The sequence below is a fragment of the Mytilus edulis genome, chromosome 9 (genome assembly GCF_963676685.1).
Source record: "Mytilus edulis chromosome 9, xbMytEdul2.2, whole genome shotgun sequence".
NCBI classification, from domain to species: Eukaryota; Metazoa; Mollusca; class Bivalvia; order Mytilida; family Mytilidae; genus Mytilus; species Mytilus edulis.
In genome coordinates, this window is record NC_092352.1 from 52,303,603 (window position 1) to 52,447,781 (window position 144,179).

General features: G+C 32.1%; 4 protein-coding genes and 2 long non-coding RNA genes across 7 annotated transcripts in view; 5 read left to right on the forward strand and 1 right to left on the reverse strand.

Annotated features, from left to right (window-relative positions):
- The first annotated feature begins 4,237 nt into the window (after window positions 1-4,237).
- On the forward strand, window positions 4,238-10,420 carry LOC139488571 (uncharacterized). 2 transcript variants are annotated; one of them, XR_011656033.1, is made up of 3 exons: window positions 4,238-4,911; window positions 8,424-8,622; window positions 10,034-10,420. It is a non-coding gene; the product is annotated as an uncharacterized lncRNA (long non-coding RNA). The 2 variants fall into 2 exon arrangements; XR_011656032.1 differs by lacking the exon at window positions 4,238-4,911 and having other exon boundaries at window positions 8,128-8,622.
- A 14,700-nt stretch (window positions 10,421-25,120) lies between these two features.
- LOC139490039 (cysteine-rich, acidic integral membrane protein-like) lies at window positions 25,121-26,880 on the forward strand. Its single transcript, XM_071276891.1, has 2 exons — window positions 25,121-25,217; window positions 25,718-26,880. Exons 1-2 carry the CDS (start codon window positions 25,121-25,123, stop codon window positions 26,878-26,880), a joined length of 1,260 nt encoding a protein of 419 aa, XP_071132992.1.
- Window positions 26,881-27,238: 358 nt separating this feature from the next.
- Window positions 27,239-61,846, forward strand: LOC139490357 (alpha-N-acetylgalactosamine-specific lectin-like). The gene is made up of 4 exons (XM_071277170.1): window positions 27,239-27,373; window positions 30,204-30,449; window positions 56,565-56,747; window positions 61,326-61,846. Exons 1-4 carry the CDS (start codon window positions 27,277-27,279, stop codon window positions 61,553-61,555), a joined length of 756 nt encoding a protein of 251 aa, XP_071133271.1. The 5' UTR covers window positions 27,239-27,276; the 3' UTR covers window positions 61,556-61,846.
- Window positions 61,847-104,015: 42,169 nt separating this feature from the next.
- LOC139490358 (uncharacterized) lies at window positions 104,016-111,296 on the forward strand. The gene is made up of 5 exons (XR_011656299.1): window positions 104,016-104,211; window positions 105,808-105,890; window positions 107,878-107,955; window positions 108,752-108,766; window positions 111,066-111,296. It is a non-coding gene; the product is annotated as an uncharacterized lncRNA (long non-coding RNA).
- Window positions 111,297-119,218: 7,922 nt separating this feature from the next.
- Window positions 119,219-124,441, forward strand: LOC139490040 (uncharacterized). The gene is made up of 6 exons (XM_071276892.1): window positions 119,219-119,270; window positions 120,456-120,654; window positions 121,728-121,810; window positions 122,443-122,520; window positions 123,114-123,128; window positions 124,238-124,441. The coding sequence occupies exons 1-6, from the start codon at window positions 119,219-119,221 to the stop codon at window positions 124,402-124,404; spliced, it is 594 nt and encodes a 197-aa protein (XP_071132993.1). The 3' UTR covers window positions 124,405-124,441.
- Window positions 124,442-141,764: 17,323 nt separating this feature from the next.
- The window catches only part of LOC139490043 (interferon-induced very large GTPase 1-like), a 19,583-nt gene continuing 17,168 nt past the window's right edge, over window positions 141,765-144,179 (reverse strand). The window contains exon 4 of the mRNA XM_071276893.1: window positions 141,765-144,179. This exon is cut by the window's right edge and continues 2,453 nt beyond it. Coding sequence (XP_071132994.1) covers window positions 141,765-144,179 — 2,415 coding nt within the window.

Consider the following 144,179-nt stretch of genomic DNA (forward strand, 5'->3'; position numbering starts at 1 on the left):
TCTTAATTTTATTATCATGTCCTGGACCAGTAATTAATTCTTTGCACGAGTTTGAAAAGGGAAATAATTATAAATGTTCATACTTTAAAAGAATTTATATTAATTAAAGTTTTGTATATGGAATCCGTTCTAAACGCTAAAAGCCTTACTTTTCAAACAATCAAACTCATATACATGTAGTTAGATGTTATTTCTCATTTTTATCGAACTTGTCCAGGAATTTTATTTTTGAGTTATACGAATATTTTAAGAAATCCGTTTTTATTAAGTTTTTTTTCTCTAATTAAAGTCGTTTTGTCCAGTTTCACAAGCCTGAAACGAATTTCAATGCGAAAATAAATTCTGAAAATGAACTTGTCTCCGTTTTCGTCTCCGTTTTTTGAAAATTATGATATTTTGGGTATAATTATTTCTAAAAAATATGTAAGTTAGATTGTAGTAGCGAGAAATTTTAAAAAAGAAGATGTGGTATGATTGCTAATGAGACAACTATCCACAAAAGACCAAAATGACACAAACATTAACAAAGAAAGATTATTTCGAAGACAGTTTATTGACACGAAATCCGTTCAAACCACGACTAAGTCTTCGTGCACAGATTTCCGTTAAGGTTAAACTGAATATTGTACATAATTGTCTTCTCTTGTATAATGGTTTGTTGAGAATAAAGATATACAAATGTAATAAAATTTGATATTCAGTCAACATTGTGTTTGTTTAAAAACTTGATTTAGAGAGAGAGATAGAGAAAAGAATCACACTGAAAAACAAAAATCGAACTTGTTACAGAAAAAAAAACGCAACTATAAAATAATTTTCTTTATTCGTGAACTGCAAAACACAACAAATTAATTTACCCGTCATCATGAAAAATAAACTGAAAAAGAACATCGAATGAGATATATGTTTTATTTTTTCTATATGCAAATTCATGTTAAAGGTAAAACTGAACTAAACAATACAATTCCTAAAAAACAATAAAGATAATCCAATCAATTTTGTTGATTGGATAATTCATGGCTCAGTAGTTGTGTAATCAGTGACACGTGCCCTCATTATTTTATAAGAATTAACATATCTATCTAAGTTCGATTCAGGCGCGGATCCAGAGGGGGGAGGGGGGGGTTCCATGGGGGTTGGAACCCCCCCTTTTTTTGGCCGATCAATGCATTTGAATGGGGACATGTAGTTGACCCCCCCCCCTTTTTAAAATGGCTGGATCCGCCCCTGCGATTTCAACTTCTACCAAAATTTAACTCTAAAATAAGAAGCGTATAACGAATATAAACATGTGTGCAGATATGATTACGGTAATGGGTCCTGAGTGCACTTTGTATGTCCTGAGCGGTTGTTTAGACGTACCCGAAGAATAAATCATTTCCTGAACCTAAAATACATTTATCTGTAATTAAAGAAAATTCGCCTAAAACATTCTCTCATATATTTAAACAATTAATTGTAAAATAATTAATTCAACGTCGGACTTTCTGTCTGTTTACTAATACTTTTCTTGTTCAGTTTTTGTTTATACCCATAATAGATGAACGGAAATAAGTACTTTTTTAGGAAAATTTACAATTAGATGAACGGAATTAAGTACTTTTTAGGAAAATTTACAACTCAAATTTTCAAAAACAAAATTCTACACTTTTTACCTGGATGTTTTTCTCTGTCTCGAAGCCGCAACCTTTGACCCCGTATCAAACGTAGCGACCAACACCTCACATGACGTATTCTCGATGTTGAGGTATTGACAATATACAATCACATTTATCAATCACATTTATCAAAATACAGCAAGTAAGTAATTTGGTGTTGAATGCCAGTAGATCAGAATTTGTTAATTGAACTTTACCTGTTTAAGGGGCACTAGCTGCCAAATTCATGTTCTTCATCGATTTTGATAAAATTCACATAACGTGTATATAGTGTTGAATTGTTTATTAAAATGTTGCGCACAATCTTGGCTGATATGCATAAAACCATTATATTTCATGACACTGCATGAAAAAGAAATTGACTTATCGCATAATACCAGAACCAGAGACATATATATTGTATCTAATTCAATTCAATTCAATTCAAAATATTTTATTGTTCAAGTATCAAATGTACATTTAAACAAAGGGATTGGACAAAAGGCAGTGCCTATACAAATCCTTTCCCATACAAGATGGATTGAATAACATGCATGATAGTATATAATTTTCTGATAAGTTAATAGATCATACGTTGTTGCAGTGAGTCAGGGGAGGCAATTCCCCCACTTCTTGAAGTATTTTGTTGTGTATATGTATATAAATAACTATGTTAACAAAGTCAAAGCAAGACCTACTGAAGGTGGTGTCGAATTTTATACCACATTAATAAGTGTTGGTAAGGAATCAAGTAGATCGTTAAGTGATTTTTTACTCAAATTCACAAACTCACTGCAACAAAGTTGTTCTATTTATATGAATAACAAGAATTGATTGGCCCTTTTTTGCAATACATAAGTAATTTAGTGTATCATCTTATTACATGACTATTAATTTCTTGATTTTTGAAAATATAATTACTAATACAAAAAATAAAATAAAATATATATAAATTTATTTGCAAAAAGATGCTAAACACAATTGGTTGTTTTTTGTGTTAAAAGTTAGGTTTGTCTTTAATTAAGACTAAAGAGTGGTACACTGTGGTTATAAGCTGATTTCTAAACAGTATAGTATCACATGAAATATTATAAAAATCTTCCAGTTTCATGAATATATTGTTGTACATATGTAAATATCTCTGTGTTTTCATCAATATTCAAGTCTGAGCAACTCTGTAGTAGGACATCAAGATTGACATTATTAAAGTTACTTATTTTTCTAAAGAGCTCATATCTCTGATAAATGTAAGATGGACAAACATAAAAGAAATGAAAATTATCTTCTACTGGATCTCCACAGGCACATATAGAGCTGTCTGACAAATGATCACAGAAAAGGTGTTGTTTTAGATCACTAGCCTCATTTCTTAATTGGCAGTGGATTATATTAACTTTACGTGAACCAGTGGAAAAGAAAACAGGACAAGGACTTATGTCCTCATTCAGTTTTCTTTTAAATCCTGTAAAGCTTAAAATATTTTTAACTTCTCCATCAAGTGAATTCCACTTTTCAAGAGTATGTGGAATAAAACTGTTCTTATAGGCTGTGGTTCGACACTGAGGAGTTTTAAATTCCCTTTTTTTCCTCAGTCCATACTGGTCATTAGTGTTTGTATACGACAAGATATCAGCAGCAATATAACTAGGAATATCTCCAGAAATAGTTTTATGAAGAAACAATAATTTGTTTTTCTGACGTCTATTCTGGAGGGAATCCCAACCTAATTCCTTATATAATTTCCATCTAGGCGTTCCCTTTCGAAGCCCAGTTACAATTCTGGCAGCAGCTTGTTGTACAGACTCAATTAGATCGGATTCTTCTTGTGTGCAGTTATCCCAAATTATGTTCCCATATTCTAATATAGGCCTTAAAATGCAATATAAAGTCTTTCCAGAGACTGTATATCAATCTTATGTTTTAAATATCTCATAATATTAAGACGTTTACAAGCTTTTGAATAAATATCCTGTATGTGACTAGACCATTTGGCATTAGATGATAAGGTTATACCAAGATGTTTATGTTCTGAGACATTTTCTAGAGGTGCATCATTCATGCATAATGATGTGACATCAATATTACTTTTTCTCGTAAAGTACATAGATTTGGTTTTGTCTGCATTGAAGGTTACACCCCGTTCTCCTGCCCATTGATCTAATGATTCTAGATCTTGCCCCAGGGATTCAGCTGCTGATCTCTCATCATGTACAACACAATATAGACAAGTATCATCTGCAAACAGTTTTATTTTGTTTGTAACCACATCTACTATGTCATTCACAAACAATAAAAACAGAAAAGGGCCCAAGATGGACCCTTGAGGGACTCCTGCCTTGACAGTATTCCAGTTAGAAAAAAAACCATTTACTCCAACCCTTTGTTGTCTATCAGAAAGATAACTTTTGAACCAGTTAAGCAAATTACCCTTTATTCCATATTTTCTTAACTTATATAGAAGTCCCATGTGCCATACACGATCAAATGCCTTTGACACATCGCAAAAAATAAATCTGACATCTTTCCCTTTGTCAAGATTTTTTACAATCTCATCATATAATAAAAGTAACTGATTTATTTATTGTATCTAATATCTCTGCCAGAACTAAAAAATAAACTACAGTAAGTCCACATACACATAAGAGGGTATGGATGTGAATTAACAGAATAGAGAACAAAGGACAAAGAAAAAAAGGAATAAAGAATAGTGAAAGAAAGAGAATAATGGAAAAAAGTGTAAGTTATTAAAAATATAACTAAAACAAGAATGTGTCCCCAGTACACGGATGCCCCACTCGCACTATCATTTTCTATGTTCAGTGGACCGTGAAATTGGGATAAGAACTCTAATTTGACATTAAAATTAGAAAGATCATACCATAAGGAACATATATACTAAGTTTCAGGTTGATTGGACTTCAACTTCATCAAAAACTACCTCGACCAAAAACTTTAACCTGAAACAGGACGAACGAACGGACGAACGAACGGAGGCACAGACCAGAAAACATAATGCCCCTCTACTATCGTAGGTGGGGCATAAAAAGAAGACAGAAAAAAAGACACCCCTCCGAGACGAGCCTTACATGCACTGTTATTACCCAAGGTTAATTTTACGGCGGCTCATTTTATTTTGGCTTAGAAATAAACATAATTGACAAGTTTCCTTCCCCTGCATTCTCGATCCCACATGTAAATAGCACGGTGATTTCAAAAGACATTGATACATCATTACAACACTTGCCGTCAGTATTTGAATATATTGATTAAGAAGGTATAGAAGATTAATGCACGCACACTATTATCCACCACTGGCCTAAATAGTTAGTCCGTAAACAACGAGGGTCATACAAACCCAGCACTTTGAACACAGCCACCGGCATGGTGTGAATCTGAAAGCTTCCCACTACATCTACATCTACATCTATACTATTGATCTGCAGTGGAAATCCATAACGCAGATACTGCTGTGCAAACGTCAACCTGCGTGCTCAGTATTTACAAGTGCAATTAAAATTGGATAAAAACAGGTGGTTTCAGTTTACAGCTGCAGTCTCCGAAGTTGCTCCTTGAAGCATTCCAGAGATGTGGCTTGGAAGGCTTCAGGAGGCAGACTGTTCCAGTCGGTGATGGTGCGTGGTATGTAGCTGTATTTGTAGGCATCTGTGGAAGTACTGATCTGAGTGAATTTTTCTGGATGGTATTGTCTTGTTGAGGTAGATGGTCTTCTCACGTAAGATGGTATATTGACTGCCGCCTTTCCGTGTGTTGCTTTGTAGAACATGCATAGTCTACTGGATTTCCGTCTAGTTTCTAATGTTTGCCATTCTAGGGTTTTCATGATGTTGGTGACTGTCCCTGGTTCTCGACTGTATGTTGATGTCGCAAATCTGGCAGCTCTTCTTTGGACCATTTCGAGGGAGTCTATGTGATGTTTTCGATACGGATCCCATACTGCAGAGGCGTACTCGAGATGTGGGCGCACTAGCGATGAATAGGCCTGCGCTTTGATGTCATGTGGACACTTCGAGATATTACGTCTTAGGAAACCTAGTACTCGATTTGATTTTGTGATTACTTTCTTGATGTGTGGATCCCAACTGAGGTCTTCTGACAACTCGACTCCGAGGTATGGATATTGGTGTACTGTGGTTAGTTGTTGTCCCATCATTTCATACTCTCTTATTGTTGGATTTTTCTTTCTTGTTACCCTCAGTGTGTAGCATTTAGCTGGGTGGAATGTCATTTGCCACTTCTCTGCCCATTTAGTCAGTTCTGTTAGATCTTTTTGTAGTTGTAAGCTGTCCTCACTACCCTTGATGGATCGATATAGTAGCGAGTCGTCAGCAAATAGGCGTAGGGTTGATTTTGATGATATTGTTTCTCCCATATCGTTGATGTATATCAAGAAACAAAGTGGTCCTAATACTGTACCTTGTGGAACTCCTGATCGTACTGGTTTGTTCTCACTGGTTTCTCCATCTAGACATACTCTCTGGTGTCGGTGAGTGAGCCATGCAGAAATCCATAGTAGAGTGTTGTATGTTATCCCATAGTATGCCATTTTCTTTAGAAGTCTTTGGTGGGGAACTGTATCGAACGCTTTCGAAAAATCAAGGATAAGCATGTCTATTTGTCCTCGAATGTCTAGTTCTCTTGCCACTGTTTCTATGGTGTTGATGAGTTGTGTTTCGCATGATCGGTTACGTCTAAATCCGTGTTGAAAGTCGGATAGGACGAGATGTTCTTCAAGATGTTCCATGATGTGCTTGTAGATAATGTGTTCCATGACTTTACAACATATGGTGGTTAACGATACGGGGCGGTAGTTTACTGCTTGACTTCTGTCCCCCTTTTTGTAGATGGCTGTGATGTTTGCTTGTCGCCAATCTTCAGGAACTTCTCCTTTTTCATATGACTGTTCAACCCATAGAAAACTTTTGCCTTTCATTTATCAAAAATGAAATATGATGATATTAATGGTATATAAGAATTATTGGGGAATTCAAACCATTCCTATTGTAAGTGATAAAACTAAATTTATATCAGGGTGATTGAAATGAGGAAAAAAAAGGGGGAATCAGGAGTTCAGGGCCCCCTGTTTGGGAAAAGAATTGGTTGATTATATATGGAATCACTGAGTCATGGCAGGAGCAGGCCCCTCTTAGGCAGTCGGTGGGCCCCACTTATGAAAAATTCTGGATCCACCACTGTGGTCATGGTGGTCTTCAGTTGTATTATCTTTTAAAAAAAAAATTACACCTGTATAGTGTATATTCTTTAGTGTAAATCAAGGGAAAACACTGTGAACTATCTGTGCATTGGGGCTTATTAAAAGGTATTTCGGGGGGAAGAAAGAAGGGAGGGTGAGTCCATGGGAGGTAATCCCCACCCCTTTCAATTTGAGAATATGCTATTATCTTGTAAACGGTCCAGATCCCCATCCCTAAACCATATATATTCTTGAATGGGACGATAAAACAAATCAAATGAAATTAAAAGGAGGTCTTTGGGGGTTACCCCACTCTGTTCAATTTGAGAATGTGCTATTATCTTGTGAACGATCCAGATCCCCACCCCTAAACCATATATATTCTTGTCGGGGACAATAAAATTAATAATGAAATAAAATAAAAGTGAAGTCCCACCCCCTCTAGTTTGAAAACTTGTAAATGGTCAAGATCCCCACCCCTAAACCATATTTATATATTCTTGTATAGAACAATAAAACAAATCAAAGGAAATATAGGGAGAGTCCATGGGGTTCACCCCCACCCCCACATGTTTGAGAAACTTTTAAATGGTTGAGATCCCCTGTCATCCAGTGGTTAGGTGAAAAAATTTCAGGATCCCTGATCCCCACCGTCAAACCATATATATTCTTGTATGAGACAATAAAACAAATCAAATGAATATAGGATCATCCCCTTTGTCTTGGGTTGGGAACCCCCCTTTTTAAAATGGCTGGATCCGCCCCGGCATACCATCTAGCTAGCTATAAAGGCTTTAAAAATATGAAATCAAACAAGGAAATTAACAGTGTAGGCAACTGTTTTGAATTTAAAAAAAAGTCTTTTACATATATATAACAATGTTAAATTTTTTGTGCATTTATTTTTGCTTATCTTATTTTCAATAATAGACAAAATTGCATGATTGAATATTGTAATTTAAGAAAAATCAGCATACATGATATAAAATGGGAAGTGGAAACTGGGAATTTGACAAAGAGACAACAACCCAATCAAAGAGCAGACAACGGCCGAAGGTCACCTATGGGTCTTCAATGCAGTGAGAAAAATTCGGCACTGGTCTTCAGCTCATAAATATGTATCAGAAATGAAAACGAGATACAGCTTTCAGTTGTATTAATAAAAACCTCACAATAAGTTCTGAATATCAGAATATACAGTATTGCAAGATTCTCTCAAAATGTACACATAGAGCTGAAAAACTGTCAGTGACTGTCATGACTGTAAAATTAATCATGCTTACATTAAAGTCCATGGAGTCCATCTTAATATGCATACTCTCGTACAAAGGAATATAAGTATGCAATAGACATCAAGTTTTCAAAAATAAGAGTATCTTTGCCATTAATTTACGACAAGATCTTAATCAAGTAATAATTTCGGTTTGTTTAAATATTTCGGAGGTTAGTATGACCTCCTCTTTGGTGATGATGTTTTCGTTTTAAAGTTGGGAAAATTGTTTGTACATGTACCAACAAAAATAAAAACACAAATTCAATCTAGAATTATGTTTTTATCATTTTTTTATGTTTAGGTTGTCAGCAAGATGAAAAGGACAAGTATGCAGTTCAAAATTCAAAATGTGGATAAGTTGAGGTTCTAGGTCTTACCTTTGCAGATTTTCATATTTTGCATGAATGAATTCAAAGGTTATATGATGGACAGCAGAGAAAGAAAAAAACAACTTTTCAATTATCCTGCTCCTGGATAAATGTAAAACATCTTGTTTTTCGGTAAGTTTTATGCTCTGTTTTGATAGTGTTAGTGCATTCATCTTTCCAGTCTTTCCTCTAAATTGTAAGTTTTTGGTGAGTGTTCACCATGAATTTCAGTAAGTAACTTGTGGATTTATATGTATATACTCAAAATTTAGTACTAATCAATGCTAATATTAATGGGATTTTAGCATGACATCCTGCCAAATGCTTGTTAATCATGTTTATGTTCCAGAACAAACAAGTATTTGGACTGTACGCATACAGTCTGCCCAATTTTAAGAAGTTTGTCAAGTTTATTACAAACAAATGTACAGTACAGATCAACATAACTGAAATCTTTAATAGATTAATACAAAAAGTTTAATTGCAGTTAAAATAAAAACACAGGTTTGGTTGAGCTGGTACCAGACAGTACAAGTATACTTAAATGGTCTGACTGTACACATATGGTGGGACTGTAAGTTCTGGACCATAAAAGTAAGATCCGAATACTGATATGGTCTGGAACATGTATACATGTCTTAAAATTAATATCAAACACATTGGTGTTTTTGAACTTGGTAATAAGTTATGTGATAGAACTATAATGTTTTGGGATATCAAAATCAAAAATATCCCATTTTTACTTTTAATAAAGAAGAAGATTATTGATGTATGTTTAAATGTATATTAAAATGAGACAGCAAGCCAACAACACAAAAAAAAGGATAAAACATACATATTTTGTTTGTATCAATGTTATAATTTCCAATATGTTCAAGGTATTTTTTCATTGAAAAAAACACAAATTGAAATCTGTCTGAACTTCAAAAGCTTAAAGAAATATTGTTTCTGTTGTCTGCATTTTGTATAATATATTGCAAATTCTTGTGAATAATGGAATGTTATTATAGTTGTCTAAAGTTTTAACTTTTAACATTGATCTTTATACTGTAAAATTCATAAATTATTACGTGCATTTATTATTGCGATTCTGTCATTTTAGACTTAAATGCGATTTTAAATTTTACGATTTTGAAAAATCCTGTTTAATCCATATAAAATATTTCATAATACGAGTTTAAATTATTGCGTTTACAACTCCGTTGCATTTTTCGCAATAAAAAAAAACTTGCATTAATTCCGAATTTACAGTATATATATATATTATGTATATAACTTGGGAAAATACCCAAATTTTATAAAGAAGAATAAATTAATTGATTGTTTTATGGTATTAGAATAGGAAGATGTGGTATATTGCTAATTTGACAACCCTCCATCAGAGACCAAAGGATGTAGGCCGTTAGCAACTGATGACACTGGACAACCTTTAACAATCAGTAAAATCCATACCGCTATTTTTATTGAAAATCATATTATTGCTACATGTATGAAAACAATTTTGTATAATCCATTACTTTAGATTTTATTGGTTCTTTTTCAGATGGATTGAAATTCACCACCTAAAATAAATGGAGAAAACATAGAAACAAGACCAGAATAAATTCAAAGAAAAAAGTTGGATCAGTTATTATTTTCATCACTCAGTCAATGATTTGAAGTTCTTTTAAATTCAAAAAAATATTGAACCACAATAATGTCAAAGTTCTGTGCTGAATGTCCAAAAAGTGGACTATACCATCAAACAATGCTGGATGATAAGAAACTATTAATGTTTTGTGTTGAGGGATATTGTGAAAAAAATAGATTTACTTAAATAGCTACTAGTATGTTAAGCCTAACAATAGAGTTTTTATTGATTTCAAATGGCAAATAATTGTGTTTCAAGAAAGTATTCTATAATTCATGAATAAACATATATTGATACTTACATTATCTGCTTTGTTGTTTAAAAGTTTAGTTTTGAACAGTTTTAAAAGAACAATATGCTAAATTAACATTTCACAAGAAAAAAAGATATTCAACTAAAAAGATTCATCTTATAATAATTTACTACCAAATAGAATACATTGTAACATACACATTACTGTTTATTTATATCTATATATTTACAATTAGAATCCCATAGGATTTTAATTTGTCCCATGGGATATTAAAAATCCCATGGGATAATAAAAATCCCATGGGATTTTTTTTGTCCCATGGGACAACAAATATCCCATGGGACTACAATAATCCCATGGGACAAAAAAAAAATCCCATGGGATTTAACCAAAATCCCATGGGATAATGGTAAATCCCATGGGATATTGAAAATCCCATGTTTTTATAATTCAAATTGCAAAATAAATATGAAAGTAACTGTAGAAAACCAATGAAATTATTGAATCCCATGTAATTCTGCACATTTTGGTTATATACATGATATTGTAGCTCTTGTTTGAGGCGGCGGCGGATTTGCAAATGAGTGTTTTGCAAATTAAAAGTGTCCAGTGTTTATAAATCATCTGTGGCGCGCAAGTCTTTTGTTGGTTGTTTTTTTTTTTGTCACTAAATTCAGCAATTTAAAAAACAATGAGTTTTTCTGTGTGGTTATTCATACAGACTATAATTATTTATTTATATTCTTGATGAGAAAATACTGTATATGTATTCGTTATTTTTGTTGTTTATCATGAATCGCCATTTAAGGACTAACATAAAGGATAAAATAAACACAACTTGAAAAATATCAATATCAAAAATCAATTTCTGATATTTTAACTTCATGTATAATTCTATAACTTAGATAGTAATCATGCTGATACCAAATTACAGCCTTTTCAAAGACATATATTGGTATATAAACTGGACCAAGTAACTCTCAAACATAATTAGTGTTCGGATAAGTCATTGTATAAACTGGACCAAGTCAATCACAAACATTTCATAAAAATCATTCGGACATTCATTCATTTTTTTTGCGAGTGACTTGGTCCAGTTTATACACTAATAAATCCCTTCAAAATGCGTTTAATCCTTATTATTCTTTAAAATTGGAGATAATTAATTCAATACATTATGCTACGTTATCAAAGTTACCAGGATTATAATTTAATACGCCAGACGCTCGTTTCGTCTACATTAGACTCGTCAGTGACGCTCAGATCTAAATAGTTATAAAGCCAAACAAGTACGCAGATGAAGAGCATTGAGGACCCAAAATTCCAAAAATGTTGTGCCAAATACGGCTAAGGTAATTTATTCCTGGGATAAGAAAAAATATAACCTTTTTGTTTTAAAAGATAAACACAAGCTGTTAAATTTTTCGTACTTTCTGTTTTATAAAAATGTCATATTTTATGAATTTAAATTTTTACAAATAACTCATATTTATCTAATGTCCATGAGTGTAGAAAAAAACGTCATTTTATGCTGTATATTTATCATGAAATTTGGTACAATTAATCTTCATACGTTATTAAATCAAATGTCATTTTAAAAGGTTCATAAATTCTTTTTTAAGTTAAATCAGTTTGAATAACAAGAGGCTCTTAAGAGCATGTGTCGCTCACCTTGGTCTATGTGCATATTAAACAAAGGACACAGATGGATTTATAATAAAATTGTGTTTTGGTGATGGTGATATGTTTGTAGATCTTTCGTTACTGAACATTCTTGCTTCTTACAAATATCACTATTTATAATGAACTTGGCACATTAGTTACAGAGGAAAATATTTTGTTAAAATTTACAAAAATTTATAAAATTTATGAAAATTATTAAAAATTGACTATAAAGGACAATAACTCCTTAAGGGGTCAACTGACCATTTTGGTCATGTTGACTTATTTGTGGATCTTACTTTGCTGAACATTATTGCTGTTTACAGTTTATCTCTATCTATAATCATATTCAAGATAATAACCAAAAAAACCGCAAAATTTCCTTAAAATTGCCAATTCAGGGGCAGCAACCCAACAACCTGTTGTCTGATTCGTCTGATAGATCTTGACCTGATAAACAATTTTCCCCCATCTCAGATTTACTCTAAATGCTTCGGTTTCAGAGTTAAAAGCTAAAATCTACATTTTCCCCCTATGTTCTATTTTTAGCCATGGCGGCCATCTTGGTTGGTTGGCCAGGTCACCGGACACATATTTTAAACTAGATACCCCAATGATGATTGTGGCCAAGTTTGGTTAAATTTGGTCCAGTAGTTTTAGAGGAGAAGATTTTTGTAAAAGTTAACAGACGACGACGACGACGACGACGACGGAAGACGGACACAAAGTGATGGGAAAAGCTCACTTGAATCAGTCGAACAATGAATCTTTTCTCGATACGTCGCCGTTTGACGTTGCGAAAAAAACATTTTACGTTAGCAACGTCATTACCTCCCCTGTAACTTTATCGTATGCCCTTATAAGTTATGATAAATGCAGAAATAAATGATAGTTTCAATCTTAAATTCTGTACTGATGAAAATAAAACAAAGATTATAAAAATGACCGCAACACAAAACAGCTTGCGCAAAAATAAATACACTATAAAAGCTTTTTTTTAAGTTCTTGGAAAAACTTTTTTTCTCTTCTTTTTCGACTTGAAAAAAAATCAATTTTCGCCCAGAGTTAGGGAATTATTCAAATCTTGAAATTTAATTAATTCTAAAAGGTTTGTACTATGGACGACAAACAGACGAACAGCAAGCAATTCAAACCTTAGTTTTTCTTTCTAAAGACAATTTCGATTTTTCGAATTACTTTATCTAGCAGTACTTAATAATCAACAATACGGACCCCATATCCCTTATTCTTGAAATCGAAAGAAAGTATGCATGTTTAATTAGCTTATTAATCAAAAACATATGGCACAAACTACTACCATAGCAGATGATTTTTTCCAATGTAAAACAAAATGAACGATCTTAAATTCACAAGTATCATATACTCCTCAAATAATCTTAACAAGAAGAAACTTGGTGTATAAATAATTATTCTACAACATTCAATTTAATTTCAGCATCAGTGCATGTTTGTGATATTGTTTGATCGTCTATACTGTTATTCCATTCAGAAATCACAGTTAAAAATTCAGTAGCTCTGACCTACATGTTTGCTTCCATTTCAGACAACTGGAGCCCGTAGAATGATAATGCAGCGGACAGGCATTTTTCATTTATTTACGTCATATTAGTTAATTTTGGCATCATATGAACTTTGACACATGCCATTTACCAAATAAAAAATGGATTTGGAATGTGAAGATATACCATTGGATGGACTAAATTAAGTCCGTCCTAAGCTTTCTCGTGAAATTGAGTCCCTCATATGGTGTATCTACTAACACATACCAACACTTTTAATTTGGTAACTATATCTTATTGTCGGAGTTGTTGACGTCTGGGTCAAATTAATGATGATTTCGCTTTGTAACCGCTGAGTAAAAGTTGAGGTGTAAGACCTTTGGAAATAACTGCAAACCCTGTGTTTGATACGTTTTTTTTTAAAAGAAGATGTGGTATGATTTCTAATAAGACAACTCTCCACAAAAGACCAAATGACACAGAAATTAACAATTATAGGTCACTGTACGGCCTTCAACAATGAGCAATTCCCATACCGCATAGTAAGCTATAAAAGGCCATCAGATGGATACAAATTCATCTAACAAAAAGACAGAGTGGACGTGGACGGTTACTTGTGTATCTCAACAACAAAAAGACACAAAGTACAGATCTGAGAGTACTCACAGTTACTGACAGCCAAAGCCACTAACAACTAATAAAAAAAATACATGTATCTACGACTTAATTATCAATCAGTTCATATCAAACATCCAATGGATTTAGTGTTTTAGACGTCATAAACAGTCAGAGAAAAAAATGATCTTGTGCCATACCAAGATACAGGTATCGAAAGATTGTAGATCCATGAACGTTTATATATGTGTACTGTAGTACGACGCTAGATTAAAACTGACGTGGAAAGGTAACACCCGGCCACCGTAAGCTTCATTTTATCAAGCCCAGGTGGTCGTGTGGTCTAGCGCGTCGGTTACAGTGCAGGTGATTTGGTGTCACGATATCTCATGATCAGTAGCATGGGTTTGAATCCCGGCCTCGGAAAAGCAAAAGCAAATTTACAGATTTAACATTGTTGGGTTGTTGTTTAGACGAGTTGTATATACAGAGTGTACACAGCCATGTATCACCATCACTTCTGTTGATCCGATGGATAAATCTGTTGTAGAGTTGTCACTGGTTCAGACGTACTTTTATATGATAAGAAAATCAATATTAAAACCAATACAAACAATATTTAATGATCTACTTATGGTATTGAATTTTTAACCATTTAGAAAGAGTTTATTTTGATATATGGTGTTGTACTAATGACCTTACTGTTAATTTAGAAAAATCTAAAATAGTACATTTTAGAACACAGTCTGTATCTAGATCATTTTTTTTCATTTTTGTTTAATAGTAACAATATTGATATTGTTTCCCAATAGACATATTTAGGTTTATTGTTTACTGAGCATGTAAGCCAAGATAATATGGCAAAAGCAGTTGCTTGCTAAAGCCGCTAGTAGATCATTGGGTCTGTTGATATCTAAATGTAAAGCTAAGGCCACACCAATTTGATTAATAGTTCTTTGGATTTTCCCGCTCCTGTTTTGGAGAAATTGACTTTTCAATAAAAAAAAATATTTACCGCTTCCGCAAATTTTTGGGCCGCATGCCGCTCCAAAATTAGTTTATCCTTGACATTTTTTTTTCTCGTAGACGTTTTTCTTGAGCATATATTGCTCCTATTGATTCAAACGCACGTGTGATAAATCGATTTGTTAATAAAAGGTCAAAAATCGGGATGCCAACATGAAGTTGTGTGAAATCATTGCACAGGATAAGTAGTTATTAAACACACAGTTATTTGAAATGGATTTCGTTTTACCTATGAAGACTTGTTCTAGAAGACAAAATAAAAAATCTTTCGTTAGACGAAGACAATCACAACAGTACTTGTCACTCCCGATCATTGTTTAAACAGACATAGTCCGAGATTAATCTGACGTACAAATTGGCTGTTTAGCCAGAATATATGGTGTTAATTGTCCAACGGCCACAGCTTGTCAGGCAAAATAGCCGTTGGACGTCAGAGTAATCTCGGACTACAACAGACATAGATAGAGCTATTTGTCTTGGATGAAATTGATATTAAATTCACATGATTTAAAAAAATATGATATATTAATCTTATTTTCAAATTGATGAAAACCCATATCCCCTTGTTAGTTTATTGACATGCAAATAATAATAACGCATGTATTATTGGTGCAATCACTTTCAGTTTGAGATACATTTAGGTTTCAGGGGCTAAAGGAAAATGTATTTTGCCAAATCAGAATAATGCATGTGAATGTGGTTTAAGGACATACATGTACTGTATTTTAAGGGAATGTTTCATTACACTGAGATCAACATGCATAGCAGATTGCTATAAATATTTTACTCAAGATGTTGTTGAATTATTCACCTCACTCATTATGTTGATCCTTTTATGGATAAATATTTCTGACTAGATGCCAAGCAGCCAATAAACAATCACTTCTATATATGAAAACAACTGTATCAAATATATTTAATATTTTGCTAGGGCATTTTTTGAAATATATGCACATGTTTTAATTGTATTCCATAAAACCAGGTTTAATCCACCATTTTCTACATTTGAAAATGCCTGTACCAAGTCAGGAATATGACAGTTCTTGTCCATTCGTTTTTGATGCGTTTTGTTATTTGATTTTGCCATGTGATTATGGACTTTCCGAATTGATTTTCCTCTAAGTTCAGTATTTTTGTGATTTTACTTTTATACAATATATTTACCTAACTTACATAGTTCCTCTCGTTAAACTTTATGCGCTTTGCCTCCTTATTATTTACTTTTGTACACATGTGTGAATTTTTATTTAAATTCACACAGTTAAAGCTTATTTGACGAAAATGATCAAAATTATACTAAATAAAAGCTTTCCAGAAAGTTGGGTATGGTATAGACTGTACTATAGGCACACATACATCAAATTATATGCATAAGAGCATGTTTCACCTCCTTTTTCTTTGAAGTTATCCTGTTTGAACATGTACACAAATTTCTAAATTGCACAATTTAAAAAAAAATTATACCGCTCGCTCCACTTGTAGAGCACCCGCCTCAACAAAACTAATTTTCAAGAATTTTTTACAATCAATAAAATTTCGCTCGCTCGCCCCATATTTTTTGGAGCTTTTGTCCAAAGAACTATAAATCAAATTGGTGTGGCCTAACCGTGGTTTTCAATATCAATTTTTGAAATACTAAGGCTTATCTACCTCCGGAATAGATTACCCTAGCTATATTTGGCAAAACTTTTATGATGTTTTGGTCCTCAATGCTCTTCAACTTTGTTTTTCATTTGTTTTTTTCACCTTTTGTTTTATTCGAGCGTCAATGATAAGTTTTTTGTAGGAGAAACGAGGGCTGGAGCAAATACAAATTTTCAATCCTGGTATCTATGATGAGTTTATCTATATAACCATGATAACCTACTATTATTTTTGTTAAAAGTGCTTTATTTCTTTTTATTTGTTACTTGTGGTGACCTCGAGCATCAATGAAGAAACATTAATTTAATTCTTGAAATGACCAGTCAAACTTAGGTACACTTAAAAGTTTATTTTATATGTGTTTTTGTGCCCAATTAATACAAGTCGTTTTTATTAAACGACAAAACAAAGCAATAATACTAAAATGTCAATTCACAGTTTTCATATTTAAGATAATAGGAGATATCAGTTAGACAGCAAGCCAAATGTAGACAAATGATCTTTAATGGTTGTCTATTCATACAATTTTGACTTCTGGATCCCAATTATTGTGGCGTTGACCAATTATGTCTTCTTGTGATGTTCGCACAATTCGATATAAGAAACTAAAACAGCCGTCATACAAGTGGGAGATTTATTTAGCTTTAAAACCAGGTTCAACCCAAAAATGTCTTCGAAAAAATTCTTATACCAAGTAAAGAATAGGACAATAGTTTTATTATACGTTCCGCTGGTTGATAAAAGTCCCGCGTTTTTACAATTTGTTTGTACTTCTCACGTTTGATTTGACATCGGTATTTTTGTTGGTACATTTTTTCATTATTGTTACTAGCACGCAGAAACAAAACGTATATATTGTCAAGAATGTATCACTGTTCAAGCTTAGTAAATTTAGGATGCGGTTTCCATAATGAGGGTCGACGTATTTTCATGGAGAACCAACAACGAAATTTAAATTTTGATATAGTCAGGATTCTGCTTCGTCCAATTTAACTCCCCATTACACCACTTTTTTACAATTGTGAAAACAGAAGTCAGTGAATGAATGACGCGCTGTCAATTTAGCTCTTGAAAACTAGTAAATTCATCTATATGGCGTCATTTGATCTTCACATAAGGGTTGTATTTAGTCTAAGATAAATTAATTTCTAGCTATTATTAAGTATTAATTTATATAGTATACTTCTGACCATTTGTCAACATACAAATATTGTCTGATCAAGGGGAATTTTCGAAATAAAAATAAATAAAAAGGCAATGAAAAGAATCTATTTAGATATTGATTTTTAACGTTATGCACATTCCAAACAAGACCCAGATAATGAGATCATTGCCCAATATTACTGGTGACAGCGATGAAAATGAATACTTTATTTGTTCATACTTTTATCTTTCTGTAGATGTTTTTGGCGGAATTTATGTCTATGCACAAAAAAGATCCCCATGTGTTTGCACTATAATCGCAAAGCAGGGCTTATATGCGTCAAAATCGCTTTTCTGGTTTCTATTTGATACTAGACGGTAATTAAACAGTTACTCATCATAATCAGCAATGAATATTATTGGTTACTCGGAAACTACTGTTGTTAGTCATATAATTGTATATATTTTGGTTTGCCTTAGCATGTATATGTTTCTTAAATAAAATATTCATTCATTTATTCATTCTATTCTATAACTACAAATTATTAAGACAATTTCTATAATGTCCGACCAAATAGATTAGTACATGTATGTGCATGAAGCTAATTGCAATAGATATTACGGATTGGATACAAATAAAAGAAAAAAACATATACTTAGTATATGATTTGTGTTTGTAAACATAGGTCAAAGAAACCGATATTGCCGAGAAACATTCAATTAGGCCTCTAGTTGTTGGTCCTGCAGAATCTTGTATGTGACATTGTGGCTGTTATTATTATCTATCATAGTATAGTGAACTTTGTTTAATTAGTTCGATACTGAATCCAAAGTACAAAATCGATAAAACTCTAAAAGATTAAAAATCAAATACGAAACGAGAGATTACCAGAAAGTTCTCTAGAAATATCAGCGTTAAATCAGGTGCTGGTTTGTCTAAGTTCCTTTTACTTTTATTGATGACGAACGTTAAACTTTATCTCAGCATTATCTTATTTTTGTATGGCTTCCTTCGTAACAAGGATTCACAGCATGTAATGATATAACATCGGATCAGTTTATGAAAGAAAAACATATTTCTTAGAAAGCTAAAGTATTTATTCCCGCGTTGTTTGAACAATAAAATAACCTAATTAGACAATGAATTGATGGATATAGACATAAAGAACATGGTACATTTTATATGCACACGAAAACACAACAATTTCTTTGTTTCGATAATAAGACCAGATAGTTAACACAGTTTTCTCGGTTGTGACGTTGTAGAAGCCTTTACAATTGATTAGCATATAACCGGTAGTATTTACAGTCTAAATGACAGACAGTTCAAGTGAAAAGGATAAGGCTTTCACTTAAATTGACGATCATACATAGTGTTAACATTGCATTGTATTAAGTTTTCATTACAGACAGGTTACGTATTAAATTGTCTTTTCCCGTCAATATTATATAGGAATGTTAGTTGGGTCATGGAAGTATTGATTTGACAATATAATACTTCCATGGTTGGGTTAACCCGCTGATAAATGATCGCATCAATTTACGAGGGGGGTCATTTACTAGTTTACTACTACACAGAAACGCATGGCTCTTTATACTTATATACTTCATTATGTTTTTTTTAATTCAGATAAATATACCTGACTTTTTTCAACAATTTTTTGGTTTTTGTTTAAAAATTTCAATTTTATAATTTGGATTATTTTGACCTGCTGACAAGATATAAAGGTAAAACTAATGGAATACACAAGGCCACATGTTACCCATGAGACTTCTATAGTCTAAGCTCACACCTAGAACACATTTATTAGACTGTTCGATAAGTTGTTTTCTTCAAAGTGTCTTTTTTAATTTTTTATTATGAATTGTAAACTTATTTTGTTGATTAATGTATGGCTTCAATTCAATCGGGGTATAACTGTGCATTATTCAATAAACATTTGGCTATTATTATTGTTTTTAATATAATAGTGTTGTATCATGCATGTGTACTGATAATTTCATGTGTTTTGTGTACTCGTAACGAAACGTAGCTGGCTTTTTGCTAGTCCAAATAATTATGAAGTCTGGCAAGGCTATTTTAATTCTTTTTTCTGGGACGCCTTCCTACGACGTTATATAAAGTCTATAAATCATTTTTTACGTCTGGACTTTGAGAGCAAATTTTTGGGGGAACTTTGCGACCTACTTTTCACATGATATTTTCATTGCCGGTTAGAAATTCTTACGTAGTGACAAAGTCCTACCTTTTTTGTGCTTATTGATGCAAAATATTTCCAGAATATATCCAAAAGAAATGATAAAATAAGATACGATTCCATTTAAAGTGGATAAATATTTATTTTACTTTCAACATGATATCCCAGAACTCCCAAAAAAAAACGTCACTTCCGGTGAATATGAAATATCCAAATCTGTAAAATTTGATGGACCCGAATTTCCGGAAATTCTGGTCAGTCAAATTTTACCGAGTTTAATATTTTATACTTTTCGGAAGTGTCGAAGGAAGGCGTCCCAGAAAAAAAAAATAAATAGCCTTGCAAGACGTCCTAATTATTTGGACTAGCTTTTTCACCCCGTAAAACCCCGATACAAATAAATCCGGATGTTGACGCGTTCGAAGCGAAAATCAGGACAACATTTAGTATGACAACGAATCGCGCGGCCTCTCTAGAACTTATTTGAGTATATATAAATATGTCAATGTGTATGTTAGTTTATTTATTCAATTATACGTTTGGTGTAAGTTTTAGATATTGCATAGAACGTTTGATAAAACTGCTAGATGCAAAACGCACAGACATGTTGCAATTTCATACGTTTTATGAGGTAAACAATGCTGAATATCTTTTCGTGCATACACCTTTGCATATTAATACCTTAAGCAATAATAAATAACTATACGTTGAATTACTACGTGTCTTCAAATGTTCCCTAGAACTTAGAATAAACACAATATCATACTAAATAAATGTTCTCTTACTGTATTGTTCGTTCAATCAAATGTGTCGCGTTCGTTGTGCGTTTTTAAATAATCACTGTACAGTTCGTTGACAAAAACCGTCACAAATCACTTTCTTGTCAAGGTATTCGAGATGGTGTCGGCGACCCTTTTTCTGTTTTTAATGTAAATGTTTATCTGTTAACTTAGTCAAAGTAGTTTAACTTAAAATATCTGTCATCCAAAGCCAAAATTGCAATATTTAACCAGCGTGACATCTGAGGAATGCTTCTATTGAAAATTGGGACTTTCAACGTTATTCCAGATGAAATGTACAGTTAATACATATATTCCAGTAGAAATAAAGTTTCAAAAAATATAGTACAGTCAATAAAACTTTAATGACTTACTTTTCACAATTTGAGACTCTTCCAAATGCCGATGTTGGTCCAAATTCGCCTAGACGAAAGCAGACATAGGAACTCGTGGAACTTAATTTGCCGAATGCCATAGATGGCATTCCAACTGCTTTATTATTTTTTATATATGTATAAAGCTTTGAAGATGTGATGTGGTGGCCAGTGAGACTGACAACTTTCCATCAAAGTTTAAATGAAGTGGGTGTATAAAGCAATTATTATATTCCAATGTACAACATTTAACAATGAGGAAAACCTATACCATAAAGTCGGCTAAAAAAGGCCCCGATATAAAACAAAATAAAACGATAAAACTACCGGTAATATTTTTACAACTTATGAATTATGTATTAAAGAAGAAGAAAAAATGACAGATCTATATAACCAATGTACTACAGGCTCCTGACGTTGGACCGATACAAAAGAATTGCGGCGGGATTAAACACGTGAGCCCCCAACCCTCTCCTTAACCTGGGACACTGGTGTAACAGCACAACATGATAAAAAAAAAACCTGTACAGTTGCAATTGGCTCAACTCAAAATGTCGGTACAAGGCAGAATAACCATATACAATATCGACAAAGGAGTAATTTTAGTAACTGATAGTTTTTTTTAAAGCGAATTACAACTAAGAGGTAAATCATGTATCTAAAGTATTAATCAGTAGATATCTAACGCTTTTAGGTAAAGACGTAATAAAACGCATGGACTTGTGCAATGCCAAATATAAACAGTATCGAGAGGATGTACGGTATTATGAGTTCTCATAAGTGTGCATATATTGTAATAATATTAAGTGATTAACCGGTACAGCATAACTTTCTATATTGTAGCCAAATTTTTTTTATTCATGAAAGAATTTGGTAAAGGATGACTGTGAAATATACTATTAGATATGGTCACTTTGGTTTTTTTCCGACCGGCAGTAAAACGTGACCGAAGTTGGTTACCCGTTTAGTTGTGTGGGATGTAAAAGTACGCAGTCACGTCCAGTCCGAATGGGAATATAAGATCCAATGTCTTGAGTAAAGAGAGTGCTACTAACTACACTGTACGAACCCCTGCAAAAACTTTATGAGAGGTCCATAAATGACCTGTTGAAAGGCAACATTTGTGTCCTTATTCAATATACCTCATTTTATCCCGTGGCAGTCCAAACTTCCCAAACGTAATTCCGGAGGGCCTCCTTCCAGGACCTACATATAGTATGTGTTGCTACTTTGTGCTTATCCTGAACATGCATGACATATTTGCAAGTGAACGTTAAGCAACACACAATCAGCCATTACGTACGCGTGTCATAAACAAATAAAAGGGTCCAGAAATTGTTCAGTACCAACTGCGGAACGTTTCAATTTTTATTGATAACTATTTAGACATGAAAGAAGAAACACAGCAAATGTCTAAGGTTAGGTTGATGATTGATGCTTTGCTCATCTGCATAATTTACCCATGACGCCAAGGGTAACTGGGGAATATAAATATGGTCCCTTTGGTCTTCTCCGAAATAAGTAAAAATTTGAATGAAATGCATATGGGTGGGTATAGACTTTAAGGTGCTTATAATAACCAGAATGACCAATCATTTAGATTTTGGCATCACAGTAGAAAGACTAATATTCGAAGAAATTAAGCATAATCTTTATACCTTAAACATTAAACAAACAAAAAAACATAATTGAAAAAGCAAACCAGTTATAATTAAGAATTATCTCTTCATCTTTATATCTTCACATAAAAGTAACTGTATTACTATTGATGGCTATCAGTTACATGTTTATTGTATACACATATTCTTCAGCCTTAATGTAACTCTATTGTAATCTATGACCCCTAGGACCCGCCTCTGAGATTCAGGCCAAATGGCTTAAACTATAATCCATTGATTGTTTTTATTGCTGTCTATATAAAAAAATGTGGTATTGAAAAACTCTTCGCAAGAGACCAAACGAAACAAAAATGAACAACTATAGGTCACCGTACGGCCTTCAACAATGAACAAAGCCCATACCGCATGTTTAGCTATAAAACACACCGAAATAACAAATGTAAAACAATTCGTACGAGAAAACTACCGGCCCAATTTATGCACAAAACAGTGAACAAAAAAATATATATAACCACTGAATTACACGCTCCTGGCTTTGGACAGGCACATACCGAATATGGCGGGATTAAACATGTTAGCGGGCACCCAACCCACCACCTAACCGTACATTAAATGTCGCATGGTAAAAACTTTCAAAAATGCTATCAAATTAGAAATCGGACGTGTGTATCTGTATGCTTAGCCATATTTGCATCTGTCGAGTTATTGTATTTCCTACCTTTGATAACTATTCCTACCAATTTACACTTTTTTATACATATGGATTTTTTTACATGTACTAATTTCCTCCAAGAGTGTTTCGACAATATAACGGATATTATGGGTTGCTGTCTGCATGTTATGGTGGGAAAATATTATTTTCATACATGCATATTGGTTATAATCATACCAAAGCATAATTTAAGACATGCAAAATTCATTGACACACGCAATATTGTGTCAACAAAGCGTACAGTATAAAAAGGTGTAACGACAACGAATCGTACACAACATGAAAATAAAGACACTTTAAAACGTTTTTTTGTTTGTTTCTAGATACAACATAAACAAACGATCTTTATAAGTTGGTCAATTTATACTATGACATTTTCAACAAGAGGCTGTCACAACGACAGCAAACCGGATTTATTAACATTTATTTGTGTCCTGGTAATATCACAAGAACCATAACTGATGAATGCTGAAAGTGAAAATCGTCAATATCAAATTTGACCTCCATTTTGTAGTCAGTATCAACATATTAAAATTTGAAAAGCTTAGATTGAATGGTTCATTAGTAAATGCAACAACGTGAATGGAAACGCCATTTTACGATCTTTCAAGAACCAACTCCAGAACGGTAAAAGTCAAAATCGTCATTATTGAACTTGACCTCTATTTTGTCACCAGTAACAACATATAAAAATTTCAAAAGCTTTGGTTGAATGGTTTATGAGAAAATGCACGGACACGACTGGAAACCCCATTTTTCAATCTTTCAAGAACCATAACTCCTGAACGGTAAAAGTCAAAATCGTCATTATTAAACTTGACCTCTATTTTGTCACCAGTAACAACATATAAAAATTTCAAAAGCTTTGGTTGAATGGTTTATGAGAAAATGCACGGACACGACTGGAAACACCATTTTTTCAATCTTTCAAGAACCATAACTCCTGAACGGTAAAAGTCAAAATCGTCATTATTGAACTTGACCTCCATTTTGTCATCAGTAACAATATATTAAAATTTGGGAAGCTTTGGTAGAACAGTTCATGCGTAAATGCACGGACACGACTGGAAACTCCATTTTTCAATCTTTCAAGAACCATAACTCCTGAACCGTAAAAGTCAAAATCGCCATTATTGAACTTGACCTTCATTTAGTTGTCAGTAACAGCATATTAAAATTTTAAAAGCTTTGGTTGAACGGTTCATGAGTTAATGCACGGACAACATTTGATTGCCGCCCGGCCGCCCGCCGTACATCCCCAAATCAATAACCGACATTTTTGTCACAAAAATCCGGTTAAAAATGTATGTTTTAAAAACTATGAGGTACGAGTAACATCCAGTTTTGAATATTTAAAAATACCAAGCACGTTTCATCATTGATATCGTCGTGCGTTTTTTGATATTTGTATATAAAAATGTCACACATTTGAACTTTTAGTAACTAATGAATATTATGGCAAAGAATATATTGGAGCAAAATATCCAAAGAATAGATATTGGATTTTCTTTAAAAGTATTAATTCCTTACTGTCTGAACTCAGTGTTACACGGTGTGTTCGATTTGAACGCGCCAACGTCTGGTTTCATCTGTATCGGGGTTATACAGGGTGTTTTTGCTTGTGAAATAAACTAACACTACCGGTTTATATATATAAATTATTGCGTCCAAGTCGTCTTACTCATTGACATTCATTAGAAACCCTGATATTTGAAAGCCAAAAAATGTATAAGAACTTGAAAGATCTTGAAAAGCAAAGAAAGAACGAACGACCAATAGGAACATGCATGTCAAAATGTCATGAACTCAATTAAGCTGAAATCCGTTAAATGGTAATGTTAACAAGTGCAGACAGAGAGATATAATACAATTGTATTATATGTCTCTGGTACAGGCCACTGGTTGTTTTAACAATGAGCAAAATCGGCAATACAATATAAGCTACAAAAGGCCCGACATGACAAAATGCGAAAATACAGCGGCCTGGTGTATATAATAACAACACACGAAAAAAATGACAATAGTAAGCTAAAGACAACCAATGGATTACAGGACATACAGAGACAAAAGACAACCAATGGATTACAGGACATACAGAGACAAAAGACAACCAATGGATTACAGGACATACAGAGACAAAAGACAACCAATGGATTACAGGACATACAGTGACAAAAGACAACCAATGGATTACAGGACATACAGTGACAAAAGACAACCAATGGATTACAGGACATACAGAGACAAAAGACAACCAATGGATTAAAGGACATACAGAGACAAAAGACAACCAATGGATTACAGGACATACAGAGACAAAAGACAACCAATGGATTACAGGACATACAGAGACAAAAGACAACCAATGGATTACAGGACATACAGAGACAAAAGACAACCAATGGATTACAGGACATACAGAAGCTATCGACAACCAATGGATTACAGGACATACAGAGACAAAAGACAACCAATGGATTACAGGACATACAGAGACAAAAGACAACCAATGGATTACAGGACATACAGAAGCTATCGACAACCAATGGATTACAGGACATACAGTGACAAAAGACAACCAATGGATTACAGGACATACAGTGACAAAAGACAACCAATGGATTACAGGACATACAGAAGCTATCGACAACCAATGGATTACAGGACATACAGAGACAAAAGACAACCAATGGATTACAGGACATACAGTGACAAAAGACAACCAATGGATTACAGGACAAACAGTGACAAAAGACAACCAATGGATTACAGGACATACAGAGACAAAAGACAACCAATGGATTACAGGACATACAGAGACAAAAGACAACCAATGGATTACAGGACATACAGAGACAAAAGACAACCAATGGATTACAGGACATACAGAAGCTATCGACAACCAATGGATTACAGGACAGACAGAGACAAAAGACAACCAATGGATTACAGGACATACAGAGACAAAAGACAACCAATGGATTACAAGACAACCAACGGATTACAGGACATACAGAGACAAAAGACAACCAACGGACTACAGGACAGACAGAGACAAAAGACAACCAATGGATTACAGGACATACAGAGACAAAAGACAACCAACGGATTACAGGACATACAGAGACAAAAGACAACCAATGGATTACAGGACAGACAGAAGCTATCGACAACCAATGGATTATAGGCTCTTGACAAGTAATTTTAAAACATAATAGGAAAATAAATTGTGCAAATGATTTTTAGTTCTGACGAAAGTTCAGAATAATAAACTGCTTAAAATTATCATGATACATAGATGTGGAGTTCGTTTAAATGACATCACAATCATAACAAGTGAAATTTTCAGATTTGTCCACAGGCCACATTCTCTTATAATAAACCTTTTTAGAAATCATAGAAATGTCATCCGTTAAAAATCGAGTTATCGATCTCATCATTTATCTATTTTATTTAAGCCAATCAAGAAATTTCTAGTAACAGTGGGATGCACTAAACATCACACACAAAATTTCAATTCTTCAATAAAACAAAAAATTATCTGGTATTTCTCTCATAAATATTTTGCGATGTAATATGGTCATTGTAGTTCAGAATAACGTTCACCAAACATGGTAGTATACTCTTTAAAGAACTTACGGAATAAATTTTGTAATTTATTTACTCTACTTTGGATTATTTCAGAATCTGACTTGATTTACACTTCTGGTAAGTATAAATTAGAAAAATAATTAAAAAAAAAAGATAAAAAAAATAAATTAGGACTTATATTGTAAATGCTTTTACAACTTAAAACTTGGATAGAGAGTTGTCTCATACCACATTTTCTTACCTATAATATATCACATTCTTTCTCACATGGCTATTGCATGGAAAATATCATTTCAGGAATTTAACCCAACAATTAATCAATGTAAACACTTTGTGAAATATTTCATTGTCAAACATTCATCAATATCGACACTTTCTGTATTTTTATTATCGAAATCAATTGGTATATTTTCATAAGATTGGGCGGCTTTTTTATTTATTTCATTTTCATTTCTTTCTTCTTGTTAAGTCTAACGCTTCATTTCAGCTATAGAAGTGCGAACTAAGAATCAAAACGTTGAACCCACAACTTCACCTAATGCCTCGAATGAATTTCAGTGAAACTTTCACGGACTCTTTTAAATTTTCAATTTATAAAAATATTCAACTTGTATTAATTTATGTGTCTTATTTATTGATCCATTTGATTTCTTCTAGCGTTCTATAGAACAACTTGGTCATTGTCGTATCTTCAAAAAGGGTAGACATCTTGAATCTGCAATTCTTATATGAACAATTGCAATTTTCATTGAACATTTCTGACATTTTCAAGTTGTCATTTGTGCATATATCCTATTCTATTTTCAATCTAGACTAAACGATGCAAAGTAAAGACTCTTGTAATAATTCATCTAGTTAGGATGGTGTATTCGTTAATTTCCCTAATAAGAGCAATCATTGATAAAGACAAGAATAATACAAGAATTGACGAGAACATGACTTGGTACAGACACACAAGCGTGTGCCTGTATTAAATAAGGTTAAGCTCACCAGTGTGAGATATAGTATTCTCTAAGTTTTCACTATCTTTACATTTCCCATCCGATTGTGAAAAAAAAAATCTTCATTGGTGAAATAACGTACTGTTCTCGGCAAATGATTGGTCGAGATTTTATTATAAAGTAAAATTTACTTGACTTCTTTTGAATTTTCTTTTGTGACATCATATAACAAGGCGACAATGTCTGAATACGTCACATTAAGAACACATCTGTTTCTGCAAATCTTTGAACGTGAAGGATAAAGACCCTTAGAGGAACAGATTCCACCACTATAAGTCGTGTATAACGATATTTTCCACCCTCAACAGTTAAACCCAAAGTATTTAAAAAACTCGAAATATTTAAACATTATAACTGTTTCAAGTGAAGAAATATATTAACACACCTATCGCAGTGGTTAAATCTATATTTACATGTCGTCCGTCGTCGTCCGTTTACATTAAACAAAATCGTCATTAAAACTTATAGCAAAATCAAACCAAACTTGGTCACACTCATCAAGTTTAAACAATGATACAAAAGGTAAAAAAAACTAGTAATTTATACCTCCTGCTTATTTAGACAAAGCTGCCAGACGACTTCTAATAGGAATATTTTTGCCATTTTTGCCTTTTGACTTGAAAAAAATACTAGATATATAGAAAATCTATATTCTATCACAAAATAAATTTAGGAAAACAAATATCTATCATAGTTTGAAACACGATCTGCAAGATGAATTCTGTTGATAAGGCATGGCCATTTGATCCGTCAACGGTTCTCCTTATAGATTTGCATTGCTGTAAATATAGACAATGCGATTTCCCATAGAAAGTCCTTTTCGGCTTAAATTGTACCACTTTTACAATGAAATATCGAAAAACAATTATATCCTAGAGTGGAATGCGCATAAGCACCACTATTGTTTACACAGTTCAAAATATAGAGGTGTGCAGCATATTTTCATTTTTGATATGCCCCTTACTTCTATGAGTTTAGACTTATGTAGACGAAACGCGCGTTTGGCGTACAAAATTATAATCCTGGTACCTTTGATAACTAATTATACCTAAATTATGCTCTACACCTACCTTCACTTTTGGTCTACCTTTTTTAATTTTTAATTTTCATATATTGAGTCTTTTTTTTCTTTTTTTTTCGGTTTCTATTTTGATTTTTTTCCCAATTTGTTTATATGTACATGTGTCATTGTTTTTTATGCATTGTAAAGCGCTTAGAGTAAATGTTTATTTAGATAAGCGCTATATAAGCACTGTAAATAATAATAATAATAACTCAGAATGAAAGGCGGCCGCTAATTATGTTTATGTATACTGGTAACATTCCAAAGTTATGTCTCTATGAGAAGGTACATAGAGATCATATCTTGTAAACAGTCCGTATGCAAAGCAAACTATCTTTAAATATTAAATTTATCCCCGAAAGAGAAGTGGTTTGTGAAACTGCTGTATTTACAAACTGCAACACATAGGTGTAATTGCACATCAGTTAAGATATTTACACATGCGTCTTTTTTTTAAGCAAAAGCTGTTGCAGCTAACGAGAAACTTCTAACAGCAAAATTGATTAATTTCCACAGATGAAGTCTCAGTCCACTCCTTATAGACGTCATAGTCCGTAAATGATGACATTCGCCGATTTCTTGCATTGTGACAAAACGTTAAGTGGAGTATATTTCGTGGACTGAATCGACGCATGACATATTGTGAAAGCATTTGTACTTGTTTGAAGGCAATTTTTAATCCCTATTCAACTGCTTGAACTGAGTCGATTTGCTGTTGTCTCAACAATGTTAAAATCATCATTATTATTATTGTTGAGGTTGTCATCATTTCTTTTTGAAAATAGATGAAGTAGATTTTTTTCATTTGGTGAATTGTAGAAATTTCAATTTTTTAAATTTGGAAAAATTAGAAAATCACAAAAAAAGTTCTTTTTATTTGCAGAAGTACGTGAAATGATTTGGACTCAAGATGAAACTTACAATAATCTTACATTGTCGGCAGGCTTTGTATGGCAAAAGACTGCTCACAGTCGTTTAAAATGTTCGGTCACGTGCACAAACGATGAACGATGTGGCGCCTTTTTCTTTTCCGATGCAGACAAGTCATGTTTAGCAACTCCGTTCTTACTTAAATCCGCCGGAGAAGGAATTACCGTCATTGGAACAGAGTATTACTTTTTTCGACCAGGTATGATTATGAATATTATAAAAGAGATAAGGGAAGAGTTTTCTAAATAAGATATTATTGCACGTACGATCATAGCTAATAGATAGTATCTATAAATGAATGATACTATATATAAACGTATATTTAAATGTCAAATCCTATTTTGCAGCCATTTGTCATCTTTGATTGTTGAATTATATTGCGAAGTGAGAGTTCCTGGTTAACTTATTATTTGTGGTGAGTTATCAATCGTTTGCAACCAACTCCTGTCCTTCCGATTCTTTTGTTTAAATAGAAACAGTTTTGTTAAACTTTAGATTTTTAAATTATAATTTTCTAGTTATGCATTTGTATTATTATACTTGCATGTGTGCACATAAACAAGTATTCGATTCATTCATTTGAACGATTATTTACACATTTGTTTTCCAATGAAGATATTTACAAAACGTGAAGGGAATATGACATATCGTATTGTCAATATATAATTGATGGAAACAGTGGCTCTTTCTATTTACTGGTAAAACTATAGGTGTGTGTATCATTTGTCGAAGATGGTTTTGTACTACTATTAATTAACCAATATTACTTACGAGCTTTCATTCCATCATTCAAGTGGTATAAAAAAAACATTAAAAACAAACTATAGGTGGACAACCGTAATGATAATGTTTTTAATATTACCAAATCATTTACCTTTGACTTGTGAGGTAGTCTCATAACAGTGTTGACAACCGTAATGATTATGTTTTTAATATTACCAAATCATTTACCTTTAACTTTCGAGGTAGTAACATAACAGTGTTGACAACAGTAATGATAATGATTTTAATAGTACCGTATCATTAACTTTGACTTGTGAGGTAGTCTCATAACAGTGTGGACAACCGTAATGATAATGTTTTCATTACTACCGAATTAGTTTCCTTTCATAAAAGTAACGGTATCAATTTTCTTGCACCAGATGCGCATTTCGACAATACATGTCTCTTCAGTGATGCTCGTGGCCAAAATATTTGAAATCCAAAGCTTATATAAAAGATGAAGAGCTATAATCCAAAAGGTCCAAAAAGTATAGCCAAATCCATGAAAGGAATCAGAGCTTTGCATGAGGGAGATACATTCCTTAATTTATAATAATTTCTATCATTTTGTAACAGCAAATTTTAATAACACAAAAAAAATCCGTATTTTCATGCCAGTACCGAAGTACTGGCTACTGTGCTGGTGATACCCTCGGGGACTTATAGTCCACAAGCAGAGGCATCGACCCAGTGATAGTAATAAAATTAACGGTATCAATTTTCTTGCACCACTTGTAAGGTAGTCTCATAACAGTGTGGACAGCCGTAATGATTATGTTTTTAATATTACCGAATTATTTTCCTTTAACTTGTAAGGTAGTCTCATAACAGTGTGGACAGCCGTAATTATTATGTTTTTAATATTACCGAATTATTTTCCTTTACCTTGTAAGGTAGTCTCATAACAGTGTGGACAGCCGTAATGATTATGTTTTAAATATTACCGAATTATTTTCCTTTAACTTGTAAGGTCGTCTCATAACAGTGTGGACAGCCGTAATGATTATGTTTTTAATATTACCGAATTATTTTCCTTTAACTTGTGAGGTAGTCTCATAACAGTGTGGACAGCCGCAATGATTATGTTTTTAATACAATGTATTACCAAATCATTTACCTTCAACTTGCGAGGTAGTCTCATAACAGTGTTGACAACCGTAATGATAATGTTTTTAATATTACCAAACCATTTACCTTCAACCTGCGAGGTAGTCTCATAACAGTGTGGACAGCCGTAATGATAATGTGTTTAATATTACCGAATCATTTTCCTTTAACTTGTTAGGTAGTCTCATAACAGTGTTGACAACCGTAATGATAATGTTTTTTATATTACCAAATCATTTACCTTTAACTTGTGAGGTAGTCTCATATGAGTGTGGACAACCGTAATGATTTAGTATTTAGTATTACCGAATCATTGAAAGACCTTAATTTTTTTTTCATCGATGCACACTGATTTTATGCTCTCTCAGAGTCTGTCAGAGCTTCCAACGGGAATTTAAATAATCGCTTGTTTCACATTTCGATACATTACATTAAACATTCTTTCAAAAGGATTTTGTTTTAAACCACACTCAAAAGTAACACATGAAAGAACAATAAATGTGCAGAGCTATAAATATAATTAAACTATAGAAAGATATATTACACACTGGGGTAAAGCTGATGACCGTAACTGCATTCACGGTCATCCCAAGATGTCGGATGGAAAATTAGGTCAGTTTCTGTATTGTCTGTTAAAGTGTTTCTATATCATTTTCTTTACAAATTATACATTGAAACGATGTAAATTTATAAAAGAATCACTTGGAAATCACTAATTACTTCTGAGAAATGTGCATGAAACGGGAAATTCGATTTGAAAAAATCGCCAAGATGACCGTAAATCATAATCGAGATGACCGTAACAGAATCAGCGATTCATAACAAGGCTGACCGTAACTGCTATTAAGATGACCGTAATTTGTAAATGATGACCGTAACTTTTAAAGGATGACCCTCAATTCTAAGAAATATCCGTAATTATATAACTATCTTTTTGTATCAAATGATTGCCAAAAGACATGCAAATGAACAGGAAGGGAAAACATGCCACAAAAGCACGATCAAATGACACCTTACAAGCATAATAAAAAAAAAATAGGGTGCACAGCCTTCAACTGCTCGACAAAAGATTTTTGTTTGTTTCTGGGATTCCTTTTAATGACATATAATAAACACACATTTTTAAAAATGCCAAAAAATTGCATGTACACCCATTGATATTATATAGTCTTTCATTTTGTCGTGCAAATAAAATAACAGAAATATTTTGAAAATATCATTCGAATAAACGAGTGAAGGTGAGCTCCAGCAAAGTAGATCCTTAAAATAGTATTGTACGAAAAGCGTATCACAAGACGGAACGTTGTCAATTTTTATATATACAGAAATGTTATTCATACAGTCAGGATTCTACTTCTTCAAAATTATCTCCCCATTAGTGATTACGCCAGTTCATGCTCACAATCGTAGAAATGGAAGCCATTGTAGGGATGACGCTCTGCCAATTTTGCTCTTGAAAACTGATAAATTTATCCACATAGCACCATTACGATCGATCGTTATATGTAAGTTATATTTTAAAAGACAAATGTATCTACTAGCTAATGAGCATTAGTTAATGATCTTGTCTGCATTGATTCAACTTAAAAATATTGTCTGTTCGGATGTCAGATGGAATTTTTGAAAATTCTTAAGCATTTAAAAAAATTCGAATTAAATATTTCGTGGAAGGGCAGACTAAACATTTTCAGTGGTTGAAGATTATAAACCCTAATTATCACACACAAGAAAATCATATTTTTTCGAAGATATCCATTTTCATCATCCAAATTAAAAGACTGTCGTCAAGTATAGAAACAATAGCTATTCGAACACACCTACTCTGTTTTTGTGATTCATTAGATAGGTATCTCACTTGACCCATATATTTCATCTTTTCGTACTGTCATTTTTTTACGTTATAAAGTCAACCTGTAGCTTTGATATATAATAATGATAAAATCTGAAGCGAGATGCTATATAAAATACTCCTGCTTTGTACGTTTTAAAGACAAAATATACACCCCAAACATGCCTTAACATAAAAAGGTGCACTCGATTTTTCTCTTTTCGATACAATCGTTACCTGTTTTGGGGAATTTTTTCTTGATTCACATAATGGAAGGGCAGACACGAAAATTTCTGAACTAAAAGATTGATATGTTCTCCGTCCGTGATAAAAAAAAATCGGAGGTTATGCATTTTCTACATCCAACTTTAGATACTATATATAAAAAAGAAGATGTGGTATTATTGCCAATGAGACAACTATCCAGAAAAGACCAAAATGACACAAACATTAACAATTATAGGTAACCGTAAGGCCTTCAACAATGAGCAAAGCCCATACCGCATAGTCAGCTATAAAAGGCCCCGATAAGAACCATGTCGTCGACTTGATATCTTATTGTTTTCAGTGGCGTAGCTGGGTCATTTTTACGTGTACGCCCGAACCTTGGCGAGGGATATGAGGGGTGCCAACCGCTCAATGTCAAAGCACCTGTTGGTAGTGGGTTCGAAAGGGACGAAGCCCCCGAAAGCTATCGAGAATGAGATACCATAATGATTCCTGTCAGTACAAAATCATTGATAACAACATACTTTTGAATCTAAATGGTTTATTTTTTTTTTGGTTAAATTTTGTAATATGTTAACTTATTCATCGTGTTAAACTGGAAGCTAGCCTTATGGTCATTGGTTTTAGAGAAAACGTCCAAACCAATATTACTTTTAAATAAGTTTAAATGGTGCCGTGAGTGCGCATATAATCAACAAAAGCACCTTTTAATGATCACGAAAAAAAATATTTCTAATAGGTGCAATATAAAAAAATTCTGGAACACCTAGGATTTCTTCCACAAAAAGTGAATCAATGTATCATTCCTTTACAGGGATTTAAAAAAAAATTAAAATTTTCTTTTGATATTTTTTTCTTGATCTGGAATTTTTCACGACAATCTATGAAGGTTTATAAATCGAGCATGTAATTGCGTAAAGAAGAGTCCAGCTATCTGTCTATCAGAAAAGAACCGAAAAATGAACGAATTAATGCTTTTAAAATTTTAGCTTTAGACATTAGTCATAGAAAAAGCTTCTTCGACATTTTAATAAATTTCGATGAAGGTTCGACAAGTAGAAGAAATAACAAAATAACAAAATGTAAGCCCAAACTGCGACCACTTATTAATTCTGAGACTACTATAACACAGTTATAGTAGTCTCAGATTAATTGCAGAAAGAAACACATTTTATCCTTAAAATGCGGGAAGATTAAAGATATAATTGCATTATTATATTGCTCTGAATACTCTTTTGATCATAAACAGTTTCTGTACAACTTTCGTAAAATTTCACGGTCGGAGAGTCATTTAAAAGAATTTATCCACATTCGGAAACCTAAATATTGACACCACTTTGTCTCGCTTTTGGGACATAAAACACAGGCTCGACAAAAATACAAACAGCATATCGAATCTGAGCAGATAGTGAATTGCTTTAAATATAAGAAAAGAAGGTAGAATTCAAAGTGGTTTCAGACTTTTACAAAAGATTCGAACAAATATATTAAATGATCTATTTGAGTAAATTTAGTCCCAATTTTTATTCAAAATTACAACCCATTAAAAAAAGAAGCACAAGGCTGATGTGCTTTCTTATTCTATGTCGATTATTTGTTTTATTTTCAAAATTCAAGTGTACGCCCGGGCGTTTTGACGTAAACGTAGCTACGCGCATGGTTTTGCATTACTATGTAATAGATACATTGAAAACTTATGCAAATGGTGTTTTTAAAATAAGAAAATTGTCGTTTTATTTGTTTCTATTAACTTTTTAAAATTTTGTTACTATATCAAACATTACAGTTAACATTTATCGCTTTCTCGATAAACACAGAGCTTCGATTCTTTTGTTCTATTTCAAAAGTGTTTCCGCCTGCATATATCAAGACAAATTAAGATTTTAATCTGCTTCCTCTGGAACCATACACATGGGCTCGATTACCAAATATTCGTATGTATTATTAATGTTTTTAATGCTCCATTTATTGGCATTATGTTTTTCTGGTCTGTGCGTACGTTCGTCCGTTCGTCTGTTTGTTTGTCCGTTTGTCCAGCTTCAAGTTAAAAAAAATTGAAACTTAGTACACATTTTCCCTATGGTATGATCTTTTTAATTCTAAAGCCAAATTACAGTTTTATCCCATTTTCATAGTCCACTAAACATAGAAAATGATAGTGTAGATGAGGCATCCGTGTACTAGGGACACATTCATGTTTCTTCAAATTTTAATATCAATAAATATTTCATTGTTTACGAGAAATATGCAATTTACTATCATTGTTATAAATCCTAAATATGGCCAATTATATTATAGTTCAAAACAAGAGGCTGTCACAACGACAGCAAACCGGATTTATTAATATTTATTTGTGTCCTGGCAATATCACAAGAACCATTACTGATGAATGATGAAAGTGAAAATCGTCAATATCAAATTTGACCTCAAGTTTGTCATCAGTATCAACATCTTAAAATTTGAAAAGCTTAGATTGAATGGTTCATGAGTAAATGTAACAACGTGAATGGAAACGCCATTTCACAATCTTTCAAGAACCATAACTCCTGAACGGTAAAAGTCAAAATCGTCATTATTGAACTTGACCTCCATTTTGTCATCAGTAACAACATATTAAAATTTGGGAAGCTTAGGTAGAAAATTTCATGCGTAAATGCACGGACACGACTGGAAACTCCATTTTTCAATCTTTCAAGAACAATAACTCCTGAACGGTAAAAGTCAAAATCGCCATTATTGAACTTGGCCTTTATTTAGTTGTTAGTAACATTATATTAAAATTTTAGTTGAACGGTTCATGAGTTAATGCACGGACAACATTTGATTGCCGCCCGCCCGCCAGCCCGCCCGCCCGCCCGCCGTACATCCCCAAATCAATAACCGACATTTTTGTCACAAAAATCAGGTTAAAAAGAAATTTATGAAACATATTTATATCCGCTAACCGAGCCCTTATTGAGATCGACAAACTCAACAAAAAAGCTTTGAATACAATACGGATATTTCTTAGAATTGATGGTCATCCTATAAAAGTTATGGTCGTCCTATATAAATTACAGTCAGTTTTTACAAATTACGGTCATCCTTTACAAGTTACGGTCATCTTTTTACCAATTACGGTCATCCTTGTTTTATGTTACGGTCATCTTGAAAATATTTTGATTATGATTTACGGTCATCTTAACGATTTTTTCAAATCGAATTTCCCGTTTCATGCACATTTCTCGGAAGTAATTAGTGATTTTCGAGTGATTCTTTTATAAATTTACATCGTTTCAATGTAAGATTTGTAAAGAAAATGATATAGAAACACTTTAACAGACAATACAGAAACTGACCTAATTTTTCATCCGACATCTTGGGATGACCGTGAATGCAGTTACGGTCATCAGCTTTACCCCAGTGTTACATGCACAACATGTCGATTCTTATTTTGAGCCATACATGTAAACACAAATGAAGAAAAGGAATAAAGATGCATTATGTTTTCGGCGGTGTGTTAGAATTTATGTTGCATGGCATGCAGTTATAAAAAAAGTAATATCACAATAATACTGAACTCCGAGGAAAATTAAATCGGAAAGTCCCTAATCACAGGGCAAAATCAAATGACAAAACACATCAAACGAATGAACAACAACTGTCATATTATACACTATTGAAAACACATAGATTCAGTCCGATATCCGGTTTAAATAGAACAAAAGAATTCGACCTCTTGTTTGACTGAAGACTTTAGGGTTTAGAAGGTAGAAAAGTGTAATGAACTTTGTATACGGTTGTCAAGATGTCACAAAAGTTACTTTCCGTAAAGTCATTAAAAATATTTGCATTCACGTTGTTTAATCTTCATATTGTACAATTGTTCACAATGCAACTTGCAAACAATCGTTTTTAAAACGACCATAAGTCAAGCTGTTACGTCATTTAGGGGGTCTCCTTATAAACTGCTACTTTTTTTTGCTCGATATAGAAAAAATCTGGAAAAAATTACGAAAATTTAGAAATGAATTGTCAATCGTTTAAAACCATTCCCAAAGTGGCACACCTACATTTTACATTAAGACGCAACTTCAAAGTTGGATGTTATATGACGGGGTTTTGTTAATTAATTTACGCATCGAACACACCCGTCCTATATATATATGTAACATCACATGACTTTTAAGTGATTAAAACTATTTTTTTAAATAATATTTGCATGCTTGACATGTTTTTTTCTTTAACAATTACAATTACACCGACAGTCATCATTTCTGTAATATTTAAAAAAAGTTTTGTTACACATTTTGTTACACATTAGTCATACAGTAACCCGGATTGGTTGACCATTGTGAAGTTGAGTTTTTGGGGTAGCATATATTTATATCGTTTTATTCCTTTTGTTTGTGTTAACCAATTGTTGTTCGGAATTATTTTTTATACATCATTTATAGATCTTGCAATTACTTGTTATTTAGTTTGGGTCTTATTTCTTGAGTGTCATATTTTGGCTATGTTTGTGTTCGATCATACAGTATAATAAGTCGGTAGTTGCCCGCGAATGGATTTTTTTTAATTTCTTGTGACTCTTTGCGTCTTATTTGTTGATTGCAGTTGGTTTTTGTTTTGTGTCATGTGGAGATATGTTGTGATTTTGTTTTTCTTTTCATGTTTTTGCATCTTAAATTGGGATTGCACTGAGTTATTTCATGATTTCTTTATTTTTGTGCTATATTTTCGATACATTTTTAGTCTATCTTATAGCATCTTACAATTGTCAGACGGCATAATGTGACACTTTATTTGTTCGCCAATATTATTCATACGATTCATACGATTTGAATTTACTATTTATATCTTTTTCTTTTCTGAATAGTTTACCTTCAGTCGAAAATTTGCAAGACATTAAGAGTCTTTACTTATTTAAAAGTTTTACATTAGACTCAATTTTATTATAGTTTATCACATAAAGACTCGATTGTATTATAGTATTTTACTTGAATAACCGTCCCACTGTTAGTTCTTTTGTTAGTTCTTCACAACTCAGAAACAGATTCAAGGATATCAAAGTTCCCTTATATTAATTTTTACCGTATACGGTAGCTCACTCTATTTTTCTCATACATGCTCACTATTACAAGTCAAGTACTATAGTAGTACACCGGTGTCTTCATATTTCATGTACTACACATGCGTATATATATTACTCGAGTGTGAAACATCCAACAATACCCTACCAAAGCAAGCCAGGAAACAATCCATCAACAAGGAAGTAAGTTAATCATTTAACTTCAAAGGGGATATGGTTTTCTCGTCTGAGCGCGAACATTTATTGTCCGCCTCCATCAATCAAATATTTGTTTTCTTGCAAAACTTAACACTATAATGTTTTAGAAGATCAGAATTCATAATATTCTTTTTGGTTTTAAATTTTACCTGACAACAATATGTTTTCGAAAGAAATTTGGATCAGACGATATTTTTTTGAATGAATCTTACCCCTACCTCTTTTTCGCAATTTGAATGTTAAAGCTTCGTTCCTGTATGTAAATAACCAGCACAAAGACTTTCATTTTTTTAATATACATTTGAAGACTTCCATCGCACTGTTCAAACCAATATTCAGTGGCGGATCAAGAATTTTACATTGAGGGGGGGGGGGGGGGGGGGGGAGAGGGGACACTGACGGCTTAGGAGAGCTCGCTCCAGTCATGCTTCACTGATTCCCTATGTTAAATCAAACAATATTTCCGACTAAAGCTCCCCAACATGGTATATTCTTGAAAACGTTGTTCTTATACATACTTTCCTCCATGCTATTGTCTCAAGTCTTTAGTCTCTGCACCAAACACTTACAATCAACCAAGCCGTTGCTAAGACGGTGCTTAAAGAGCAGGGGCTTAGGTTAAAATTGTACTTACTAGACAGTCTTTGATAATCTGTTACAGTTTTGTACAAGAGTTAGTCCTTTGTTTTTTTAATAATAAAACGGAACTATTATGATGTTATGGAAAATATCGAGTTTGCTTGATATTGACAAATCAAAAACTCAAGTCACATGGTAATGGTTTGGATGCTTAAACCTTTGACAAATGAATATAATAAAGACCTTTTTGGGGTGTTAACATTTACGGTTGACTGGCATATTTTATGTAGAATGTACAACCTGTTTCATTTAAAAAAAAGGATGATTCTAAAAAATAACGAAAATTAAGCATATGCTCTTTTAACTGTTTTTGAACAGGGCTCCAATTTAAAAAAAAAAGAGTTCAGATAATCAAGTTTTTTGAAGAAGGAGAAAGGGGAAACCAATGGCACTGCTATATCATCTCAGAAATTATATAAATTATTACCATCAGTATTTCAAGGCTATGAAGGATGCATTCACATCTCTTCTGTTATGGATACGTTTGACAAATTCTGTATATAAAATAAAGAAGTTCCTTTTGTGGCATAACTTTACTCATATAGATTATTTCTCCAACATATCTTTATATATTGCTTTCTTTAGTTCAAACGGGAATCTCAGATAAGCATCTGGTACCCTCTCCTCTCAGTTCTATGCCTCTGGTCGACATGTGTACTTCAGAATAATTCCTGACTGTCAGATGTATAGCAGAACTTTCACATAACTTCTTGATAAAACTGCTGTCTTTCTCCCTTTTCAACACTGCAAACAAAAAATCGAACAGGCAGTTAAAGAGGGGGTTGCAACCACATTTTCCCCGTACAAACGGATCGGAACTAAGAGCTCTTTCCCGGATCTGGTACTGGATTTATACATCAGATGCGTAACAAAAAAATAAACATGTTATTAAATATACTAGAATATGAATCGAAAATGTTGAATTATCATTTATGTCTACGAAACCACAAGATCCTACTTAATTGGCCATCTTTTCAAATCATATCAAATGTTTCATTGGTCTTCACTTGTTAGAAAAATGTACTGATTTAATTGTTAGCTAAATTATCAATGTTAGGTTATTGCATTCTTCAAAGCTGTATCTTGGACTAATGAATTGAAAAAGAGGGGATGGGTATACGTACCAAACATTTGTCTGTATTTTCAACGTATCTAACAAACATGTGAGAAAAATTAGTTTTAGAATACAAAATATCTCTCTCATTCTGTAAACAGATATTGTAGGATTGTTAAGGTATTTTGGTCTTTTTAAAAGATCCCCCCTTTTGTTTTGTAATATACACCACAAAAACACATTTAGTTAGGATAAAGAACTAATAAACGATAGTCCAATAATGTAAGGCTTCAGAGTTTCATATCATTTACATTCAACATGTTTATCGGATTTTTTTTTTACTATCAATATTGAACCATTAATTTTTAACGGATTTTTTTTTAACTACCAATGTTGAACCGTTGAACCGTTGAACATTGAAAGTAAACAAAAATTCGATAAAAAATATTGAATGTATATGATATGAACCTCCGGTCTTATATACACTTGATCGCTATTTGTCCGCCATTACTGGATATTCCACAGGTTCCCGTAAAATTTTGACGTCATAAAACAAAATATATGACGCCACAATGGAAAAGTGATTGTTGTTGACGTCAAAAGTTCAAGCGGCCGGGTCAGCCGGGATTAGCGATAAGGTGTATTAAAGGACAATATATAAGACTTCTGAGGTTCATGTCATTTACATTCAACGGTTTTATCGGATTTGTTTTAAATTTTTACTATGAACCGTTCAATAACAATAGTAAAAAATCGATATAAAAACGTTGAATATTAGTGATATGAACCTCCGAAGTCTTATATAATAGCACTACGCTAAATAGAATAATTGAAATTCAGTTAATTGAGTGTGAGAGGCTATTTTAATCCACTTTATGAGTGTGTATTATATAATGTTACAATGTAACAAAACTATCAAACACACCGTGAAAAATAACATTATCTCCCCTGGAAATGCTTAACAACACGACGCAAACAAACTGCTACCTTTTTTGCTCTATATCACATAAATATGAAAACACATTACATAGATAGGGAATACTGTGCTTGTGTACACGTTTGAATGTGTAGGTGGCACACTCAGAACGATCGTCTCTATATTTTTTTTGAAATTCGTCCCGGCCTTTCCGTATTCACGTAGCAACACGTTTTTTTCCTTCCCAGCTATTTCTGATTATGAATTAATCCAAAACATGCATTTATCCCAATGCAACAACTATTAAACAACTCACCTATACCAATGGTGATCGTCTAATTCCTAGCTGATTCCTTTAATCGTACCTTTCTTGACAACACCCATCGTTGTAACGTCTACCATTGGAGGTAGCGAAATTACATGAATTGACAGGAGAGCGAAATAAACAAGGGGAGCAATTTTATCGAACCGCATTCCGGACTGCATTTTAACTCGCTAATCATTCAGTGGGATGGTGGGTCAATTGCCCAGTTTGTTATATTAATCTTAACATAGAACGTATGCTTTATCAAACGTAGATACAATTTAAAGAACAAAAGTGAGCTGTAGGTCACTGAAAAACAGAGTTTGGAACCTTAGTATGGCAATGAATGATACATGTACCCGTAAATGTGTTCATGTTTTTGAGGGATACATACTTTTTAATCGGTCCTCAATCATAACAGAAAAAAAAGGTTAACAAAATTAATTCATATCAATAAGAATTAAATGAAATACAGCACAAAGATTGAAAAATATTGTTCATAATTGTTCATAAGAAACGAACTAAATGCCCCCTCCCCACACATACACACGTAAATAAATTAAATCAGTAGAACGTTGGACCAAATAATTTTAATTCTAGCTTTCCAGTAAATAAATTTATTCAACAATCGATTATATTTAGATATTTATTTTTAAAGATAACTATCTCATAAAATAAATGCAAATTGTAGCTAGGTCCAATTACATGTAGCTTTTAACAGTCTTATATAAGTACGAAAAAGACAGTACGCAAATTTCTGTATTATTTTTTTCTGCACCACGATTTAAAATTATCGTCTATTCGTTAGAATATGAATACTTTTAGACAAGATACAAGTTTAAAGATACGAATAGACGAATAGCCAGTACAAATTTTAGAAAGCGACAATTGTAAAAAAGCTTTTTAGTCCGAAAAAGGTTATTGATTACACATTCATTACTACTTTTGAAGGTAGTGAAATTCTAATCTAATGTTAAAAGACCGTGCGGTATGATAAATCGTTTGACTGCATGTCTATTGTCGGTGGAGAATGTAATAATATCATCAATAATCAATACGCCACTGAGATACTCCTGCAGTAGTGTTTTCGAGTTACATGCAATTTGTATTCGACGTTCGGAAACCTTTGGTGACCCCGTAATTTTGGTAGAGATCTGTTTGCACCAAAAATGCGTCTTTTTGCGCCACAACTTTTTACTCCAATGCTACGTTATTTTCAATGTCGCTTGTAAAAACAACGAATTAATTAGGCATATCAGACAAACAGTAACCTTATCTAATCCATTCAACGATTGGTCTCGTCCACACTGTTAAGAATTTGATTCTATATATGAATAGAAAAATAAAAAGATGTGACATGATTTCCAATAAGCCAACTATCCACTACAGACCAAATGATGTAGAAGTTAGAAACAGAACTCTTGGTTATCGTAAGGTCTTCAACGATAAACGAAATTTTTATACCGCATAGAAAGGTATAAAAGTCCTCGAACTGACAAATGTATAACAATTAATTCAAACATGAACAGTGACGAACTAAATACACGGTATCTACTTCCTATGAAAAAAGATACTGAATGTAAAAAAGAAAGAACGGACATCATAATACTAAAAGTCTGTTAATTTACTGCTTAAAATTAAAATCAAATCTTTAATTGTAAGTTAGAACTTTCAGTAACGTTTATAAATCCCATATTTCAGTTTGAACAAATTTAGCCCTGATTTTCAATAAATATTGGGCAAAACAACATATACTGTGCTCTTGACTTATGAGAACTACTTTCAAATTCATTTTATTTTCTCCCCGCGTTAGTCTATTTATCAAAAGATGCAGGAAATTATCACTGTCCCGGCATCATTTCTCTTTTGTGATATTTATCGTGTATTTACAACTTAAACTAAATTACAATTTAATGACAAGTGTCTTTCTCTAACTATAAAGTAGAAAATATCTATATCTACGAATGAAAGTGTACTTTACACGATATGGTCAATCAATCTTTTAAAAGCAAGCGATATAAAATTCATGGATGGGGCAATAGTATATATTTAACCAGAACACTAAATACATACACACTCTGAAACAAAGGGACATCAGTACTATTTGTGTTTTTCCTCCTTAATTCACAGTGAGACATACAACACGGAGAAAGATCAATCCTCACTGCAAGTTCAAGTGTATGTATAACTGCAGTGAACTGAAATCTCCCACTGCCCTAATAGTTATGAAAGGTACCAGGATTATAATTTAATACGCCAGACTCGCGTTTTGTCTACTTAAGACTCATCAATGATACTCAGATCAAAATAGTTACAAAACCAAACAAGTACAAATTTGAAGAGCATTGAGGACCAAAATTCCAAAAAGTTGTACCAAATACGGCTAAGGTAATCTATAAAGACACGTTCATTAAATCCAGAAAAGCACACTTAAAGTGTCTTTATTCTACTGAGAAACGGTACTTAAATTCTTAAGTACAATGTTCTCTTATGTCGTTGAAACCAAACAACATACCAAAATAACGTAAATAAAGCAGTTTAAAGAAAGAAAATTCTAGGTAATTAGTTTCTGAAAAGATTATTTAAGTTTAAGTATGTTTGACCCCGTCAGAATACTCACCAAAAAGGTTAACCAAGAACTTAACAATTCTCATTATATCATTCTATTTAGTTTGGTTCTTCACATGTTAGTAGAAATTTAAGTTTTAAACAAATCCTTAAATACCAGTGTCTTCAGTGCATGTTATATTATATAATGGAGAATAATTACGGATAAAGCTAAAGTCGCATGATTCTGTATTATATGATTTCAGATAAAAGTATTGTGTTGTTGCATCAATGTAAATTTAACTGCAGTTTTTGTTTATTTGATTCGATCAATGTATTGAATTGATGCTGCTGTGATTAAGATAATAGTGATGGGTTGTCGGGTGATTAAAGTCTAACAAAAGATTCATATTTTTTTTATAATATCTCACCAAGTGTTTTACAGAAATTCAATGAAATAAATGCTAAGCTGTCGATTTCTATCTTTTTGTGACGTGAATGGATGCAAAAGTCAAGAAAACTGACATGTGTTGATAACTCAAAGGTGGTTATGAGAAATTGCGGTAGTTTTCTAAACACAATGGGTTTATAATAGTATTATACAATAGTTATATTATGTCTTGTTATAGTTTAATTTTGGATGCACTATCTATCAGCTCATAGACATTATTTTGTCATGTGACCATGACGTGATCAACGTGTTTATATCATGATTTACTTCGTCATAACAGTCTGGAATGCGGTTCGATAAAATTGCTCCCCTTGTTTATTTCGCTATCCTCTATAACCCAGAGACGATCGTTCTGAGTGTGCCACCTACACATGCAAACGTGTACACAAGCACAGTATTCCCTATCTATGTAATGTGTTTTCATATTTATGTGATATAGAGCAAAAAAGGTAGCAGTTTGTTTGTGTCGTGTTGTTAAGCATTTCCAGGGGAGATAATGTTATTTTTCACGGTGTGTTTGATAGGTTTGTTACATTGTAACATTATATAATACTCGCTCATAAAGTTAATTAAAATAGCCTCTCACACTCAATTAACTGAATTTCAATTATTCTATTTAGCGTAGTGCTATTATATAAGACTTCGGAGGTTCATATCACTAATATTCAACGTTTTTATATCGATTTTTTTTACTATTGTTATTGAACGGTTCATAGTAAAAAATTAAAACAAATCCGATAAAACCGTTGAATGTTAATGACATGAACCTCAGAAGTCTTATATATTGTCCTTTAATACACCTTATCGCTAATCCCGGCTGACCCGGCCGCTTGAACTTTTGACGTCAACAACAATCACTTTTCCATTGTGGCGTCACATATTTTGTTTTATGACGTCAAAATTTTACGGGAACCTGTGGAATATCCAGTAATGGCGGACAAATAGCCATAAAGTGTATATAAGACCGGATGTTCATATCATTTACATTTAACAGTTTTTATCGAATTTTTGTTTACTTTCAATGTTGAACATTGGTAGTTAAAAAAAATCTCATAAAAAAAATGGTTCAACATTGATAGTTAAACAAAATCCGATAAACATGTTGAATGTAAATGATATGAAACTCTAAAGCCTTACATTATTGGACTATCGTTTATTAGTTCTTTATCCTAACTAAATGTTTTTTTGTGGTGTCTATTACAAAAAAAAGGGGGGGGGTCTTTTAAAAACACCAAAATACCTTAACAATCCTACAATATCTGTTTACAGAATGAGAGAGATATTTCGTATTCTAAACTTAATTTTTCTCACATGTTTGTTAGATATGTTGAAAATACAGACAAGTTTAGTACGTATACCCATCCCCTCTTTTTCAGTTCATCAGTTCAAGATACAGCTCTGTAGAATATGCAATAACCTAACATTGATAATTTAGCTAACAATTAATTCAGTACATTTTTCTAACAAATGAAGACCAATGAAACATTTGATATGATTTGAAAACATGGCCAATTAAGTAGGATCTTGTGGTTTCGTAGACATAAATGATAGTTCAACATTTTCGATTTATATTCTAGTATATTTAATAATATAGGAGCCTCTGGCCTTTGTTAGTCTTGTATGATTTTAAATTTTAGTTTCTTGTGTATAATTCGGAGTTTAGTATGACGTCCATTATCACTGTACTATTATGCATATTTTAGGGGCCAGCTGAAGGACACCTACGGGTGCGGGAATTCTCGCTACATTGAAGACCCATTGGTTGCCTTCGGCTGTTGTTTGCTCTATGGTCGGATGGTTGTCGCTTTGACATATTCACCATTTCCTTTCTCAATTTTATTATATTTTGTGACGCATCTGATGTATAAATCCAGTGCCTGATCCGGGAAAGAGCTCTTAGTTCCGATCCGTGTGTACGGGGAAAATGTAGTTGCAACCCCCTCTTTAGCTGCCTGTTCGATTTTTTGTTTGCAGTGTCGAAAAGGGAGAAAGACAGCAGTTTTATCAAGAAGTTATGTGAAAGTTTTGCTATACATCTGACAGTCAGGAATTATTCTGAAGTACACATGTCGACCAGAGGCATGGAACTGAGAGGAGAGGGTACCAGATGCTTATCTGAGATTCCAATTTGAACTAAAGAAAGCAATATATAAAGATATGTTGGAGAAATAATCTATATGAATATAGTTATGCCACAAAAGGAACTTCTTTTATTTATATACAAAATTTGTCAAACGTATCCATAACAGAAGAGATGTGAATGCATCCTTCATAGCCTTGTAATACTGATGGTAATAATTTATATAATTTCTGAGATGATATAGCAGTGCCATTGTTTTCCCCTTTCTCCTTCTTCAAAGAACTTAATTATCTGAACTCTTTTTTTTTTAAATTGGAGCCCTGTTCAAAAACAGTTAGAAGAGCATATGCTTAATTTTCGTTATTTTTTAGAATCATCATTTTTTTTAAAATGAAACAGGTTGTACATTCTACATAAAATATGCCAGTCAACCGTAAATGTTAAAAACCCCAAAAAGGTCTTTAGTATATTCATTTGTCAACTTACAGAATATGTCAACAGTTTAAGCATCCCAACCATTACCATGTGACTTGAGTTTTTGATTTGTCAATATCAAGCAAACTCGATATTTTCCATAACATTATAACAGTTCCGTTTTATTATTAAAAGAACAAAGGACTAACTCTTGTACAAAACTGTAACAGATTATCAAAGACTGTCTAGTAAGTACAATTTTAACCTAAGCCCCTGCTCTTTAAGCACCGTCTTAGCAACGGCTTGGTTGATTGTAAGTGTTTGGTGCAGAGACTGAAGACGTGAGACAATAGCATGGAGGTAAGTATGTATCAGAACAACGTTTTCAAGAATATAGTGCCCCCCTCCCCATGTAAAATTCTGGATCCGCCACTGAATATTGGTTTAAACAGTGCGATGGAAGTCTTCAAATGTATATATAAAAAAATTAATGAAAGTCTTTGTGCTGGTTATTTACATACGGGAACGAAAAGTTAACATTCAAATTGCGAAAAAGAGTGAGCGGTAAGATTCATTCAAAAAAAATATCGTCTGATCCAAAATTCTTTCGAAAAAATATTGTTGTTAGGCAAAATTTAAAACCAAAAAGAACATTATGAATTCTGATCTTCTAAAACATTATAGTGTTAAGTTTTGAAAGAAAACAAATAGTTGATTGATGGAGGCGGACAATAAATGTTCGCGCTCAGACGAGAAAACCATACCCCTTTAAAATTAAATGATTAACTTACTTCCTTGTTGATGGATTGTTTACTGGCTTGCTTTGGTAGGTTATTGTTGAATGTTTCACACTCGAGTAATATATATACGCATGTGTAGTACATGATATATGAAGACACCGGTGTACTACTATAGTACTTGACATGTAATAGTGAGCATGTATGAGAAAAATAGAGTGAGCTACCGTATAAGGTAAAAATTAATGTAAGGAAATCCTTGAATCTGTTTCTGAGTTGTGAAGAACTAACAAAAGAATTCGAACTAACAGTGGGACGGTTATTCAAGTAAAATACTATAATACAATCGAGTCTTTATGTGATAAACTACAATAAAATTGAGTCTAATGTAAAACTTTTAAATAAGTAAAGACTCTTAATGTCTTGCAAATTTTCGACTGAAGGTAAACTATTAAGAAAAGAAAAAGATATAAATAGTAAATTCAAATCATATGAATCGTATGAATAATATTGGCGAACAAAAAAAGTGTCACATTATGTCGTCTGACAATTGTAAGATGCAATAAGATAGACTAAAAATGTATCGAAAATATAGCACAAAAGAAATCATGAAATAACTCAGTGCAATCCCAATTTAAGATGCAAACACATGAAAAGAAAAACAAAATCACACCATATCTCCACATGACACAAAACAAAAACCAACTGCAATCAACAAATAAGAAGCAAAGAGTCACACAAAATTAAAACAAAATCCATTCGCGGGCAACTACCGACTTATTATACTGTATGATCGAACACAAACATAGCCAAAATATGACACTCAAGAAATAAGACCCAAACTAAATTACAAGTAATTGCAAGATCAATAAATGATGTATAAAAATAATTCCGAACAACAATTGGTTCACACAAACAAAAGGAATACAACGATATAAATCTATGCTACCCCAAAAACTCAACTTCACAATGGTCAACCAATCCGGGTTACTGTATAACTAAGGTGTAACAAAATGTGTAACAAAACTTTTTCTTTTAATATTACAGAAATTATGACTGTCGGTGTAATTGTAATTGTTTAAGAAAAAAACATGTCAAGCATGTAAATATCATTTAAAAAAAATAGTTTTAATCACTTAAAAGTCATGTGATGTTACATATATAGGACGGGTGTGTTCGATGCGTAAATTAATTAACAAAACCCCGTCATAAAACATCCAACTTTGAAGTTGCGTCTTAATGTAAAATTTAGGTGTGCCACTTTGGGAATGGCCTTAAACGATTGACGATTGACAATTTATTTCTCAATTTTCGTAATTTTTCTCAGATTTTTTCTATGTCGAGCAAAAAAAAAAGTAGCAGTTTATAAGAGGACCCCCTAAATGACGTAACAGCTTGACTTATGGTCGTTTTAAAAACGATTGTTTGCATGTTGCATTGTGAACAATTGTACAATATGAAAATTAAACAACGTGAATGCAAATATTTTTAATGACTTTACGGAAAGTAACTTTTGTGACATCTTGAGAACTGTATACAAAGTTCATTACACTTTTCTACCTTCTAAACATAAGAGGTCGAGTTCTTTTGTTCTATTTAAACCTCATATCGGACTGTAAAATTGAATTTATAATTAAATTATAAAGAATGACTGTAAAAGTTTTGCTGTCTTTTCGAGATAACATTAAAAAAATGGGGTGCGCACTTTAAAATGATGAAAGTCAGTAACTGATATGTATGGTATATCGCAAAGTAGTATTAAAAAGTAAAATCACAAAAATACTGAACTTAGAGGAAGATCAATTGGGAAAGTCCATAATCACATGGCAAAATCAAATAACAAAATTATGAGTAAGATCTAAAATCCTCTTAGTACAAATTAAAATCTAAATATCTAATAGGAGCAATTGACATTTTGTTCTATACTAAGTCTTATAAAATTCCAGGATATGGTACAAGTCAGAATTCCAATATCTACTATGTACAATATCATTTCCCACCAAGACAGAAGCATTTTTTCTCCTCATACAATTTAGGTCAGAATGAAATATAAATCATATTCAAAGATTCTAAGAGTAAATAAAAATGAAAATTTAATGTCATTAATTTGTATATTTTGACAAATTTGATTCGTTGAATCCTTATGGTAACAACAATGACTAATGATAAGAACAAACTATATAACCCTTAAATAAGATAAGAAAACAACGTCAGTAACTAGGATATTAACCACAAGAGCATCGTGTATTTTTTTTTGAAAATGTCATGATATTTACCAACTAGGTCTCTTGTGTTTCTTTTGATAAAACTTTTGAGAAAAAGTACACACACATCCTAAAATCTAAATCTGAACAAGTTATACCTTCAGCTGAAACATTCGATAATAGCAATGTGACCGAATCTGGTTTGGGTCAGTCCACAGAACTTATTCAAAGGAATTCCATAAATGAACATTCCCATTTTCAGTTGTCAAATACTCTAGTTGACTCACAAACAAAACACATCAAATCCTCTGATGTAACGAATTGGTCCGTTTTAGTCACAGACATACCTGTACAAAGCAATATTGTTAATCCAGCTCCCTCTCCTTCAAAAGAAAAGAAAATCATGAGCACTAACAACAATATAACTGGAAACGAACAAAATACAAATATGCAAGTGAATTTTCCAACTTCCATGTGTAATCCAACAACCGTTGAGAATTTTGGTGGATTTGTTAAAAACAACAAGACAACCAGATTCTACGTACTAGGTGGTTTCGACAAACACAATTCATGTGAATAATCTGTGCGTGAATATCTCGCTACAAGCGGTGTTAATGTAACACATTTATGATATTTTGATTAATAAAATCGACGAACAGCCTCTGCACAACTTAATATCGATGCTCAATATGAAACCTTCATACGGGATCCGTCTTTTTGGCCTGAAGGCATTTTCCTGAATGAATGGCTTCCATGGTCAGTTTTTCTATCTACAAAGACCGAATAACCATTAATGGCTTGAAACATAGCATGTTGGAACTGTCGCGGAATAATGTCCGCGGTACCATATCTACTGGAATGTTTAAATGATAATAAGATTGACGTTATTTGTTAATCAGAACGCTGGCTAAGAAAAGCAAAATTCCACTTCCTTAATTCAATCGACAAACAATACTATTTAGCATTTGGAAAATGCGCCAAATAACACTGCCCAGAAAAATACAATTAAGGCGCATGTGGAGGTGTTGCGATCTTGGTCTCTAAAACTTTATTTCCGTATGTCACAGCATTAGTTATTTATAGCCATAGGATACGTTGTATCGAACTGAAACATTCCTATTTTACCTAGTATATTTGTTCTGTCTATATAACTGCCAGCAATTACACAACCTAAGAAAGCATTCGTTAACCTACTTGAATACTTAATGGACACGTACAACTCGTATTCAAAGTACGGGACGGTGTATATTCTTAGCGATTTCAATTGTAAGATTGGTGGACCACGATATTCGTTTACCCAGGATCGTCGTAGTCAATTTTTTGAAAGTCTCCTTATTGAAAATAACAGTATATCATTACATGTTCAGGACTTTGCCAAAGGTCCTGTATGTACATTTCAATCTCATGAAGATGGTCCTAAAACAGGGATATATCATATACCAGTAGTTACAAATAGCGAAAAATACACGAGATATTTACAATGTGCTTGTCCCCGACTGAAGCGTATTTAACGTTTCTGATCACAAGCCTATCGCGTGTACTTTGCTCATTGAATAATGTCATGCTGATAGTAACAACTTATACGAAAGTTTTATGTCTGACAAAGTCTCGTGAACCAAAGCGTTAGAAATGAATTCAGTTAATGACTATTCATTTGCAGTCTCACAATTTTTATGGTCTGTTCATATGCTGTAACTACTATCGACCATAGAAGATATCGAGCTCTTCTATAAGACTATCAAGTTGCTATTCAAATAGCTGACAAGTAAACACTCCCACATAAGCAATTTGTGAAACATATAAACACGGCTGGTAATCTACACACGCAGAACATTTAGTTCTGCAATGAAAACCGCGAGAGGATTTTCCGGTTGTGCTTGAGTGGAATAATTGTCACCTCTTTTTTTTCTTCAAATAAGCAATTCAAGGGGAGATAACTCTTTTCTATAAAAAAAATATATACTGGGCTGATAGGGAAAATTTTAACTTTTATTTGTAGCAAGAAACAAAATCGTTTAAACTACTCAAAGTTTCGATATAAAGATATGATTCCACGTCCCCTCACGCATTCACGATGTCCTCAATCAGAAACGATCCCCTCACGCATGAAATAATGAAAATTTGAGGTTTGCGATCAATTCTTTGCTGATCATAAACATATAAAACGGACAGAAATGAAATGGATAAAGCTTACAACTAACGTATAATTAACATTGCCAACAGACTGAAACAATCTGTCGACAACGATCAAAGATAATTATATATGGTGGGTTTTAAAAATGCAGACTTAAACAGAAAACTTTTTGTCGCGAACTGTATTTAAATGGAATAACTCATACAAACGAAAGCCAGTGAAGTATGCGAAGCATAGGCGGACCAGTTTGAATCCAATTTTCAGTTTGATAGCAAGTTAACAAATTAAACAATTTTTATTTTTTTTAACTATGAAGTGAATAAAATACGACAAGCGCAAAGGGAAACAAAAACTCCAATCATTCCATTTGAGTTTGAAGAAATTTTCAACATTTGTAAGAATTTATGTAACAAATCTACAGGTTAAGACAACGTTTCATATGAGCATGTAAAATACGGTGGTAAAGCATTGCAAAAACACCTATGCAATCTATTCGACCTAATAATACAAACACGCTATACTCCTCTTAATTGGAAAACCAGTATAAATATACCGTTATTCAAAGTTGGAAATAAAAACAAGACTGATCCTAATTCGTACCGCGGTATATCATTAACAAGCTGTATCGCCAAGATATTCGAAAAGTCTCTTTATTCTCGATTCGACTCCTTGCACATCAAACTCAGATGGAATATCAAAAGGAATTATCAAGTATTCACGCTTCATCAAACTTTTAAGTGCTAAAAATGTTGGACAGAGATAAAAAGTGTAAGTGAAATATTGAAGTTTGAAGTTTTTTTGGTATATACAATATGTTAAAACATAGGAAGGACAAAATAGTAACATTTGAAACCAAAAACGAATTCATGAAATTATTGCCACTTTAAGGTGAACAGTGACAAAAGTTTATTTCATAAAATGTCTCGCATGAAAACTTATAATTACAAGTTTGTAACCAATCAAATTTTAATTCAAAAAGATTAATGTTTCAAATTTTAAGCGCTCAATCTTTTTTACTTGACTCCTGTTGACAATAATTTCTCTGTGAAATTTATATATTCAAGCCTTGATTTTACAATTAACAACAACAGGACCTACTCTGACGATTATTAGTTGGTATATTTTTGAAACTGTACAACAAATGGAATACAGATTATTGTACATATCGTAAGGACATAATTGTCAGCAGATCAAATGATATAAAACAAAAGTTTTTAACAAATGTTATTTTAAATAAAAAAAATCAAAGAATTAAAAAAAATTACCAGATTTTATTTGTAAAGGTATTGAATTATTAACAGATTTACATTATTTTCCTTCTAAGCAAGCAACATCAGTTAACATAATCATTTTTAAAGTAATAATCTGAATCCAACTAGAATATCTAGTACATTTCGAAATTGTCCTGGTACAAATCTGGATTTCACAATGTCAACTAGTAGATATCAAAATTTCAATCTGTACTGTACTGTAATTAGGAGATCGAATTGTATTGAATTTCCAAAATGTATCAAAAATTATACCAAAGTCCATAAAAGCTGACAAATCCAACGTGTGAACCAACGAAACCACCGGAAAATAAACTGCCGCATTCCCGAATTGGCACAGGCTTTTCCCGATGAAAATGGTGGGATAAACATGGTTTATAGCTAGTTTAATCTCCTATTTGTAAAACAGTCGTTTACGGTGCCGTTATATTGTCAGTTTCGGTCAAAGATCTAAATTTTTATAATTTATAATATTTTTATGGAGATGGCTTACAAACGCCTTGACAGTTGCTCACTAAAACTCAATTTATTTGTAAAATACTGTTTTAACTTTACGAGCGTAAAATATAATTGCATATAATGTTGTCTTGATAGTTTCAGTCGTATAGATGAGGTTTGTTAATGATACGATTCAAAGTTAATCAGAAACAGGTAATGGGTGTATTGTTCTCGTCCATTGCAGACACAGTTATCAGTCTATGGCATAGCTATCTATTGAGAAATCAGTTCCAACATTCAATCTCACACAGAAAGTATCGCACGTTTTACGTGAAAACATTCCCTTTCCTTACAAATCTCACCTTGCTAACTTGCTGTTTCTCACATTTGATCCCTTTTTCAAATAATCAGACCAGCATTTAAAGGTCATAATGTATCTTATTTAAATCAAGTGGTCAGGATTATTGACTTGGTTATATAGGGTAGCACTTAATGTATGATGAAACTGCATCAACCATGGTATATTTTAATAAGAAGACATAAATACAGAAAATAATTAAAAACCAATTGTTCAGAGAACAATTGAAGGTCTTTCCATCAAAACAATGTATTTTGATATGAAAAGTTGTGAAACTAAGTTTAAAATGTCATTTCAATCATCAAATGATAGCTCCTAGTAAGCTGATTCCAAAAATATATTGTTTCCATACATTTTTTTTAAATAAGGGAGATAATTTGTTACTTCCGGTTTGAAAAATGTTACTTCCGATTATATTTGAATATTTACTTGACACTGATTCCAAAAATATCTGGTTCTATATACTTTTATATTAAAAAGTACAAAAAAATAGCTATTTCCGGTTTACAAAAGGTCACTTCCGGTTGTTTTTTACAAGGTTAAATGGTTTGATATCTTTTTCTAAAAGTTGTATATCTTTATCATGTATACATATAGAATAAAAGCAAAGGTCAAAATCTAGAACGTCAAATTAAGCTATGACCTTGAGATCAGTTTCAAGGTCATAAACCAAGGACCTCAAATCAAAAGACCATAGGTCTTTATTATATTTAGTTAATGAGTTATATCACCAAACGCGTATTTTTAAATACAAGAGGGGAGAAAACTCCCTTTTACATTCAACGTACGCTTGCAATCAAAATTTACATCTTACGACATGTCGCAACTAACAATTTAGTAAAAATAATTTGTTGATATCTTATACAGTCTTTGGATATAAGTGAAAATAAGCCAAATTCAAATATTAGAATATGACCTTGACCTTTGACCTTGACCTAATTTTCATTTTTTGGGACCAAGGACCTCAAATCAAAAGATCCTAGGTCTCTATCACTTATGATTTATAAGATAGAAATTCATATCACTTATATCAGATGCATAAGGGGAAATAACTCTCATATGGAGCGGTCATATCGCTTCGGTCAAAATAGGACAAATCATGCGAAGGATATAACGAGCAATTTTGTAAAATAAATTTGTCATAATCTTTTACGGTTGCGAAGGAGATGCGCTAACAAGGAAAACAGTGTTTGGGGAGATAACTCCTACAAAGAAAAGTATTCGTTTACGCAGGGTAAATTTCAAAAGTGCATAAACGGTTCGATATCATATACCAAATATCTAAGCGACATATTGCGAAACAAATGTTTATCGCAAGAACAAAATTAGGCGGAAGAAAAAAAAAATAATCAGAAGAAAAACAATAGGTCTTTCCACAGAAAAGTGGAAAGACCTAATAATACGGCCTTATAAAAAAATTATGAAAGAAGTAACATTTAAAATCTTGAAAGGAACTCATGTTTACATAAAAGGAACAACATATAATTTGGCAGCACGTTGGTTTCCATAATGACAGAATCTTACTTATAGTACAGTACATATACTTCTAAACAAAAACTGTATTATAATTTTTCAGCAAATTGTCCAGATGACTATACTTACAACAGAAAAACCAATTTATGTGTAAAAATGTCTACAGATATCGAAAATTTAAATGCTGCTAAATCTAAATGTGAGTCTTTTGAAAATGGTGGACTAGTCACAATTCGGAATCATAATCAGCATGATTTCATCGTACAGGAGCTAGCTAAAATTATGAGTAAGTATAAGATGTTTTTTTTCATAGTTGGACAATATGAGTTGTACATGGTTGTTACATTCAAGAGTTATATATTGTGTACATTCGAGCTAGACAATATGAGTTATATATTGTATAAAATTGAGAATGGAAATAGGGAATGTGCCAAAGGCCACAAATGTGTCTTCAATGTAGCGAGAAACTCCCGCACTCGGATCCGTCCTTCAGCTGGCGCCTAAACAAATATGTATACTAGTTCAGTGATAACGAACGTCATACTTATACACAAGAAACTAAAATTAAAAATCATACAAGACTAACAGAAGTCAGAGGCTCCTGACTTGGCACAGGCCAATGTAGAAAAAACAAACGCACAACAATACGCACAGTAAAACTCAGTTTTAGAGAAGTCCGAATCCGATGTCAGAATATAAAATAAACAAAAAATAAACAAAATGACAATAAAATGACAATAAAACATAAATAACAACAGACTACCAACAGTTACTGACATGACAGCTCCAAACCTCAATTAAACTGATTGAAAGTTTCATCATATGAATATCAATCCCTCCTGTTAGGGGTTTGGTATTCATGAAATATATGAGGAGAACATAACCCGTGTCATGACAACAACTGGTTTTAGAATAAATGTGTTTAATTCCGATGCAAAGACCCTATAAGTGAATCAATATTAAAGCCAAAATATGCAATCTTTAATGACCAGATGTTTGCAGGTTGAGTTATATTTACGAATTATTTCCTTATACCGATGATAAAATTTAGTAAAAGTTTTGACTAGTTTGTGATATCGAAAACCCTGGTGTTATAATTTTTCAGAAATACATAACTTTCTCTCGCTAAAATCTGACACGTTGTTACATACATGAGCGAATCGTACAAGTTGAGATATATAAACACCATAAGATGGTGAAAAGGGAACGTCACCATCTAAAAATGAATAATTAACGATAGGAAATGAAAAATCATTTCTTTTATCTTAGTTTTTTATATTAAGCTTCCCGTTATTGATATAGATATCAGGATCAAGAAAAGTGCAGTGGCCATTGTAAATATTAGCTTTATTTAAAGTAAGTTCAACAAGATACATTTCTTTAGCATACATACTTTATTCGTCATTATTGAGAGCCTATATATCATCCAAATATCTAAATGTATTGATAAATTTTTGTATCAAATGTTGTTTCGATGGGTCTTTGTTGATTTTAGTCATAAATTGTAACTCATAACAATACAAAAAAGGTCCACAATAAGTAGTTCACAGTTAGTCCCCATTGGAATTTCAATAACTTGACGATATACGGTGTTAAATATAATGCTTATATAGTAAATTACACAATGATTTTAGCAATCATTATGTATTTCTAAAAAGTTAAAAAGGAAAACAAAAGTGTGTTACATGTGCAACAGTATACGGAAGCCATTTAGTGTTAGTGTGGTGTTTAATTCGTCATCACGACTTTGTGGTTTGTTTTACCGACTAAAGTAACTCATTATCAAGACTAAGTTACTCGTTAAAACAATTAAGCTCATCGTTTTAACGATCCACAATTGACCAATTGAGTACCCTAGTCGTTCTGACGAATTACTTAGTCGTGATTAAGATCTAGCTTAGTCCTAATGACGAGTCATTACTGTTAATATGCAACGGAATTGCAATTGTCGGCTATTCTTTGTTCATTGTAGCTTATTTATTTTTTTTTGGGGAAAGGGGGGCGGGGGGGGGGGGGGGGGGGTAGGGGTCGATGGAATTGTGTCTTATTAACTATACCTTATTTGCCCTATCAATAATTTGACGAAATAAAAGGAATTTTTATTGTAATAAATTCAATAATATCCGATAATTAGGTCTTTCCACCTTTCGTGTGGAAAGACCTATTGATTTTGTTCTGATTATTTTTTTTTTCTTCCGCCTAATTTTTTTCTTGGGGTGTAAAAATGTTTCAAAAGATGTCGCTTAGTTTTTTTTGTATATGAGATCATACAGTCTATACGCTTTTGAAACTCACCCTGTTTAACCGAACACTTTTCTTTGTAAGAGTTATTTCCCCAAACACTGTTTTTCTTGTTATCAGATCTCCTCCGCAACCATAAAAGAAAGCGACAAATTTATTTTTCCAAATTGCTCGTTATATCCTCAGGATGTTACGTTTTATTTTGACCGAAGCTTTACGAAGACCCCATATGAGAGTAATTTCCCCTTTTGTATTGAAATAAGTGAAATAAATTTGTAACTGGAAAACCATAAGTGATAGAGGCCTAGGGTCTTTTGATTTGAGGCCCTTGCTCAAATAGTATGAAAATGAGGTCAAGGTCAAAGGTCAAGGTCATGTTCAAGATTTTGATTTTGGCTTGTTATCTCTTATTTTCAGAAATCATACAAGATATCGACAAAATATTTTCACACAATTGTTAGTTGCGACATGTCGTAACATGTAAATTTTACTTAAAAGGGTACGTAACATTTAATGCGAGTTTTGCCCCCTTTTATATCTAATATTAGTTGTATGGTAATATAACTCATTAACAATATAAAGTAGAGGCCTACAGTCTTTTGATTTGAGGTCCTTGGTTGATGACCTTGAAATTGAGCTCAAGGTCATAGGTAAATTTAACGTTCTAGATTTTGACCTTTGCTTTTTCCTCTTATATATACATGATAAAGCCATGGGAATTTTGGCAAAAGGTTGCAAGCAATGTGACCTTGAAAAAGTCAACCGGAAGTGACCTTTTGTAAACCGGAAGTAGCCATTTTTTGTACTAATTTAATGTAAAAGTATATAGAACCATCTATTTTTGGAATCAGTGTCACGTAAACTATCAAAACATACCGGAAATAACATTTTTTAAACTGGAAGTAAAAAATGATATCCCTTATGTATATCTTTTTGTATAGAAACCATATATTTTTGGAATCAGCGTCCAATAAGCTGTCATTTGACGCTAAAATTGACATTTAAAACCGAATTTTAATATTTTCATATAAAAAACATCCTTACTGGTGGAAAGACCATCAATGGTTCTCTGAACAATTGGTTTTTAATTTTTATATAATTTCTTTGGATCATGCAATATAATTTTTCTCAGAAGAATAAATGTATTGACATGATGAATACACACATGAAATGTTGAAAAAGCTTTTGTGAAATCAAAATTATAAGGTGCAATGTTAACCTGAATATTTGATTAACCTAAGATCATAAGGTTCATTTTTTAAAGTTTGGGTGCAAAATATTGCATTCACTTAAATTTGGTGTAATACAGTAAACCTCAGAAATAAGAATGTCACATATGAAATCTGAATATCTGGTGATAACTGTAGAACACTTTTTGACTTGTAATTTTGAAAAAAATAAATAAAAAATGCATGAAATTACAAAAAAGAGGCTGCATTTTGCTTGTTTGTCAGATCTGAGGTACTGGGAACCAGTTCTTTCTTATATGCTTAGCTAGGTATGTTGGGTTTTATTTCAGTACAAGACGTTATAAAGTATTGCTTTGGCATGCAATGATTGTCACTTTTTTTGAACTTAAAACAAATGAGCTGTGCCTGCTTAAAAATGTGGAATTGAATATAGAAAGCAATGGAGCCATGAATTAGTAGTGTACTTCCTCAATATAACTAAAATAAAATAAAGTGTTTTCCTTTTTTCTAGGTTGCTGTGTCATTGATTGTTTTCATTTTTATATATATTTTTAGCACTCACACTGTCGTTAATTTTTATAAATAATAATTCCTAAAGACAAAAAACATTAAAAACATAAGCCTGATACAATGTACCACCTGTTCCTGCACAAAGAAGTAGGTCCGGTAAGGGCAGATACTATATTTTGGCCTCAAAGTTCAGGTCCATCTGATGAAAGATTTTTGACACTTTTTCACCTCTTAAGTGTCTACTTCAGTCGATTAAAATAGTTTATGGGAAAGATTGGAACTGAGTTTGTCATTAAAGGCGCTCTAAGTCAAGCTTAAATATGAAAAATCTATCAAATATGTCATAATCTGTCACTTTTCATGTGTTGTTAATTTGTTAAACGACACGGGTTGCTTTTATACGAAAGGAAAGTATAAGACAGGATCCAATGAATCCGACTCGTTTGTCGACCAATACATATTTAAAAATTCAAGTTTATGGATAAAAGTCACAATTATATAACAGTAAAGACAAATGACAAAACTAGAACATGATATACCCTGATCTTCTGAGTTAATTCACAATATTTGACTGACAAACATGTGCACATCTATAATACGAAAATAAAATACAAATTTTACATATTTTCTAAATTAAATGACAACACAATATGAAACTGCATCCACTCAATTAAAAACAATTACTTTTCTATATTCACAAAATGCGTTTATTCTAATAACTATTTGCCATCTTAAGAGGTTAATTTGATAGTAAATGATGTTCTGTCTGAGAAAGGTAAATTCAATCAGACGAGTATTACGCCAAGTGGTTGCGAAAGTCATCATGTGTCCATCGAAAAATATAAAGAATAAAGAATTATTATTAGTAAGTATCATCTTATTCAAATAATTGTTTTTATTTCCCTCCATTCTGTTTTTTGCAGATCCCCCCGAAAATTTTTATATTGACGGTACAGATGGAGCAGAAGAAGGTAAATTTATTGGAAAGGATGGAAAGGAAATAACGTATTTGTACTGGGATTCTATTTCTCAAATGGATATACCGCATGAAGCACTAAATTTCTTATCCTTAAATCCAACTGAAGATTATAAATACGAGGATGTAGATGGTACCAGGGCCTACCGTTATATTTGTGAGGTTGTTTCAAAATGATTTCTTACATTAATTATAAATTGTGCAATCATTCTGCAAGTTTTCTATATAACTGTCAATTTAAAAAAAAAAGAATCATCATAAAACAGTGGAATATTCCACGAAAACAGAATTGTTTCTGAAAAAGTATTATGAGATGATATGTATTGTATAGTGTACAGAATAAAGAGCTACAGTGTGTTTTTCTTCCATTGTTAATCAATATTAACCAATTGGATTAACAGCCATTTTATATCTACAATATGTTTTGAGGGAAATCATGATGTAGATGAAAATATTTTGAATTGGAGATAATACTAACATTTAAATTATTACCTCCATGGAACATTTTTAATGTTTATGGTATGAAATAAAACAGATATCAAACGTGATTCACTCTGTTTACCGTATATACTTCAAAAATCTGACAAAATAGGAGTCTTACATCAAACTTTTAAATTGGTACCAAACTTTCCCAACTGACTACAATCAAGTTCCTTTTAATATTACAGTAACATTATTTACTTATGTCATGCTTGTAGATAGACACCAAGAATATATTCTTTGACAACATATTTGATAAGTTAAAGGAGGTTTTTTTTATGAAATTGTACCAATTTTCCAAACATTTCCAAATGTTTAAGGTAAATGTCATGAAATAAGTAATTGCTTAAAAGTATACAGGATTGCATTGATGTATAAACCATTATGACTAACTTATGTTCAGAACAACGTTCTTTTGGGGTTGACCAAGTCACAAATTATACATAATCTAAGTTATGCAAAATACGGGAATGTAATATGGTTGCCAATGAGACAACTATCAACCTGAGTCTAAATGGAGTGGACTGACTAGAGCAAATATAGGTCACAGTACAGACTTACAAAATAAATGAGCCAAAACCCATACCGTTTAGGCAGCAATAAATATTCCTGACATGTTAATGCGAAACAATTCAAACAATAAAAACCAACGATTTGATTAATACCTCGTGTTTATTATAACTGTCATTGTAGGGGCGAATCTGTCGTGAGGCGCATATTTTTTTCACAAATATTTTCTTTACAACAGAACCACTAGTTTATTACCAGCCATAAACAACATCGGTCAATAAGAACAGCCTCACCTGTTATTCATCGGTCAATAACAACAGCATCACCTGTTATTCATCGGTCAATAACAACAGCATCATCTGTTATTCATCGGTCAATAACAACAGCATCACCTGTTATTCATCGGTCAATAACAACAGCATGACCTGTTATTCATCGGTCAATAACAACATCATCACATGTTATTCATCGGCCAATACCGACATCATCACCTGTTTTTCATCGGTCAATAACAACAGCATCACCTGTTATTTATCGGTCAATAAGAACAGCACCTGTTTTTCACCAGCCATTTACAACGGCCAACAATACACTATCCAACTACAACACAGTTTGCTCCTATAGTACATCCTCATAATGTTCGATAAATATTAAAGCAGGAAATTATCAGACAATGGCCATCACCATGCACATGTTTTATACCAACAACCGGAAATTCGAATCTAATATTTATGAGACAATATCTGAAAAAGTCTAATATCCATGTCCCACCTTTCACCAGCAATTATTTTTTTATTCAGGCATCTTTTTGGAAAATTTTAAGTTTCAGTATTAACTCGAGTATATAATGCACTAACTGCAACCAATTAAACATTCTTTTTAATATTTCATCGAATGAAATATTATAATTTAAATGGTCAACCCCCAAAAAATCATGTTGTCCCCTGTTATTTTCTGAAAATTAAATCATTCAAAAAATATCTTAATTAAGTATTTTCACAAATCTGATAGATTATATAATATACTTCTCCATTACTGGTCTTATTTTGTGTTAACTAAAACATGTAAGAAAATTTTGCATTTTTAAGGGTCTTTTGAATGTTGTCCCAAGGGGTACTTTTCCTCCTGTTACCGCTGGTTTTTTTTCCACGTGTGGACACGTTTGAAATACCAAAAATGTATTTCTTGTAATGTAATGTGAAGAGCATCATTTCCTGAATGTATGAATCCATTTGTTTAGGTGAATAGCAGCCAGTTTAAAAAAACTGAACTCCCCAAAGATCAGAATTTGGAGAAAAATAATTTTGTTGTTCTCTCCTGTTACAGCCTTTTTGTGTACCTTCTGAGAATATTTCATTGTCAGCACTATAACAGTACATGTGTTTTGATAGAATCCTATCAAATTGATATGTAGATGAAAGTAAACTTCTACACAATTCGAGTAAATGAACAAAAAGTGCTGCGTAATTCCTTTCTGTTACGTTCTGTCATGTTACTTGATAAAAAGTAACAGCATAACCATAATCAGTACATTTAACAGGAAGGATGTTCAAGACAATTTCACTGATGAATCAAAAAATTAATCTACTATATGCCAACCATTTCATTTAATATAAGGTATCACCACCATATCAAATAAATTTCAAAATAATATACAGTATATTGAATAAAAAAATAGCTTTATGCTTTTGATAACAGCAGAGAACATTGTGCAATTCTAGTATAGTAGATAGTAACAGAAAGGAATTCATTTTAGAATTTTTCATTACCTAGGCAGATTTGTCATCTTGCAAATACAGTTTCAAAGGATAAATGACATTGTTTGCTGTTATCTTCCAATTGTGACCAATCTAAAATGATGTATTTTTCTTACACTTTAAAATAAAGCTGAAAAATCCTTTCTGTTACCAACTCTGTCCTGTTACCGTTGTCCTGTTACTTAATATTCTTTCATTTTACCGACATATCTGACTATATTTAAGTATATTTCTAAACCTTTTGAATGCAAATGCTAAAATCAATAATTGGCATTTGATAAACTATTGCAGGATATACTAGTAAACCACAAATAGTGTCTTAAACTTATTCCTTATTCCCATTAGAAACTTTTTTAAATGATTCACTTTGGTAACAGGAAAGAACTGGATTTTTTTTGTACCATTTTTTTTTTAAATTGCCATTGTTTCCTTATTAAACAATTGTTTGAATTACAGACAACAGTTCCTAGATCCCAAATGTGTGTTCTTCGATTTGTGCTACTAAGTATTAACATACCGGGTCTAAAGATTTTGTTTTGTTTTTTCTTATTGCCAAAAATTAGACTTTTTCAGATATTGTCTCATTTACATAACATTAACACAATGTAACCGTAGACATAAATATCATTGTTACATTCGTAAGTAAGCATGCAATTCCTTAGTCAACTCTAGGCCTGCATTTCGGCAATTTAGTGAATTAGCCTAAACTTCATTGTAGCAATAACTTTTTTTATGACTGTTACATTGAATGTTACATTTTAATATAACCATAGCAAGTACCAAAACAAAATTAGAAACTTAAATATTTTACAGACATCCTTCTTTACAATATAAAAATAGGAAGACTGTGGGATGATTGTTATCACAACAAATGCACGATGAGAGAACCCATATATCACATTGCCCAGATCGCATAGCATGCTAACAAAAATATTTAAAAAAAAAAACCCGAAGTAACAAAAATGTTAGTGTAAAAACATTTCAAACGAGATCACTTATAGTAAAAAGATTCAAATAAACACAATTTTATTATATACAGCAACAACCTGAACAGCAACCCCCTACACACAGCAGTCATATGGCGAGACGAAATAATTTTGTATAATATACATGTAGGCACCTTGGACAATACACCTTATCGCTAATACCGTCTGACCCGGCCACTTCAACTTTTAACGCATACAACAATCACTTTTCCATTGTGGCGTCAGCAATTTTGTTTTATGAAGTCAAAATTTTTCGAGAACCTGTGTGATATCCAGTAATGGTGGACAAATATCGATAAGGTGTATGTTGGACTTATATATCAAAATGTTTCCCAAATAAAATGAAGTATAGGTATAAAAAAAATCGAGTCAAAATAGGAACCACATTTTTAAAAGGTGGTTCAAAATCTTGAGTTAGGGTTTCCATATGAATATCCCTTTTCAAATTTATGCATTTATCGTTAAAAAGGGGGGTCCAACCTTCGGACCCCTCCCCCTTGATACACCGATGGGTGTACCCCACCTCCCTTTATCCAATCATATGTTCAAGGGCGGATCCACCCATTTTTTTAAAAAGAGGGTTTTAAACATTTGGGATAAAGGGAAAAAGGGGGGTTCCAACTAAATGTCCCAAAATGCATTGAACGTCCAAAATAATTTGATGTCCCAACCCCAGAAACCCCAGGGGTTCGCCACTGTATAACGCGTATTCTCCTACTTTGGCTAACGTTAAATTAGCTATGCTACAATTTTTTCAGTTTAAGAATATTCAATGTACTATACCTTGATCTACGTTCAATTCAGGAGAAGTTTGAACTGTTGAACTGTTGAAATGTCAGTGCGAGTGCAAAAATAACGTTTGTAAACAATGAATGACGTCATGTCTACATCCAGTCACATAAACGTTTTACAATAGGCAATTGTATGTTCCACATTGACGCGCTTTTGTGATTACGATCATAATAACATCAACGGCAAAATTTTGAGACAACAGCAGAAAAAATATTGCAACCACTTGCAGAAAGTCTTAAAGTTACAGAAACAGACGATTGTGACAAGTTTTAGATGGATGCAGATTCTTTTCATGTATGTTTTACAAATGTATATCTTCTTTTATCACAAGTTTTATTTTGTGAACATTTGGTCAGATCATATATTTTTCCGGGATATTTTGTCTTCTTTTTTGATAAAAACTAGGCCTATTTCAATGCACTTTTTTGAGTGCTAAATCAATAATTAGTTTCAGAACACAAATACACACTTCGTGTAATAATTAATTCAATAAAAACGTTTAAAATGTAAGTCTGGTAGAGTCATAGAGATTGCTTCTAAAGTTGAAAGGATAAAACTTCGGGCTTCATCATAGATAGCATCAGGCATATTAACAATGTCAATGTATGATATTTTTCTCAGTGTGTCACTGTGTTGAAAAACATTTTGGTTTATATGCATGTTGATTCTGTATTCTGTTGACATTTATACAAGAAAAATGTCTTTCCCTTCAAGAATTTAGTTCAAATGTCAAACAATTCAAGCAAGAAAACTAACGTTCTTATTTATGTACAAAAAAAGAACAAACAATGAATATGTAACACACCAACAAACGACAACCACTGAATTACAGGCTCCTGACTTCGGACAGGCACATATATACAGAATGTGGTGGGGTTAAACATGTTAGGGTATTCACCCTAAACCCGGGACAGAGTTGTAACAGTACTACATAACAACAAACTATAAAATTCAGTTGAAAAAGGCTTATTTAACTCATCAGATGAATACAAATAGAAATACATCTATCAAAAACATAATGGACGTTGCGGATACTTGTATATCCCAACTAAAAAAAGTCACTAAATACAGATCTGAGAGTACTTGCAGTTTCTGACAGCTAGTTCAAAGCCACTAACAACTAATAACAAAAATCATGCATCTAACTTCCTCAGACTTAGTTCATATCTTTTTAAACTTAGAACTGTAGATTATATTTAATCTTAATTTTTTCCTACTCTTTAAACGAGATTAAATAACAGACGCAATGTTCAACATATTTGTTTTAAGACGGCAAATTTGTGTTATATATTCTTTTATAATAATATACAACCTAAGAGACAGAAAGTCATAAATTTTGCCTCAACCGGCAAGCGAGAATAGACCAAGAAACAATTTTCCAATGTCCTCTTTTTTCACGGAGTTAATGCAACTTCAAAATGGCGGGCTTTCATATCATTCACATTGTAGTTATAAAGTAGAAAGAAGCAATGAATAATCGATAATAGTGTGGTGCTTGAATATTAAGAAAACAGAATAACAGGCAAAATTTATAATAAATAATGAAAAATGGTATAGAATATTACACAATACAGAAGTGAACACACCACATTCAGACCCTTTATAAGTTGCACATTTTATTTGTTGTTGCCTTCTGAACCTTCCTGTTTGGACCAGTCTTTTCTTGGTTTACTTACAACAAATGAAACTGCATGTGAAATTTATATGAAGAGATCATGTACATACACTTTCAGATATATATTTATTTTATTGGTCAATGATTGAATTTATGTTGGTTTAAAGCTCCATAGAGCTCTGTGGAGGCATCACCATGATTCCGACGCTCCTTTAGTCCGACACCACATTGGTCCGATTGCCCAATAGCTCGACGCCCTATTAGTCCGACCACACATTGGAACGACACATGCACGATTAAACCGACTCATAATTAGTGAGCAATATTTTGTATAAAATTATTTTTATTTCAAGAGGATTATCCCAATAGTTAAAAATAATCCTACTGAGATTCCTAAAAAAAATAAAAAGTACATGTATTAAAAATGTGCTTAATGTCCAGTGGCAAATATTAAATGCATGTTCAAAACAATTGTTAGATAAGTACAATAGGTAAGACCTGTAATATATAGATGTCATCTGGAGTGAAAGAAGGTCAAAGAATCTTGGACTGCCACTGGACAATGTAAGCATATTCAATAGGGACAGGAATTTGCCCTGCTGCAGCAACGGCCCATCACGGCCCTTCAAAGAGTTGTTGCAATAATTCTTGGCACTCTCTTTCTATATGAGGCTTCCGGTCAAACATGACCAATCTCACTGTCACATTTGTTCAAAATTATACATCCTGCACAATTTTACTATCAATATTTTTACTGTTTTTACTGCATCACATAAACATTATCCCACCAGAACACACAGACTAAGTCTATGAGGAAAATAAAGTCTTACAGATCAACAACTAAAACTGTAATGAAGAGATAAAATACATGATAGAGATAGAACTGGTATGAAAGGTGACAGTAGTACATTGAAATAATTTGAAAGGTAGGTATAGCTTTACACTCAATTATTTTTTAAGTAAGTATTTGCAGTTTTTCCTATTATTTTATTTCAATAACATGAAATGTTGTAGTGTGTTTATGGGACAACAAACCAACAACGAGCAAATTCAAAAGAATAAAGAGCAGCAATACAATTCTACAATTATTGAAACTTTGAAAGGTGTCATTAAAGTTAACAAAGAAGTCTATGGGAAGTGAATATCCGTACACACAACTTCTCGGTTAACTGTTTCACAGATTGCATTGATATTGTGCTCGAATAATAAGATTATGTTAATACATATGCGTTTTGCTGCCAATTCAAAGATGAGAATTACAGCAGAACATAGTTTAACTTAGGAACCTAAAGGAAATATAAACAAAGATCTCCTTCTCCGAAACTGAAAAAAAAACAGATTTAAAAGATAATATAATGAGAATTGCCACTAGTACTTATAATGAAAAATTCCACAAAAAGAATACTTTTTTTTATTTTTAAACTGCTGTATAGTGTAAAAAATAATGACAAGTTTTAGGATTGCCAATGAGACAACTATCCACCAAATTTGAGACGAAGTGGATGTGAACAATAATGTACAACTGTGCAGACTTCAACGATGAGAAAACCAATACCGTATTGTCGGCTACAAAGGACCAAGACATAAACGATATATGAAATAATTCAATGTAGAAAAATTAACGACCTAATTTATAACAAAACAATTTAAGAATGTTAAAGTGCAGTTCGTATTGGAAACATGGAAATTTGCCATGAACCCAGATTTGGGGCGCTAAAATTCTTCTCAAAATCGTATTAGATCCGGCCTTGAAGTCATAAAAATTTTCTCAGTGCTCGAAGCACAAAAAAATCGTGCTCGAAACATGAAATCCATCATTTTGATTGGTTGATTTGTTCATTCTGGAGTATAAGTAAAAAAATGACTCGAAAGTTTTAGGACTTCAAGGGCAGTTTTCAAGTAGGTAAATCAAAAATTATTCCATTCTTTTTTTTTCATTTTTCTCCATATATAATATGAACCTTGTATAATTAACGTTATACCACCTGTAGCAATGCATGTACACTGATTCACATTATGTCAGGGTTGACCTATGTTTGATCTTATTATTGGACTTTAACAAAAATGATAAATGTTATAATCCACTTTTTCCTTTCCAGAAACAAGTTGACAAAGATATATATCACATGCATTGGAAGAGCAGTTGAAAATAACATTGAAGGAGAATTATGAAACAGTGATTAAAACACCAAATTGAGAGAGAGAAAAACACATTTTTTACTCTTTTATGCTGTTCAATCTTAAGACTACTGTTTATTGTATTTGCAATGGAGGTTATTGCAGTTGAACAGAAGATAAAATTAAAAATTTGAGTTCCTAAGCTTGTTTTATTCAGTCAAAAAAATCAATTTTGATAAGCAAACCATGTATGTTCAAAAATTAAAAAGGTTTATATATGTACCACATGACCTCCGTCAGACATTAATCAGTCTGTTGGAAATCAGTCTTTAGATTTTATACTTTTACAAAATGTACCTCTGTATGTATGTCTGTAAGATTCAAATCTATACCAGTTTTCTGAGGAACTACAAATCAAGAGTTTCTTAAAGTCATCAGTCCTCATGTGAACATACTATACTGAATAATCTAGTTAATATCTCACCCTTTCAACTCCCCGTTAACAGGATGCCTAAATATTGTGACACCAAATTTCATATATTTTTTAGTAAAATACGCTCCACAGTTAAGGTTTATAGGAAAGAGTACAAGAGTTATGCATACCTAAGTTACTATTTACAATACACACATTACAAGTGAATGAAATTGCAGCATGATTAATGTATACAAAATAAAAGAAATCTGTCAATAAATGTATTTAACCATTAAAAATCTAACAATTGGCATATGATTGGAAATTTATTTATGAGAAATAAGACTGGAAAATTGGTTGTATTCTGATTATTCCCTTAGCACACAGCATTAAGGAGAAATAACATAGACTGTTCAGTCTGAAGGTACCTGGTCATGTAGAGGTACATAGGAGATTCTCTCCTTGTGGTGAACTAGCATGTTAAAAAAGTAGCTCAGTGCATTATTGGTCTAGTTCTGTACACAATAGGTTAATTACATTGTATTTATATCTGAGGATCATGTCCTCTTTCTGCACTCAACTTGCCATTGGATCACATAGCATCCATCCAACCATCCATCTTCTAAAAAGTAATATACCGAGTTCCAATGTTCAATTCTTGTTCAATATGTTCTGATTTGACTCAAGCAATATACAAATACATGTAATATGGTATTGTCAAATAGAAATTATATTAATAAGATCTTACTAAAAACATAAACCTTATAAAATAACCACACAAGATGCAATTCTGACAATAAATATGACATAAAGCCAGAATATTAAAAAAAAAGAAGCTTAAGTAACTGTCAAAGAGCTTGAACTAAAGCAAAACCAAATCAGGCCAAAAAATATCAAGAAATAAAAAAAAAACATAACGAAAACATCAACATGTCACGATATAGAAAATGAATGGAAAAAGGGTAAGTGTCCAAAGAGAACGTTTAACTCACCCCAAATATACAAAACAACCTAAGACCTTTTAAATAGGCATCACTGTATGCATTCAAATGTAAACATTGTAACTAATTTTAAGGTAAATAAGCTAATTTGTACCTGAAATAGAAACAAATAAAAACCTTGAAAAAGATGAACATTTACGTACTTAAAGAGAGGACATCTTTTTTTATGAACACAGTGATCTTTGTATATCTCAACTTGTACGATTCGCTCGTGTATGTAACAATGTATTAGATTTTAGCGAGAGAAATTTATGTATTACTGAAAAATTATTACACCAGGGTTTTCGATATCACAAACTGGTCAAAACATTTACTAAATTTTATCACCGGTATAAGGAAATAATTCGTAAATATAACTCAATATGCAGACATCTTATACGTTCAGGTATTTCACATCCAAAATTTTATGGAAATATTCTTTATAAAGCACAAAAATGTCAGTATTCTCCTCAGAAACTAACAAAACCTTTAAATAGACTTATTAAAAGGGGATATAGTTACGATACTGTTGTCAGGTCATTAAAGATTGCATATTTTGGCTTTAACATTGATTCACTGATAGGGTCTTTGCATCGGAACTAAACACATTTATTTCTAAAAAACAGTTGTTGGCATGACACGGGTTATGTTCTTCTCATATATTTTATGATAGTATGATACTAAACCCCTAACGGGAGGGATTGTACCTGATATTCATATGATGAAGACATAATCTTTCAATCAGTTTAATTGAGGTCTGGAGCTGGCATGTCAGTTAACTGCTAGTAGTCTGTTGTTATTTATGTATTATTGTCATTTTATTTATTTTCTTTTGTTACATCTTTTGACATCAGACTCGGACTTCTCTTGAACTGAATTTTAATGTGCGTATTGTTATTCTTTTACTTTTCTACATTGGCTAGAGGTATAGGGGGAGGGTTGAGATCTCATAAACATGTTTAACCCCGCCGCAATTTTGCGCCTGTCCCAAGTCAGGAGCCTCTGGCCTTTGTTAGTCTTGTATGATTTTAAATTTTAGTTTCTTGTGTATAATTCGGAGTTTAGTATGACGTCCATTATCACTGTACTATTATGCATATTTTAGGGGCCAGCTGAAGGACACCTACGGGTGCGGGAATTCTCGCTACATTGAAGACCCATTGGTTGCCTTCGGCTGTTGTTTGCTCTATGGTCGGGTGGTTGTCACTTTGGCATATTCACCATTTCCTTTCTCAATTTTATTTGAATAAATGCACTAAAAAAAGAGCAGGTGTTTATATGTTTAACAGTAATGAAAAATTCCCTACAGATACAGTACTGATTTAATTAATGTTACAAAGAAACAGTACTGACGAAATCAGCACTGAAATAGTACTGTCAAAATCAGTACTGAAACAGTACTGACGAAATCAGCACTATAAAAGTACTGTCAAACAGAACTGAAACAGTACTGTAAAAAATCAGTACTGAAACAGTACTGTCAAAATCAGTACTGAAACAGTACTGTTAAAATCAGTACTGAAACAGTACTGTTAAAATCAGTACTGAAACAGTACTGTCAAATCAGTACTGGAACAGTACTGTCAAATCAGTACTGGAACAGTACTGTCAAAAACAGTACTGAATAAACAAAAAATATAACATTACAAGTTTTCTGTCTTGCCGAACAGTACTGATATATACGAGGGTAGAAATGTACGAAAAAACGTGAGTAAATTCTTGGTAGTGTAGGTGATTAATAAAGTAACCAAAAGAGCACAAATAAAATATCTGTCAATGTGCTTGTTTTCGAGATATTAGCCTTTGAAATTTTTGGGGAAAATATTCTCTTGATTTTTCAGAGATTTATCATTGACAAGTTAAAGTCCCTAAAAACTAGTAAAAAATAAATATTTTATGATACTTTAACAGATGGCTGAAAATCAAACATGTACAGTAAAAGATTTAAAAACAGAAAAATGGGGGTCAATGAGCAAATTTTTTAAAGGCATTCAAATGGATAAAACCAGAGGATTCCAAAAATCAGACAAAATTCCAAAACAGACAAGCAAACATCCTGAAATTAGGGAACAGAAACTGTAAAGGGGCATAACTCTAGAACGGTCAGAGTGACAACGCCAATATTCATACTTGATCTATGTTTTGTGGTAGTAAGCAATTGTGTATAAGTTTCATAGCATTTGGTTTAAATAAACTCAAGTTGGAGAATGGTTAGGAAATTGTGTAAAGGGGCGTAACTCCAGAACGATTATGGTGATTCCGCCAAAATTTAAACTTGATCTGTATTTTGTGGTAATAAGCATTGTGGTCTTACATCACATAATTAAGAAACAGCTGTTTTTATAATTTGATTCAATTGAAAGTCTTTATGAGCTTCTTTTGATAAATCCTATGTTTCTGTCAACATTAGACAAATTACATTAATAAACAGTTTTTTTGGTGTGACTATACTTATGATAAGCTGCTAGTATTGCAATAATAATTTGGAAATATGGTTACATTCAAACATGAACATATCCCAAGATACTGATAGTAAGAAGCACGATAGAGATCTGATTTTATGTTTATTATACAGGTTATACAATATGGATTTTGCTTATTCCTGAAGTAGTTGTATACATTCTGATTCTTCCTCATTAGGTGAGTAAAAGTGATTTATAAAATTGATAATTCACCACAATGTACTGATCTGGGCCGGTCTTAATATCAAAAACTAGTCCCCTTTAAATAATGGATATGTGAATTTTATAAAGTTAAAAATTTTCCATATTATATATCCCATAGCTAGTGTTAACTTAGGTGTGAAACTGGTATTAGTATGAGTACACTGTATATATACATGATATAGGAGTACTGACTCCACTGCACCAGGCACAATGATGACATACCAGTTATGTGCAATTTCTTACAATATCTTACCATATCATTAATGTCCCGATACACATTTTAATATGCACCCACCAATGCCATATAGCACCGTCCCTTGGTGCCTCCTGCAGTTCAGCTAGATATATTAAGCCTACTCACAGTATTCCTTTTTGTTACTTTCTAGAGGTGTGCCTGAAACAATGGTTTTATATATCTATATATATACTAATATATGAAAACTGTTGTTTCTTATTTGTGTTTGTAACTATGTATACTGTATTGTTTATTATATTTATTATATTTGTAAAAGAATAATATTATAATGATATTATATTATGCGCCTTGTGAGCCCATTTTATGGAAATAAGGAATCTATCTATCTTTCTATATTTCCAGAAAATGTAGCGGGGTTGCATGCATTATTAATTCGTTCAAAGTGATGTATAAACTAAAGTCTTTTTCTAAATGTTTAAAACGAGATACTATGTTTTGCCAATTTGCAGTTACAGTACAATAGAAATGTTTTAATATACATGTATGTTGTAACCGTAATAAGAGATATGCTTATAAAAGGGAATAGCTTGTACCAAACGATATTCTAGAGTCAAAATCAGGCTTTGGAAATGACTTTCTTAAAGGTGTAATACCACCAAATCATGGTACGTCAAATCCAGTTGTATACGAAAGTAGGTCTAAAAAATATTCCCTTGAATTTGACAGTTGTAGAAAATTAACCCTGCATTTTAATGCACTTAAATTTTTCTGAGTCATAAACATGTATGTTGGGTGTCTGAAAGCATCATTTTTTTAATTTTATTTGATGGTCTTATAAAATATTTTGGAAAGTTAATGTTACATAGTTACCAAGGCAGGTAACCAGTAAATAACAGTGTAAAAATTGGGTTGTTTACTTCCGGTGATGGTTATTTTCTTATATGCAATGAAATGCAGTGTGAAATTTTCACTGTAACACTGGAAAGGATTACACTTTATTCATGCAAAGTATTTCTCTGGTTGAAATAAAGGTAAATACTGTATAATTTTTTAAAAGTTCCCATTTAACAAAGACTAATAGGGGTATTACACCTATTTAGGGAAACTACACATGCACTCGTGACCTTTCATTTTTAAAAATTATTACTAAACTAGTTCATACATTGTAAACAAGGACTATTCGGAATGGATTGAGACACAGAAAGCACGTTTGAGGGAAAATTGCCTTGAAATGGGGGTTTACAGGTGTTTGCTAAGTCAAATGGGTGGACAGACGAAGCTGTATTCAGTTTATAGTGTTAGGTTTCCTTGGGACAGAAAACTAGAGGCTCAAAAGAGCCTGTTTTGCTCACCTTGGTCTATGTGAATATTAAACAAAGGACACAGATGGATTCATGACAAAATTGTGTTTTGGTGATGGTGATGTGTTTGTAGATCTGACTTTACTAAACATTCTTGCTGCTTACAATTATCTCTATCTATAATGAACTTGGTCCAGTATTTTCAGTGGAAAATGTTAGTGAAAATTTACAAATTTTATAAAAGTTGTTAAAAATTGACTATGAAGGGCAATAACTCCTTAGGGGTCAATTGACCATTTTGGTCATGTTGACTTATTTTTAGGTCTTGCTTTGCTGAACATTATTGCTGTTTACAGTTTATCTCTATCTATAATAATATTCAAGATAATAACAAAAAACGGCATAAATTCTTTAAAATTACCAATTCAGGGGCAGCAACCTAACAACCTATTATCTGATTCATCTGAAAATTCCAGGGCAGATAGATCTTGACCTGATCAACGATTTCACGTCCTGTCAGATTTGCTTTAAATGCTTTGGTTTTTGAGTTATAAGCCAAAACTGCATTTTACCCCTATGTTCTATTTTAGCCATGGTGACCATCTTGGTGAGTTGGCCGAGTCACAGGACACATTTTTCAAACTAGATACCCCAATGATGATTTTGGCCAAGTTTGGTTAAATTTGGCCCAGTAGTTTCAGAGGAGAAGATTGTTGTAAAAGTTAACGAGAACGGACGACGGATAACAGACGACGACAGACGCCGGACGCCGAGTGATGAGAAAAGCTCATTTGGCCCTTTGGGCCAGGTGAGCTAAAAAAGAACATTGTATGCTCACAGATTTGCATACATGTTGCACACTGAGACATTAGACCTATCAGAGGACGTTGACGTGTATCATCTGTGTCACCAGAAGAGATGCATCAACCTTGAGCACTTGTCTTTTGAGCCGCCTCATATCAACCAAGACCGCCAAGTTTGTCGTGGTACACACCCAACAAGGTGTCGAAAACACAAACCGGACCAAGACTGTTTGATTTAAAATGGTAAAACAATAATGTTTTAAAGAGAAGTCTTATTTCTTCTTCATATAATTTATGAAATACACTTATGAATCCACATATATTACATTGAGACCTTTCTTGTCATGCTAATCCCCATTTTACTTGAGCCTCTGTGTCCAATTTTAAATCACCCTTACAGTTTTGTTTATACAACATGTATTTTTTCATTTCAGTGTTAACCATGTTCTGAAGAGCATTCTCTTATAAAAAATCTTATATGTGAACTGGTCTGCAGATGACACTTTATCATTGAAGTATGTATCAACTAATTATGTCATGTTTTTTTTATGTATTGGCCGCAAAAGTTTACAATTTGCCATTGTGCCGTCTGTATTTTACACCGACAAAACATCATCTAAACACTTATTTGCCCTGGATTTATACACATCAGACTCCAGTCTCACATACTTAAATATTATAATTCTTACCAAATTTTTTTTACCAGCATTCCAAGGAACATAATCCTTTTTAAAACCATTTTCAGGTATTTTTTTATTACTCTTTCTCCCCATTTTCTAATGTAAAATACAAGAAAGAGGACTTTTTGTGTATTTCTATTAGAAATATACTGTTATAAGTAAATAAAATGACTTTGAAATCAGCAACAATAAATGATTGACTGAAAGGGAACCGTTATTTGTCACACTAGGGGAACAGACATAAGGACTTATAGAAACTTCCGTGGAGACTGTTAACATTTATAAAGACAGTTCTTTCAGCTAAAACACTTAAATTATTGATTTAACATTATATTTCTTTCTTTTTTTGTGGAAAATAATCACATCTTTTTTTATTTTTTAGACAAAAGATATCAAGTTTTGATGAAAAAAAAAGAAATTAGACTGAAATCGCCGTAGGCTATGGCCTTACATTATAATGATTTTCTCTGAAACTATAGCTCTGACTGAGACAAAACTTGGCAGTTCTGCTTGAAATAACTTGCAATTGGAGATGGTTACTTTCTTATATGCAATGAAATGCAGTGTGAAATTTTCACTGTAGCACTGGAAAGGATTAAACTTTATTCATGCAAAGTATTTCTTTGGTTGAAATAAAGGTAAATACTGTACAATTTTTTTAAAAGTGCCAATTTAACAAAGACTGATAGGGGAAAATCAATGGTGGTACATTGTATTACACCTAAAAGAGCTATTTTATGTTATTACCTTGTATATTATAGTTCTGTTCTATAGGGACTTGGCCTAAAATAAAAATAAAACAATTATTTGTATAACATTTTGACATTAAAATGTATTGTAATTAAAAAATTGCCATAAACAATAAATAAATTCAATCTCTGAAATCGTATTAATATTAACTTTGAAATAATACTTCAGCTTTAAAAATGGCCTTTTCACACAAGATGCAATCTCTGCGTACTGCATTCAAATCTTTTAAGGAAGACTGAACCTCAAATCTAAAATATCAATGACAAGATCAGACAAGACAATAAATAATGATATCAGACTTGACTGTTGTGGACATCTAAAGGATTTTATTTCCAAAAAAAACCAAAAACAATTCTAATTTTAAGAACATTTGATTTTTTACCTCTACTAGTATCGATCATCCTTTCTGTTTTAAACTTGAATGTCTGATATTTTTCCTAAATGCCACATACTTGGAAGAGCAGCTGTATATACAAATATTAAGGATGTTTGCTTGTCATATTTTGGAATTTTTGTCAGATTTTCGAAATCCTCTGATTTTATCTATTTGAATGCCTTAAAAAATTTTGCCCATGGACCCTCATTTTTCTTTTTATAAATCTTTTACATGTACAATTATAAGCCATTTGTAGAAGTCTTATAAAATCTTATTAATTTTTTTTATAGTTTTTGAGAACTTTACAGGTCAATGATAAAGCTAGGAAAAATCAAGAGAGAACATTTCCCCGCCAAAATTCCAATGGCTTATATCTCGTAAACAATAATTAACCCCTATATTTTTGTTTTGCTTTTTTTGATTCCTCAATTAATCCCCAATCAATCAATATAGACTAGTTTTATGGAAAGTTATTTATTTTGAAACTGAGCTGCGAACTTCCTTTAGTCTCTAATTCTACATGTCTTTGAATCAACAGATGATTTTCTACCACTGTAATAATTAGGTTACTGTGACTTCCTTGTTTTCATATTATACTGTTTCATACTTGTATTGTTTCATACTTGTATTGTTTCATACTTGTATTGTTTCATGGATTATTCTATTATTGGTTGTAAGCAGAGCATTTATGTGTTGTAAATATTCACTTAGTATGGTTGCTAGTTTATAACTTTTGACTGTGTTGTGTATATATTTACCTCCTAATGTTACCTGGGTAAAGACTTTTGACTGTGATTTGTATATATTGACCTCCCAAGGTTGCCTAAGTAATAATACGTTTTGACTGTGTTTTGTATATATTTTCCTCCTAAGGTTGCCTATTAAGTAATGATAAGTTTTGACTGTGTTTTGTATATATTTTCCTCCTTAGGTTGCCTAAGTAATAATAAGTTTTGACTGTTTTGTATATATTCTCCTCCAAAAGTTGCCTAAGTAATAATAAGTTTTGACTGTCTTTTGTACATATTTACCTCCTAAGGTTGCCTAGGTAATAAATTCTGATTGTGATTTGTACATATTTACCTCCTAAGGTTGCCTGGGATATTAATTCTGACTGTGATTTGTATATATTTACCTTCTTAGGTTGCCTAAGTAATAAATTTTGATTGCGATTTGTATATATTTACCTCCTAAGGTTGCCTGGGTAATAAATTATGACCTGTTCAGTATATATTTACCTCCTAAGGTTGCCTGGGTAATAAGTTTTGACTGTGTTTTGTATATATTTACCTCTTAGTTTGCCTGGGTGATAAGTTTTGACTGTATTTTGTATATATTTACCTCCTAAGGTTGCCTGGGTAATTAATTCTGACGGTTGACTAGATCCATACTCTGAGAATGATGACATATAGATAACATAGATCTTGTTAGACAATAATCCACCTATTGAAGATGATTTCATTTCTCTTTTAATTTTGTGGCTCTATAAAATTGAAAGGCATTATTTAAACATTTAATAATTCATCTTAAAAACAAATGTGTATGTTAATTTTTTTACAAGGGAGAGGAGATAAAGTAACCTTTTAAAGGATGTCCGGAATAAGCCTTCATTTTTTTGAAAATTCAGGATTTACACTAATTGAATATTTTTTCAGAATCAAGAATGATGTTTTATTTTAATAAAGGAATTTGTATCCAACCCTTCCTAACCTCTTCTACAAGATAACAGATGAATAGCTACTTTACAATCAATGAGTTCAAAACAAAGCCATGTTTGTCAATACACATTATCTCTAAATCAGAGACATGTACTGTATATTACACATTTCTCAGTCAAAACCAATTGTAAAAATCAAAATTACTTAAACTCAAACAATTCTTAATTTTGTCATTTAACTTTAAATTTAACTCATTTTTTTCATGTATCAGATAGATAAATCATTACCTTGAAGTCATTATTAGGTAAGGTATACTACCCTCCTTTTAAAGTAGTCTAGTCCTACAGACAGATAGATTAGTTATCTTTCAGACGAGTCTACTCTTAAAGGAGGGAAGTTTACCTAATCTTATATTGACTTCACGGTTTTGTAGATCTTTAAAAGTCTTTTGATACAACTTTGGAGAACGGGAATGCTTTATAAACAAGCATTCTGAGAGTAATACATGGAAATACCTAGTCCCTTGAAATTTCATTATACTGGAATAAAATGGTACACTTGATCTATAACTTGTCACGGTGTTATATCATGTCAATATCTTGAAAATTGTGGAAACTGACTACCTGAGTGAATGTTTTTTTAGTCCAAGGACCATAACTCTAAAAAAAAATCATCAAACTGGAACAAAATTCAAACTTGACAGTTAACTTGTCATGATAAAACTATATACCAATTTTCAAATCAATATCATCAGGCAAATAATAAAATATTACATTTTAAACTTTTTGATGTCAATCTCAGTAGATAATCCTATATTTCCAAAGGGACAGTCAAACTCATAAATCTAAAACAAACTGACAACGCCATGGCTAAAAATGAAAAAGACAAACAGAAAAACAATAGTACACATGACACAACATAGAAAACTAAAGAATAAACAACACGAACCCCACCAAAAACTAGGGGTGATCTCAGGTGCTCCGGAAGGGTAAGCAGATCCTGCTCCACATGCGGCACCCGTCGCGTTGCTTATGTGATGACAAATCCGGTAAATAGTCTAATTCGGTAGGTCACATTCAGGAAAGGGAAGGGGATTGACGTAAGGAACATATCCGATATCATTTTTGATACGGTTATTCCATAACGGTCAACCAACTCGTGATGGCGTCCGTAAAATTTACGAAGGGATGATTTCAACTTCACCATTTGGAACTCTTGGTTTAATAGCTTCATTGTGAGCAGCAATCCTCTATCAAGAAAATCATGATAGGAAATGCAAGCAAGGGAATATCGTATCAATTGGGAGATATATACTCCGTATGCAGGTGCTGCTGGAATGTTGCTACTTAGAAATGGAAAGTTCACAATTGGAAAGCTGAAATCATCTCTTTTGTCGTAAAGTTTTGTTTTCAACCGACCCTCATTGTCAATTTCTAGATGTAAGTCAAGATATGAGGCCGACTTAACTGTATCTGTAGTATCCTTTATCTCTAGCTCGATTGGATAGATGCGTTCCACATAGTCACCAAATTTTGAATTATTTAGTGAAAGAACATCATCTATATAGCGAAACGTAGAGTTAAAGGATAGTGCTAACTTCTTATCTTTCTTCCTAAGAAGTTCCTGCATGAAGTCAGCCTCATAATAATAAAGAAACAAGTCGGCAAATAGAGGGGCACAGTTTGTTCCCATTGGAATGCCGACAGTCTGTTGAAAAACACGTCCTCCGAACGTAACAAATATGTTGTCAATCAAGAAATCAAGCATCTTGATAATATCAGTTTCAGAGAATTTTTTGTTCGAATCAGAGTGATCCTTTACAAAGTAGGATTTATCCCTCCCTAAGACAAGATACTTGTATCTACGTTGGCCATTCTTTTTTACGAAGCAAAGCAATACCAACTCTTTCAATTTGTCTTTTAGTTTGGAATGTCGAATACTAGTGTACAGAGTAGAAAAGTCAAATGTTTTAATACTGTTACAAGATGAAAGAGAGTTAGATTGTATGTACTCTAAAAGATCTTTGGAATTTTTAAGTATCCACATCTGATTCACGCCCCCTCTAGAATAGGCAGTTTCACAATAACTTTGAAGCCCGTCTTTGATTGCTGATAAAATAGATGTTAATAATTTAGAAAGAGGTTTCGTGGAGCACTTAGAAGACCCAGCAATGTACCGTTGTTTGTAAGTACACTTATGTAGTTTAGGTATCCAATACAATGATGGCAGATCCAGTTCTTCATCTTTGGTTGAAATTCCAAAGGAACACAGAACAGACCTATGATTATCCAGGATTTCATCTTTAGTAAGTGTCGTGAGTGTATATGTTGAGTTTCCAAGTGAATTGTCAATACCTAATTCGTTTATCAAGCAGTTAATGTAATGAGTTTTACATACAAAAACGATGTTGTTTGGGGCTTTATCTGCGGGGACAACAACATATTTGTCATGGAGGTAGGATAGGTGTTTTGCAACATTTGGGTCTTTAAAGATTGACGTAGCATGGGCATTGATAGACCCATTCAGTTTCTTAATTCTGATTTGTATCAACGACCTCACTGCCTTAATCCATTTGGAAAGAGTGTCTACGTCTTCCTTCTCGCGCTTAGCCCATTGCCTGGCATAATCCTCAACTGAATCCATCAAAATTTTGAAGTTGAATTTCCAATTGATGGATTTAGGCTGACGATATTTCGGACCTTTCGATAACAAATTTCGTAGAGAAGTGTTATTAACAATGTTAAGGTCACCGGTAATAACGTGGCCAGCGGGATTATATGTGAATTGGGAACTTGCACAAGTGCAATCGGGAGGTTTAGACTTGAAGTCGTCAATATCGAGATCCTGCAAAACGTGTTTGTAATTGAAAATTTTAGTTGCAATAGGTTTGGGATAGGTATAAGAAATGATTGGTACAGACTGGTCTTTGAAATAAGGAGGTATTTTCGATTGAACTAATTTATGATGAAGGATATTGCCTAAGTTGACGCCATCGATACCTTTGTTGGCAAAGGAAAGATTAAGGAAAGATCTTTTCTCTTTTTCATCTTTGCCAATGCGGACTGGCTTGAAAAATCTGTGACTTGCAATATCCGAAATTATAGCTGTAATTTTGTATAGGTTTGAATAAGGGTTTGTAACAGTGGATTCCAAACATAAATTGAACAGAGAATGAAGTTTTGAAAGGGGTAATGAATAAAGTTTCGTGCGAATGTGATGAATACCTAACGGCTTTCTGTAAATGGCAGCAAGTCATTAATAGAGACATCATGCAGAGAAGGTGATGTATAATGACGATGACCATGACTGCGTCTACGTCGAGGAGTCGAGTTGAAAATATTCATCACATTCACCGAGTTACACGAAGGACTAGATAGAATACCTATACCATCAATTTTGTCATTGCAGCCATACGGTGTTACAGTATAGTAGGCTTACCCTTTAAATTTATATAAACCAAGTGTTCCTTTATAAGGCAGTCTTTAGAGCCAAGGACAGGGACTCTTTATTTTTTTTCTTCTTTTATATCTATATATGTACACTTTAATCAATTTATTTTGTTTTAAGTATTATAAGTATTTGTGACAATTATCATGTTTTACTTATATGACAACAAAGAATTATTGTCATGGGTAATGGTCAAATTCTTACAGTTTTGTAAGTAGAATCTGTTGACAATCTGTAATGGATGTAAAAGCCTTTAATCAAATCTTTATTCTTTATTGGTGAATGCCAGTTCACAACACATCCATTAGCATTTGCTACAGTTGATATTGATGTTGGTGGTAAAGGCAACACATCTGTAATTAATTTATCAGTGGCAACATTTAAGAATTGTGGAAAAAAATCCCTCAACGAAATACATTAATTTCACAAATATTTGAAGTCAGATGTTTATCAGAACAATGAAGATTGTTATTAATATTTTTTACTATTATTGATTTCACTGCTTGTAAAATCGATAGCTCTACCGATTGAAAACACTTAAACTATTTGCCCACATCCTGGTCAGGGCGATATTTGAATCAGGATTTTTGGAACCTCATTTTACAGGTCACATCTCTTGAGTGGTAACTCTTGATACTTCAAAAAAGTGACTGCTGAACACATGTTACACAGGGTTGACTGTATTTCAAAGTGTCTTAAGATTCAAATTTTATTGATTGTTAGGAAATTTGCTGTATATTATTACCTAAATAGAATTGTAAATACTTTTCACTGTGTTTACAACAGGAGTACACAAAAGCACTACATAAGACATCTCTATCACCAAATGAACAAATAGAATTTAGACAATTTTGAATCTATATCACTTTGTTTCTAAAATTCCCAAACACAAAAGCTTTACAAATTTTTCTTGCACTGTATATATATATATATATATGTTATTACAGTCAAAGGTTTGACCACAAATCTAGATTTCATATATAATAATTACTCTGTCCTTCCTCGTAACATTCTATAATATCCATTGTCTTGTTTATACATTCCAGATGATGATCTTCTAGGTTAGATGGAACCTTCCCCAAACAAAAATCTTGGCATATGTCTGGAAGTTATCAAAAGTACCAGGATTATAATTTTATACGCCAGACGCGCGTTTCGTCTACGTAAGACTCATCAGTGACGCTCAGATTAAAATAGTAAAAAAGCCAAATAAATACAAAGTTGAAGAGCATCGAGGATCAAAAATTCCTAAAAGTTGTGCCAAATATGGCTAAGGTAATCTACTCCTGGGATAAGAAAATCCTTAGTTTTTCGAAAAATTGAAGAAGTCTCCTCTTACAACACGGAGCATGGTTCTTGCCATCTAAAAAAAAAGTAGATATTAAATGGTCAACTAGAAAGAGGATGAGCAAAATATAAGAGATGTTAAAAAACAAGAAAAAATATCATTCACAATGAGCAATCTTTTGAACAGGAAGATTATGGGTGAATGGGGCAACACTATAAAAATAAAATGTGGTATGATTACTTATTCCTTTTCTTGAAAGCAGTTGGAGCAATGTAGTCATTACTAAGAAATATCTGAGTATTAAAAGAGCAACACATTTTTGTATCGTATATCATAAAATGAAAAAAAAAGGCCAGAATTAAATAGGAATTTGTTCTTTATATTCTCCTTCATAGAATTTTTGAAGTCTACTTGAGTCAGAGTTGTATTCAAATTGGTTGGATGGATAAAATGATTGCTTTTATAATGTTCCTTAAACCATTTTAAAACAGCTTTTCAAAGTCCTCATATAATCATTTTAAATATATCAAGGAAATGCATATATAATCTTAATGTTTTTCTATGTGATAGATAAGTTTGATACAGGCAAGTTACGATTGAATGTTTTATTCAAAATCATATTCTAATATTCTAAATTACAAATATGTGAAAAAATTTCAAGGGTATCAATTTTTGTGTATTAACTGAACCCAGGAAAACCATGAAAATTGGTATTCAACGAATAATAATGAATCCCCAGTAGTAAAGATCATTTCATAGTTCATAAATCTACCAGATAACCAATTGATTAGACATTGAAATTACCAGATCCACATTTCAGAAGTTTAGGAAGATCCAATGCACATGCAATCAATGGGTCAAAGTTGGCTGGTAATTGCTGATTAAAGGGATCGCAGACAGGCTGGCAGACACTCCCTCTTTGACATAACAATCTAAAATGCCTTAAAATGTGTTAAGGCAATTTCATTTCGCATAATTAAAAATGTTAAATTACGTGTTTTAATAATACAAGTAAATGCAAGTTCTTTTTCAATAAAATCATTATATTAGATATATCTATATCAAACATGAACCCATTTTCATAATAACAAATGAATAAGAAAACTGCAGAAATTTTTCCGTTTCTTGTGATTAATATACAAATTTAATACAACAGTTCATTTCATTGGTAATGTAGTAAAACAGGGTACTTGAACTATGAGCATATAGACATTTGATTGTACATATAATTGAATTTGCATTTTATGCGAACATTTAAGTAATGATGATTCATTATGCAGGTAAAAACTATAGGAATATATTACGAAAAATCTACTAAAAAAACGAGCTTTAAAATAGAACGGCTAAAATTAAAACAACATGAGATTTCCGGTCAACATCATGAAATGGTTGACCAATACGATATAGATTTTTTTTTATTCTAGAAATGGGAATATCATATTTCGGTCCTTTCATTAAAATTGCTTTGACCTCACGGTCTTCGACAATGTTGAGGTCTCCTATAATGACATGACCAGATGACCATAGGGAACATATCTAAAACTAGAAGTTTCACAGTCTCAAGTGGAAGGAACATTATATTCTATATTGACGTCTGATGTAACTGACGTATAATTAAAAATCATCCTTCTGCTTGTTTTTCTGTTTATAAGAATACGAAATAATGGGGGGTTCTATAGTATATTATCAAAATATGGAGGTATTTGGCTATGATGGAAGAGTCATGGAATAAACTAGATAAGTTAATAAAATATATACCTCTATTCATATATTTTACTTTAAGAAAATTTCAATTATGATCATCAGGTTTATCGATAATTGGAAACAGCCTGTGATGACAAAAAGGCTGTAATATTACAGTAGTATTCATGAAACGGGCTAACAAAGGAAATTTTATCACACTCCAAAAACATAGCATATAATTTACTTATTGGTATCTGACCAGTTTGCATAATACTTGATGTCTGCCATTATATTTATTATAGATAACAGATGAGCAAGTGTATAATTCAAACGATGTTCAATACGTTGCTTACGGTTGATGCGTTTACCATGAGACTATTATTTCTAAGTCGTTTATCAACAATATTAATGCCATCGATAGAACAATAAAAAAGAAGCATGATAAGTAAATATGATTACAGGCGTATTTTACTTATTCTAAAATTGATTTACTTTTGATGTCAAAATTCAGAGATTGAATAGAAAAAAAAAATAAACAAGCTCGTCATTTTCTGTGAAAAATTATGTCCATCCAAAGGGAAGCAACTGAAAAAGGTTCTCAAATATCGTGATGAATTAAGGGGATAGTAGTTTACCAATGTAAAAAATCTGGTAAATCGATTATTGGAAGACAAATTATGGTGACAAAACTTTAGCAATTCATAAATCAAGAGCAAGTGAGTCGGTGGGTAAGTGTCTTCTGCCATGCATGCACCACCGTCATTCGACGTTTACACTCAGGAATTCATGTATACACTAGTGAGGGACGAATGAACATCATGATATGTTCATCACCATGTACGCCCTCTTTGATAATAAAATCTTACTTTGATCTGAAAAATGTTGATGATTAAATAAACAAAATAAAGTATGTTTTTTAATTAATTTAATTTAATTAAAATGAAACGTTTTAAAAATTCACACATTTCTATTGCAAAATTTTAAATATTTCGTATTTGTTAGATTTTTTTTATATTCTTAGTTAAGATAATCATATAATGTCTCTTAATAGTTATTTACTGTTTTTCAAAAAAGTAGGTCTTTATCACTGCACATTCTTGGCTTTCATATAGTTAGCTTTGAGCATCCCTGATGAAGGTCAATCTAGATAACCACGTCGGGTGCATGAACTTGGTAAAAGTTTTTTTTTTTTAATAATCCCTCGATTTGTCTTCCTCTTTGCTTGCAATGGGCTGTTACAGACCTTCTAAAATTCAAACTGACCATTATTCCGTGCGTTCATCGTGTATCGTGCGTGTTGCGTGCGTGCATCGTGCGTGTATCGTGCGTGTACCAATCGTGCGTTCATCATTCATCGTTCCGTGTATTTTCCGTGTAACGTGCGTGCATCGTGTATTCTTAATCGTGCATCGTGCGTGTATCGTGCGCTCATCAATCATTCATTCTCAACCGTGTATCGTGCGTGTATCGTGCGTTCATCAATCATTCATTCTTAACCGTGTATCGTGCGTTCGTCAATCGTGTATAATTGTGTATATCAGATAAAATGTCCATTTGTCAAACGTTCATCTCTAATTGTGTAACGTTCATACATTGCGGTTATTATATGATAGTCGGTTACAGAGCTCACCAAAGCTTATATTTTTTTCTCGCGGTTAAAGTATATATATTTGTTCCGACTTTAAATAAAACTTACAAATATTATACATTTTAATGAACATTTTAACCTATCATTATCAGATGGCGAAAGTTTTATATTTTTATTTAATAACGGCAATGTTGCTGGTTTAGTCGCCAAAACACAAACAATATTTTATTTAAAAGAAACTATACAAATCCTTGGTTGAACTATGCTAGATTATAATTCTTCGCTTATTTGGCCAATTCATATGCTACTAAGATATTTTCAAAGGAATTCCAAGTTAATAAGTAAGAATTTCAAGAAAACAAGTACACATTCTTTGACAATAAGTATACTTAATTTGTACCATATACGCTTCCATATTTAAGTTTTGATAAATATCATTATAAATATTTTGTCTTAGTTTCTGATGGTCACATGCATGTAATGTTATTCCATTGAGAAAATACAATGTACAAGATTGTCGGGTAAATGTGGTCTGATTGAGGATTAAAATGTTAAATGTCAAACTTGAATTAACAAATTAAACTGAGGTGAATTAACACGAATATGTATATCCTCTTCAAAAGTGTCTGAAATCTCTGTTCTGAATTTCATTTAAACTAAGCTAAATATGTTTTGTGGAAAATTGAATAAAAATAAACATTATATGAAGGCATTATTTAATTTTTAATTAAACAAATATAGGATCAGGCAAGTATATCATGTATCATCATATTCCTTAAGAAAGATTTTAAATTGAGGAACTTTTAAAACTTGAAATTGAATTTACAAGTTAAGATATAATCTTGGTTTTTTTTATAAAACAGTTTAAAATATGGTATTATTATAACAAGTCTTTATTTGAATGGAATAAACATGGAACACTTTCACGGATTCATTTTTCTTTGTGTTCATGGTTGCCTATCAATGACACCGTTTTTAATGTACATTGTATGTCTAAAAGATTATTATCCGAAAAAATAATTCACAATAGTATGTTGTTAACTAGGTTGGTCCCCTCCGTAAAACATTCAGTATGCCTTCGGAATATACAAATATTAAGGTATTGTCAAGCATTTCAAATACGGCCGGGAAACAGACGTCTAAACACTGCTAAGAAGTCCTTAGTGCACTAAGGCCTTGACTATGCTACTAAGGACTAGAAGGAGTGCTGTTATATGTATTATTTTGATATATCATGTTAGAGAATGATATTTAATGCATAAATTTCAAATTTTACAGAAAAATATTCGTAAATAAACGAAATATTCAACATTATTTAGACACGTGCCGGTTTTTCTTTGATATGCCGAAAATCAATGAACCGATTGACACGTGCCAATTAACATAGCAACTGATTAAACAATCACGATCTTTTTATTTTGTGTAATTTAAAACAATTGTATCGAAAATATTTATGCTTCAAATATTTATAATTAAATGTGTCGTCTTTCTTAAAATGATAAAAAGGACAAATAATTTTGCTGTTGTTTTATTTCTTTTCCAACAAAATTGTTTGCCATATGAGCACGACTTTGATGTGCGCTAACTTATAAGTAAGAGTGTGGTCAGCTTGTTAAAATGTTTATGTAAGATATACGAACTTCAAGACAAAAGGAATATATATATTTATAGGTGTTTTGTTTTTATTTTAATTCCGACAAAGATGCGTGCATATTCTGTACAAATGGTTTCAATAAAAACCGTAAATTCCGAAAACCATCATAAGAAACAACTATGTTAAGTTTCATGAAATGAATAAGCGGTTCTCAAGTTACAGCGCGACGTGTGAAAGCCCGGCGGACGGACGTACGCCGTACATTTGTATACTATAATACATCCCGTCAAAATGTTGACGGGCGTATATTTTTTACGGGCGTATAAAAAAAGCGTATTGCGCCCGTATGTCAGAAGGAAATCTGATTTGTATGTTTTTTGTCGAGTCTTCGACTTTAGTCGAAAAAGCGAGACTAAGCGATCCTACATTCCCTCGGCTTCGGCGGCGGCGGCGTCTACAAATATTCACTCTGTGCATGGTTAAAGTTTTTGAAATTTTAATAACCGTTTCTTAAACTATCTTGGATTTCTACCAAACTTGGACAGAAGCTTGTTTATGATCATAAGATAGTATCAAGAAGTTTTTAAACATTTATTAGATTCATAAACTGTTCTGGGTTTTTACCAAACTTGGTAATAAGTTTCTTCCAATGTAAAGATAGTATCAACAGGAATATTTTATTGATTTATTTCCTAATTTTTGTCGAGCCTGCGATTAACAGAAAGAATAGGCGAGACACTGGGTTCCGCGGAACCCTTACGATTTTTTTTTAACAAATTGTCTGTTTAACATATTGTATGAGATAATTTATGAAATAATGACTGTGGTATGTTCATTACTTACTGTTGAAGGTCGTGTGGTGACCTATGGGAAAAACTTCTGTGTCATTTTATTTCTTGCGATGAGTTGTCTCATCCCCAATCATACCACATCTTTTTCTTGTTATCAAAACTTCAACACGTACTTTCAAAAACTTAAAGAACGATTGTACGATCGTGTATTACCTCGTAACCGGCATGAACATGTTTAATTGTGGACAAGTATCATTTGCGAATCTGTAAAACACGTATTCAAAATGGCGATTAACTGGAAACCATAAAGTATACCAGAATTTGTGAAAACGCTTTACGAACAAGTCAAACTGACGACGGACGACGACGAAGTAATACCATTATACGAACGCAAAATGTGTATGCGGTCTTTTAAATACCGACATTAGATATATTGCTCTGTTGACAAATTTATTATTTACATGAAATATTTACAAAATACACTTGAGAAAATAATTCTTCGTTCTGGATTTTTTTAACAACTATTCATTTATTTTAAATATTATATAGTATCCAACCTTAATCGATCAACGTTAACAGAACAGATAGGAGGATCCCCGCGTAATCAGACCAGACAGAAGCTAGCGAACAATAGCTAGCGAACAACAAGCCAGCGAACAACAAACGACAGAACCACCATACAAGCATTTATAGTCAACACAATTAGAAAGAGTTCCCATCGTCGGGGAATATGAAGGCTTCCAAGAATGGAAAAGTGACATGTCTGACTCTGAACAGTTAGTAAACGGACTATCGACATCGACCGCTTGTTCTTGATATTTTAAAACTGCATTCATATACGTATACGTTTATGATAGTGATGAGCTTTTGTGTCTGACGAAAACTAAATTCCTGCATGGTTATATCTTGCCATACAGTACGTTTATATTGGTTTGGTAGGTGATCACTCAAAATCGTTATTTAAAAATCCTGTTTGTGAGATGTAGATTCACTTCAATACCGAAATTTCAGTTTATAACACGGTGAAGCTTTGAAGGTACATCACTCCCATTTTGTTTGGGTGTAAACCATCGATGTTTACAGCAATATCAGAGAATAAGATGATGATGGTAGAAAGAACTATGGGCGTCATGTGGCAAATATTACATGCAGATCGGACCACGAGTTGTCAATCTGTAATAAAAGATTTCCAATACAACCATATTGAGAAGGAATGTTTACATGCTATACTCTCGTACTAAAGTATGAAGGGGTTCTTGTGTCGTTCACCTTAGACACACATCTTTAACGATATTTAAAAAAAAAAGACAGAACCAATTTAATGTCATTTTCCCTATTTTTTGATATAACTATAAGTCTTTAATATGGCACGAATACCCCTATTTAGCGGACAAACAGTTTATTCTTTTTTCTGTTATTGAATACCAAGAAAGAAAATAAATCCCGTGATGACGAATTCCTTCCTTTGTTAGAGAACAATCTTATTGAAATAGAAATCTGTGATTTTACTATGTCCATATAACTAAAGTTTGATGAACCAACTGATGAAAGCAAGTTAAATATCGACCTGTATTTAATTCAAAATGGTTCTCTTTTTCTTCTTTTGGTATACAATAGTCCATCGATATCCCATGATAGCATACTGTTGTCATGCGAGGACTAGTCTATTTACAAAACTTTTAACCCAAATTAAACAACATGTATTTTACTTTCTTATGTTCAATCTAAAAAATGCCGGTATATAATTTTAAATTGCAACTATCTATAGTTCCGTAACGTTCTATCCAGGCGAATGGTTGACAAGTGCGTATATTTTTGTTAAATCTATATTTCTTTTATGTTTCAAACTGTCCTTCACTTTTGACAACGAGACGAGTACTTACATTTTCTCAAATGTACCCTCGGAAAAAAATGTGTAAACAGATTTTTATTTTATCAAATCTTTTTTTAAAAATTATTTAGATTTTTATAAATAATGTTCTTTACACCAGAAATGTTATTTATAAACAAGCGTATGAGTTTTAGTAAAACTGACCAGTATATATCACTATCAGGCACGCAAGACAGAGATGTATATTATACACCCGACAGGAAATCGCTTGAATACCTGGACGTGTCACCTCACAATACCTTTGGGAGTAATACCTTTAGCCATGCAGGTGATCAGACAAGGGAAGGTCCGAATTTATTAAAATAAGTTTATTACATAAAAGAATTATGAACAAATTAGATTTTCGAAAACAATTTTCACGGAACACTTATTTTTGTTCATTTATGACTTTGAACTATAACTTTTTAACCAATTCCCATATAAACAGTTAAAAACGACATGCAGACCTTGGTTACTTACAAAAAAAAAAACATTTTCCGTATCAAATTAGTAAGTCGGATAATACAACCGTACGATTGACAAGATATCCACTCGCAATTACGACTACATTAGGTTACTGCTTTGGTCTTTTATGGTTCAAAGACATATCGTGGCTAAAAACGGAAAAGATGGTCAAAGATGGTCAAATTGGCGGCACACAGAGTATTGATACTCTAATTTTAAAATCGATTATGATTTCTTGTCTAGCAGAATAGATTTAATATCAATGAATTTGAGCATTTTTATACAGAATGGACATAATATAAATTTTTGATTTTTTTTGCGGAGTTTCCCTTTAAGCAAATGGTTAAATCTCGAGGAAAAAATGCATCTTTTCCCGATATTTCAGTTTGATGTCGCGCAAAATATAATTTACGGCAGCAATTTCAAATGTGTCAAAAAGAACGAATGCTTCAATTATTAAGTAAGAAAATTTCTGTCAAAAATCATTATATAGGAAACTTTTATTAAGGTCATATAATATGTGATAAGACTGATAATAAAATACTTTTTCAATGTCATGCAATAAGGTTTAAATGCAAAAAGTTTTTAGAAGAAAGAGTTTAATGTCTGCTTTTTAGATTAATTCTGCGAATTGTTTTTGTCTGTAAAAACATCAAACACAGAGATAAAGAAATAAAATGGAGGATTGAAATGGAGAATGTGTCAAAGAGACAACAATCCGACCAAAGAGCAGAAAATGGTGCGTCTAAACACGACTAAGGACTCCTAAGTGCAATAATGAGTTATAATATGGTACTAAGGACTGAAAGGGGGGCTGTACAATGTACACATTTCTTATCTAGATAGATATTGATATATAATGCATATATTCAAATTCAATCAATAAAAGATCACAAATGATAATAGAACAATGCCTGTGCCAGTTTTCGTTAATTTTTCCGAAAATCACTGTACTATAAGGCACGTGTCAAATTACATAACTGATAACACTATCACCTTAAAAAATGAAAAAATAATTATTTGGATTACCTGACATTTAGATATATTTAATATGCATCGGTTTATGATTAAATGAAAAAAAATAGAAAATTGTTAAGCTGGTTTTTTTTATTTCAGGAAGGAAAATAATGTTTGCATCAAGAAAAATAGCCCCTCCCCTATAAATGATCATTAATTTACCTAAGTGGGGGTTTAAATTTGGAGCCTGACTGCCATAAACAACAGATTACGAACAGCAAACAGTGGATACACCAATTGATATGTACAATGTATGAAAGACAACGACGGACACAAAATGATTGCACTGTAAAATTTCAACTACCATTAAGATCGATTTTTTTCAAATCTCCTTATCAAATTTGAACTGCATTTAAAAAAGACATGGGATATCTATTACCGTTTGGTTTCAAATTGGAATTAATAATTGTATTTTCCCTAAGAGTTTTAGGTAAAACCCCGAGAATCTCATCTCACCTCCTAGAAATTTGAAGTGTCAGGATGTTTGGAAATATGTATGAATTTTCTTACATACTTGAAATTGTATAAAAGGAATAAAAACAAATTCAGTATGTTTACTGTACAAACAAACAACAGACACCAATTGTGTCAGTTATATTGTTTAATTCATTTTTACTGAGAGAAAAATTTGATTAATTGATTATTCAGTGGTTGTTTAAATGTCCAGTGGCAAAAGTTTCATGCATATTCCGGACGAAAAGTCCTTTCAGAAGTATATAATAAAGTATTTGGTATAACGAATGTTTAAATTATTTGGTAAATGTCATTTTCTTAGCTAGTTCTAATTAATTTGTACGAATCAAATTTTCTAACAAAATAATATCTTTTGCTCTAAATTAACATATACGATTCTGATAACAATGGATAATATAAGGAACATTGTAACTTACATAAAAAAGAGATTATGATTGTTTAATCAGTTGTTTTGTCAGTTCGCTCGTGTCAGTCGGATCACTGATTTTCGCCAATATCAAGGAAAAACCGACACGTTCTAAATAATGTCCAACTACCGATTTATTGGTGAAATTAACCTAATATGTCCTGTTCATAAGTATATACAATGTATGTACAGAACTACAAAAATTTGCAGTGCATGTTAACATAAAAGAATCAAATAATTTCTGCTATGCTTGTAGTGAATACGAAAACAGCTTACTATTTTTTTTAGATATATACATACATGTATAAACCGTCAAAGTGAAAAATTATATAACATGAAAATAAAAATACATAGATCATTCATTTATTGCAATCAGTTATATCAAACATGTAGTTGAAATAATTTCTAGAACCAGTCACTGTCTATAGATATAATGCGTCGGACATTGTATGCATATAAATAAAATTAAGATTTTAACTGTATGAAATAAAATTAGTTTAGGGTTTCGCGGAACACAATGTCTCGCCTTCTTTTGCCGCTTCTGTCTAAGTTCAGAAATATTTCCGGTGCATATAAAATAGCCGACTTTAATTTAGTTATTTGAATCTGAGCTGGCTACAAGTATTGTCTTTAATTACAATGCATATAAATTTTAAATACTATTCTAAATATAAAAGCTTTGAAAATCGTGTAAAAAGCGTTCGTTGTTCATTCGTCAATGAATCATTCAACGTGCGTGTATCGTGCGTGCGTGTATCGTGCGTGTATCGTGTATTTATCATTCATCGTGCATCGTGCGTGTATCGTGCGTTCATCATTCATCATTCATTTTGCGTTAATCCTCCGTGTAACGCTCATCGCTCATCGTGCGTGTATCGTGTATCGTGCGTGTACCGTGCGTGTATCGTGCATTCACCGTGCGTGTATCGTGCGTGCGTGTATCGTGCGTGTGGTCAGTTTGAATTTTAGAAGGTCTGTACTACATGAAAGGGCTGTTAACATAAAGACACATAATTCATATAGTTAATGATCTGTTTCATTTCTATAATCGAGTCTTTTTCTTGTTGGAAAATTTTGACAGAGTCTCGATTTATAGGATGGACAATATAGCAGGAGAGTGAGGCGCAGGTTAATGATTTGTTGGTTTTCAATCTAGATTGAAGTAATATTCTGATATGGCATGTTAATTACTTATGTGTCAAATTATAAAGTTTATTTGCAAACGGTTATAAAAATACATTGACATTCGACATAAAAATAAATTTTGAATAGAAAACATTTTAAAAAGTTTCATATATTGACCTGGTTAAAGAGATTGCATTCTTATCCTAGTATTCATGGTTTGTATATAACAATTTACTAAAAGAAGGATAACATATAAATTGCAATCCACATGATCTTTACATGTACATTGACCTGAATGTAATATCAATACAATCTGTCAAAAAGAAAAAGTCACCTAAGAATAATTTGAATAAACATGCATATTCTGAGTGTTAATTTCAAGGTGAAATTAGACAAGCTACAACACAGCAGCTTGACGTACACGAGTAACTTTATTTCATGCTTAAATTTACAAAAACAAAACGGTGTTCATTAGTACGGAAATTCCTGATTTTGAACTTGAGGTTGTATCTAATTCGTTATGCCAACTTTTTTTCCTCTCAAGTTATTTCAATAATGTCTTACCATATACAACATACAGCTATACAGTTCAGGAAATTACAGGCGAAGGTGGTGGGTTATTTGCAATGTAAGGTCATGAATTAGAATATAGACGTGTGACATGCTGTATTATAAAAAGGTGTAAAACGAAAATGTATAATGGTGTGAATTTGAATGTTTTTTTTTAAATATGACTTCATTTATTGATCCTCAGAAACTGATTTACTATTTCCCGAATGAATGTGACATATGTTTGATGTCTCACTATTTGGTTTTTAATAGTGTTTCGTGTTGGTATATTATGATAGTTATCAAAGGTACCAGGATTATGAAACCTAAATAGACTGCTACAGGTCATTCAGAAAACACAATATAGTAGTCCATAAATAAAAATCAACGAGCAAGTAAATATCAAACTATGGTACAGTACAGAATAAGACACTGGGTCTAAACAATGGTGCAGTACAGAATAACACCCTGGGTCTAAATAATTCTTGGACAAGGGAACATACTTGAAACTTATTTATAATAAATGTGTCTTCAGTGATGCTCGTTGCCAAAATATTTAAAATCCAAAGCTTATATAAAAGATATAGAGCTATAATTGGTATCTGACCAGTTCGCATCATACTTGATGTCTGCCATTATATTTATTATAGATAACAGATGAGCAAGTGTATAATTCAAACGATGTTCAATACGTTGATTACGGTTGATGCGTTTACCATGAGACTATTATTTCTAAGTCGTTTATCAACAATATAAATGCCATCGATAGAACAATAAAAAAGAAGCATGATAAGTAAAGATGATAAAAGGCGTATTTTACTTATTCTAAACTTGATTTACTTTTGATGTCAAAATTCAGAGATTGAATAGAAAAAAAAATAATAAACAAGCTCGTCATTTTCTGTGAAAAATTATGTCCATCCAAAGGGAAGCAACTGAAAAAGGTTCTTAAATATCGTGATGAATTAAGGGGATAGTAGTTTACCAATGTAAAAAATCTGGTAAATCGATTATTGGAAGACAAATTATGGTGACAAAACTTTAGCAATTCATAAATCAAGAGCAAGTGAGTCGGTGGGTAAGTGTCTTCTGCCATGCATGCACCACCGTCATTCGACGTTTACACTCAGGAATTCATGTATACACTAGTGAGGGACGAATGAACATCATGATATGTTCATCACCATGTACGCCCTCTTTGATAATAAAATCTTACTTTGATCTGAAAAATGTTGATGATTAAATAAACAAAATAAAGTATGTTTTTTAATTAATTTAATTTAATTAAAATGAAACGTTTTAAAAATTCACACATTTCTACTGCAAAATTTTAAATATTTCGTATTTGTTAGATTTTTTTTATATTCTTAGTTAAGATAATCATATAATGTCTCTTAATAGTTATTTACTGTTTTTCAAAAAAGTAGGTCTTTATCACTGCACATTCTTGGCTTTCATATAGTTAGCTTTGAGCATCCCTGATGAAGGTCAATCTAGATAACCACGTCGGGTGCATGAACTTGGTAAAAGGTTGTTTTTTTAATAATCCCTCGATTTGTCTTCCTCTTTGCTTGCAATGGGCTGTCACTACATGAAAGGGCTGTTAACATAAAGACACATAATTCATAAAGTTAATGATCTGTTTCATTTCTATAATCGAGTCTTTTTCTTGTTGGAAAATTTTGACAGAGTCTCGATTTATAGGATGGACAATATAGCAGGAGAGTGAGGCGCAGGTGAATGATTTGTTGGTTTTCAATCTAGATTGAAGTAATATTCTGATATGGCATGTTAATTACTTATGTGTCAAATTATAAAGTTTATTTGCAAACGGTTATAAAAATACATTGACATTCGACATAAAAATAAATTTTGAATAGAAAACATTTTAAAAAGTTTCATATATTGACCTGGTTAAAGAGATTGCATTCTTATCCTAGTATTCATGGTTTGTATATAACAATTTACTAAAAGAAGGATAACATATAAATTGCAATCCACATGATCTTTACATGTACATTGACCTGAATGTAATATCAATACAATCTGTCAAAAAGAAAAAGAAACCTAAGAATAATTTGAATAAACATGCATATTCTGAGTGTTAATTTCAAGGTGAAAGTAGACAAGCTACAACACAGCAGCTTGACGTACACGAGTAACTTTATTTTATGCTTAAATGTACAAAAACAAAACGGTGTTCATTAGTACGGAAATTCCTGATTTTGAACTTGAGTTTGTATCTAATTCGTTATGCCAACTTTTTTTCCTCTCAAGTTATTTCAATAATGTCTTACCATATACAACATACAGCTATACAGTTCAGGAAATTACAGGCGAAGGTGGTGGGTTATTTGCAATGTAAGGTCATGAATTAGAATATAGACGTGTGACATGCTGTATTATAAAAAGGTGTAAAACGAAAATGTATAATGGTGTGCATTTGAATGTTTTTTTTAAATATGACTTCATTTATTGATCCTCAGAAACTGATTTACTATTTCCCGAATGAATGTGACATATGTTTGATGTCTCACTATTTGGTTTTTAATAGTGTTTCGTGTTGTTATATTATGATAGTTATCAAAGGTACCAGGATTATGAAACCTAAATAGACTGCTACAGGTCATTCAGAAAACACAATATAGTAGTCCATAAATAAAAATCAACGAGCAAGTAATTATACTGCAATCAGCTATTTTACTATACAGATAAAGCTATACGTATAAACGTTAGCTTTATACGTCAATGACCTCAACTCACCTATAAGCCCCGCCTACTTACAACGTCACGTCACAGCCATGACAACGTGTAGTAACAATGGTCAAACTTTTATGAATTTAAACCTGTTATGTCTTCAAATTGGTAATTTATATACCATGTTTATCAAATGTTATTAATTAAATTCATTTTCCCTTTCTAATTCCTTAAATTGTCAATGCTTACCGCCTAGACTACGCTCATAGGGAAATACCCCAAAATGGTCCCCCAGGGGGGAAATTCCAAACACTTTTTTTTAATAATATTTGTTTCATATTTTTATTATTTTTTTTTTATCTTTTTATCGATTTCAGTATAAAAACAATATACGTATCGTGTCTTGAAATATGAAATTTATTTGTATTCGGCACAAAACGGGAAAATGCTCGGTAGAACCTCGCATTTTCCCGTTTCTAAGCCTCATACAAATAAATTTCATATTTCAAGACACTATACGTATATTGTCTAAATATCAAACTATGGTACAGTACAGAATAAGACACTGGGTCTAAACAATGGTGCAGTACAGAATAACACCCTGGGTCTAAATAATTCTTGGACGAGGGAACATACTTGAAACTTATTTATAATAAACGTCTCTTCAGTGATGCTCGTTGCCAAAATATTTAAAATCCAACGCTTATATAAAAGATATAGAGCTATAATTGGTATCTGACCTGTTCGCATAATACTTGATGTCTGCCATTATATTTATTATAGATAACAGATGAGCAAGTGTATAATTCCAGTACAGTACAGAATAAGACACTGGGTCTAAACAATGGTGCAGTACAGAATAACACCCTGGGTCTAAATAATTCTTGGACAAGGTAACATACTTGAAACTTATTTATAATGGTAATCATGAATATTGTTGATAAAAGACAGCGTAATAATAGATCTCATGGCAAACTTATCCATCTTAATCAACGAATTTCTTATATTGTACAGTTGCTGCTCTTCTATCTATACTTTAAAACAATGGTAGGCATACATTATTATCCAAACTGAGTCAAATAACAATAAGAAAATCATATGATAATTTCAAGTAGTATGACAGTCTCGTCTTTCCGTCAATTCTATGAAAATACGTGCATAATTGCAGCTTTTTGCCACCATATTAGGTTTTCCATCGTATCGATAAACCTGAAGATAAATACATGCACTTTGTAATAGTTGACATATTAAAAGTATTAAAAGAGGTATTGATTTCATCAACTAATCGAATACATTAAATGACTCTATCATTCAAAATTTAGACCTCCCTTCTTTGCTAACACAGTCATCTATTATTGCGTATACATACAAAAACACAGCAGACGTTTAATTATTGATTATAAGTCAATATCATCTGACGTCAATGTAGAAAATAATACTTCTCTAACTTTAAACTTCAAAACTGCGAATCGTCGAATTTTAATATGTTCCCTTTTGCAATGTTATTACGGTGACCTCATATCGTTCAAGACCAAGATGTTTAAAAAATTTGAAAAAATATCGTTCTCCATCTTAAATACATGTATAACCAAAAAAACGAATATCTTTAACCAAAATACCAAAAATAAGCCATCTTAAATTAAACAACTTTGACTGATGATTGGTACCTTTATTTAATTTCCATTTCTACCCACCCAGGGATAACTTGGGAATAGAAATATGGCCACCTTTGGTCTCTTTTGAACCAACAGTTTAATTCTTTCAAAAGTGGTGGTGTGTCTATTTGGTTTGAAGAATGTATAGATTAGCTGATATGTTCAGATAGAATTGAGACATAACATTCGAATATTCATATAGAGGGAGGGCCAGGCGCTCAGTACCTTATGAAAGCTTAAAAACAATTCTTTGTGGTATCTGAAGTTGGCTGATTGCAAACGAAATTTCTGTAACGAAATAACTTAACTTATTGTCTGTTTCAAGTAGCAGTCAATATTTACAGCTTTCTTCTCGGTCGACCCCTATTACTGGACCTACATATTGTATTTGCATTTGTCTTGAACATGTATGGAATATTTGCCAAAGGACGTTGTTGTTATTTTGTTTCACAAATACTTTCATTTACTAGTAAATCGTATGCAAAACCATTACAAGCCTAAAACTACATGCACAATTATTAATTTCAAACCTATAGAAATAATAATCTCATCATATATATCAGGATAATAATTTTGTACGACAGACGCGTGGTTCGTCTGTATAAAACTGACCAGAGACGCTCGAATCAATATATAATAAAACCAAAATAACGTTCAAGGTTGAAGGACATGTTGAATATAAAAAGCCAACAAAATAATCATTAGAAAAACATTTTTTTTGTTGCACTTAAATTACTTGTACATTTTTACATATTGCCAAGGTTAAAAGAACAAATGGTAAACACAGGCTGTTGCAAGTGAATACATCGGAGTTTAAAGGTCAACAAGGTTTGCTTCTTTTATTTATTTTTGGGGTAACATAACATATTGAGTTCCTTCTGAAACATGTGAAGAAAAAGTATGTTAATTGTACAAAATATTCTAAAATTATGATAATGTATACATTTGAAGGCCATATAACGTGTAATGTAATTTAAAAAAACCGAAACATCTTGCAATTACAACTGTTTTTTACTTTTATTTTCTCAAAGCAAGCTGTGAGATGTAGGAAAGATACTGTGATGAAGTTTTTCAACAAAGATCATTTATATCTTTGAATCTAAATTTCCTTTGATAATCCCTTTACAAACTCATGTTTCATTACATGTACATGTTTAGAAATGATCTCAACGAAACACGTAGATAAATTAAATGAACTAATTTGTAATCGAAAACACAGTGTAAAAGCCTTACTTTAAAAGTTATATTAATTTATATGTTGGATTACCTTATTTCGGGGAAAGTAAAAAAGTACTCGCCGAAATCTGTCATATAACATAAACGGTATCAATTTTCCTGCACCAGATGCGCATTTCGACAATAAATGTCTCTTCAGTGATGCTCGTTGCCAAAATATTTGAAATCCAAAACTTATATAAAAAATAAAGAGCTATAATCCAAATGGTCCAACAAGTATAGCCAAATCTGTGAAAGGAATCAGAGCTTTGCATGAGGGAGATACATTCCTTAATTTATAACAATTTCTAACATTTTGTTACAGCAAATTTTAATAACACAAAAAAAATCCGTATTTTTATTATGCGATTTTGAGATATTCACGGGCGTTTATAGTAAGATGTTCTGTTTAGAAATAAGCCGTACTATTGATCGAGCCGCAGGCACTTGTCTCTGATTTCGTTTTACCTATAAACATTTAGATATATTAAAGATTTTTTTCAGAGACAGGTTCATGTGGTTAAAACCATGACGTAAATCTATCATGAATCATTGTTACTTAGAAATTAAGTAAAGATTGAATGACATTTTGAAAACAGAAATTCTTTTAAAATGAAAATAGTTATACCGTTTTGCAGTCTTCTACTATCATGTGATGTTATTTGTATGGTACATTAGGTAAAAATTTCTTAACTAGAACAAACTTCTTTTGATCCGTGTTTTACTTGAAGCATACACTATTCGTAATATCGATTATTTTCTATCCAGTTTGTCTTTAAATATCAATAAGGTATACAAAAAACACAATTTTCATAATTCATTTAATAAAGGTTAATATTTTCTTTAAACATACTTTCATTTACAATGTTCTTATAAATCTCAGCCAAAACCTTTTTTACGTACACAATTTCCAACCTTTATTGAGAAAGGCTATTGAAAAAACATTTTGAATGTGCAAATCTGCTAAGAAAATAGTTTTCTACAGATACAGTAATATTTTCAGACCAAATCTTTGTATCTATGAAACAATTTAGTAATAGTGATAAGTAAATAGTGATAAGTAATTTGTGGTAAAGCAATCTATGACTTAATAGTCTATTAATAATACATAGATTCCGCTTAAATAACTAAAAATCAAAAACGTTACTACAGACACGAGCATATCGAACGAGTGTGGATAAATAAACACTGTAAGGCGATGTCAAAGAAACATTGACCGCAAAGAACAATTTTCATATTTATTGTAAATTTTTGCCTACAGTTACTTGTATAATACTAATATATCTAAATATGTATACATGTCTTTTGTATGTGTACATTTTGCATATTACCAAGGTTAAAAAGAACAAATGGTAAACACAGACTGTTGCAAACAAAATAATCTGAGTTTAAACAAACATGGTATATACAAAAATTGACATAATGTACATTAAAGATGCAAATTACTAAACAAAGAAGAAAACATATTTGCTATAAAACTATTCTGATTGCTTTAATATTAAAATGTCACCGCCTATATACATGTACTAACTATGTCATGGAGTTAAACAGTGTCAGGGACAACATGTTACTTTACTATAAAACATTAACATCTCTATCGAATTGACTATTGATGAAGTACAATACAGGCATTGATCAGAAGAAACATGGTTGTAGCAATGATGGGGGTCGTAAATATTCTTTTGTTTACAGCTGTTTTGATAGTTCCAGGCAAGTAATTTTTATAGTTATAGTATTTGTTGTAATTCTCAATATAAGAATAAGAAATGAAAATAATAAGAAGAAAAAATAAAAAATAAATATATTATAGTTTTTATGTCTTATAACTTAAAGTTTCTATGACTTAAAGTTTAATGATTTTATCATTACAACTGTGTACGAGTAAACCTATCACATTATAAAAAAAAGCATTCAATTCTTATAATTACATATTCTGCTACATCAATGAGTTGGTAGTTATATAATGAATTTCGGTTGTTTTTAATGCTCTATCATGACATTGACACAGATAGCATGTGCAGTCGTTGCTATTGTTTTTTTTTATGCTGAAATTAAACATGATATTGGAGAGCATAGCGATTGTTGTCTGCCAAAAAAAAATTTCGAATTCTAATGAAACATACACGTAATGTGATAATTGGTATTTTTTGTCTTTACTCCAATTGTTAATCCGCTGATTGTGATGTGTGGTAATATGAAAGAGCTTTAAATATTTTCATGAGATTCACGTTCGAAAGACGGAATACAACGGACTCTTTTGTGGTCAGTAGTTTATTGAATTTTGCAAGGCGTGAAGCACATCAATTCTCGTATCTCTCGAATGAATCAATACTCATCTTTAATGAACTGGAGCGATTGACATTTTGAAAATAAGAGGTTATGACTGTATGATGACCTTAATTATTCATAGTCGAGTATTTTGTATGGTTGCTCGCTTATTGGAAGTTAGGTCATATGTTTTCTGATCGAATTATATATAAATTCGTGTAGGAATCTATGAATTTAAACAGGTATGCGTCACTTTTATTTGTTATAGAAACCAGAAAGGATACCATATATATTTTTCGATCAAGCAAACTGTATTATATACATAACAGTTGCTAACAACAACAGGGTATTTATAAAACCATATAAAATATCTACTTATTGAGTTTTCTTTTGACAATTTACAGTAAACATTTCTATTTCAGGATCTGCCTTGTGTAAATTTCCATGTGAATGGATTGGCAAAACATTTATTTGGGAGGATACGCAAGTTCCACCAAACCCAAATGGATATGGGACTATCACATATAGTAAATGTAATCATTCGGTGGCTGTTCTGACAGTAAATGTAAACACTGTTGATCTAGTATGTTTAGAGATTAAAGGTCCTTATATTTTGTTGAAGTAAGTTTTTTATGGATTAACCTACCTTATCGTTTGTTCAGTAAATATATACTAGTTAACTAATGTTCAAATTAAGATGAGAAAAATCAATGTAACTTAAAAAAAATATTGAACGAATTGCATGAAATTCATAAAAAGCGAGACCATTTAAATCGTAAGCATTTCGTACTATTATTGCATCACCCGTAATAAATTAACTCATCATATCAGGATTGCAATTTTGTAATAAATGCACACTCAGTCAAAATGTTAAAACAGGTTGCAAAAAGAACAACCCGACTCACCAATACATATAATATCACAATCACAGACTGCAGAACCAGGAAAGGAAAGACCGTAAATACATGTATGTGTAAACGTATGCTTCCCTAAACGTATCCATATAACGTCACTGAACTGCAAAACATGTCTAACTGCGAAAGGTTGCCAAAAAAATGTTCCTATTTAAGAACGCTTAATCGTGTTCTTTTAATAAAGACTGCCGAACATTGTTAACGTGTCCATTTATTCAAAAGTGTTTATTATTTTAACTCCAAGAGTGACTGAAACATAGAAATATGGTGATTAACTTTAGACCGATATTTAAATTAATACCCATGCGGTATGGAAAAGTACTTATTCCAAAATGGTAATGTTAAATCCAAATCTTCGTGTAAGGAAAGTGGTTTAATTATAGACCTAAATGTACCTGTTGTATTTATTGGTGGTATGTTCTCGTTGCGAACTGGCTGAAATAAAAGTCACGGAACATGATGCAAACAACCACCATTTAATCCATTATTTCTGTTAGGCGATTATTTATTCTCATAATTGAGTTGACAGTTTAAAAAAGATACACTATTAAATTGACCCGCATTCACATCTTGGACTTTACTCACAAAATAATTCACTTTGTAATCGATGAAATAAAGGAAAAGTTTAATTTACCAAAATGATGGATTGTTATTTATATGTTCACTCTAAATATACATGAATTATTTGCCATTGGACATTAAACAATCAAAAGTTCAGAGTAGTTAATTTATATGTTGTAAATCAAACTTGCAGTTATTCTAAATATTACAAATCGACGTCGACCAAACTGTTCTTCTTTCAACTCCGTTACTTTTTTAATTTCCGATAATTGCGATCAAACACAGCATTGCTGTCATTTGATAGCGACTTTTATAATTTTAGAACCCAACCTAAACCCGACATTTTTAATCATTTCTACTATTATTGAATTCAGTTAACGTTATTGATGTCACTGAGGACATAATAGTACTGAAAGTTTTGAGGGTTTGATGGAAGGGATGAGAATGATATCAGACACGTTTGAAGGCATCGGACAGGTTTAAGGGGATAGCCAAGTTTGAAAGTATTCGTACATATAAAGCTATAAATGGCCAAGGTATAACATCAGTTTTTGATGTTCTTTTTTTATTTTCTTGTTTGCATTTATTAATTTTTTTTAGAAAACATAATTTCGATTAATGACAAAACATGTATGAAAACAACATTGCTTGTATACCTGTTAGTTTTACTGAAATGTCTATATAATAAGTTTAAACATGTAACCAACTTAATTAATATACTCACTATATACATGCTTTATAGATGGACCACAGAAGGAGAAAGTTTCCTGGATTGTTTGACAGTGAAGATTATAAGTCCTGATGTGTTCACATTTATTGCTAGAGGTATTTATTTTATTTCCAGAGTAATGGTATAGCTTGGATATAGATAACAAAGTGATAACGCTAATTTGGTAATTTATTTGTTTCACACAGGGTCATATAAAAACAAAAAATAAAGTGAAAGTTTTTTCATATTATTCTGCAGCAAACGATAAAATTAATTTTGCTGATAAAAATATTGCTGTTATATTAAAAATGAAGATTAAATACCATGCATATGGGGACACTACTAAAAAAACTCATATGGCAAAGAAAAACATCTTAACCCATCCCTTGAAACAAAAAAACGAAAAAAAACCCCAGCATAAACACTTCACAGAATACTGAAGAATAGTCAAAGTACACCCAAACAAAATCTGGTGTTTTTCAATTATTAGATAGAAAGCTCTGTTCATATCAAAGGCAATATTGCAAATTGTTCAATTATTAGATAGACAGCTATGCTCATATCAAGGCAATATTGCAAATTGTTTAATTATTAGATAAAAAGCTCTGCTCATATCAAAGGCAATATTTCAAATTGTTTAATTATTAGATAGAAAGCTCTGCTCAAATCAAAGGCAATATTGCAAATTATTCAATAATTAGATAGAAAGCTCTGCTCATATCAAAGGCAATATTGCAAATTGTTCAATTATTAGATAGAAAGCTCTTCTCAAATCAAAGGCAATATTTTAAATTGTTCAATTATTAGTTAGAAAGCTCTGCTCAAATCAAAGGCAATATTGCAAATTGTTCAATTATTAGATAGAAAGCTATGCTCATATCAAAGGCAATATTGCTAATTGTTCAATTATTAGATAGAAAGCTTTGCTCATATCAAAGGCAACATTGCAAATTGTTCAATTATTAGATAGAAAGCTCTGCTGAAATCAAAGGCAATATTGCAAATGGTTCATGTCTAGGTGATATGATTTGTATATGAAAGACAATTTATATAATTTCATCTAAAAACAACCTTTTTTTGGTCCAAAACATCTATTTATTTTGACTACATAGCTTTAGTCACATAACTTGTCATGTGTCTATGTAGCAATATGCTTAAAGGGGAAAACAGATTTACCCTCATAAATTTTACCATCCCCTTTTCCTTGCTTTCATACAAATTAAGCTTACTGTTTGTGTCATATATATGCACATATAAAAATAAGAAGATGTGATATGATTGCCAAACAGACAACTCTTTACAAGAGACGAAATGACACAGATAGAAGCAGTGAAAACAAAATCGAATTATGTTTCTCAAAACTGCGTTTGAGCAGTTTTAATGTAAGGAGCCCACCCCTTTTAAAGAAAACTGTATGGTGTGACTATGCAAGACCGTAACGTATTAACTTAGATATGCAAAGAAAATTCGATGGAGCAGAGCATATACTACTGCTGAGAAATGGAAAGTTGCCAATTGCAAAGTTGAAAATAGATTTAATATTTTAAGTCATGCATCTGTTTTGATATCGCGAAATTAATCAAGATATGAAAAAGCAGACCTTCTACCTTCAACTGTTTCCTTACTATCAAGTTCACTGTGATATATGAGATTTTGAGTTATAGAGTGACAGAACAAAATCGATATATCTGAAATTGAATTTTAAAAAATTTACAAGATGCTTTTGTATTGTCTTTAAGAAGCATATGAGTTCTGCTTCATATAATATAAGTACACAAACAGGTATAATTTGTTAACGGAAAATATCAAATTAAACCACTAATGCGTTTGTTCTAGTCATTTTAATAAATATTTTGTAACACAATCTTTTGACAAGACAATGAATTAATGAATGAATTGTTTTTGATAGAATCATATAATATATATTTAAGAATTATGGACGTGAACGACCTCTTATTAAGTAGATGATTTATAAAATTGAGAATGGAAATTTTTAGTTCCTTAAAATGTATCCCTCTTCTTTATATAAGTTTCTGATTCCTAGAAAACTCTCAACAAAAATGTGATGAAACTATTTTCTAGCTATTATTTTTTTAATTAAAGGTGCAGTAAAAACTGGTGGATTTTGCAATGCTTGTTTTGAAGCCAACGAGGTCAATGCCATTTCTGTCGTTGCTAGAGGTTCGTTTATTTTAATTATTTGTTATTAACTGTGGATCCACTAATCACACCAGTTAGCATGTTTAATCAATAATGAAAACAACCAATACGTTTTTACGATTTACATTTTGATAAAAAAAAAAACAATCAATTTAGAGAACGAATTACGTGTATAATCTCGAAAACCGTATACGGTCCGCATTAACATTCGGTTTCCAGCTTTCCCTGATATAATTATTTAAAGAAAAGCATGATATGTTATAATAATCTTTTCAAATGTACATACGTAATACTAATATGTAGCAATAAAAGAAATATTCGGTTTTTATCTTTAAATTGTTTGGTTGTTCTCGACTTTTCGAATCGGTATTCAGATACATCATCACTGATTCTTTGCGTTAACAATTTGTTATAAAAACTTCAAACTCAGTTCTATATTGCAAACGTATTCTATGGAGGCTTTACATCCGATTTCAATGAGTTTGTAGCTAATGGTGATATCTTTGGTTAGCTTGCTTTCTAGCTGAACCGTGAAGTCATTGTTAGGTAAAGGTAAAGTATAATACCCTCCTGTCGAAGTAGCCTAGTCCTACAGACAGATAGATTGGTCATCTGATGGATGTCTACTCTTAAATGATGGTAGTTTACAAAACCTACCAATGACTTCACGGTTCAGCTAGCAAGTAAGCTAACCAAAGATATTACCTTTGGGTTCACACTTAATGAAATCGGCTGTAACATGATTGAATTGCTTGATTTATCTTTAGAATTTATGTAATTGAGCATTTCATATTAAATTTATTTTAATTTCTTTCAGCATATGGTGCTACAGGTAAAGTTTTTAAAAAAAAATTCAGGCAATTTCATTTTTTTTCATTATTATAAATGTTAAATAACATGCATGCTTATATTGATGATTTTGAATCTGTTCAAAGTTTTGATTTTTCTACCCTGTATACCACATTGCCTCACATTCTCATTAAGAAAAAATTCACACACCTAATTAAATGGGCATTTAAAAAGTCAAAATGTGAATATATATGTTCTCTCTTTTAGGTCATTTTTTAGTAGCAATAAAAAAAAACTATGTGAATTGGGCATGCTTTGATACTATATATGCCCTTGAATTTTTACTAGATAACATTTTTGTTCGCTTTGGAGATTCCGTATATCGTCAGATTATTGGAATTCCAATGGGAACTAACTGTGCACCACTTATTGCGGACCTGTTTTTGTATTGCTATGAGTTACAATTTATGAAAAACCCATGGAAACAACATCTGATAAACAAATTTAATAATACTTTTAGATATTTGGATGATATTTTGGCTCTCAATAATGACGACTTCAGTATGTATATTAAAGAAATGTATCCTGTTGAACTTACTTTAAATAAAGCTAATACTAACAATGACCACTGCCCTTTCCTCGATCTTGATATATTTATCATTAACGGAAAGCTGAATACTAAAATTTATGATAAAAGAGATGATTTTTCATTTCATATCGTTAATTATCCATTTTTAGATGGTGACGTTCCCTTGTCACCATCTTACGGTGTTTATATATCTCAACTTGTACGATTCGCTCGTGTATGTAACACTGTTTTAGACTTTAACGAGAGAAATTTATGTATTACTGAAAAAATATTACACCAGGGTTTTCGATATCACAAACTAGTCAAAACATTTACTAAATTTTATCATCGGTATAAGGACATCATTCGTAAATATAGCTCAACATGCAGACTTCTTATACGTTCAGGTATTTCACATCCAATTTTTTATGGAAATATTCTTTATAAAGCACAAAGGTGTCAGTATTCACCTCAAAAACTAACAAAACCTTTGAATAGACTTATTAAGAAGGAATATAGTTACGATACTGTTGTCAGGTCATTAAAGATTACATATTTTGGCGTTAATATTGATTCACTTATAGGGTCTTTGCATCGGAACTAAACACATTTATTCAAAAACCAGTTGTTGGCATGACACGGGTTATGATCTTCTCATATATGTTATGATGGTATGATACTAAACCCCTAACAGGAAGGATTGTGCCTGATGTTCATATGATGAAATCATAATCTTTCAGTCAGTTTAATTGAAGTCTGGAGCTGACATGTCAGTTAACTGCTAGTAGTCTGTTGTTTTTTATGTATTATTGTCATTTTGTTTATTTTCTTTGGTTACATCTTCTGACATCAGACTCGGACTTCTCTTGAACTGAATTTTAATGTGCGTATTGTTATGCGTTTACTTTTCTACATTGGCTAGAGGTATACGGGGAGGGTTGAGATCTCACAAACATGTTTAACCCAACCGCATTGTTGCGCCTGTCCAAAGTCAGGAGCCTCTGGCCTTTGTTAGTCTTGTATTATTTTTAATTTTAGTTTCTTGTGTACAATTTAGAAATTAGTATGGCGTTCATTATCACTGAACTAGCATATATTTGTTTAGGGGCCGGCTGAAGGACGCCTCCGGGTGCGGGAATTTCTCGCTACATTGAAGACCTGTTGGTGACCTTCTGCTGTTGTTTTTTTCTATGGTCGGGTTGTTGTCTCTTTGACATATTCCCCATTTCCATTCTCAATCTTAATAAATGCAAAATTGGAGTTATGATTTCTTTTTCAATTAAATCATTATATCAGATATATCTATATCAAACATGTACTCATTTTCAAAATAACAAACGAATAAGAAAACTGCACGTTTCTTGTGATAAATATAAGAATTTAATTCAACACTTCAAGACATTGGTAATGTAGTAAAACAGGATACTTGAACCATAAGCAGAAAGACGTTTAATTGTACATATAAATGAATTTGCATTTTATGCAAACATATAAGTAATGATGATTCATTAAACATATATCTCGATTGTAACAATACATTTTTGAATTGCCATTTTAATTGGAAAATTATTCGGATTAGTAAAATAATGATTGAAAGCAGGTTAAGACACATTAGTGGCCTTCGGCTGTTATCTGCTCTTTGGTCAGGTTGTTGTCTCTTTGACACATTCCACATTTCTATTCTCAATTGTATAAATACAAAAAAACAAAACAAAAAATATCTTTTTTTTATTAAATAAGTTTAGAAGATTAATGCTTTACAAATGTATTACAGATGACGCAGATGTCCTCACTTGTACGGCACCTCCTCCAAAATGCCATGGCAAAAGACGCAAACATTGCAAAGGTCTCGGACGGCTTAAACAGTGTCGTCGACCTGGATATTGGTATTCAGGAAAACCATCACATTATAAATATCGTACAGCAAAACCGTGCAAAAAGTGGAATTGATAATATAATTGCGAAGAGATGCTTGTTCGTCTAATTATGCACTATTGTATGCAATTAAAACAAAATATAACATCAAAATAGTTTTGTGCTTTATGTTGTTTTAATAGTATTGTTATAAAATTTGATTAGCAGGAACAATTTTGAATACTCCCAATTTAGTATAGAACAATTTCCTGACATTTCCAAAGGGTTCGTTAGTTATATTTTGTATGGTTTATTCTAAAACATGCCCTCATTTTCGAATGAAAGCAAGTGGTTGCGACTGAAGCATTTTTATTTACATGATGGACAATACGTCTATTTGGGAAAAGCTCTGCATTCGTTCAGTGTCATTCATCATCATATTGCAGTAATTTAGACACATCGCCCGACGAAATTCCCGGAAATTTACTGAACAAATAACGATAACCTTAAACGCGCGTCTGGCGTACTAAATTATAATCCTGGTACCTTTGATGACTATTACATGTATTAGGATTCAACTTTTATGATCGTACCGATAAATACACAAAGAATTTAATCTAAAAAATTAGAAACTTGAAACTTGAAACTAAGATCACGAGAGTCGATTTTCCGTTCCGTATTTCTAATGTGCCTCCTTGTTAAGACGGTGTTGTTTCTTCGCCTTGTACAGTGTGTATACTACCCAACTCTTTCTTTTGCTGTTGATTCGTTTTTATTCTTGTGATTATACTTTGCATAGAATCGTGTTAATAAGAAATTCACGAATTGAAATATTCACCGAAGTAAATGTTTTTCTATTGACATATATGTAGACTTGAAAAAATCAAATATTCAAGAATATGCATTTGTTTTTTCAATTTACGAAAATGATACGATTAGTGAAAAAGAGGGGAAGTTCAAACATGAAACTTGCGGTAATCAAATGATATGTCCCTGTAAACAAAACAATATCATTCAATTGGAATTTACTGTTACGTTTAATACACGTTGACTTATACTGAAATGAAAACTTAGAGGCGAAAGATACCAAAAGGATATTTAAACACATACGTCAAATACAATTAACAGTGCCATGGCAAAAAGGTAAAATGACGAAAACAAATCCACCAAAACAACAGTAGACAAACCAAAATATAGAAAATTAAAGACTACACAAAACCAACCACAAGAAAAAGACTGGGGGTGATCACAGGTGCCCTGGACGTGTAATCATATCCTGCTGCACATATGACACTTCTTTTGTTACTCAAGTATAAAAGAACAAAATTGTTGGATAGTCTGATTCGTAGGTTTCATTCGAGAAAAAGAAAACGGGGTTGGTTAACAATTGTAACATACCGGTATCCGTCATCATCTGTGAAAATGGTATTCCATTACGGTCAACCAACTTGTGATGACGTCAATTAAGTAATCGACGGGATGATTTCAACATCGCTTCCTTCTTTTTAAGAAGCTCTTTCAGCAACTTATGGACAAAATAACAAGTCGGCCAGAAAGAGAGCGTAGATGGTTCCTTTGGAATGCCGATTGTGTAACGAAAAACACGTCCTTCAAACGAAAGAAAAATGTTGTTAATCAAGCAATCAAGCATATTATTAATGTCACGGACATATGGATGTTTCCTTCCCTTAAATAATAAAGTAATATCTACGTTGGCTATTTTTTTAAAACAATGCAGAGCCAAATATTTCAATTTGTATTTTAGTTTGGAGTGTGGAATAATTTTTGTGTGAAGTGTATCGATATGATAAGTTTTAACACAATTACTGATTATAACCTGATCATGGAAAACGATTATATTAATTCAACCACTTAGCAAGTATCGTTGACTGACCAAATTCCAAAGTTTAAATAACAGTTTTTGAATCACAATTGTTATCAAATAGTTCGTTTATATGTGTGTTGACATTTGTTTTTGTTGCAATTCGGTGTTCCTGTAGTTCCTTTGTTTTCCTCTTATATTTGGTGTGTTTTCCTTGGTTTTGGATTAGAACCCGGATTTCTCTCAATCGATTTATGACTGCTGAACACCAGTATACTACTGTTACCTTTATATAATACTAGCACATTATTTTATACATTTCAAATAATATTTATGATACGCAGCTGTCACAAATTCGAATAAAATAAACTACTTTTATCCAAATAAGGGCATTCTAATTGAATGAATCAAATGGTTCTCATAGTTATTTTGTATAAACATAATCTGAAAGTTGGTAAAAAAAGAAATATTAACACAAAATTGATTTTTCGGATCGTGAAAGATCACATACCGCTTTTTGAAGATCGTGAAATGGATCGTGAAAGATCTGATGCTACGGAGACGCCAAATTATTGTTCAATTATATGATAATTAATATTTGTTATTGATATTGAGAAAAACTAGATTGTCCAAGATCCTAAATAATTTTAATCCTTTTAAAGTATTAATATTTTCAAAAAAATGAAAAGAACAAGAATGTGTCCCTAGTACACGGATGCCCCATCTGCACTATCATTGTCTATATTCAGTGGACCGTGAAAAAGGGGTAAAAACCCTTAGTTGGTATTAGAATAAGAAAGATCATAACATATGTAACATGTGTACTTCGTTTCAAGTTGATTGGACTTCAACTTCATCAAAAACTACATCGTCGAACAACTTTTAACCTGAAAAGGGACAGACGGACGAACGAACGGACGCAAAAACGAACAGACAAACATACGGACGCACAGACCAGAAAACATATTGCCCATAAATGGTGCATAAAAAGAAATAACAATTACGGCAATAAGAAAAGACAATGGTCAACAAAACATTGACCTCATGCATCATTTTGCAATGTTCGTTCTATGTTATTTGGCCTTTTGCTTATATACATGTATGCTAGATTCACGGTATTTGGTATATGGTGTACACGTCTGTCTGCATTTTTGATATATATATATGACGTCAGTTTTATTTGATATATTAAATGATACTAAGATGTCTATGTCTGGCTGTCGGTCAGGGTTCATATACTTTCGACCTTATGTTACAAATTAATTGGCCAAACATAACTTTTACATTTGTCAGTTTCTAAGGTACTGTAAGGATAGGAACACCTATATATGATGTACGGGATGTTTGTAGAGATCTGTATGGCATGGTTCATCTGACCTCCACCCCTTTTATGAACCATTGACATTCTAAACCGTATTTGACACGTCTAGTAAAAACCCTTAATATTACAGACGATCAACAAATATACAATCATAAGTAAAGCAGACGAGACATTTCAGCATTTTCGCTCTGGTATTCTTTAGTCTGTAGTATATAGTTATCTCATTGGAAATCAATCCACATCTGCTACGTTGTATATACAGATACATAGAACTTAAGAAAGTACTGTTGCACAAAATGTTGGTTATCGTTTAATCTCAAATAGTTCAGGAAAGATGCTGTTTTTGTAAGTTTTTGGTTGGTGGTTGGCATTTTTGTTTGAAGGTTGCATACCCACATCATTGGCTAAATAACGGCTGTTTGCCTGAACTGTACTAGATCGATTCTTAGAGCTGAATTTTTCACACTGAATAAGACACGTTTTGAGGTTTTTCATAAACTTTCGAGGTAAAGTAAAATAGTTACAGGCTCCAACTAGTTGCAGGTATATCAAATGTTAAAAGAATTATTGATTTCTGATTACTAGTATTAAGTCTGGTCACGCATTATCTTTCACGATCAAAATAATGCGTTGCTTGATCTTTCATGATCAAGTTTGATGAAAATTCAACAAAATTCAAGGTTTTCATTAACAAATTAACGCTTTTAAGAGATGCGCATACTTTTATTTTACTGTACTATCAGATACACCAAAGATTAAATTTCAAATATATTATGCTATATTGAAATATGACCATTATAGGTACAAATAGCGTGTTTTTTAAAATTAATTCCATAGACATGCATTGCGCCTTTTGTGTTTTTTTTCATAAAGTACTGCATATTTTCTTTAAATTATTGCACAGTAATGTTGAAGAAATTGAACCATTTTGACAAACATATTTTTTTGTTCGGTATGTTCTGCGTTTTAAATTTTTTTCACAGATTCTGAACTAGAATTTACATTAAACGTCTTTCACGATCCGGTACCAGAGCTTTCACGATCGTCTCGCAATACTTGACCACCGTTAGATATCCCTTCAAAATCATTTCTCTCGTTAAACTGAATGACACCCGTGCTTTGGGCGTTTTGTAAACAATAAACTTTACCAAAACATGGAAAAGCGAGTGAGTAAAATTTGTTTTAAATTTTAAAACTCTGTTAAATACTAAACTAAAATTCTTGCTTTGTATAACGTTTCACTTAAGTATATTTACAAATTGACTTGTCCCTTTTATTCAGTTTTATTAATGCAACTTGCAAATGTCTTAAAAAAGTCATAATTATTTAGTGGAATAAATTTGAACGGTAAAAAGTCCAAAAATACCGAACTCAGAGGAAAATTCAAAACGGAAATTCTCAAATAAAATGGCAAAATCAAAAGCTAACAAACACCAAACGAATGGACAACAACTGTCATATTCCTGACTGGGTATAGGCATTTCGTATGAAGAAAATGGTGGATTTGACCTGGTTTTATAGCTAGCTAAACCTCTCACTTGTATGACAGTTGTATACAATTCCACCATACTAATAACGATGTGTGAACAAAACAAACACACATAATAGGTAAATATGACTTTAAATAAATAAAAAACATAGTCTATCATTGATAATCCAGTCTAATAGTTTTATATTTTCAAAATATTTGATCAACAGTGTCTTTTCGCCAATTACCGATTTAATTTTGTTTTATACACATTTGATACAGATTGTTTCTCTGTGTAATTTATAGATTTTTTTTACACAACACAATAGACAGTAGTCCATACAAAGATGAAGATGCAATACAGTTCTTTTTTTTTTATCCAATTCTAAATTTAAATAACTTATGATGTCAAAAATGTTCATCTGAACCATAGATTGAATAAAAAAAAAGAGGTTGATAAAAAATATGATCAAACAAATGAAGGACAAACACATTTGGTATTTATATTTATATTTGTGAAAATATATGTCCGTCCAAAGGGAGGCAACTGAAAAAGCATCTCGAATTTCATGACAAATTATGGCGATAGTAGTTTACCTATGTTCAAATCTGGTTAATCGATTATTAGAAGACACATTATGGTGACAAATGACAATGTAAAACAATTCAAACGAGAAAACTAACGACCTAATTTATGTACAAAAACATAAACGAAAAACAAAAATGTAACACATAAACAAACGACAACCACTGCATTACAGGCTCCTGACAGGTTTCAAATATATATACATATTGACCTGGTTAAAGAGATTGTATTCTTATCCAAGTATTAATTGTTTGTATATAACATTTCATTAAAAGAAAGATAACATAGAAATTACAATTTACATGATCTTTCCGTGTATATTGACTTTCATGTAATATCATTAAAATATGTCGTAAAGACTTAGTCACCTTAAGAATGATTTAAATAAACATGTATATTTTTGTGTTTATTTCAAGGAGAAAGAAGACAGGCTGTGACACAACAGCTTGTAATACACGAGTTACTTTATTTTATGCTTAAATGTATAATAAACAAGATAGGGTTTATCAGTACGGTGATTTTAGATTTTGAACTGAGATTATATGTAATTCGTTATGTCAACTTTTTGCTTCTCATGTTATTTCAATAACATTTTACCATATACAATATACAGATCAATACAGGGTTTGGGAAGGTGGTGGGTTATTTGCAATGTTAGGTCAGGAATAAGAAGATACAGTTGTGACATGCTGTATTGAAAAAGGGTGTAAAAAAAATGTATGATGTTGTGAATTAAAAAAAATTTTAAGATAAAACTGTATTTATTGATCCTCAGAAACTGCAAGATTAACTATTTCTCGAATGAATGTGCCATATGTTTGATGTCCACGATTTTTCATGTTGGTATACTAGGAAACCTTATTAGACTGCTACAGGTCATTCAGAAAACACAATATAGTAGTCTATAAATAAAAATCAACGAGCAAATAAATATCTAACAATGGTACAGTACAGAATAACACCCTGGGTCTAAATAATACTTGGACAAGGGAACATACTTGAATATTCTATTGTTATCATGAATATTGTTGATAAAAGGCAACGCAATAATAGGTCTCAAGGCAAACGTATCAATCTTAATCAACGAATTTGGCATTGTATGTATTATACAGTTGTTGATCTTCTATCTATACTTAAAAACAATGGTATGCATACATTTTTACTCAAACTGAGTCAAATAACAATTAGTAAATCATATGATATTTTCAAGTAGTATGACACTGTCTCGTTCATCAGTCCATTCTAAAAATATACGAGGATAATTACAGCTTTTTTCCACCATAAGCTGTTACATCGATGAACCTGAAGATATTAATCGAAACTTTCTGAAAATTGAATACATTTAAAGAGGTATTGATTTCATCAACTTATCGAGTATATTTAATGAATCTACAATTAAAATTTTATACCTCCCTTCTTTGCTAACACAGAGTCATCTATTATTGCGATACATACAAAAACACAGCAGAAGATTATTTATTGATTATACGTCAATAACATCTGACGTCAATCTAGAAAATAATACTTCTCTAACTTTAAACTTCAAAACTGCGAATCGTCGCATTTTTATTTGTTCATGCTATTACGGTGACCTCTATATCGTTCAAGACCAAGATGTTTAAAAAGTTTGAAAAAATATCATTCTCCATCTTAAACAAATGTATAACCAAAAAAACCGAGTATCTTTGAACAAAAATACCACAAATAAGCCATCTAAATTTAAACAACTTTGACTGATGATTGGTACCTTTATTTAATTTCCATTTCTACCCACCCAGGGATAACTTGGGAATAGAAATATGGCCACCTTTGGTCTCTTTTGAATCAACAGTTTAATCCTTTCAAAAGTGGTGGTGTGTCTATTTGGTTTGGAGAATATATAGATTAGCTGATATGTTCAGATAGAATTGAGACATAACATTCGAATATTCATATAGAGGGAGTGCCAGGCGCTCAGTACACTAGAGACCCTGAAACAATTATTTGTGGTGTCTGAAGCTGGCTGATTGCAAACGAAATTTCTGTAACGAAATAACTTAACTTATTGTCTGTTTCCAGTAGCAGTCATTATTTACAGCTTTCTTTTTGGTCGACCCCTATTATTGGACCTACATATTGTATTTGCATTTGTCCTGAATATGCATGGAATATTTGCCAATAGACGTTGTTGTTATTTTGTTTCACAAATACTTTCATTTACTAGTAAATCGTATGCAAAATCATTACAAGCCTAAAACTACATGCACAATTATTAATTTCAAACCTATAGAAATAATAATCTCATCATATATATCAGGATAATAATTTTGTACCCCAGACGCGTGGTTCGTCTTTAAAAAACTGACCAGAGACGCTCGAATCAATATATAATAAAACCAAAATAACGTTCAAGGTTGAAGGACATGTAAAATATAAAAAGTCTACCAACAAAATAATCATTAGAAAAACATTTTGTTTTTGTTGTATTTAAATTACTTGTACATTTTACATATTGTCAAGGTTAAAAGAACAAATGGTAAACACAGACTGTTGCGAGTGAATACATCGGAGTCTATAGGTTCCACAAGGTTTGCTTCTTTTATTTATTTTTGGGGTTACATAACATTTAATGTAAAAGAAACCAACAAATGCCATAGTGAGCATTGTAGTAGATGCTAATGAGAAAAAAGAAGAAGGAAATTCAATTTGTTGTGAAAACTACTGATTGCATTAATATTAACCTTTTATCGCCTTTATGTTAATAATGGCAATGAGTTAAATAATGTCGAGGCCAACATGTTCAAATAACTATAAAACATTGACACCTCTAGCATGCTGATTATAAATACATGTACAATAAAGGTACATAATTAGAGAGCAAAATCACGATCAAAGCAATGACGACGCTAGTGAATTTACTTCTTTGTATAGCTGCTCTGATTGTACCTGGTAAGTTATTATTGCATATCTTTTATGGCTGATGACTTATAGATTCTACTTAATTGATTTTTAATTACATCTTTATACCAGTGTTGAGAAACACGTATCACTGGTTGGCTGTAAATACCTCTTCTTCTTTTCCAGATAGAATGGGAAAATAAATCTAGCATTTGGCAAGAGTTTTCTTTCTCTTTCAACTTTAATTTGTATTTTATATCAACATGACAAATGGACCAACTCATCGTTAAACCAACTAGTATGATCATGCCTGGATAGCACAATAAGTACAATCGGGATCAGATGATTGCTGCTTATCATACAGTTATGAAAGAAAAAAAACGTGACTGAACAATAAGAGGTTTTAAAATGAAAATATCTATCAACTCATTAATAACATTTGATAAGTTTATCAAGACATTCTCCGCCTTTAAGTTATGATTGTCCTACCTTTAGACAGTGTTCCCATTGCAAAACAAATATAATAAAATTTGAAATTTGAAATACTATAAATCTTAAAATTGCTTAATGATATTAAATGTGTAGTTTTTGTCTATCAATGCCTTTCTTTCGCAATGATAACTAAATTACAATTATTGTCTAGCAATGTATGCAACTCGTACACGTATATGTTCCCAACTTTAACCCGGGTATTTAAAGGCTAATGTAAACGTGTAATGATATAAAACAGTTTCAGTTGGTAAACTCTTGAATGCTGAAATAAAAGTGTAGCCCTTGTGGTCAGTAAGTTATGGAATTTTGCAAACACATAAAATCTCAGGTCACCCGTCTTGCATCAATACGCATCTATATTGAACTGAAACAATTTACAGTTTGAAAAATGAGCTTATGAATGTAAAATGACCAACTTTTGTTAAGTATATGTTGCTTACGCCATATGTTTTCCGAGTAGAATATGTATGTTGAACATTGCAAATGAACACAACATGGTAAATACAATTTTTACGGGCTAGTCATTAAAATTGATTTACAGTGTAATCATCACAGGAAACTGTTATTTTAAATAGGTGTTTCTTCTTATTTGATTTTGAAATCAGGAATACTCGTCGACAAATGCTAAAAAAAAGTGAACTGAACTATGAACATAACGGTTTGCTAACAAAGACATAATATAAATTTCCAAATATGAAATGTTGCTCTGTTTTCTTGCAATTAACTGTCCGCATTTTTTTTCAGGATCTGCATTGTGTAACTTTCCATGTGAATGGATTGGTAAAACATTTATGTTGGAGGATCAGCTAGGTCAAGTTGACTTAGCTTCAAATTTGAATATTACATTTAGTAAATTAAATAGTTCAGAGGCTACCACGACAATTCTAGGCTTCACTCTTGGTCTTGCATGTATAAAGATTGACGGAAATCACCTTTTGTTAAAGTAAGTTTTCTGTTAATTAACGGACCGTCTGGTAATTAACGTACAGAACCTTTGGTTACAGTAAGTTGTCTGGTAATTGACGAACGTGAAAGGGGAACTGGAATATGGTTATGACATAAGGAACATATCTGCTATCATTTTTGAAACGTATATTCCATAACGGTCAACCAACTCTTGATGGCATCAGTAAAAATTACCAAGGGAGGATTTCAACTTCACCATTTGGAACTGTTTGTTTAATAGCTTCCTTGAGCCCACAATCCTCTATCAAGGAAATCATGATAGGAAATACAAGCCCGGGAATATCGTTTCAATTGGGAGATATACACTCCGTATGCAGGCGCTGGTGGGACGTGTCTATATAGAAATAGAAAGTTTACAATTGAGAAGCTGAAATCATTTCTTTTGTTATAAAGTTTAGTTTTCTACCGACCCTCATTTTCAATTTGTAGATGTAAGTCAAGATAGGAGGCGGACTTAACTGTATCTTTTGTTTTCTTTATCTGTAGTTCGATGGGATGGATGCGTTTAACTTAATCACCAAATTTTGTAACCTCTCCATAGAGATATGTCACGCTATTTCACTACATGCACCTTTGTTGCTCACCTGTATCTACTATTGTTTTGGAAGTCATAATACATAGTATTAGATACCTTAATAGTGATTGGGGCCAGGTTTGGTTTAATTTATTTTAATTTGGCTCAATAGTTAAATAAAAAACAGATGATTTTTTTAAAATAAATTGCTGAAAATGACTTTAAAGGACTTTAAAGGACATGAATCAAATGAAATATTAATTAACGATTATTGTCATGTTGTCTTATTAGTAGATCTTTCTTTTGGTTCTTAAGCATCACTGGCTTTCCAATAATCATGTATTTATAGCACTTTTTTATGAAAATTATTTCTTTGTTCAGAATACACAACTATGATTCATTGTCAAACATGTATGAACAAAACTTCAGTTTAATACGAGTGGGTCTAACTGAAACGGCTAAGTATGTACATGTATCTAGATCTGTTACATGTAATGAAATGAATAACTTAATGTTTCATATGCATGGTTTTACAGATGGTCTACACCAGAAGGAGATGTCTACAATTGTTTGACAGTGAAGATTGTAAGCCCTGATGTGTTCACATTTGTTTTTAGAGGTGAGTGTTTTACTTTCAGTATAGATAGCTAAGATTATTTTTATCAAATGAACTTAGAAGAAAAGCATAACACAAGTTTTCTACTGGACAGATTTGTTTCAATCGTAGGTTTAAATAACTGAATGTTAAAGAGTTAAGGATATATTCTGGAACAAATGGTTTCAATTTAACGTATTTGAAAATAATGCATAAAATATGATGGGACAATAAGGTGCAATAGAAAGCTCTTTTTACATGCATGGAAGACTATATTTCAAAATCTTCATGTCATTATAAATTTCCATCTAAGACATCGTTAATGAGGATGATATATGCAAAATATAGTAGTACTATTTCAAAGGGTATTCTTCGCTGAGAAATGGAAAGTTGTAAATAGTTTCTAGTTTGAATTTTTTTTTTTAATTCTGTCTTTGGAAGGCATCTGTCAAATTTCTACACCATATTCCTAAAACAATCACGTTTACCTTTACCCCAACATCAGAGATATGTATGTTATAGTCAGTTACGTCTCTCAATCTGTATCTCCCCCTTAAACAAATATAGAAACGTATTTTTATTACTAGAAATGCAATGCAGTTATTTCAATTTCAAACAGCTGTCTGACTCATTTGTATTAATTTGTTTATTTGAAGAAGTCGAACGAGATGACGATTTTTGCATTGCTTGTTACGAGGCTAATGATAAAAATGCTAATTTTGGCGCAGCTAGAGGTTTGTATACATTTGTATTTATTTCACCTGTGGTTCAAATGATCAAATACCTTTAAATGAAACATCAATTCCATTTTACGACTTGTATTTTGATAGAAATATGTTTTATAAGTGATTAAAGGAAGTTTCATTTAAACTAAAAAATGTCGATGTTGTGCATTTGATTTATTTATTTGAAATCTTCTATATGGTTTATGCTTTGACGTCCCAAATTTTAGCTACATTTGGTTCCAAGCCCGATAAATTTAATTTATTTTAGCAACCCACATTGAAATCGAAAACATATTTCATCATGTGTACATTCCCTATCATTAAGAACATTAAGATAAACAAAGATATGAACGGTTTTTATAAAAAAAAAAAAAGTTTTTTCTCACAGGGTTAGAAACCACAGACCTAAACATGAGTTATTTGTTTTGACTTTACAAATGTTAAAAACTTTTAAACGATATATAAGCTGCAAAGAAATTTGAAGAATTGAATTTCCTCATTCATTTATAATATCGAACATTTTATATTGATTTTAGTCTAATTTCCTCATTCATTTATAATATCGAACATTTTATATTGATTTTAGTCTAATTTCTTTTCAGCCAATGGTGCTAGAGGTAAATCTAATTATATTAAATAGCGAAAAAGTATTGTGTTGTTCACTCCATTGAGTATCTGAGTCAACCTCAGTATCAGAGCCAAATCGAAATAGGACAAGGGACCAGTTTAACGTTGACATTTTATATCAATCTTGTTTCTTTTTTTATTTAAATTATTATGCTAGGTTAAATATGACTATTTATCTTACCTCCTATACATTTCCAGGAATATGATTGGTTAAAATCGTCCGCGTGCAAACCATGTATATTTGATATTAGGTTAGTAGGGAGGCGGGGCTTATCTCATACACGGTTAGTAGTGGAGTTACGTCCCTTAATATTCCTTATTAAGTAAGAAGGAGGCGGGGCTTATGTCATACACGGTTAGTAATGGTGTTATGTCCCTTTGTAAAAAACAAAACGGTACTGAGAAAAAATCTTAAAAGTTCCAACAGACGAAGAAATTGATGATTAAGATTGAAACAAATTCATAAAACACATTTAAACCTTACAAGTCGTTATTGTTGGAATCTGTTTTTGTAGGATCAATGGAAGTATTTTCTTAGCGCTAACAGTATTGAAGACTTGCTCGTTTTGAGAATCACTAGTCTTAATTTCACACGTTAAGATAGTCGGTAAGATAAATTCGTTACACAGTGTGCTAGTGACGTAATACGGTATATATGGGGTCAGTAAATTCCATATGGGGATTCGAGCTTCGCTCTCATCCCATATGGAATTTACTGGCCCCATATATACCGTATTAGGTCACTAGCACACTATGTAACTAATAATATCTATGGAACCATAACTGAAATATTGTACATTTTGTTTTCATGTAAAGAATATAGTTTCCATATAAAACGAGTCTCGATTCGCACTGAAGTGACCCTCTATCCTTAAAACAAGCGCGAATTTTGACTGTTACTTGCCCATAAATATTTGAAATTATTTGATACAGTTCCGAATAAAAATTGCATGTTTTTACATGTATAACAAATTATACGGATTTTTAAATTTTATTTAAAGCCTATCTGTTTCCAACCATTACATATCATAGTCTGACACTTACAATGTTTTTAAAATTTAACATTATTTTACAATTATATTTTATGAATCTTTTATAGACGCTGCAGATGTTATAACTTGCGTAGAACGCCCCAAAATATGTGCCACATATTGCAAGAGTCTTGGACAGCTTGAAGAGTGCCGCCCACATGGGTATTATCACTCAAGGTATCAAAGACCATCATACAATAATCGAAAAATGAGACCATACAGAAAGAGATATTAGAGAAGGATATTGGGAAGAAATACATGCTATTGCCATTATTCACAGTTGTATATGCAAAATAAACAATTTGAGCATCAACATATTTTTTTTGTTTTTTTTATCGTTATTTACATGATGAGATTATATAAATTACATTGCCAAGGTAAATGCTTTCAATTTGGTATAGAATAATTGCTAAACCTTTTTTATGGGTTCGTTATTCATGTGCTGCGTGGTTGGTTTCATGTCCTTCATGTCCTCCTTTTCTAGTGGAAATAAGAGTTACCGATTATTTTCATACTGTAATAAAAGACAAAAAATGACTATTATTACCTGAACACATATACAAGTCGACATTTGAAACCACTGCCAGTCATTCAGTGCAATTCATGGAATAAACATATTTAACATGCAATGATTCAGATAACTCGTTGCAGCTTTTAGTATTGCTTCGTAAAATACAGCAATGTATTGAAATTTAAATAAATGCACAATTAACGATTATTATTTTCTATGAATGAATTATAATCGTTATACCAAAAACATGCACATCAGAATTATATTTTTAAGCTAAAAGAAAGGTTAAATTAATTTGATTTTAATTTGGAAAACAATAAGTCAATGACACTAATTTAAAAACTACATGCGTATTTAGTCAAGTTTATAAAATTTGTCAATTGTTTTATTTATTTTTCAATTGAGATTACCCATTCATACAAGAAATATTTAAAAACCCAATATTGGCCCATGAATCATCATTCGATTATTGAATTACTTATAATTTCAACCCCATAAACTTCCCCAATCCTTCTCGTGCTTAATGATCAAAACAATTTGAAAGAATGCATGCAAGAGGGTAGGGAATTGTGAGACAAATAGGGATATAGTGCCAAAATTTTGACTTCATTTTTTCCATGTGTTTCTTGTCTTGAAATAAATTGTGAAGGTTAGATAAATCATTCGTACATTCTGACTGAATCAGCACGTGGAATTTTATATGTATATAAAATGTTATTAATTTGAAATGAAAGATTGTAGTCTAAATTTGAGATAAATCCGCAGTTTCCTTTTTTCTATAATTGAAGTATCTCATCTTATTTAAAGCTAAACTGGACTTCAGAGTAAAACTGATAAAAAGTCGTTCTTCTATATTATCAGCTCTCATGTAAAGGTTGAAAATATTTCAAAAAGTATCAGATCGTTTCTGACTTTGATTTATAAACAAAATCTTATCATGGTCAAGTGTTTTTTTTTACTGTCAAAACAACTGTGGAATGCTGTGCACATTTTTTGTTGACTGTTAAATACATTTTATATGCAACATACATTTTTACAACTTTTGAAGAACTGTAGAACAACCACATACATCAAGGGCCCTTTACAGTTATGAATAAACTTATCATAGATACCAGGATTAAATTTTGTATTTTTGCCAGACGCGACGCGCGTTTTGTCTTCAAAAGGGGGACGAAAGATACCAGAGGGACAGTCAAACTCATAAATCGAAAAAAAACTGACAACGCTATGGCTAAAAATGAAAAAAGACAAACAGACAAACAATATTATAGTACACATGACACAAGTTAGAAAACTAAAGAATAAGCAACACGAACCCCACCAATAACTAGGAGTGATCTCTGGTGCTCCGGAAGGGTAAGCAGATCCTGTCCACATGTGGCACCCGTCGTGTTGCTGATGTGATAACAAATCCGGTAAATAGTAAAATTTGGTAGGTCACATTCATGTCATTTGTAGACACAACAAATGTTCTAACTTGCAAAGAACGCCCCGAAATCTGTGCCACATATTGCAGGTGTCTTGGACAGCTTGAAGAGTGCCGCTGACATGGGTATTATCACTCAAGGTATCAAAGACCATCATACAATTACCGAAAAATGAGACCGTACAAAAAGAGATATTAGTAAGTATAGGAAACTTTGAAGAAATACATGTTATTTCCATTATTCACAGTTATTTGCAAAATAAATAATTTGAGCATAAACATAACTTTTTTTTTATCGTTATTTACATGATGAGATGGAATAAATAACATTGAACAAGGTTAATGCTTTTAATTTTGTATAGAATAATCTCAAAACCAAAACCAACTCACCTTCAAAAATAGAATTACAGAGACACACATCAAACAACTGCACATAATTTGTATTCTTGACCACCATGAACACCTATAGCTAAGATCAACCCCGTGTATTGGAGGGGCTTGTGTTGGCCAGTCTTTAGTTATCTATGCTGTGTTTTGAATACTGTTCAATTTTTTATCGTTTGTCATTTTTATAGTATCTTTTGCGTCTCTTATCAATCCTTGCATTCATGGTTCATATATAACATTTTCCCCAAAGTATTATGACTTCCACATCACAAACTGCATATTACATGTAAATTGACCGGCATGTGTCGTAAACAATTAGTTACCTACGATTAATTAAAAAATACATGTCATTTGAAGGACAAAGAAAACAAGAGTTTTCTTCGTAGGTGATTTACTTGATGAAAACAGTATTTTTTTTACTTTAAAAGAATTCTGCGAAAAATATAATCTTAGTATTAATTTCTTGGAATATCATTCTTTACTTCATATGATACTAAAAAAACTGGAAAAATCTAATCACTACTTCAGATAAAATTATGCACATATCTAACGATAAATTTGAATTTATAAAAAACAATAAAAAGTCATGTCAGTTCTTTTATAAAAAAATCTTGTCAATGTATACAGAACGTCCTAAAAACAAGAAGACAAAATGTGTAAAGAACTAGAAACTCACATAGAAAATTGGGATTTCATTTATAGTTTACCCTTTAGTTGCACTAAAACAAGAAATTTAGTATGTTCCAGTTTAAGAGCTCTCGCTACAAATGCATTATTGCAGAAATATGGGTTAAAAGAAACTAGCTTAATATGTAGTTTCTGTAATGAAACTAAAGAAACTATAAGTCATCTTTTCTGGGAATGTACCCTAGTTAGAAATTTGTGGCTAGAAATTGCAGCACTCGTTCTAGTTGAAAATAATTGAACTTTAATTCTTAATGTGGAAAATATTGTTCTTGGGTCAGAGTCTTTGGATGTTTCCCTAAACTTATTCACTATTCTGGTTAAATCCTACATTTATACATGTCGCTTTAATACTTCATTACCGACTCTTACAGGTGTCATAGCTATGATTAAAAATTCCTACCGAATAGAAAAAATAGCTACCTCCTTTTAGACGGGATCCCCGAAAGCAAGAGAGAAATTTGATAGAAATGGGAATTAATTAAAAACTTTGTTAACATTTGAGGAGAGATCTTTCTATTTTGTACTTACTTAAGGCTTTATAATAATTCATGTAGAATTAATAATATGTTGATGCACATCACAACTAGACAGTGATTTGTGTGCATCTTAAAAGTACTATCTATGTTTATTGATATTGTTATATATATATATATATATTGATATGGTGGCAGAAACCAGTTATTTTACAATAAATCTTTAGAATTTCATGGATTTATGATTTTATTTTCTTGAAAATTCATTCAAGCTTATATGCAAATAAAATGTATGGTTTCAAGGAACTAAGATGTGTGCGTGCTTATGTAAATATATAGAAAACCTTTAAATTTGGGTGTCTGTCCAGCATGGAAATTTAAAAATTTATAAATGCATTGCAAATAAGGCAAAAAATGTGATGCTCTGATACCAATCTAATCCTCACCTGCAAAATCCTGCTAAAAGCCGACAAGAATTTTAGCCAAAATTCAAGAGAGAAAGGATATTCAGTGAATTAGAGCCTTGTCCGAACCTATCCTTACCATCAAAATCTCAAGATATTTTTGTTTACATAAAACTGAATTTCCCCCCGACTTTGATTGGATGCCGTCAAGTGAGGAGACCACAATTTTGACATCTGATTGGACCTATATGTGAAGGAAATCCCCAACCTGTGTATGCAACTACTTACTTGTGTAGTACAATAGCCTAGAATTTACATTCATTTATTTTTTCAGTCCACATGATGCAATTATATACCTCAATACTTAACTATAACAAAATTTCTGCGTGGGACACATGTTCTGGTACACCAAAACTGGTACCTGCCACCTATACTTGTTTTTTGTTTGATTGTATTTGAATTATCTCCCCTTGACTTAGGTTGACATTTATTTTGTGATTCTGTCCAACATGTCATGTCTAACCCTTATCTGTTAATGATCTCTGGTGGCCTCTCCTGGTACCTCTCATGTTCAACAGCATTGTATAGACAGTGATGCATGTGGCTAGAGGAGAAGGCTGATGCCATCATTAACCTTGGCAGCATATTCAAGTATTCTAACCCAGAGTGATAAATGATGAGTATGATCGAGTAGAAAATTATAATATATATAATATACAATTAGCATATCTAACTTTTTAATTTTAGACTGTTATTGGAAAATTTAATATCAATACATGTATTATGAATTATCTATATATTTATGTATCACAACGCTTGGTGTATTTTCAGATGAAATAAAAATAAATTACAAAAAAAAAAAAAAATGATTTTAATAGTTTGTTTTAATGTTGTACTGTTACATCACTGTCCCAGGTTAGGAGAGGGTTGGGATCCCGCTAACAAGTTAAACCCAAGTCAGGACCCTGTTATTCAGTGGTTGTCGTTTGTTGATGTGTTACACATTCATTTTTCGTTCATTTTCGTACATTACTTGGGCCGTTAGTTTTCTCGTTTGAATGGTTTTTCATTTGTCATTTCGGGTCCTTTTATATCTGATTATGCAGTATGGGCTTTGCTCATTGTTGAAAGCCGTACAATGACCTATATTTGTTAATTTCTGTGTCATTTAGTCTCTTGTGGAGAGTTGACTTATTGGCAACCATACCACATCTTCTTTTTTATATACACTAACAGTGGTCAAGTATCGTCAAAGCTCTGGTATAGAATCGTGAAGGAATTTTTATCGATCCGTGGCCGTACAGTATAACACGTATATATGAGGAAAAGATAAATTAAGTCAGGTTGGTCTCGATGAAGTTTTTTTTATAAAGCATTTAATTTTGATTTTAATTTTATCGAAGTCGGTGCTAAATCATTATTTTATACAAATCTGACCGATACGAATGAATATGCATTATCATATTAGTAGCTTCATAAGAGAGAGGACCGGGAACCCTAACCCGTCTAAATCCGCCACTTAGTTCCACTGTTATGTTTTACAAACTAGGTAGCACTGAAATGAAACATAAAAAAAAAACTAAAATCGATTTCTCCTAATCAGGCTTTGCAAAATGAGAAGGTATATTTAAACTTAGACGTCGAAAACGAACTGAGAATGCTGTAGGAAAAACGAAAAACGACAGTACATAATACACAATACAGAAAACCTAAGAATCAGCAACAGGAACACCTACAAAATAACAGTTTTGATCTCAGGTGCTTCAGAAGGGTACCCTGTTCTACAAGTGGTATCCGTTGCGTAGTGCATGCAAGTACAAACCTGGTGAGGAATCTGATGTTCAGTCGTTTGTTGATGTGGTTCATAATTGTTTATCTTTCTCGTTTTTTTTATAGATTAGGCAATTGGTTTTTCCCGTTTGAATGGTTTTCACTAGTAAATTTTTTGGACCCTTTATAGCTTGCTGTTCGATGTGAGCTAAAGCTCCGTGTTGAAGGCCGTACTTTGACCTATAATGGTTCACTTTTATAAATTGTGGCTTAAATGAAGAGTTGTCTTATAAACACTCATACCACATCTTCCTATATCTACTAATTATGAAGGTCACGTTTGAAAAATAGAGTACGGGCTAGGAAAAATAAAAACCCTTTTAATTGAAAATTTATAAGAAAATTTTCATATTGGTTTTGATGTCAAATTTTCTTTCAATTTCAATAAAACTAGTTGAGATGATCAGTATATGTCAACAAACAAAAACCCAACGACAGAACTCAACAAAAGACAACAGTGCAGTCCATGTTTTATTGCAGCGTGTGTACTTTTTTTTCCTGGTAGAAATATTCGGTTTACAAAAAATCTTATAGATTTCATAGCTTTAGAATAATTGCTAAACCGATCCTTTCAGCGTCTTAACATTTTCTTCATAGCAATATAAATAAGAAAAATAAAACAAATTTCTTGCGTCATTGAAAAAAATTAAATTATAATTATCATTATAGCAATATAAGTCTGTTTGTATAATGACCAGTGACAAATATTTCAGACATATTCAGAACGATTTCTAGGTCCATATAACAAGTATTTAAGTTGGTTGTTTTATTTTTAAGTCAAGTAAAAAATCATTCACATCGTTGACAGATTTGGGTGATCTCCTTGTCACATATTTAGTTTTCAAAATGCTCTAACTTGAAAAACAACAATTTGAGTGGTAATATTTTATTTTATTATCATCATTTATATCATTGTGCTACTTGGTATTAAATCACAAGCATAAACTATCCCATAATTTTTTTTTTCATTTTTCTTCAGAAATTATTTCATTTCCTTTCACAAAAAGGAAATTTAAGGTTCTTTCTGCTTTTAATAAGGTCCTTAGTGGTCCCTTTTGCTACATTTTACTCATATGTGTACACACTATCTGGATATCCTTTGTGGTGTTTTAGAAAATATGGCTTTTAATGTCTTCATTGACACTATTTCAATATCTATTCTTTAGGGCAGTATTTGACGTGGTAAAAATACCAAGATCTCTATGTGTACTAACTACATACCTCTTATTGTAGATCTTTTTGTCTATGTTACTCTGATTTCTTTTCAGTATTAATCTCCACTTACGTGTCAACAGCGTTATATGCTAAGGAAGTTGGGCCAATTGCTATGAATAAACTCATAATAGATACCAGGATTAAAATTTTATATTTACGCCAAACGCGCGTTTCGTCAACAAAAGACTCGTCAGTGACGCTCAAATCAAAAAATGTTAAATGGCCAAATAAAGTATGAAGTATGTGAACATACTCGTGGTCACAGCTTCAGTTTATTTCAATTAACCTTGTATACGACCAAATACATTTCTTAAAAATGTTTCAGCTTTATGTTATGTGGCGGTTATGATTTTATTTTCTAAAGAAAAAATATAAAAAAAATGTTGAAGCGAGGACACTGTCGTCTGCTTTCTGAATTATGACGTTTTACGTTGCTTAAGTTTTCTCTGACTCAGGCACTGAGTGACTGTTAATAATGTTTTAACTCGAAATCTTCTGGATGTGTGATGTGTACTTGTTTAATATGTTTTGGTCTTAAAACAAATTATGCTACATCATTAAAATTTTGTGATTGGCTTTAAACAACTCTCAGTAACTGCTTGTACTCTCAGATCTGTACCCTGGGATTTTGTAAGTGTTTTTTTTTTTATGTTCTTTGTATAATAAATTTGATGTCTTAAACTAATTTCATTTGATAAATTATTCCGAAGTTGTACTGTTACAAAAATGTACCCCGATTGTTACAGTTAAGGGGAGGATTGGGCGCTCACAAACATGTTTAACCCCGCCAAATCAGGCCGTTAGTCTTCTGAATTGCCTTTACATTTGTCATTTCGTGGTATGCAGTATGAGCTTTTCTTCTTTGTGAAGGCTGTATGGTGTCATACAGCTGTTAACGTCTATGTCAATTGGTCTCGGTTTACAGTTGTCTAATTGAAAATTATATATCTAATTTTTATAAATTTACAAAGGGGATTTGACTAATTACTTAAACTATGGACCACAGTATATAACTGATGTTTCAATTTTGTAATTCCATTAGGCTTACACACAATCAAGAATAAAATTGAAAACGGAAAAAACACCACGCGTGCCATTACGACAACCTTCTATTGGTATGCATTAATAATGCATCACCACATTAATTTATAATAACGCAACAGTCGATTATTGCACAGATCAGACTTTTAAAAAAAAAGCTATACAGGTATTGTCCGATTTCATTTATATCATTTGTCATGCTCGGGTTCATATTGTGACGTGTAATCCTTTTATCATTATTGTGTTAACGGTTTCACAGTTGTTCATTTGCAGTTATTACAAAGAACAAGTACAATATCATTGAAGTATTAAATAAGTTTTTAACAGCTTTTTGTAGAAAATATTGCTGAACTCGATAGCATTCAAACACATTTTTGGGAGTTCTGGTTTTAAAAAAATAATCATCTTGTATGGAAATTTGTGTTACGGGTTCGAATATCTTGTAATTAGTATTATTCACAATTGAAATTAGTCTAGTTTAACAGAAATGGTATCGACAAGGAAGTGATTTAACACCATAACACGTGAAATAGTGAATAGAACTATGGTTGTGAATGCACACGTTTAATTCCCACAGACAAAGTTGGTGCAGATGATTTCGGTTGTTCTATTTAAGCTCATTTGTACGGTGGCAGAATGCGGCCATGAAAGAAAAAAAAATTATGTTGTTCCCTCAAGATACTATGTCGTTCCCTCAAGATGCTATGTCGTTCCCACAAGATAGTTATCTCGTTCCCTCAAGATACTATGTCATTCCCTCAATATAGTTATCTCGTTCCCTCAAGATACTATGTCGTTCCCTCAAGATAGTTATCTCGTTTTCTCAAGATAATTATCTCGTTCCCTCAAGCTACTATGTTGTTCCCTCAAGATGTTATGTTGTTCCCTCAAGATACTATGTCGTTCCCTCAAGATGATATGTCGTTCCCAAAAGATAGTTATCTCGTTCCCTCAAGATACTATGTCGTTCCCTCAAGATAGTTATCTCGTTCCCTCAAGATAATTATCTCGTTCCCTCAAGATACTATGTCGTTCCCTCGAGATGTTATGTTGTTCCCTCAAGATACTATGTCGTTCCCTCAAGATGATATGTCGTTCCCACAAGATAGTTATCTCGTTCCCTCAAGATACTATGTCGTTCCCTCAAGATAGTTATGTCGTTCCCTCAAGATATCATGTCGTTCCCTCAAGATAGTTATCTCGTTCCCTCAACATAGCAATACAATTATATTGATTTATTCTTTATTTCCAACTTCGAAACGGTGGAGTAAAGACGTGGAGTTACTTTCAATTCACTTTTTTTTTATCAAATGCGGAACAATGCAAGAACTAGAAATTAAGAGCACCGACACGAAACACGGAAAATAAATAAGGGGAAATACGAAGCACGCACATCGAACCAAACACGAGAAAACGAGAAAGAAAACACCAAATCACGAAAACACGTAAAATGAAAAGGCCGAAAACGTTGCACGAAAATAACCCTTTACCACCCTCTTAGAAAATAAAATTAAAAATGAGCTACAAAATGTTTTATCATCTCTTATTCCTGGATTTCTAATACATTAACCTTACTGTTTGTGTTGTACATGTGCATATGTATGTAATCAGTATCTTCCTTAGATTTAATTTTTAAATGTTAAAAGGGTGGAAAATAATTCCTTTTCTGTGTATCCATGGCAACATTCCGCATTTATTTACCATAAAATATTGCAAAAAGGGGGTAAACATGCATGTCACATATCCCCCCAAAATTTGGATCAAACTAGAATTTCAATGCCTTTGAGTGATACCTTTTTAGACACTGTTTTCATAAATCTTCCTAATGATCAAATAAAAATTGGATGTCTTTCGCCTAATTTTTTCGTAAAATCTAATCACAAAGTTCGTGCGACAAAAAGTTGGAAAAAAACATTACAAAAATTGCCGGACCAATGTATGGTATGGACAAACAAATACGGACTGTCATACAGAAAACAGCCTATATTACATACATCATATGATCTTGATGTTCATATAAACCCAATACGAAGGCTATTTTAATACTCAGCTATCCAAAAATGAATTTTATTGCACACTAGCTCTTATATTTGAAAAATCCTCAGGGGCCAAAATGCGAAACTACACATCCAACTGTGGAGTGCTACCTTTACTGGGACTCCGGGATCGGGTGTTTTTAAGCTCAGGATTTCGGGATTGACCCTTTCGGATCCGGGAATTCTTTTTTTCGGATTACGGAACGTCGGGATTTACTTTATTTAAATTCGTGATTTCGAGATTTCGTGTTTTTAAGCCCGGGATTTCTGGATCAGGACCCCTCCTATCCCCTCTCATTTATTCTCTTTAAATACAGAATTATTATATCATTATTATTATTATGCAAATATTCTACTTTTGGGATCTGGCCACGTCTACAGTTCCGCTTCGAAGGGCGAAATGAATAATATATCAATACAATTTTAAAATCTTGAGGGAACGAGATAATTATCTTGAGGGAACAACATAGTATCTTGAGGGAACGACATATCATCTTGAGGGAACAACATAACATCTTGAGGGAACGACATAGTATCTTGAGGGAACGAGATAACTATCTTGATGGAACAACATAACATCTTGAGGGAACGACATAGCATCTTGAGGGAACGAGATAACTATCTTGAGGGAACAACATTACATCTTGAGGGAACGACATAGAGTCTTGAGGGAACGAGATAACTATCTTGAGGGAACGACATAGTATCTTGAGGGAACGAGATAACTATCTTGTGGGAACGACATAGCATCTTGAGGGAACGACATAGTATCTTGAGGGAACAACATATTTTTTTTTTCTTTCATGGCCGCATTCTGCCACCGTACATTTGGTATTTATCTGAACAAAATTACATTGATTTTTTTAAACGACCGTTAACGGGACGTTTTATGGTATACTGTTGTCCGTCTGTCATTCCGTATTTCGTTATTATTTCGGACAATAACTCAAAAATGGTGTAATCAATTGTTATGAAACTTTGTGAACTGTTTATATCTATTGACGTAAGCCCTATTCGATTTCATAAAAATCTTAGTTTTTCGTTTCCGAGTTACAGGATTTTATTCATAAAAAGGGGTCATTTTCCAGTTTTTGGACTATATCTCAAAAATGCAGCAGTAACCATGAAACCTCGATGACGGGTTTATTTATGTTAAAATAAGCTCCTGTTTCTCATCTTCCATTGAGAAGTTCTGGAGTTCTATTTGTTGAAAAAATGGATGTGTCAGGTGCTCATGGCGCAGCGCTTTATTTTCTAATGAATTTCTATTGATGTGTTTTTGTCAATAAAGATGAGTATGTCGTGTATGCAGAAACTGTTCACAAAGTTTTGATAATTTCATTTTTGTCATATTGTCTTATTGAATGCATTTAGTAATTAAAAAAACCTGCTTAAAACGTGCAATTTGGACGTCTTCACGTTTCCTCGGTTATGTCAAAGCACGTCTCGTCCTCTATCTAAAAAAAGTTCATACCAACACATTTTGATAAATACTCCATATCAGCTTACCAATAATACATGAATGTCATAATGTATAAATTCTAGGTACTGACGTTATTTATTATCTTATTTACGTGTTAAAGTGTTCTTTTTATTTGTCTTTGAATATTTCGAATACTCAGCCTGGTTTAATATATTTTTAATAATATCCTTTTTGCGTGGCTCGGTAATTATGCATCCCACCATTGGGTTATAATTGTTCTAATATGATGTAATTATATGAACAATATTAAAACTGCCATACAACAGGGTTTAATCCACAATTTTCCACAAAAAGAAACGTACATGTATGTACCAAGACAGGAATATGACAGTTGTTTTTCATTTGACCGATGTGTTAGAGCTTCTCTTTTTTTGTCATTTGTTGAGGGAATATTCGTGTTTTTTCCTTGGAGTTCGTTATTTTTAATATTTCACTTTTTATCTTCATTACTGCTTAGAAAATGAAAACTATACGCTATAAAAGAGGGACGAAAGATACCACAGGGAAAGTCATACTCATAAATCGAAAATAAACTTACAACGCCATGGCTAAAAATGAAAAGGACAAACAGACAAACAATAGTACACACGACACAACATAGAAAACTAAAGAATAAACAACACGAATCCGGTACTTTTCTATGGATTTACCTTATTGGGAACTCTCAAGGCCGAATATTTAGAAGTCAATGATGTATAAGGATCGATAACGTTGAAGAGCTATACACCAAAGAAAACAAACGATCCGAACTAATGATATTTAATACTATACTGGAGCTCCGGAGCACTTGAGATCACCCCTAGTTTTTTGGTGGGTTTCGTGTTGTTTATTTTTTAGTTTTCTATGTAGTGTCATGTGTGCTGTTGTTTGTTTGTCTTTTTCATTTTTAGCCATGGCGTTGTCAGTTTGATTTAGATTTATGAGTTTGACTGTCCCTTTGGTATCTTTCGTCCCTCTTTTATACTTTATGACAAACAGCGCTAGACTGAAATTTCGAGTTTGGGACATAAAATCATGTTCTTAAAAGAAAAAAAACCTTATGGTTCAGTGGAAAAGCAGGACACCATTAGTTTTTTTTATGATACTTTGGCGGACTATCATGATTTTTGCATAAAGCTTGCGAAAGAAACAAAGGGGACTTCGAAACTCATTAATCAAAGAAAACTGACAACACCATAAAAAAAAAGTGATGAACATACGAACAATACAACATTACGCTACATAGGAAACCAAAGATAGAGCAAGACAAACTTGGCCGAAGAAAAACTAGTCCTGTATTAGATATATTTGCTTTGCAATAATATCTAGTCAGATTTCTTGGTAGAAGGTAGCTCTAATATTCTCATTGTATGTGAATAAAAAGGGATGTGTGTTTTTTCTGGAGCATAATCTTTTTTGAGACCTCTGTTATAAACTATGATTAGGTTGCTTGTCGCTCTATTATTTTGCTATTTTGTCTGCTTTACTATTATTAACCCCTTAGTATGTTATTATCAGCGCAGTACAAAGGGGGAAGAAACACACTGCTAGTTCAACATTTGTATCACAATCCCATTCACTTAGAAAAATACATAACAAAATCAAATTTGATCAAGAGACTGATGATATATGAGTGGAAAAGGACTGTCATATTCCATGCTTGGTACTCTCGTTTTCCGAATACAATTGTTGGTTAAACCTAATGCTATAGCTAAATTAGATAAAGGATAATTGCTACTCTGTTTCAAAATATTACGTTTTTCAAAAGACTGTTGTAAATTGATTGTACATGAATAAAGAAACTAAAACATTGAAGAAAAAAATGTAGGGTTCGTGTGCTTGTTTTCGAGATATAAGCCATTTAAAATTTGGCGAGAAACAACTCTCTCTAGATTTTTCATGCATTTAATATTGGCATCCTCTTCTCTCAAAATGATGTTAATTCAACAAGGATTCTATAATATTTTCAAAGATAACATTTAAAGCTATACGTAGTTAAAATATGAAAATAAAAGTGTGGGCAATTTTTTTTAATGGCACTTCATGGATAAAACTAAAATATTCCGATTATCTGGACAAAATTCAAAAACAAGAGGAGCAAACATCCTTTATTGATATAAAAATGTGTTATGCCTTCAATCGATTGTCCAAAAACATGTAGTTGAAGCCGTACGTAAAAACCATTTTATCTCTTGACATCCCTGTTGACAATATTTAAAAACAAATGAAAAAAGTTGACAAGATAGGTATTGAAAGCTATTTAATGAGAAAATACACAATTATAATATCTTTGTCACACTCAAGTTTTACTCAATATCTTTGTCACACTCAATTTTTACTCAATATCTTTATCACACTCAAGTTTTACACAATATCTTTGTCACACTCAAGTTTTACTCAATATCTTTGTCACACTCAAGTTTTACTCAATATCTTTGTCACACTCAAGTTTTACTCAATATCTTTGTCACACTCAAGTTTTACTCAATATCTTTGTCACACTCAATTTGTACTCAATATCTTTGTCACACTCACATTTACTGTAGGAAAATAATTTGTTATGATTTTTGTTTTTGTTATTTTTTTCTTCTTTTCTTTTAATTACGAATAAGTAAATCTTAAATAATAAAAAGATGTTGTTTGAGTGCCAATGAGACAAATCTCCATCCAAGTAACAATTTATAAAAGTAAACCATTATAGGTCAAGGTACGGCCTTCAACACAGAGCTTTAGCAAGCAATAAAGGGCCCCAAAAATTACTAGTGTAAAACCATTCAAATGGGAAATCAACGGTCTAATCTATATAAAGGAAAAACGAGAAACACTTATGAACCATATTTTAAACAGACGACACATTGTTTGTACCTTCGTCACAAAGCTTAAATAGTAAAATAGAAGGATAAAACAATTGTTGTACGTTTGCTTTCTTATTAGTTCCTTGAACTGATCTAAAAGATTCACTAAAATTCGAGTTCGTATTGAATGTATTAAAGAATTTTAAACAAAGAAAGCTATGATAGAAATCACAAAATAAAGTTTATACATTTTTATACAAATATAATATGTTTTGAATATTAACATTGTAACAGGATTAAATAACAGACTCAAACTGTATACAAGTAAAACAAGATGACAGATATTTGCAAATTAAATTGTACACTATAAATTGGAATAAACAAATTCATATTTAATATCAGCAGATGAAACATTTAAAAAATGAACATTATGCAATAATGATGGAAATTGTTTTATTCAAAAATCATTACTTAATAATAATGTATAAAATCAAAAGTATAAGATGATAGAAATTTGATTGCAAATGCTATAAGCTGTTCAAGAGTACATTTTCTTCCAAGCAAATAAAAAATAAGGAAAAATAAAAATATTGCGATATCGTTTTACATAGGCATGATGATGAAAATTATTCTTAGTCATAGCTAAATTTACGAAAAAATAACAAAGTGAAAATATTATACACACGCAAACAAAGATTATTATCAGTAATTATAGCGCGTAACTAATATATTATATATATATATACATACAAAACTAAACTTTCATGAAAAAATAAATGTCTTGCCCAAAGGGTTATCTTTAATTTATCCATACCAAAACCAAATATACAACAATTTTGCTAAAAGAGAGACGAAAGATACCAGAGGGAAAGTCAAACTCGTAGATATAAGCATGAATATTTGACCACCAAAAAAGCATTTATTCGTTCAAAAAAGAATTAAGGGTTCTATAACAACGAAACTACTCGATTTCATCTTAATAAAAACATAACAAAGTCTAGAAAAGTTAGATGAATATATTTAATTGGATGTTTTGGTACTGCCAAATAACATTGCTGTAAATGTGGTCATTTTGTTCGGCCATATGTTTTGATGCTATTTGAACCAACACGTTTTTTACACCATAAACTAAATAAATATCAGAATTTGAAATAGTCTATTTTATCAAAATGTATATAGTTTCGTGTAACGTATTGTATATAATTATAAGAATATGTGGTATGAGTGCCAATGAGACAACTCTCCATCCAAGTCATAATTCATAAAAGTAAACCATTATAGGTAAAAGGTCTTCAACACGGAGCCTTGGCTCACAAAGAACAGCAAACTATTAAGGGCCCCCAAAAATTAACAGTGTAAAACCATTCAAACAGGAAAATCAACGGTCTTAACCATGATAAAACTAGAAATGAGAAACACCTATGAACCAATGAACAAAATAATACAAAAATTGGATTCCTCCTGACTTGGGACAGGTGCAAACAATGGCAGCGGGTTTAAACGTTTACATAGGTACCAACCTTCGCCCTTTTCTGAAAACATAGTGTAACATCACAACATAGAAAGACACACTATAAAAGATCAATTGAAATGGCTTCACTCAATCAAAAAACATATTAAATCAAATGAACGTACACTGAACGAATAAATTTGATCTATGATACAATGTAAGTATAAAATCAATACAATAAGGGATGAATAATAGTAATAACAGTATTATCATGATTGTACCGCTGTGAAATGCAAACAATTTCAGACAAACAACAATAACCTTGAACAAAAATCCGCCATTTACAATAATACTATAAGGTAAATGAAAAGGATTTTTTGTTAGGTATACAGTTTAAATGGAGAAAGGAAATATTTTTACAAAATAAAAAATTTTTATGTTCGAAGAACATGAAGAGGTAAAAACTTATAGCAATACAAAACACTAATCAAAGCTGGTATATATACCAGATATAACCACGAATAAGTAAACATTTAATAATAAAAAGCATTACAAATAGTATCATCAGGTCAAATCTACAAGAAAGTACGATTTGAGATTACATTAAATCGATAACAATACAATGCCTTGCTTTTGTTGAAGTTCTTTTCCTCTGACCTCTTTATGAAAAGTTGTCCAATTGGCCACCATACCACATTAATTTTTCTTATTTTTCATACTTTAGCGTCATAGTAAAGTTAAAAGTTATGTACAGATCATCTTATGCATTCCAATTGAACATATTTATAACAAGGTCAATATATATATTTTTTACATTCAATATAATAATTTCAAATACAGTAGTTTAAAAAAACCCACACAATTGTTAATGCTACACTTCTTAATGTATAGTGCTCAACATTGTTATAGCCCATGCGTGTATCATTGACCAATTGTTTAACCCTTTTTTATAGTTCGACATGTGCTTCACATTTTTAAAGTTCTTGCGTTTCATAAAAAAAAAACAGTTATATAAGGCCCAATATGGATATATGTAGAACGAATTTTGAAATAACAAAACTTGCAGCAATTTTTACCCCCACCCCCAAACTATTTAATTTAAGTTTTTTTTTTATCCTACATTGATCTTTTGATGTCGTCCATTTAGTAGAAACTATACTATTTCAATTTATAGAATTATATAGTTACACGTTTCAGAGTCAGAAATAAAATTATTTCTTTACACAAATCCGGCCATCATGATAGTTTGGTTTTGTAAAATATTTGATTAAAATGTTGCCTTAAAATGTAAAACTGTTGTATTGAGGCATAACATGTGTGTACATAAAAAAAATTCCCAATAATTCCATTATTTGAAATTAGATATTTTGTTAATCTCTTTGTTGTGAACAGTTACTTCACAAATCATTTCATACAACCAAGGAAGTATAAGTCTAGAACGTGCATATGAAAAAGACGATTCAACATCACACACGTATTAGAGAGAGTAAACATATTACAGAAATAAGAGAGCTAATATATTTAATGGTATCGCATGTTAGCGTATTTAAGGAATTCAAGAAAGAAGTTCCTTGGTCTAATAAATAATGTTTTGTGTTAAATATTTTATTTTAATGGTATCCCATGTTAGAGTATTTAAGGAATTCAAGAAAAAAAAGTCTGAAATATGCATGAAATGCTAATACATTATACTGAATTCACTTTTTGTGAATTGTTTCTTTTCAACTTGATGCAGTTTTTAAACGTAAAACAGATCTAACAATTTGGTCAAATCGTGGAACATACATTTGATAGTTCATGTCCCTTTAAATCATCAGGTTACAATCTGGCACATATACACAAAGCAGTTCTCAAAATTGACTGAAGACTATCCAGTTATTATCTATCTTCAGTTTTAAACGAAAGACTATCAATGGCTTGTTGCTTTGTTATAGACTTCCAGTTAATAGGGATATCAGGAAGCTGAGTGCCATGCATTTTGATAAGTTCATGTTGATATTTGCACATTACCCACATCCAATATGTTGATGTGTCAGAATTATCAGGAATATCCCAATCGGGAAAATTTTTTTTAAATGTTTTGTATGGTCCTGATTTTCCCGGCATAATATAGCTTTTATCACTTGACACCAAATGGTTACAAAATTCTACCACTAATTTTTGGGTAAACATCCATCTGAAACCCCCAATGCCTTGAGGGCGGTGTTGTAAGCATATATGGAGATGACCCTCTTGAACATGGTCTTTATTTGTATTCTTGCAGGGCTCTTTGCAGAACATGCACATTTCAGGACAACCCCATAGAGTATTCATAATTTCAGAAACAGGACTCTTCTTCCATTGTACAGACGCGCTTGTCGTAATTTCAAATTGTTTGCAAACTTTGTTTTTCATTTGAACCAATTCATCTGTCAACATAGATTCAAAATCTTCGAACTTTGTAACCTTTCCATTTTTAACATGCACCAGTAAATCATTTGATAAAGGCATAGTTTTCGACTCGTTATTATTCTTGACAAATGAGTCTATCCAATCAGATATACGAGTAGTATTCGCTTTTTTGCAGTAGCTGGTAGCAGACTGGATGTTGGTTTTAATCTGAGAAAATATCTTTTCGATACGAGTTTTAGCTAGTTCTGAATAATGAGTGACTCCACGAACCGGATCTTTTTTAAATAACGTATTATTCATTACACCTATAATCCAATTTGTAGCATAGCTTTTAGGATCCAGAATAAAAGATTTGTATTTTGTAAAATCATCACTGTTAGCTAAATGAATCAAAATGTCCTTGATTAAGCTAAATTTGCCTTGAGCAAACAAAATTCGTACACTTTCTTGTGCATCAATTGGTAAAATATCTGACACATGCTCTTCTACAACTTTGATGATTGCCTCCTGAAAAAAACCAACAGCAATTGCATCGTCAGATCTGCTGTTAACTGTATTTTTAAACAAAACCCAAGCTGTTCCTCTGTATTCTTGCATTTGAGCTTTAGGGCTGTGCTTTCTATTGTATCTATCATTCATTTCTGTAAAAAACACGACGGCATAGCCCACAACATGACTGATAATAAGTGCCCTAAAAGGGGGAAGGAGGTTAAATTTATAATCGTTATTTGCATGATCATTGTGGTCCAAAATTTCAGCTGTCACAATATTAAAAATTTCCGTCACATATGAAATATCAAATCGAATATCTTGGGTTTTTAGTTCTTTTAACATAATATCAATTTTTCTAAATATCTTGTTTGCAACATCTACTGCTTGGTGTCTACAAGTGTCTGTTTTCTCCTCTTTAAATCCAAATCCAAACAAACTTCTACGTATGCTGAGGTTTTCGTTTAATGATATATCCCTAGCTGTGATTGCACCCTCAAGGAAGGATTTATTTTTATAAAATGTATCTAGTAGGCCTTTGTTCTGTCTAATGAAATTTGCATCCGATTGGAACTTATCACAGATCATGCTTTCAATCTGATCCTTTATAGGTAAACTATTTCGCATGTCTTTTGATTCAAAGCTATTAAGCCAAGTGGTCCAAAGGATGTTGAATGTTTTCTCGAGTTCAAATTCGCTTGGTTTTTTGTTGCCTTTCATTCTGAGAGCTAATTCCCTTGCTTTTTTGTTTATTTCCATTTCATGTTTTGTTTTTTCGCTCAAACGAAGTTTCCTTATTCTCATTTCCTCCTTTGTATTGTTTATGTCTGTTTTAGCTTTCATCAAAAGTGTCTCTGCCATAATGGTGAATCTATTCCGCTTACTTTGTGTCCATTGGATCATAACATCTTTCAATGTATTTTGTTCTACGAAGGAATCCAATTCAGTGTAAATAACTTTCAATCTGTTATCAATTTCCCTTGAAAGTGTTGATAATAAAACTGGAACAGTACTTTCTAATTGGTCTATTTTTTCACAATTAAGAAGTCCAGTTTTAGCGTCAGATCGTAAGAATTCCAATACAAACTTTTCTAACTTCCATGTTATTTTCTGGCATTCTTGTTCCATTCTATTATACGCCTTTAGTTCTAAACTATTCCGAAAACTAAATACAAAGTCGTCTTTGAGAATACCATTCCACAAGTCTTCAATTCGAGAAATCGTATCTGAAATAGTTAAATAAGTTTCCCGGGTTAAATTCAGTTTGGACAAAATGGCTTCTTTCACTGTATTAACACTTTCGCTATATCCAGGGTTAGCAGGTGCCATAGGCGGATCACCTCTCCAAAGATCAGAAAAATACCAGACATTTCTTTCGCTATCAAAATCTATAACTTGGTTGAATGAATGAAT

Excerpts from the sequence above, each read along its gene's own strand:
- LOC139490357 (XM_071277170.1), top strand. The coding sequence starts at position 27,277 with ATGGTAGTATACTCTTTAAAGAACTTACGGAATAAATTTTGTAATTTA. Across the intron at positions 30,450-56,564 it reads GTATTACTTTTTTCGACCAG|CAAATTGTCCAGATGACTAT; the intron begins GTATGATTATGA and ends ATAATTTTTCAG. Across the intron at positions 56,748-61,325 it reads GGAGCTAGCTAAAATTATGA|ATCCCCCCGAAAATTTTTAT; the intron begins GTAAGTATAAGA and ends TGTTTTTTGCAG.
- LOC139490039 (XM_071276891.1), top strand. The coding sequence starts at position 25,121 with ATGGCAAAGAATATATTGGAGCAAAATATCCAAAGAATAGATATTGGA. Across the intron at positions 25,218-25,717 it reads TCTGAACTCAGTGTTACACG|GACATACAGAGACAAAAGAC; the intron begins GTGTGTTCGATT and ends AATGGATTACAG.
- LOC139490040 (XM_071276892.1), top strand. The coding sequence starts at position 119,219 with ATGACGACGCTAGTGAATTTACTTCTTTGTATAGCTGCTCTGATTGTA. Across the intron at positions 119,271-120,455 it reads AGCTGCTCTGATTGTACCTG|GATCTGCATTGTGTAACTTT; the intron begins GTAAGTTATTAT and ends ATTTTTTTTCAG. Across the intron at positions 120,655-121,727 it reads GGAAATCACCTTTTGTTAAA|ATGGTCTACACCAGAAGGAG; the intron begins GTAAGTTTTCTG and ends ATGGTTTTACAG.